The sequence below is a fragment of the Eublepharis macularius genome, chromosome 5 (assembly GCF_028583425.1).
Source record: "Eublepharis macularius isolate TG4126 chromosome 5, MPM_Emac_v1.0, whole genome shotgun sequence".
NCBI lineage: Eukaryota > Metazoa > Chordata > Lepidosauria > Squamata > Eublepharidae > Eublepharis > Eublepharis macularius.
This window is the reverse complement of record NC_072794.1, coordinates 169,568,606-169,712,331: the sequence shown is the minus strand read 5'-3', so window position 1 is coordinate 169,712,331 and position 143,726 is coordinate 169,568,606. Positions and strand designations below refer to the sequence as shown.

General features: G+C 46.0%; 2 protein-coding genes across 3 annotated transcripts; both read left to right on the top strand.

The window, feature by feature from the left end:
- Window positions 1-17,847: 17,847 nt before the first annotated feature.
- TCF15 (transcription factor 15) lies at window positions 17,848-35,855 on the top strand. The gene is made up of 2 exons (XM_054981440.1): window positions 17,848-18,323; window positions 35,428-35,855. Exons 1-2 carry the CDS (start codon window positions 17,853-17,855, stop codon window positions 35,503-35,505), a joined length of 549 nt encoding a protein of 182 aa, XP_054837415.1. The 5' UTR covers window positions 17,848-17,852; the 3' UTR covers window positions 35,506-35,855.
- Window positions 35,856-74,889: 39,034 nt separating this feature from the next.
- CSNK2A1 (casein kinase 2 alpha 1) lies at window positions 74,890-137,409 on the top strand. 2 transcript variants are annotated; one of them, XM_054981255.1, is made up of 13 exons: window positions 74,890-74,995; window positions 111,029-111,235; window positions 114,521-114,632; window positions 118,418-118,519; window positions 120,405-120,455; window positions 122,171-122,230; window positions 124,947-125,030; window positions 126,098-126,208; window positions 127,979-128,080; window positions 128,793-128,893; window positions 132,264-132,412; window positions 133,753-133,839; window positions 134,606-137,409. In XM_054981255.1, exons 2-13 carry the CDS (start codon window positions 111,135-111,137, stop codon window positions 134,719-134,721), a joined length of 1,176 nt encoding a protein of 391 aa, XP_054837230.1. In that variant the 5' UTR covers window positions 74,890-74,995; window positions 111,029-111,134; the 3' UTR covers window positions 134,722-137,409. The 2 variants fall into 2 exon arrangements, with proteins under 2 accessions (XP_054837230.1, XP_054837231.1); XM_054981256.1 differs by lacking the exon at window positions 74,890-74,995 and adding an exon at window positions 101,061-101,105.
- The last annotated feature ends 6,317 nt before the right edge of the window (window positions 137,410-143,726 follow it).

Here is a 143,726-nt window from a genome sequence, read left to right as displayed (position 1 = left end):
CTTATCGGATAGGATCTGTACAAGTTTTTTTGCATATAATTCCTTGCCCCGTGGCGCAGAGTGGGAAGCTGCAGTACTACAGTCCAAGCTCTGCTCACGACCTGAGTTCGATCCCGGTGGAAGCTGGGTTCAGGTAGCCGGCTCAAGGTTAACTCAGCCTTCCATCCTTCTGAGGTCGGTAAAATGAGTACCCAGTTTCCTGGGGGTAAAGTGTAGATGACTGGGGAAGGCAATGGCAAACCACACCATAACAAAAAGTCTGCCAAGAAAATGTCGTGATGCAATGTCCCCCCATGGGTCTGTGATGACTCGGTGCTTGCACAGGGGACCACCTTTACCTCTTTTACTTTGGTGTTTACCGTTGCCCCTAAATTCAAGTCCTTGCCACTGCATTTTGCCTTTTAGGAAGATTTTTGAAGGCAGTCTTTATAAGCATGTTGTGAGCGCAGCTTCATTCTGTCCTTACATCACTGCCAGTGCCTTAATAAATGTGTTTCCTTTGCATCTACTATATTAGAAATGCAATTGGATTTATTGGGTATTGGAATTCATCTGCTTAGGATTTCACTGTCAGGCTCATTCAGTGCTGCAGGAAGGGATCGCTCACTACAGAAAATAACAGACCCACACTATAGAGCAGGTGTTAGCTGTGTTGGTCTGTAGTGTGTGTGTGTGTGTATGTGCCATCAAGTCGCCTCCAACCTATAGTGATCCTATGAATGACAGACCTCCAAAACATCCTATCTTTAACAGACTTCGATGTATTGTCGAAGGCTTTCACGGCCGGAGAACAATGGTTGTTGTGGGTTTTCCGGGCTGTATTGCCGTGGTCTTGGCATTGTAGTTCCTGACGTTTCGCCAGCAGCTGTGGCTGGCATCTTCAGAGGTGTAGCACCAAAAGACCGAGATCTCTCAGTGTCACAGTGTGGAAAAGATGTGGCAGGTCATTTGTATCTACTCAGGAAGGTGGAGTTGGGCTGAGTCATCCTGTAAGAGTTTCCCAGGGTGTGGAATGCTAATGGAGGGAGGCTTCACTGTATCCTGAGGAGGTTCTTTTGCATATGGATTGGGGCTTGATGTGCTAATCTTCTCTGCAGGGCTATTGTCGGGGATAGAATGTTTTGTTAGCCTGGTGTTTTTCAGAACTGGAAACCATGCTCTGTTCATTCTTAAGGTTTCTTCTTTCCTGTTGAGGTTTTGCTTATGCTTGTGAATTTCAATGGCTTCCCTGTGCAGTCTGACAAAGTAGTTGGAAGTGTTGTCCAGTATTTTGGTGTCCTGGAATAAGATACTGTGCCCTGTTTGCGTTAGGCTATGTTCAGCCACTGCTGATTTTTCAGGTTGTCCAAGTCTGCAGTGTCTTTCATGTTCTTTTATTCTTGTCTGGATGCTACGCTTTGTGGTCCCGATGTAAACTTGTCCACAGCTGCAGGGTATACGGTATACTCCTGCAGAGGTGAGGGGGTCTCTACTGTCTTTTGCTGATCGTAGCATCTGCTGTATTTTTCGGGTGGGTCTGAATACTGCTTGAAGGTTATGCTTTTTCATAAGCTTTCCCATCTGATCAGTAATTCCTTTGACTTGCTCAGGTCCTGCAAACTGGAGGACGTCACTTCCTTTATGGAGTCCAGCCATCGCGTTTTAGGTCTTCCCCTTTTCCTGCCGCCTTCCACTTTTCCTAGCATTATTAACTTTTCCAGAGAACCTTGTCTTCTCATGATGTGACCAAAGTACGATAGCCTCAGTTTTCTCATTTTAGCATCTTGGCAGAATTCAGGCTTGATTTGATTTGGACCCACTTATTTGTCTTTTTGTCCGTCCATGTCATCTGCAAAACTCTCCTCCAGCACCACATTTCAAAGGAATTAATTTTCTTCCTGCCAGCTGTCTTCATTGTCCAACTTTCACATTCATGCATAGTAATAGCGAATGCCATAGTTTGGATTATCTAGATCTGTAGAAGAAGATCAAAATATGGATCGGACAAAGGGAGCTCTGACTCTCGAAAGCTCATACCTTGGAAATCCGGTTTCCAAGTGCTAATGGACCCCAATCTTGCTTCTCTATAGATCTTTATCTCATTTTGCCAGATCCTCACCTGTTGAGACCCTATAGCCATGGACCTAAAAACACTTTCCTGAGAATAAGCCCATTGAATAAGCTTAGAATAACCTCTGAGTAAACCTGTTTAGGATGACATGCCAAATGGATTGTTTTGTCTTTTGACTGGATGTCATTTTCATTCGTGTAGCTCAGTAATATACTTCCTAGAGACATAAAAACACCCAAGGCATGAAGCTGCATCTAAAAATCTATTGCTTTGGTTACTGGGGTGTTTCTTTGTACTAGACAATGCCGCTTATGAGGGGAGCTTAGATAGTCAGCTCAAAGAGAGCCAGTTTGGTGTAGTGGTTAAGAGCGCTGGACTCTAATCTGGAGAGACGGGTTTGATTCCTCACTTCTTCACTTGAAGCCAGCTGGGTGGCCTTAAGGCCGGTCACAGCTTCTCAGAGCTCTCTCAGCCCCACCCACCTCACAGGGTGTTTTGTTGTGGGGATAATAATGACATACTTTGTAAACCACTCTGAGTGGGAGTTAAGTTGTCCTGAAGGGCAGTATATAAATCAAATGTTGTTGTTGTTGTTGTTGTTGTTGTTGTTGTTGTTGTTAAGCTGATCATTTACATGAAGGAGTGAAAAAGCTTTGACCTGATATAAAAAAAATTGTGGGTTTGGTGTCAAATGCACAAGGGGTGAGGGGATTCTGTATGCATGGTGCCATAACAGAAAAGTCCCTTCCAATGCCACTCAAGGAGGCAAGTGATTTTCAAAAGCCGTGCTGTTCTGTTTTTTTATATCCCTACTTTGATTTCATTTTTCCTTTGTAAGGAACAAGGTCAGGAGTCTCCTTTTTTGCTTAGGGTAGCCGACAGCTTGGACACAAATGTCCTGTCCCATAGCAGAATTTGGAAATGAGCAGTTGAAGCTTTTCATGACATGGGTGTACATTTTATTTTATTTATGTCATTTATTGTCCGCCTTTCTCACTGAGACTCAAGGTGGATTACACAGTGTGAGATTAGTACAGTCAGTATCAAGAACATTTCCATAAACAATGCCATAGGGTATATAAATGCAAGTTTACAAAGACATAACATTAGCAAAAATCCAATACAGAGGTGAAGAAATGCTGAAACAGAACACAATCAATTCTAGGACTGACACTAGACAACATGAAGCACAGGTAGCGCATATTTAAAGCAACAGATAATATGCAAGGCAACATAGTGGTGACGTCTCTGGTCCCTAACTCGTTAATGAAACATCTCTTTGAAACCACCTCCTACAATACAGCCCTCCTATCTGAGTAAAAAAGCCTTTTTGCTAACATTACCTCATAAATAACAGCCCCTTTAAGCCTCTATTGAAGGGGCTGGGCATTTTTTTTCTCCAGGCAGTTGGCAATTCCTAGAGATTTGGGGGGGGGGGGATCCTACAGACAACCAGGGCTTTTTTTCAGTGGGAACATGGTGGAACAGAGTTCCGGAACCTCTTGAAAATGGTCACATGGCTGGTGGCCCCGCCCCCTGATCTCCAGACAGAGGGGAGTTGAGATTGCCCTCCGCACCACTCAGCACAGAGGGCAACCCACTGAGTTCCACCACCTCTTTTCCCAGAAAAAAAGCCATGCAGACAACAGAGTGTGGGGAATGATGGGACCCCACCCTCCCAAGAAGCCATTTTCTCCAGGAGACCCGATCGCTGTCATCTGCAGATCAGTTGTAACACTGAGAGATCTGCAGGCTGCACCTGGAGGTTGGCAACCCTATTTTCATCATCGCTTCTTTCCTTGTTCTGAATCTCCTTTTTAAAATGAGTGCCATTTTCAACATTATTTTTTGTGTCGGTTATATAGAAGTGGTGGACAACGGTCGAGCATGAGTTGTGCCCTCCCTGCTAGCAACATCCTCCATCTGTTGAATATTCCCTGTTAATACTCTGGTGATGGCTAAAGGATGGTGGTATGTGTATAGTGTATTTTATTGTGCCGCTGTGTATATGCATATGTATTTTTAATCTTTGAAATCTTTGATGTTTTATAATTTATAATTTTAAATTGTATGAATTGTCAAATGTATTTTTAAATTTGTGGGCAAATTGTAATCCGCCCTGAGCCTGCTGGTGTGGGGAGGGCAGAATATAAAACTAATAAATTAAACTAAATTTAAAAGGGGCGAAAAAAGTATCCAAAGAACTGATGGACAGCAGTGCAAATGAGGCAAGCTGAAATCAATAATACTGAGCAAACCAAAGAGAAGCAAAAACGGTCCATATCAGGTTATGTTGCCAAACCTCCAGGTGGGGCGTGACGGTGTCCTAGAAAATTGATCTCCGTATTGCTGAGCTCAGTTCCCCTGGTGAAAATGGCTGATTTTGAGGGTGGACTCTAGGGAATTATGCCCCACCAAGGTCCCCTCCCCAAAATTATGGGCTGGCCTGGGAACAGCATGGAGCAACAGGCCACAGGGAATAAGGGACAGCATGACTCCCCCATTTTTTGTTCTTAAAATTTGACCACCGCTGCATAATTTCTATAGGATCGGGGCAAGGCTGTGTCTCTAAAGCCCTTGGTGCACAGCCACCCTCGCAGCATCTTGGGGTCCAAAAAGAAGCGGTTTTCCAAAAGGCCCCCTTGCAGTCTCCCTGGAGGGCCTCTCTCCTTTCAGATGGCTCCCACGTGCTTCGCAGAAGTTGCACCTGAATACACAGGCCTAGCTTATCCGTCTTGCCGGCTGTCATGAACCTCAGCCTCCTTCCTAGCCCGGCCAAGCCTCAGCTTAGTAGGGTGCCTGAATTTAAGAGACTCCTTAGAAAACAAAGGTGGAAGGAGACTGGGAAAGCAGCCTCCCAAAATGGGGAAACGAAGCTGGGATGGAGCAGAGAGCAAGAATGAGGGACAGAATCCAACAGCCCTGGAGTCAGATTGTTGGAATGTCCCTGGGCCAAACTGTTAAATGTTAGGCTCTTGCTGGAACGGAGAGCAGCCCTCATAACTTCGGGAGGAGTTCGCCGTGTTAGTCTGTAGTAGCAAAATGTCCAGTAGCACCTTTAAGACTAACCAACTTTACCGTAGCATAAGCTTTTGAGAACCACAGCTCTCTTTGTCAGATCTGACAAAGAGAGCTGTGGTTCCCGAAAGCTTATGCTACAGTAAAGTTGGTTAGTCTTAAAGGAGCTACTGGACTCTTTACTCATAACTTCTAAGTCATGAAAATGCAGAGTTGCTCTCTGAAAATAGAACGGATGGTTAGGTGGATTCAAAACGGATGCAAAAGCATCCAATGTCATGCAACTCCATTTTCACATGTCTTACCTGCTGCCGGAACATCACACAAAACACCCAGAAGACAGCGCCTTCTTGCACGAAATCATGCCAGGAAGACAAAATTTCGTGCAAAACTCCCAGATGACAGCATCTTCCTGGCGTGATTTTGCACGAGAAGACGCTGTATTCCAGGTGTTTTGAGCTATGTTCCAGCAGCAGGTAAGACGTGTGAAAACGGCTGAAATCTCAGCAAGGCCAGAACCTGCATTTTTAATTGTAATTGTGTAATTAAAACGAGCTGACTCATGAGAACCAATTTACACTTGGTGCAGAGAGATCTGGGTTCTAATCTCCCCATGGGTTTTTAGAAAGGTACAAGTAGCCATTGGCGGGGTCAGTCTGGACTGGAGATGCAACACGGAGTAGGTAGTTTCAGGTGGGTAGCCGTGTTGGTCTGTAATAGAAGAGCAAGATTCGGGTCCAGTAGGACCTTAGAGACCAACTAGATTTCCAGTGTAGGAGCTTTGGAGAGTCAGATCTTGACATCCCCTAGAAATCTAATTGGTCTCTATGGTCCGACTGGACTTGAACACTGAACAGGGTTATTTATGCTACTTATACTACTTTCAAGACTTATACTACAGCACTGGGAAGACAAAAGCCCACTTCCCCGAACACATTGGACTGAGGAGCTTATAAACTTATCAATATTCGAATGTATCGCATATGTACAGCAATTGTGTATGGATTTTTAAAAAAAAATATTTGGAGACCTTTTATAGATTTGTCAACATTGTTTTTCCTTTTTTCTTTTTCTTGTGCACAAATAAATAAACATTTTAAAAAACATATTTTAAAAAATCCCTGAGTTGAGATTTTTCTGGAGACGTGAGGTGGAGCCTGGGGAAGGCAGAGTTTAGGAAGGGGAGGGACCTCGGTGGGGTATAATGCAATAGAGGCCACCCTCCAAAGCAGCTGTTTTCTATAAGGGAACTGAACTTTATGGCCTGGAGATCAGTTGTAATCCTGGGAGATCTCCAGGCCCCTCCTGGAGGTGGCAACCCTACCACTGATGGTAGCTTAATCCTTTCCCCTAAATACTGCTTTTCCAATACATGCAGTTGCTGTTTGCCCTGCAGGAAAAAAAAAAAGCATGCAGACAACGGGTCTCTCTACACAAGACATCTTACATGAGAATGCTCAAGTGTAGAGAGATGCAATGTTAGCAGGGAAGCATAGTTTAAAAAGACAAAGACAAAAGCTCTATCAATTTCACCTCTCTACACAGAGCAGGGGAGAGAGCTCCTTAGAGGGTTTGTTAATTTCATCTTCGCCTCCCAGAAGGGAGGTGAAATTGACAGAGGCTTTGGGGAGTCAAAGAGGAAATTAACAAACCCTCTATCTCCCAGGCTCTGTGTAGAGAGGTGAAACTGACAGCGCCGGCTCTATCTTTTTAAACTACGCTTCCTGGCTAATATTGCATCCCCCTGCACTTGAGCGTTCTCGCGAAAGATGCCTCATGTAGAGAGACTCGATATATAACAATTTTTTTAATTTTAATTTTTGCACAATCTTCTTTGCAAAGGCTGTGGAGATATCACGAGGAATTGTGCCCTGTGCAAGCTTGCCAGCTGATGCTTTCACATGAGTAGTTTGTGTACTGCAGGGAGTGCTGTGAGTAAGGTTACTTACCAGCTGGGAGATAACGGTCCCATTTCTTTAACAGGTTTAACGAGTGGAAATGGGCAGTTTAAGCTGTTTGTGGGAGGAAGTGAAATAACATTCACTGGATAATTGCTGCAGATCAAACTGATATTATATAGGTAGCTAAAGCATCCAACATGGAGGTCATTAATTCATGTGTGTTATGTGCCGTCAAGTCGCCTTCGACCTATGACAACCCTATGAAGGAAAGACCTCCAAACGTCCTATCATGAACAGACTTGCTCAGATCCACAAACCAGAGGGCGTGGCTTCTTTGATTGAGTCCAGCCATCTCATTTTAGGCCTTCCTCTTTTCCTTCTGCCTTCCACTCCTCCAAGCATTATTGACTTTTTCAGAGAATTTTGTCTTCTCATGATGTGACCAAAGTACAATAAGCCTCAGTTTTATCATTTTAGCTTCTAGGGAGAATTTACTCATAGGGTTGCTATAAGTCAGAAGCGACTTGATGGCACATAACACGCACACACACAAAGGCAAAACTCAAGTAATCACTGCTGAGAACCACAGCCTCCTTTCTTAACAAAAATGCCCATCAAGGCACAGCTATGCATACGTGCACATAACATGCTGCTTGCCACATCTGTGTGCTGCCAGCTTGTGGACAACACCAGCCTGCCTCTTGAGCCAGGATGAACCTATGGCTCTGATTTCACCTGCATGCTTCGTATCTCTTTCATCAACAGGGTTGCGATTCCTTTACTAAACTAAAAAGATGCACACGTGTGCCTTGGCCTAGAATCACAGAGTTGGAAGGTACCTCCAGGGTCATCTAGTCCAACCCCCTGCACAATGCAGGACATTCACAACGACCTCCTCCACCACACCCACCCAGTGACCCCTGCTCCATACCCAGAAGATAAAAGATATATCGTGACATACTAAATAAATCAATTTTCCAATGTAAATGTCTTATTATTTGTAATAAATATTTTCTTACACACACAAACTGCCTTCAGTATATAATTATTACATGCAAACTTCCCACCACAATGGCTGTACAAAAAGTGCTAGTGCATACATAAACATAAAGTCCTATGAACAATCATTAACGTGCTAATAAGGCAAGATAAGGCATATTCAGCAGCGATTCAAAGCATAAAGTTCATAGGAGAAATGCCAGGTACAGCGCAAAGGGTGTCGATGGAAGGACCATCTGACGGGCAGACCGGTTCACTTTCTTAATCCCGTTTCTGTTCTTTATCAAAGACGGTTGAAGAGCTGACGGCAATTTCAAGTTCTAAAAGCAAGCCATTCGTGCATTGATTGTCCCGCTGCAGACTCACACTGGCAGCAGGCAAGGGAAAACTCCCAAGTTGTCCAAGCAAGGCAGCACCCAGTTCCAAGGTCCAGGCACCAATTGGGCACACTCACAGCTTCAAGTCCAAAGGGGGCTTCCAGAAACACATCCACAGGAACAGGCCAAGGTCAGGAACAAGAGACTCAGTTCCAAACACAACAGCAAGGGCAGTAGTAAGCAGACTCGTTGCTTCCGCACAGCCACTCCCTCTTCGGCTGCTTTTAACCCTCACAGTGCTCAGCTGCTTGTGCTATAGCAGGCACCTGCCGGCTGTCTCAGTCCAGCTCCTGCGAGCACTCATCATCACTAACGATGCTGGGCCGGTGCTGTGCTGCTAGCCTGGCACTGCGCCTTCTGGCTTGGAGGGCTCTTCTAGCCCTCCTCTGGCAGCACTCCCGAGGCTCTGGTGAGGAAGGGGGAGAGCTGGCCTGCCCCTGGCTTTCTGTTGCCAGCCCAGGGCTGGGAAGCTGAGGGACCGATGTGCTGGGACCTGGCTGTGGATCAGCATCTGAGCCTTCAGGGCCTGCCTCCTCCTGCAGCGCCTCTGCCACTGGCTGTGGATCTGGGTCAGGTTCACCAGCTGCATCTTCCTCAGAAGAGTCCTCTGAGTCTCTCTGCTCCGCTGGGCCAGGTTGGTCCATGACACTGATAATACAGACGTCAAGAGGTGCTCCTAAGGAAGTCTGCCCTCCCACTCATGGGCTGTTTCCACATGGCTTACCTCTGCTCGGAACGACCCCGGAACATCGCGCAAAAAACGCGGAAGATCGCGTTTTGTCGCACGAGATTTGTGCGACGTTGCACAACGTCGCACAAATCTCGCACGAGAAAACGCGATCTTCCGCGTTTTTTGCGCGATGTTCCGGGTCGTTCCGAGCAGAGGTAAGCCGTGTGGAAACAGCCATGATCTGCCCAGGTTCACAGATTCAGCATTGCTGTCAGATGGCCACCTAGCCTCTGCTTAAAAACCTCCAAAGGAGAGTCCGCCACCTGTTTGTTTCCCCTTTCAATTCTCCCAACTAGAAATTTCCTCCATCTTGCTGCCCTTTGACAAACACAAACTCCCCAGCACAACTTTAATTCTGGTTTATAGGCACCGGTTATACAGACTAGCAGAAGCAAAACAGATTTACTCTAGCCATCCCCTGGCACCCCGTGGGTTGGAGAAGGGGGATTTTTTTAACCCCCAACCAGCTACTTTGGCCCCAGCCCAGTCTGGGGCAGCAGCCGTTGCCTTGATTTGCTGAACATGAATGCCAGCACACTGGGTTTCTCCCTGCTGTTTTCTCAGAGGCCGCCACTTTACAGACTGCGGGATCAACCGGCTGGTACGGCGGAACCCGGCGGAACATTTGTGCAAGGGTAATGGGGCTTGAATGCATGTGGTCATAAGCATGCTGCTAATCTGGGGAGGGGGGGCCACCGTGCACACAGCTCACAGAGTGATGCAAACACACCAACCTCCTTTCGGTGAAAAGAAGGCACTCTTGGGCTTGCTTTGGAATCAGCTAGAGATGTATGAGCTTTCTTGGAGGAAATTTCATGCAGATATTGTGTCCCTTTTACAGAGGCTTAATTCAATTGGCAGTTGAAGGCTTTGTGGCACAGAGGCAAATGTATTTAATTTATTTAAAATGTTTCTGTGCCACCTTTCCACCCAAATGTGTATGTGTTACGTGCCGTCAAGTTGCCTCTGACCTATGGCGACCCTATGAAGGAAACAGATCCAGAGGAGTTAGCAGTATTAGTCTGTAGTTGCAAAATAGTAAACAGTTTAGTAGCACCTTTAAGACTAACCAACGCTATTGAGGCATAAACTTTTGAGAACCACAGCTCTCTTTGTCAGATGCCCATGAAGGAAAGACCTCCAAAATGTCCTCTCATTAACAGATTTGCTCAGATCCTGCAAACTGGAGGACATGGCTTCTTTTATTGAGTCAAGCCATCTTGTTTTAGGTCTTCCTCTTTTCCTACTGCCTTCCGCTTTTCCTAGCATTATTGACTTTTCCAGAGAATCTTGTCTTCTCATGATGTGACCAAAGTACGATAGCCTCAGTTTTGTCATTCCACCAAAATAGGGTCCCCCAAATCAAAACATTTCGACATTAAAGCATCAAGACATTAACCACACTTAAAATATAAGCATATATAAAATATTTAAACCAATAAAACACATAAAAACACATAGCCAGGGGGAAAGGCAGATAACAGTTAGTGGGGGGATACCAAACAAAATAAGCACGTCTTCCCCCGCTGTAGAGGGAGATGAATGCCCCTGGAGAGGGAGTTTCAAAGTTTGGGTGCTAAGACTGTGAAAACTTTTGCACAGGTTGCCACCCGTCTAACCTGAGATAGCAGAGGCACCCAAAGCAGAGATTATGAAGGTAACTGGAGGGGATGGGTATATTCACATGGGAAAAGGCGGTCCTGAAATAACATCAGCTGGGAGACAACATCCCATTAAGTTGCTACTAAAGGGGCAGAATATTTGTTTACCTCCAGGCTCTTGACAACCTTACTTGCCAAAGGGGAGAGAGGGACCACGTTCCTTACCCTAAGCTTTTTGGGAAATGTGTGGGATTAAATAACAACTGTATTTAATAATAAATGCACTTATATACTGTTCTTTGAGACAGATTAGTGCCCCGCTCAGAGTGGTGAACAAAGTCAGTGTTGTTATTATCCCCACAATACAACTGGGGAGCTGAGGAGTGGCTTACCGAAGGCCATCTGCTGAGCTCATGGCAGTAGTACAAGTCAAACCAGCAGAGTGCTGAATCACAGCCCAACCACTTAACCACTATACTACAGCAGCTCTTCTAGGCAGATCAGTGAACAAAGTCAGTGTCATTATTATCCCCACAATGCAGCTGGGGCTGAGAGGAGGGGCTTATCCAAAGCTACCTGTTGAGCTCATTGCAGCAATGGGATTCAAACCAGCAGAGTGCTGATTCACAGCCCTACCACTTAACCTCTGTGCTACAGCAGCAGTGGGATTAAAAAAAGAGAGATTCTTCCTGATAAATTAGAGGCCTTAGGAAAGTGCTACTGATACATTTACCTTTTCAACAGGGTTTATATCTTTGCAAAGAATGCTTTGTAGCCCGTGGCCACGCTACATTTCAAATATGCCAAAAACCTGATGTTGGCTATGTAGACCCTGTACATGCAAAAACAGAACACGCACACTTCTGTATCAAACATGGACAGATGTACCTGTTTTAAATTATTGTAATGTATCTATGAATGTACATCCTGCCCTGTCCTGCAAGAAATTAGAGAGTTCAAGCACATGCTCCACCACTAGGGTTGCCAAACTCCAGGTGAGGCCTTGAGATCTCTAAGACTTACAACAGATCACCAGGCCACAGAGATCAGTTCCTCTGGAGAAAAGGGCTGCTTTGGAGGGTGGACCCTCTGACATTATATCCTGCTGTGATTTCTTCCTTCCCTAAACCTTCCTCACTGCAGGCTCCACAAGCAAAATCTATAGGAATTTCCAAACCCAGAGAAATGATGCCTGAGGAAGAGTCAACCAATTCTCCTTTCATTTTTTTTCCCTGTAAATCTCTCCTTCCCAAGAATACTTTGAAAAAGAGAAGCAAGCAAAACACTTTTTGACTCTGGATTTAAAGTTCTTATGTGGTTCTGTAAAATTCTATGTTATGCCATAGATTTTAGGCGAAATCCCTCCCCAAATTCTCCTCGGCGCCCCCAAATCTCCAGAAATTTCCAAGGCTGGAGCTGGCAACCCTAGCTCCGCAGCCCTGCCCAATTTCTCGTCTTGGAAATCGGCTGCTTAGATTTTTGCAAGAGCCATTCCTCTTCTCTTTCAGTACAGCTGGAGCGAGCTGAGTATGAACACATTTCCTCTTTCCTGGAAAGGAAGGTGGGTTTTTAATTTTTTTTTTCTTTGCCTGCCTTGGAAAAAGTGGATTCTTTTCTTGCAAAGAGAGAGAGAGAGGGAGGCCTCCAAATTCACTTGGGGTTCACCGGATCCATTCCAGCCGGAGCAGAGGAGAATTCACCGGCTGGAGCTTACCTATGGCTGGGAGAGGTCAAAACATCTCCTTCAGCTCTCGCACAGAGGGAGGGCTTGCCCGCTTCTGGCTTCCTGAGATGATGAGTTATTGCTATGAGATTTCCTTTCCTGTCTGCTCCTCTCTACCGGAGATATATACTTCCCTCGCCCTCTCGCTTTCTCACCTCAGCCTGTTTCTCTCCCCCAGGACTCCACGCAGTGTGCCCTTGAAGAGGGCAGGCGGCCAAAGAAAGCAGGCCCAAAGATCCTCACCGTTTCCTTCCTCGGAGGCCAGCAGCTCGGAGTAGGCGACACCAGGGCCTGGCTGGGTCTGAAGCCAGAAAACTGGGCTCTTGAGAAACGTAAGGTGTAACTTAGACGCTGGAAGCTAAAAAATTGAGCAGTATAGTAGAGGTTTTGCAAGCAGATGCAACGTGTCTAGATTCAGGATAAAGGGATATTAACTGTAACAGGAATAAAAAAAAGATTCTGTAACCATGGTAATGATGAATATTATTAAATATGATTAAGTACATATAACAACTTGACCCTGTTTTTTTTAAATGCCCTCATTTCAGAGCTTGGGAGCGAAGGCGGCATTATATAGCCTGATCTCATCAGATCCCGGAAGCTAAGCAGGGTCAATACTTAGATAGGGGACCACTAAGGAAGACTGCAAAGGAAGGTAACTAATGACAAACCACCTCTGCTTCTCACTTGCTTTGAAAGCCCCATCAGGGGTCGCCGTAAGTCAGTTGGGGCTTCACGGCACTTAACACACGCATTCCAGAGCTTACGATCGAAATACATCTTCAGGTTTGTGATGGCTTTGAAAAACATTCGATCGGTTCCTGGAGAACACAAGGCCGATCGATTGCTATTAACCAGGGTGGTTAAATGGAGCCGCCGTGCTCAGAAGCAGTGTATCTCCAGATGCTGAGTACAAATGCTAGACGACAACTCTTTTGCAACCTTTCATTCATGTCAAGAGGGAGCATGGGTTGGAGAACTTCCCAGCGGATCAGGCCCAATGTGAGGCAGGGATTCTGCCCTTCAACACCCGGGCAGAATGTTCTGCCGTGATCTGATATACTGGAGATCAGCCTGTAGAAATTTGGCTGGCTATGTTCAGGCCCTTCCCCTCCTGCCCCCTGAGCGTCACTAACAGTATCCCCCCCCCCTCAGTTTGTCTGCCCTCAGATGCCAGCCTTCTGTGCTTTGACCAGCAGCTCGCCTTCATGGCAGGAGGGAGATGGAGGAGTCCAGCCGTAACATAACATTGCCGTTCTCGCTCTGTCTCATACACAAACTCATCATGTGACAGAGCTTCTTGATAACAACAACAACGTTTGACTTATATACCGCCCTTCAGGACAACTCAGAACGTTTTTACAAAGTGTGTTATTATTATCCCCACAACAATCACCCTGAGAGGTGCGTGGGGCTGAGAGAGCTCTGAGAGAGCTGTGACTGACCCAAGGTCACCCAACCGGCTTCAAGTGGAGGAGTGGGGAATCAAACCTGGCTCTCCAGATTAGAGTGGAACAGTTCACAAAACTGCGAGGTGGGAGCCCCAACTGGTTTGTTGCTCTCATGACCTCGTGAGACCGAGAAAGAAGAGGAAGAATACGGTTAGTTTGGGGAGGATGTGAGGGGGGAGGTTGATGACAAACTTGGATGCGCCTCCTCTCGTGCGTTACCTTAGTTAATTTAATTTGATTTAACTTATTGGACTTTTTGCCTGCTCTCTCTGCAAGCCGGCTCAGGGCAGGACACAACATTATAATAATATTATAAAGTTAGAAAAATAGTAAAAGAGTCTAGTAGCACCTTTAAGATTTAAAGATTTAAAGATTTAAAGGTGCTACTGGACTCTTTACTATTTTGTAACTACAGACGAACACGGCTAACTCCTCTGGATCTATGACCGTTAGAAAGATAACAATACACAACGAAAGAATAAAAATAGGTAATCATAATACAAAACTTAAAATCAACATATCCATGATGTGGCTTTCAATATTCACAAACAATACAGGAAGGAGGGAAGGAGCGGGGAGAGAGATATTTTGTTAAGTGGGCCCTGATATAGGGTTGCCAACATCCAGGTGGTGGCTGGAGCTCTCCAGGAATTACAACTGATCTCCAGGCCACGGAGAGAAGTTTCCCTGGAGAAAATGTCTGCTTTGGAAGGTGGACTGTGTGGCGTTATACTCTGCTGGGTCCCTCCCCTCCCCAAACTCCAACATCTCCAAGCTCCACTACCCAAATCTCCAGGAATTTCCCAACCTGGAGCTGGCAACCATAGCCCCTGAAAAATATAGTGAATTTAGAAGTTTGTTCCACTTCAACAGCTTGAAAGCGGCTTGTGGACTGTGTTTAGGGTTGCCAGCTCCTGGTTGGGAAATTCCTGGAGATTTTGGGGGTGGAGCTTGAGGAGGGTAGAGTTTGCGGAGACAAGACACTTCGGTGGGTTATAATGTCTTAGAGTTCTCCTTCCTGAATAGGTATTTTCTCCAGGCGACCTGATCTCTGTGACCTGGGGATCAGTTGCAGATAGGGTTGCCAACCTCCAGCCACCACCTGGAGGTTAACAAAAACAAACAACGATTCCGGGAATCAACAGTTAATAACAATTCATTTTCATTTTATAGTGCAAAAGTGCCAATGTGCAAAGTGCAAAGATACAGAACAATAAATATAATAAATACAATAAGATCTTATGTTTCTCGTGTCCAATCAATCATGGAATAATGATGTCCAAAAAGGGAATAACATGAAAACCCACACAGGGGCTGAACATAGAGTCACAATATGGGATAAGAGATGACCCCAGTCCAAATTGGAGTAAAATCCAAACGTGCCGACGGGATTATGCGAGCATCTTATACAATTCCCGTTTCGTATAGATGATACTTCTTCCTGGGCACAGTTAATTCTGGACTGTAACAAAAATATAATCTCTTCTTAAAATTGTGAAATTTCTTTAAAACATTCAACAACAATTTATCACAATACATACTTACTGGTCACCATATGAATAAATACACCAATGTGACAGTACATATGTTCATCCCAACTTCAATACTTCAATACTTCAATACATCACAGCAATGAACAATAACATGGACATGAAACATACAGGAAAAGGGAACCTCCTAAATACATAATTAACAAATTGTTTAATGAATTGATAAATAGGTCCTGTCCTCAGGGACCGCAAAACTTACAGCAATCATACAGCCATCAGATAGTAAAACTTACAGATAGTAAAACTTACACACAGCTAACAAGTAAACCCATCATATCTATGTATCTGAACTGGTTACCTAGTTGGGCTTATACTGCTGTGCAAGGAGAAGTGGAAGGATTACTGAGGAAAGTGGAAGGAATACCAGCAAATTTCAATGTTACCCCAAAAAGCAGGAATAGTCAATTTCATTATTAAGCCCGCCCGGGGCCAGGCTCCGCAATTTGAAAATCCACCTCGTTTCCAATTGCAATAGTCTCCTAGGACTATCCTCAGTGAATGGTTCTTTAATCATGTCGGCCACTGTAACCCTAAGGTCCCCCAAGCTATGATGATAATTCAAATAATGCAAGACCAGAAGTTTCGCTGGGTTTTGTGGCAGCTGCGGCCACAGCAGTGCTTTAAAAATCTGCGCAGCCGATCAAATCTCCAACGGCCAATCAGGAGCCTTGCTAGGCCAAAGCTGCACTTGCCCCACCCACTTTCTAAAAAACATCTGGTAGGCACGAGGAAAGATGTCGACGGGCACCAAGGCGCTGGCGGGCACCATGTTGGGGACCTCTAAGCTAGACCCACCAACTGTCTGCAGGCAGGAGAAAAGACTGAGGTTCCTTGGAACAGTATGGCATGGCAAGAAAGAGACAGGAAAGCTTCCTTTGGGCAAAACTAACTGCCACATGCAAAAGCACCAAACCTCCACATAGCCAGTTCTGAATAATGGCTTCAGGAGGGGCAGTTTGCAGCAGTAAGAAAATTGTCCTTGACCCTTTCGTCACATGCCATTTTTGCACTGCAACCAACCCCTCCCTTGGCATTTTCCCCACAACAGGGTCCCAGATGTGTGTATGCAATGATAATGCTGTGTCCAGTATCTCATGGAGATAGGGTTGCCATCCTCCAGGTAGTGGCTGGAGATCTCCCGGAATTACAACTGGTCTCCAGGCCACAGAGATCAGTTCACCTGGAGAAAATGGCTACTTTGGGGGGGTGGGCTCTATGGAATTATGCCATGCCAAGGTCCTTTCCCTCCCCAAACCCCACTTTCTCCAGGTTTTACCCCCCAGATCTCCAGGAATTTCCCAAGTTGGAGCTGGCAACCCTACATGGAGAAGAGAAGGGGTTATGGAGAGTTGCACAGGGAAAGGGGGGGAGTTTAAGCCCCTCTCTATGGCCTCTCTGTCCAGATCACATTTACCCAGAAACTGCTTGGAAACAGGGGGAAAAAATCTGGATTTAAAGCCATGCCATTGGATGCCTGTGCCCTTCAGAGCTGCTTTCCAGGCAGGCAAGCACAAGAGCTGAGCCAGGGTGGGTTTGGAGGCAGCTTTATAAAAAAAACACAGCAATGACAGACTTTGTTTTAAAATGTATTTTCTCTATTTGTATCTTGAAATTCCTTCGGGGAGCAAAAAGGCAGCTTTCCTGGGGCTGCCAGTCTCCCGTGCATGTGCCGTGAACTGAGTCCACCTTCGTTTTAGTGAAATCACGACATATTGTGCGCTCCCCTCCCCCTGCCCTGACCCTTCCCTTGCCCCAGCTGAGCAGCTCTATGCTCCATCTGCCTCTGGCACCCTCTCCAAAGTAAGCCGTGTCCTCAGCAGCTCCCTGGGAGGCGACTCTCGCTTTGATGCAGGCTAATATTCTCCCAGAGACGGTGAGGCACGCAGCTTATGCTGGATCCATTCCCATTGCCTATGCTGGATCTGTTCCCACCATCTGTCCCTGCAAGGGTCTCTCTTTGCAAGGTGTCTGGCCTCGACATATCGCCCTCTTCCTCTCAGCCTGTCATCTGCTAGCCTCACAAAAACACAAGGCATACTTGAAACGGAGCGGCCGCCTGGATTCTCCGATGCCTTTCCATTTCAGAGGCTGGAGCAGCATCTCCAGCTTCATTGGCTGGAAGAGAGGATGTCGGCTCCCTCATTGGTTGGCTAGGATTCTGCTCTGAGCTCCAGACCCCTCCCAGAGCCTTATATACAGAAGGCTCCTTCGCTAGTCCCACCAGAGCTTTGCTCCTGGACACAGGAGGGGAGAAGGCTGCGAGCCACAGCTGTGAATTTTTCCTCTGTTGGAAGGGCCGGAGGTGGAGGCGTGGAGCTGCTGTCCATCTGCCTCAGGCTCTCAGTCTTTCTTGCGAAGTCTTCTTGGAGAGAGGGGAGGGGACAGTCTGCACACTAGCTCCTGGGCTCCCAAAGACCCCCCAGGCTGGGCCTTTGGGGGGGGGACTGTAGCCATGGCCTTCACCATGCTGAGACCTGTGGCTGCCCACGTGCTGTACCCAGACCTGAGCCTGCTATCAGAGGAGGACGAGGAGAACCGCAGCGAGAGCGATGCCTCCGACCAGTCCTACGGTTGCTGTGAAGGCCACCCCAAGATGGCCAGGAAGCCGGGCCAGGTGGTTGTGGTGAAACAGAGGCAGGCGGCCAACGCCCGCGAGAGAGACCGGACCCAGAGCGTCAACACGGCCTTCACGGCCCTGCGCACCCTCATCCCCACCGAGCCCGTCGATAGGAAGCTGTCCAAAATCGAGACCTTGCGCCTGGCGTCCAGCTACATCTCTCACCTGGCCAACGTGCTTCTTCTGGGGGAAGGCTGTGAAGATGGGCAGCCTTGCTTCAGCACCATCTACGGCTCCAAAGGGGAAAGGGAAGCCAAGCAGCCCCGCAGCATCTGCACTTTCTGTCTCAGCAACCAGCGGAAGGGGGTAAGTCTCTTAACTGGGGTTGCCCGGCGTGCCATTTCTACCGAGAGAGGAGGCCAGATTCAAACCTTCGTACATGAAGCATCCTGTAATCTGGTGCCCTGCTTCGTAATCCTAGATCTGCAGGGAGCTTTCTGCAGTGATTCAGTGGTAAGGAAAAGGCACTTTGTGCATGCTCAGAGGCTCTTCTGTTTACGGTTGCATCCTGTGATCCAAAGCAGAGTCCTGCCATTCACAACAATTCCCAGGCCTGAAGGTTAATTCAGACTCAGTCCCAGGGTTTCTCTTAACTGCTGTCAGGGTTATTCCAGCACAGCTGATCAGAGCACGTGAACTGACCACTGACTGGCTGAGAGTCCATTTCTGGTGAGAAGTTTAGAGATCCCAGGGCCCGGGGAGTGTAACGTAGCCTGTACAGGAGCAAGGGAAGCAGACCCCGCTGGCAGAGTTGGTGTTTATTTTGTACATTTGCATCACTGACCTTTTGATTTCTAACTGGGTCTTAGAAAGAGCCGGGCCTCATTCTTAGGGCCATGTAGCAGTGTCTCTGAGGATGTACAGAATGCATTTCCTCTCCTGTTATTTAAGCTGGGGTCGAAACTGTTCCTCAGATGGCGGTAAGAGTTTCCAGTTGGAACGTGCGTCCTGTTCCCAGTTGTCCTAATTTTTTTTAAATAAAAAACGTGTTGAACGTAAACTTCTCTTCCCTCCCATGGCTCAGGGAAGATCACTGATGTTCCCATTCTGGAGCTAAGGTAAACTGAGGGTGAGATAGTCGTTTCATGGCTAATCAATGATCCCCCCCCCTGAATTTTGTATCAAGCTCCCACCCTCTGTGATTGGACTTCTCCCTTACCTAGGGGTGTTCTTTGCAAAGCACGCATGGAATTTATGCATATGCAAATATGTTAGCCCATGGCTCTCTCCATGCAATCAGGGACTTTGCTTTTTTAGAGTTCCAGGCCACAGAGAGAAAGTCCTGCAGTGAATGTGCCCAGGCCAAGGAACAGAGTTCACCACCATAATCTACCCACCATATGCACCTATTGCAATTGGAACATCAGAAAAAGAGTAAGGTGGACAGCAGACCTATGGAGGGAGGAAAGCATCAAGATGTTAAATGACTGGATGTTTTTTTAAAAGCATTACTTCATCTATACCCCACTTTTCTCCCTAATGTGGAGCCAAAGCAGTTCCCATTGTTCTCCTCTCTTCCATTTTATCTTCACAAAAACAACCCTGCGAGGTAGGTTAGGCTGAGAGAGTGTGACTAGCCCAAGGTCACCCAGCCAGCTTCCATGTCAGAGCCAGGATTTGAACCTGGGCCTCCCAGATCCTAGTCCTAACCACTATACCACGCTGTCTCTCTTTTCCATCTCTCACAAAAGAATGACTCAAGCTAATACAGTAAATGCAACTTCCCAAATATTTATTGTCTGCATTGCATTCATCCATATGCTAATGCAAATTCCCATTTCTTTGGAACACAGAAAATCCTCTTGGCAGGCAAACAAGTTGGTGGATCAGTTGTGGGTGTGTTAGGAGTCCCTTTGAGTGGCTGCTTTGTTTGCAGAACCTTTAAGCCTAGTCAACTTTATTGTAGCATAAGCTTTCGAGAGTCACAGCTCTCTTCGTCAGATACAACTTTATTGTAGCATAAGCTTTCGAGATTCACAGCTCTCTTCGTTAGATTCAACTTTATTGTAGCATAAGCTTTCAAGAGTCACAGCTCTCTTCGTCAGATGCAACTTTATTGTAGCATAAGCTTTCAAGAGTCACAGCTCTCTTCATCAGATACAACTTTATTGTAGCATAAGCTTTCGAGAGTCACAGCTCTCTTCGTCAGATGCATCGGATGAAGAGAGCTGTGGTTCTCAAAAGCTTATGCTACAATAAAGTTGGTTAGTCTTAAAGGAGCTACCGGACTCTTTGCTATTTTGCGACTACAGACTAACACGGCTAACTCCTTTTTTTCGTGCGACTGCTTCCTTTTCTAAACAGAGGATCATAGGAAAAGAAAGGGCTGTGTCTTTCATCATTTTTATGATGCTTAAAGGAGAGGCAGCCAAGAAAACATTTGCTCAGAATCCTCAGCTCGGATTCTCAGGAGTCCATGTTCTGCTTGCATAGATGCATCTCCAGTGTTACAGAAAACAGACGCGGGTCCACATTAAGAAAAGTCAGGGGACTCATCCAGGCAGTAGCCTGGGAAGAGTCTTTGAAATATGCCAAGGTTCACATCTTCTGATCTGAAAGCCAGTGATGAAAAGGTACTTTGTATATCCTCAGAAAGGGCATTTCTCTCTCAATGATAATGATAACGATAACAATAACGATAACAATAATTCAATTTATATACCGCCCTTTGGGACAACTTAACATCCACTCAGAGCAGTTTACAAAATACGTTATTATTATCCCCACAACAATCACCCTGTGAGGTGGGTGGGGCTGAGAGAGCTCTGAGAGAGCTGTGACTGACCTAAGGTCACCCAGCTGGCTTCAAGTGGAGGAGTGAGGAATCAAACCCAGTTCTCCAGATTAGAGTCCCGTCGCTCTTAACCACTACACCAAACTACTGCTTCCAACGTCGACAGTCTACAGTGTCTACAGATGTTCTACAGTCAAAGCTTCTATATTTAGTATACCAAATTCTTGAACAATATTAATTGTGTGGCACAAGAACTTTAAGAAATGCAGCCAGCTTGGCTGGTTTTCTACAGTACTGGGTGGAGAATTCCAAGGGCAGCGGGAATCATCTCGGCCGCGGAGTTTGAGCACTGATCTAGATAATCAGGATTTCTTGCGTGTAAACAATTTGCTCTTTTATTAACAAAAAAATTCAGAATAGACAGTTACTCAATAGGAGAGAAAAGGATTCTTTGGCTTGCCTCTCTGATATCACCAGAAGTTGGGATCACTCAGTGAAATTGGCAGGAGGAACTTTAAGCAAATGACAGCATTTCTTCACCTAATGAACTGTTAACCCTGTGGAATTTGCTACCACGAGAGGTAGTTAGTTTAGGTTGTATTTAGTTTAGATTTACAGTGCAATCCTAAGAAGAGTTACTCCAGTTTAAGCCCATTGATACTAATGGGCTTAGACTGGAGTAACTCTTCTTAGAATTGCACAGTTAGTTAGTTTAGATGGTATTTATCTGACCATTTTCAAAAACAGAGGGGACAGTTTTATCAACTACTGTTAGCTGCGGTATCTAATGCAACCGTCATGTTCACGTACAGTATACCTTTCGATACCAGCTTCTAGGAGCAATTCATGCTGGACCGCGTCCCCTTTTTGTTTTCTTTGTCAGTTTCTCAGAACTATCTAGTTGGCCACTATTGGAAACTGAGGGACAGGAGTCTATGAGACTATGAGAGCTTTTCTCATACTCGTACTGCAGCCCAAGCTGTGCTCACAACCTGAGTTCGATCCTGGTGGAAGCCGGGTTCAGGTAACCAGCTCCATCCTTCCAAGGTCGGCAAAATGAGTACCCAGTTTCCTGGGGGTAAAGTGTAGACAACTGGGGAAGGCAGTGGCAAACCACCCCGTAAAAAATCTGCCAAGAAAACGTCGTGATGCAACGTTTCCCCATGGGTCAGTAATGACGGTGCATGCACCTTTACCTACCATGTCAATTTAGAACATATTCTGTCCTGATAATGTGCTACAATCTTTGCAAAATTCCTGTACTGAATTGCTGCATTCCATATAGGAATGAGCAGGAAATCCCCTGTCAGTTCTCTTATATGAGAATTGAACATGACTGTATGTTGTAGTGGTTAGTGCCAGGCTAGGTTCTGGGAGATCCAGCTTTGAATCTTGACTCTGCCATGGAACCTTGCTGTGTGGCCTTGGGCCACTTTGATTCAGCCTGAGCCACCTCGCAGGGTGGTTGTGAGGATAATTGCAGGAGAGGAAAATGATGTGAGCTGCTTGGGTTCTCGTAGGCAGGACATAAATGAAATTAAATGAAACAAACATAAAATATAAGTTGGGTTTTTTTGTGTACTGTGAGGAGCCAGGAATGTTCCCTGGTAGGAAGTCATGGCATACATGCTAGAAGATCCGGCCATCCAAGACTAAGGGAAAGGAACCCTGTATGTTCTTGAATGCTCTTTATCTGTTATTTTACTTCATTTGTGTCGTGCAATACTAGGAAGAGGCTCCTAGATATAAAACTGATCACCTGTGCTTTTTCACTAGCAGAGGGTGACCTCATCAGAGGTCAAATCAGACAGGTTTCCTTTGGTATGGCAGGGCTTTTTTTCATCAGGAACGCGGTGGAATGGAGTTCCGGAACGTCTTGAAAATGGTCACATGGTTGGTGGCCCCGCCCCCTGATCTCCAGATAGAGGGGAGATTAGATTGCCCTCTGTGCCACTGGAGCGGTGCGGAGGGCAATCGAAACTCCCCTCCGCCTGGAGATCGGGGGGCGGGGCCACCAGCCATGTGACCATTTTCTCCTAGGGCAACCCACTGAGTTCCACCACCTCTTTTCCCAGAAAAAAAGCCCTGGTATAAACCTTTTCCAAGTAAATAAAATCCTCTTCTCTCCCTGATTTCTGGTTTTGGTGGGCAAAGGTTTACACCATCCTCCTTGGTTCCTGAGAGTTCAGAAGGCTCATAGATGCTACACAGAGGAACAAGAAGGGTCTCTTTTCTCTCCTTATCTTTGCCTTGGTGGTGGGGGGGGGGAGAGTTTACCATGCAAGATGCCAGATGCCACTTTCGGCCACATACCACCACATTGTGCACCCTTGGGTTATTATGACAGACTGTGTGCACCCAGGCACACTGAAAGAGGCATTGATTCCAGGGGTGCCTGCCAGACCAGAAGTGGCAGGGAAACCTAGGATCCTGCACTGATTCTAGATCCAGAGGAGTTAGCCATGTTAGCCTGTAGTACCAAAATCGAAAAGAGTCCAGGAGCACCTTTAAGACTAACCAACTTTACTGTAGCATAAGCTTTCGAGAATCACAGTTCTCTTCGTCAGATGCATCTGACAAAGAGAACTGTGATTCTCAAAACCTTATGCTACAGCAAAGTTGGTAAGTCTTAAAGGTGCTCCTGGACTCTTTTCGATTTTGCACTGATTCCGATTCCCTGTGCAAATGAAAAAAAATGCATCTTGGGTTCTTCAGTGTGACAACTACACAACTTAGTTCTTGCAAAGGTGGCTTTGGGTAGCGTGACCCTTCGGGTAGCCTTGCGGGAATCTCAGATGGTCAAAGATTTTTTAGATAATAGTCATGGAAATATTTTGTGATCAAGTCAATACATAGATTTATATATCGGTCCAGATAATTTCAGGTGGCTAAGCCCCTGTTGGTTTGCAGTAGAGCAAGATTTGAGTCCGGTAGCACCTTAAAGATCAACACGATTTCCAGGGTATAAGCTTTGGAAAGTCAAAACTGACTTCCTCAGCTGTCCGGAAATCTTGTTGCTCTTTAAGGAGCTATTCAGTGTCTTGCAAAAAAAAAAATCAAAAAAATCCCAGTACTCATATATAAGATTTCACCAATCCCCGCCCCCCTCAGAGCATAGGAAAGCCCCCCTTACAAGGTGCCAGTATGTTCTCAGTACTGGTGAATACCATCGCAAAAAAAAGCCCGGGTGCTCCTGGACTCAAATCTTGGTCCAAACAAGTTTTGCTTTAATGTCCAAGCACTTGAGAATGTGCAGCATTTCCTTTCAGCCAGATGACAGCGTAATCTGAAACTTTAGCTAGTTCAAGTAATAGAAGCCGGTACGTTCAGAAAGGGGAAAGGCTTTATAACTCTGGGATGCGGGCAAACGTGCAGCCTCCCCCTGCCCTCGCCCACACTTCCTTGTTAGGTAGATTCTTGGAAAAGACAACTGAGCGTGCCGAAAATAATTGAAGAGAGTGGTGTCACTCTGAAAGCTTTCACATGTGATGAGAGACATGCGTTATAGCAGCAGAAGAAATGCTGTGCTGAATCAGACTATACTATTTTCAACAGTCAAAGAAATGTCTCTGGGAAGTCCACAAGCAGGGGATGAAGGCAGTGGCCCTTCTTGCTTGTTTGAAGGAGATGGAGGTAGACTGCCTTTGAACATGGAAGATCTACTTATCAAATATACTTTTGCTTTTCAGCATTTGCTATATCTCTCTGTATGTCAGACATATAACCAGCTCTTGCTATTGCTGTGCATATTCCAGAAATCTAATTCTGCTTTGAAACATTGATTTCAATGGGCTTAGACTGGAGTAACTCTGTTTAGGACTGCACGATTAGTTTTGAAAGATGACTTTGATCAGAGCTTTGAAAATACATCTTCAGGTCTTTTGGGGTGCATTTTAAGGTCTCTTACTAACATTTTTCCTTTTTTATATCCTTGGCTTTAAGATCCATAAGTGCAACTATTCCATGACTGATAATATTGAATAAAAGATGACATTATAAAAGTACATATTGATGCCCGAGGTGAAAAATCCAAAGGTTATCGTTCCCCTCCTGGCATACCAGGCTCCATGGTAATGTACAGCTCTTCTTCTCCTCTGATTCAATTCAGTAGGGCTTCTCCTGGTGGATCGTGTCCCGTGTCTTACGGCCAGGCTACAAGTGACGAATGACACTGGTTGGACACTTGTCAGCTTCCCTCAAGTTTTGATGGGAAATGTAGGCAGCTTGGTGGAAAGTTGGACAAGTGACAGTTGAAAAGTCCCTTGGGCAGCAGTCGGAGAGCCAAGCTGCAAGACCAGGATGCCTACATTTCTCATCAAAACTTGAGGGAAGCTGACGTGTCCAACCTGTGTCATTCATCACTTGTAGCTTGGCCCTCAGGTGGCTCTGCAGGTCATCTACTTTGCCACTTTTAATGCTTCCAGAACTCCCTGCTTAAAGCAACTACTGTGCCTTGTCTCATGGTAGGGCCGTAGGCTTGCCAACTCTGGGTTGGGAAATTCCTGGAGATTTGGGGGTGGAGCCTGGAGAGAGTGGAGTTTGGAGAGGGAACGAATCACAGCAGGGTATAATGCCATTAATTCTACCCTCCAAAACAGCCATTTATCTCCATAGTCTGGAGATCAGTTGCAATTCTGGGGGAATCTCACCTGGAGGTTGGCAACCCTGCTTAAGGTTGCCAACTTCTACGAATGGCTCAAAGATCTTCCAGAATTCCAACCTACAGAGATTAGTTCCCCTGGAGAAAACAATTGTGTTGGGGGTGGGGGGTAGACTCTATAGCTTTTGTACCTCACTTGACGTCGCTCCACTCCCCAAGCCCTGCCTCCCCCAGACTCTGCCCCCAAATCTCAAGGAATTTCCCACCCCAGAGTTGGCAACTCAACATCTGTTTTAGAACGGATGTTTCAAGTCTCTAGTCTTCACTCTCAAAGTCCATCCACAGCCTCAAGCAGCACCACTCCCCATCTCCCCTTACCTGCCAACTCCATTCCTCGAGACCCCTACTTCTCCCCCAGTGAAGTCCAGATAGCAGTGGCTCCAGCCATGGCTTTTTCACCACTGGGACCAGTTGCCAGTCAAAGTCAGAACTGTGTCACTGTGACACTGAGAGATCTCTGTCTTTTGGTGCTACACCTCTGAAGATGCCAGCCACAGCTGCTGGCAAAACGTCAGGAACCACAATGCCAAGACCACGGCAATACAGCACGGAAAAGCCACAACAACCAAAGTCAAAACTGCTTCCTTCTTTATATGGGGAGGGGGGAGGCACTTATAAAAATTGGTTCTTATAAAAAAACTTCTCTGTAAAACCTTGGCAGGCATTTTTATATGAAGGCATCCCGTATCCATAGCGGTTTTAAATTGTTAACTGTGATCACCATGATGTGTATTAAGCTGTCATTAGCTGAGCTGATAGTATTTCCTTATAGCATTTTGTCTGTTTGGAAACTGATTCGTGTCTTCATTTCTTAGTGGCAGGTGGGGTGGCCTTTGATTAAATAGATGCGTGGCCTGGAGGGAAAGGGCATTTTGTTCTACTTATTTCAAGAGGAGGGAAGCTACTGATATTTTTTTATTTATTTACGTCATTTATAGTCTGCCTTTCTCATTGAGGCTCAAGGCAGATTACACAGTGTGGGTTAGTACAGTCAGTTTCACGGATACTTCAATAAGCAATCTAATAGGTCTATAAATGCAAATTTGCAAACCCGTAGAAATAGAATACACAGAGTTGAAGAAACGCTAATCAGAGCATTTAGGGGTTGCCAACTGCCTGGAGACAAAATGTTCTGTCCCTTTAATAGAGGCTTCTTACAGCTGCTCATCCTCCAATCTGATATATGCCCTTATGTGCCAACAATGTCCTTCTGCTCTGTACATTGGCCAAACCAGCCAACCTCTACGCAAAAGAATAAATGGACACAAATCTGACATTAGAAATGGAAACGTCCAGAAACCAGTGGGAGAACACTTCAATCTACCAGGACATTCCATCAAAGACTTAAAGGTCGCTGTGGTTCAACAGAAACCTTTCAAAAACAAAATCCAACGGGAGGCTGCTGAATTGGAATTCATATGCAAATTTGACTCTGTCAAGCTGGGACTGAATAGGGACTATGAATGGTTATCACATTATCACAGGTAACAGATTACCTTTACAGAGGTGGGGTCTGGGGGAGCTCAGTGGCACCTGGTGTGGGCTTTCGGGAACCACAGATCTCTTTGTCAGATGCATCTGGCAGGGAGAGCTGTGGTTATCGAAGGCTCATACTGCATTGGAATTGGATGGTCTAGCTGTTTGGCTGCTACAAACTAACAGGGCAAACTCCTTTGAAGCCAACTGATCCACACACCAAAAGGAGATGTTTACATATACTAGCAAAGGAATGTTTTGGTTGCTCCCTCCCCTTTCCCCCCCTAATTGCCTCTTCTCTCTCCTCCCCTCCTCCTCCCTCCTCTTCTATATTTGACCAGTCTCTGTACCATGCATCTGACGAAGAGAACTTGATTCTCGAAAGCTTATGCTACAATAAAATTGGTTAGTCTTAAAGGTGCTACTGGACTCTTTTTGATTTTGCTACCACAGACTAACACGGCTAACTCCTCTGCTTCATGAGATGTTATTTACTTGGGAACATTATGAAAAGCTTTAGCTACCCATTTCTATACTTTAACCCTCTATTTAAAAGGAAAGGGCATTTTTCTCTGGGCCTGTTGGTCACCCTAGCCACCCAGTGGCGAACTGGTTAATGGATACGTTTAGCTGAAGGAGGTTAGCCTTTAGCTGTGCTCCATTTCAGTGGTTCTCCAACTATGCTCCAAAGATGCCCACCAGGCATTGCTTAGTAGGATGGTAGCAGATATGAAAGATGGTTATAAAAATAGGAATGAGGTTGACAAAGCAGAGAGAAAGATTTGGCCCTAGTAGCACCTTAAAATGGAGAGAGAAAACTTTTGTCTTTATCTCCTAGAATTTGAATTTCTTGGCAGTAGGTTTAAAATAAGCCAAAGGAAGTACTTCACACAACACAGAACTGCTCGAAGGAATTCGTTGCCACAAGACGTAGTGATAAAGTGCAAGATTCTGGGCATGGAGCAGGGATCACTGGGAGTGTGTGTGGGAGGGGGTAGTTGTGAATTTCCTGCATTGTGCAGGGGGTTGGACTAGATGACCCTGGTGGTCCCTTCAACCCCATGATTCTATGATTCGAGTTCTGTAGCACCTTAAAGACCGACAAGATTTCCAGGGTATAAGCTTTCAAGAGCCAACAATCCTGTCATCAAATACAAGTAAGATGAGTTGAACTTGAACTTTAAAGGGCCGTTTGGCAAATTCAGGGATAAAAACTCTATCAAGGGCTGTTTGCTTTAGTGATTGCTACCTGGAATTTGGAGCAGTGTACCTCCAAATACCAGTTGCTCGGGATCAAGTGGGAGAAGCTATCTAGGAATATCTGGTTGACCTTTTAGGGGAACAGAATGCTGGATGGACTTTTGGTGTGATCCAACAGAGCTCTCCTCAAGTTCTGTAGGCTTTTGCAAAAAGAAAGCAACATTACTAGTTCCTTATTTACTTCTGGGCTCAAGTCAGAGTGCTGGTACCAATCTTCAAAGCACTGCAAAATCTGTGACTCTAACATCTGAAGGACCATCTTTCTCTCCCCCCATATGGTCCTGCACATCAGCGACGCTCCACAGACCAATAAAGGTACCCCCTTGGAATGGCACAGTTGGCCCCTATGCTGCCCGTAGCTGTAGAAGGAAATCACCTTGGAGACTCAAAAGATAACCCCATTTTCAGTTTTTTAGGAGGGCTGTAATGGCTTTTTTGGTAATTCCAGAGGGCCTTTCCAAGCAGGCTTTCTGAATCACTGAAACCTGGGCTGTTGTTTTGTAGAGAGTTTGTTGAAGTATTTAAATTAGTTGCCTTGGGCTCTGTGGAGGAAAGGCGAGTGGTAAATGTTTTATAAGTAAATAGCTTCTCTTCCCAGTAGCCTTCGTTACATTTTGGAACCTGATTTATGCTCAGAAACATCTAAGCTACTGCAAGCCTACAAGATAGCAATCAGATGGCAACTCTGCTCTATAGTTTGGAGATGGGGTTTGGAGATGGGGGGGGAGAAGGAGGAGGGAGGTGGAGGAAACAGTTACAAAGAGAAAGGAAGCTGGAAGTGAATGAAAGTTGATATATTTAGATCTGTCTTTAGCAGTAGAAAAGAGCAAGAGCCCAACAGCACCTATAACACTAACCAGGGTTTTTTTTCTGGGAAAAGAGGTAGTGGAACTCAGTGGGTTGCCCTCGGAGGAAATGGTCACATGGCTGGTGGCCCCACCCCCTGATCTCCAGACAGAGGGGAGTTTAGATTGCCTTCCGTGCCACGGCAAGGAGGGCAATCTAAACTCCCCTCTGTCTGGAGACCAGGGGGCGGGGCCACCAGCCATGTGACCATTTTCAAGAGGTGCCGGAACTCCGTTCCACCACGTTCCCGCTGAAAAAAAGCCCTGAGACTAACAAAATTTGTGGTAGGGTATGAGCTTTTGTGAGTCACAGCTCTCTTCTTCAGATACACCTAGAATGTGAGTCCATCTGTCCTTTTGTCTTGGAGAGTGGAGTGATTTCAGATGCCGAATGACAATAGCAGGCAAATGACAATAACCGGTGAATGACAATAAGCGGACGTGATTGAAAAGGGTGGGGTATGCAGAGGGATGGTGGGTGTGGAGAAATCAGCACTGGTAATGACAGGGGTCATTTCGTAGAAAAAGAGCTGCAGGAACTCATTAGCATAACTCATGAGCATATGCCACACCCCCTGACCTCACCTATCCTGGCTGTTTTGGACCCAATCCTGGCCATTCAGGGCCAAAATTGGGCCCAAAATGGCAAAAAGGGGGCTGAAAATGGCTGAAAAGGGGCCCAAAATGGTCAGAATTGGGCCACTGCTGAGCAGGAGAGTGATCCACCACCCATAAGAGGCCTGATCCTGGCGCTACTGGACTCTTTTTGATTTAGCCTCCAGATAGTAGCTGGAGATCTCCCGGAATTACAACTGGTCTCTAGGCCACAGAGATCTGTTCACTTGGAGAAAATGGCTACTTTGGGGGGTGGACTCTATGGAATTATGCCATGCCAAGGTCCTTTCCCTCCCCAAACCCCACTTTCTCCATGTTTCAACCCCCAGAGCTCCAGGAATTTCCCAAGTTGGAGCTGGCAACCCTATTTGGGGCCCAATCCAGGCAAAAATGGGCCCAAAATGGCCAAAAGTCAGGTGGGCGGGGCCACCTGACATGTGACCTCTTTGGCGAACTACTGGAACTGCATTCCTGTGCGTTCCCCCTCAAAATGAGCCCTGGGTAATAATGAGACAGGAAGTCCAGGTCTCGATTCAGTCCAGGTGGATGCATTGTCTTGAGCTTTGTTACCAGTTGCACTTCAGCAGCCTCTCTTTCTAATCTCCCTTTGAAATTCCTCTGCAGGTTGATATATTTATTAGCTTCATTTGTACCCTACCTTTCTCCCCAAACTGCCCTCTTACCATTCCCAATAATAAAGGAATAAAGAAAGCAGTAGGTATAACCTAGTCACTTTGGATTACCAACTCCAGGTTGGGAAATGCCTGAAGATTTGGGAGTGGGCGAATCCCGGGGAGGGTGGTGTTTAAAGAGGGGAGGGACCTCAGCAGGCTAAAAAGCCACAAAGTCAGTCCACCCTCCAAAGAAGTCGTTTTCTCCAGGGGAACTGTAGGCTGGAGGTGACTTTTTAATGGGATATCTCCAGGCCCAACCTGGAGGTCGACAATCCCAGGTGAGAATGTGAGTTTTGCAGTTTGAAAGCAATGGGAGGGGCAATTTAATCTCGCCTGTCCCAGCTTCTGGTGACATCATGACCTTTGCCATGGCAACCTTCTATGAGGTCAAAAGTGAGTCAACCATCTGGGGGGGGGATGCAGGGAAGAGCTTTGCTATGGTTCTCAGCCTCTCAGCGGCTGGAGGGCTGGTTTGCTTGTCCAGTGGGGAGGAGTTGAAATGGAGGCGGCTTGAGAGCAACCAGGCATTTCACTGCTTCTGCCCTCTGGGAAGCTTTTCCACCCAGGCAACATTTTGTTGGAGGGGAACAGATAATTATGCATACTGGAGTTATGGAATCACGACACTGACCGACCCTGCAGCCTGTCACAGATGAAGATAAGGATGCCCTTGTGTTTCGCAAGGCTCTTTTTAAAATTTTTATAACTTGTATTATTGCCTCAGAGGTCCCCCTTGGGCACTAGAAACCCTCAGATGTGATCAAGTAGAGATGGAAGGCAGCCCAGGTTTGTTCAGTTTACAGACAAGAAAGGGTTGCCAGTTTTCAACATGGACTGGGTAGGTACGCCTTCAGGGCTGTATTATTCATAAGGCTAATGAGACTGAAGCCTAGGGGCCCCGCAGGGACTAGGGGCCCATCATTTTTGGGGGGTTAAGGCCAGGGCTTTTTTTCTGCTGCAACTCTGTGGAACGGAGTTCTGGAACCTCTTGAAAATGGTCACATGGTTGGTGGCCCCACCCCCTGATCTCCAGACAGAGGGGAGTTTAGATTGCCCTCCGCGCCATGCCAATCTAAACTCCCCTCTGTCTGGAGATCAGGGGGCAGGGCCACCAGCCATGTGACCATTTTCTCCGAGGGCAACCCACTGAGTTCCAGCACCTCTTTTCCCAGAAAAAAAGCCCTGGTTAAGGCACTGTGATGCACACCCTAAGGCCCCAATGGTTAAAGGGTGCAGAGGAGAGCGACGAGAATGATCAGGGGTCTGGAGACTGAGCCCTACGAGGAAAGGCTGAGGTCCTTGGGAATGTTTAGTTTGGAGAAGAGGAGGTTGAGGGGGGACATGATTGCTTTCTTTATTTGAAAGGCTGTCATTTGGAGGAGGGCAAGGAGCTGTTCCAGTTGGCAGCAGAGGGTAGGACCCGAAGCAATGGGCTTAAATTACATGCACAAAGGTATCGGCTGGATATTAGGAAAAACTTTCTCATGGTCAGAGTAGTTCAAAAGTGGAATCAGCTGCCTAGGGAGGTGGTGATCTCCCCTTCACTGGCAATTTTCAAGAAGAGGCTGGATGAATCTTTGTCTGAGATGCTTAGGCTGATCCTGCACTGGGCAGGGGGTTAGTCTAGATGGTCTGTATGGCCCCTTCCAACTCTATGATTCTATGATTCTAGGAAAGGCACTTTGCAGTCTACACTGTAGCGATACGTGTACATATACATTTTATTCACTTCAAAATATTACAGTATTGAACAATTATACCCCCAAAATGTGCTTTCCTGAAAAGTTCTACTCGCGCAATAAAAATATTTTTTAAAACGTGAATAGAATTCTTCAGGAGACCCTCAAAGTGGATATAGGGCTATGTACCACGGTCTAGTACCCACGGTACCAGGGTCAAGCTGCCAGCTGTAGTGGAGTGAAAGATTTAAATGTTGGCGGGGGCCCGAAATACCTGAAAGCCTCGGGGCCCAGCCATGGGTTAATGCAGCCCTGTATGCCTTTATCCACAGTTTAAGCAGCAACAACGGGCTATCCATGTTTATCTTCATTTTATTTGTTTGTTTTATTTCCTTCATTTATACCCTACCTTTCTCCCCAGTGGAGAAACAAAGCAACTAATATTCTCTATTTTATTCTCACAACAACCTTGTGAGGTAGGTTAGGCTGAGAGTGTGTGACTAGCCCAAGGTCACCCAGCTAGCTTCCACAGCAGAGTTGGGATTCAAACCTGGCGTTCCCAGATACTAGCGTGCAATACAAACCGGAGAGCAATGCAAATCGTTATACAAAATTATTTAATTAAAGTGCAAAAGTGCACTTTAATCTGTCGATTAATTTGCGTTTGAAATTATCGTGGGGAGTGAGGAGAGATGGCATTGCTGACCCATGAATACTAGCCCTGGAAGAAGAAGGACCGAAACGGGAATTGAGAACAACAGCTGATGCCCGTCGGCTAGTTTTGTCTTATTAATTCCATTTCTGGACACATGGACTGCCTTTCCCCTGATTGCGCACTCTCCATCTTTGATTGTGTATATATATGAATTTGTGATTGCCCCTTGCGACAGACCTCTTTAGTCTAGTGTAAATTCCTGTGAATTATGTTGCACAACTTTGCACTTTTGCACTTTAATTAAATAATTTTGTATAACGATTTGCATTGCTCTCCGGTTTGTATTGCACGTGTTTTTCCGGGAGCTTCCCTTTTGTTGTTGTCGTTGTTCCCAGATACTAGGCAGACACTGACCTCTAGACTACACTGCTTCTCCCATACCATGAAAGGATTTTATAGCGAATGACGCGGCAGCTTCTGAGCCCAGCCCCGTGCTGCCTCCGCCAACTTGTGGCGTGCCAGGGCACCCAGCTTGCCGCGCAGGCAGCACGCTCTGCCCTGCGTGATGATGTCATGGAAGTGACATCATGACAGAGCACCGGGAGTACGCACACTGCATGTGCGCACAAAGGGCTGGACTTGGGTTGCCCTAGGCGCCAGCAACCCTAGATCCAGCCCTGTTTATAGTCTACCTTTCTTACAGAGACTCAAGGCAGATTACTGTTGAATTTTGCCCTAAATATTTCCGACTTTCTTTAAAAAAAGTTATTTTTTGTGTATATTGATATCTGAGGTTTGCAGCCTTTCTGGCTAGCTTTCCAGAACTTCTTCCAGGAAGCTGTTCCACAAGAATGGCAAAGCCTGTAGCTTTGCAGAAAGCACCTGGCAGTAGACATCCCTGGGAAGAAAGAAACTGCCATGTGAAAATATGTAGGGAGAGGCAGTCCTTAACCTGTGTGGGTGAAATCATGGTGCCCTAAAGGGCTTCGTGAACTCCTGAGTACAGACGGGCATGATCCAAAATACGAACCAAAGTTCATGACGAATCGGACCGGTTCGTGGTTCGCAAACCAGCGGTTCATCACATCCCATTTCTGATTAACTGCCACAAACTTTATGCTGGTTCGTTTTTTGGTTCGACACTGCAAACAGCCTGGTGCCGATCAGTCAGTTTCCTAGGCAACAAGGGATGGACTTCCTGCAGACCTTCTGCTGACCTGGAAGTGATGATTTGCTGACCTGGATGTGACGTTTTCACGAACCAAAATGAACCAGTTCGTGAACCAGGACAGGTTTGTGAAAATTCGTGGTTCATGGTTCATGAAATGCGACGAATTACGAACCACTTGGTTCGTTTTTTTCCTGGTTCATGTCCATCTCTACTCCTGAGAGATTCTTTCATGGGAGTTCAGCCATTGGTTGCTTAAGCAATTGATCAGCAGGAGTTAGAGCCTTCAGGCTTGCCTCTGTGTTGAAAGAGCTGGAGGAGAGCAAGGGTAAGAGAGGGTTGGCTGCTCCAGCCCCTGAGCAGAGGAAGAGAAGGAGTCAGAGTCAGCAGTGGTGACAAATTGCATCAGGCAGCACAATATATTCCATTGGCACCGTTTGCTGTACAAAGAGTGATTGTATCACATGATCCGAGAGATGTGGGTCCAGGATTCCTGGGAAACCCAAGCAACAGAGATTGGAAATACACGTTACTAAGTACCTGAAGATGCTCAAGTGCAAGGTTTTATGTGTGTCTTCAATTCACATGCAGGCTGTGTCTTGCTCAGAGCACATGCATGCCTCTTTCACAGGAGTTCCTTTGAGTGATTTTATCTGTGAGTGAGTTAGGAGTGCAGAGCGCCAATTCTGCTCTATTTTCACTGCGAGGACAAGTACTGTGGACTCTTTTGACTTGCCAATTTGCATGTATTTAAAGTGTGAAAAAGTGTTGAGATCTGCATTTTCAATGAATGGATATGAGAGGAGGGAGAAACCGGGAGTTTGGCAGTTCTAAACAGAGAATTTCTTTGTCAAAGATTATCTGCAGGGGTGCCAAAGAAAGGCATAGCCAGAGCTATTTCTTTATAGAAATGTAATGCAACAGTTTGCATCAATTTCAAACCACTTCATTATCAGAAGGGAAAAATGGAAAACAGTGGTGAATCATCATAAATGGGATACTTTTAGCAATCAAGGAGGAACTGGTATCAAACGCATGAACGTTCTCTCCTCCAGCACCACATTTCAAATGAATCAATTTTCTTCCTGTCGGCTTTCTTCACTGTCCCAACTTTCACATCCGTACGTAGTAATGGGGAATACCATAGTGTGGATTATGTACTAAGTACTTTACCTAATCAAGTCACCTTCTGTCACAGTGGCTAGTAAGTGATGACTTATCTCGGAAATATAAATGCAGTGGACAAGTTTCTTTGATGGTGGTGGTGGTAGAGAGTGCCCTCAAGTCAGAGTTGACATGTGGTGACCTCTGCTGGGGGATTTCATGGCAAGGGACTAGCAGAGGTGGTTTGCCATTGCCTGACCCTGCAACCCTGGTCTTTGTTGGAGTCTCCCATCCAATAACTAACCAAGGCCAACCCTGCTTAGCTTCTGTGATCTGATGAGATCAGGCTCACCTGGGCTATCCAGGTCAGGGCTCTTTGATGGGACTGGGTACAAAACATTTCAGGTTGCATCACGGACTCTGGCTCTGCTATCGTTTTGGTCCTTTGGGTATATTTCCAGCTAGTGAATCTGTTTTCTTAGGCAAAGTGTTGATCTGCCATGAGTCTGACTCAACGTTTCCCCTCTACTTTGTTTACAGGGCAGCCGGCGGGAACTTGCCGGGGGAAACTGCTTGAAGGCAAGAGGGGTGAACCAGCTGAAGGTGCTACGGCGATGATCTAGCATTTGGACAACCGTCTGTTTCAGGAGCCAAGCCAAGATGAGATTCACACCTCAGACAGCTGAGTTTGATGTTCCGGACTGGGACAGGGGGGTGGGAGTAATAGAACCCAGGGTGCCTGGTGCATGCGAGTAGCAAACCTCAGTTATGAAGCAACTCCCCACATTGTGGGCTTGGAGGAGACAGAATGGGGTGGAAGCTGACTTGGACTGCGGTGCAGCAAGAAAGGACGAAAGAGTCAAAAGAGAGGGAGCACAAACATTCCCTGGACATCGGCCTGGCCCCCTGGAGATGTCCCCCCACCCTGATCCCCCCCGATAGGAGTTGGGACGTGAGAACTCTGTGAGTCTGGGGATCGCAGGAGTGCAGCGTGGTGGTGACAGCACAAAGGAGTCTGCGTTCCAAAGTGCAACGCTGAAATAGAGTTTTATCAAGATTATTGCGGGTCTCAACGGTTACTGTTGTAATTATTATGATTCTCTATTCAGCAGGCTTGAAAATAAAGGTATTTTTCACATCAGCTGGAGGTTCTTTATTTATGGCTTCCTTGGGCCTCGCCTCTTTCCTGAAGTTTTGCTTCCCCATCATGGATCTCTGTCGGTCTGGGAAAAAATTCTGTATGCGGCTCTGATTTGGAGCAGGCCTTCAGCCCTTGCTTTGTTTTTTTTTCTCTAGTTGAAAGCGGGCGGCCTGCGCTGTTAGTGCAAAGAGGTAGCCGTTTTAGTCTCTCGTAGCAAAATAAAACACAAAATCCAATGGCACCTAGAATGTTGTTAGTCTTTAAGATGTCACTGGATTTTTGTTTTATTCTGCACTGTTAGTGGCATTTTAAAGCAGAGAGAGAGAGAGATGGGGTTTTTTTAATGTTTCTTTTCCCCCTTTAAAATCCTAATAACAGATTGGGAAGTCCAGTTTTGGCTAGTGAACCTGAATAGGGTTACCTCCTCAAGTCAGGGCAAATTGAACACAATTTGGGTTTTGCAAATAGAAGGACATCTGTGACCGATGGAGATGTGGTCTTCATTGCATCTGCGCCTCTGAGAGCCAAGCTACAAGTGACTTTTTTCACGTGGAGAACACTTGATTGTTTTCACAAGTTTTCCTGGGAACTGAAGTCCGAGTGTCCTTCCCCTCTCTGTTAGAATTGCTGCCAGAGAAAACCAGCAGCGGCAGCAGCTTTTGCAAATTGTTCCTCTAGTCACAAGCCTGCTGGACAAGAGGGCTCTCTACGATCGTTTGGGGGACGGGCAGCTGCTACTTTCTCCCTGGGCATCCTGCTCCCGGGGAGCTGCTCTGGAGAAAGCCGCCGTGTCGGTGAAGCTCCAGCCGCAGTGACAGCGGAAGAATCTGCTGCTGCTCTAACATGCCCTCATTCCAGTTTTTCTCCAGGAGCTCAGGAGCAAGGGAAGGGCATGTTAGAGCAGCAACAGATTCTTCCGCTGTCACTGCGGCTGGAGCTTCACCAACACGGCGGCTTTCTCCAGAGCAGCTTCCCGGGAGCAGGATGCCCAGGGAGAAAGTAGCAGCTGCCTGCCCCCAAACGATCGTTGAGAGCAGGCTTGTGACTGGAGGAACGACTTGCAAAAGCTGCTGTGGCCACCGGCTTTCTCTGGCTCTTCAGGCAGCAATTCTAACAGAGAGGGGAAGGGCACTGGGACTTCAGTTCCCAGGAAAACTTGCAAAAACGATCAAGTGTTCTCCACGTGAAAAAGTCACTTGTAGCTTGGCTCTGAGAATGCAAGGGCATTACAGAAGGAGCTCCGACCGAACAAACGGGAACAAAGTCCCTGTAGAAGAATTGTTTGGCAGACTGCGCTGCTTTAATGTGGAGCTGATAGCCATGAACCATACAAAGAAGGCCTGTAGCCACAAGCCACAAAATAGTGACTGTATGGAACAACTGGAATTTCAAAGTCTCTGAAACGAATTACATCCATAATTGGAATGTTTTTTCTCTCTTTTCTATAATGGTCAAATTCAGGGAGGGTCACCTGATTGGCCAGAATTTCAGGACCGAGAAAAGGAAGCGTGATTCATTCGTGTTAATTGAATGTGTTGCCAGATGCTGCTGCGATGGCTCATGCTCCAAGATTGTTTTTTAAAGGCGGTAGACCCATTCGTGGGTAAATGTCTGTCTGTTTGTTAGTCAATACGGGTAAATGGAACCTTCAGGTTGGGAGGGAATATACCTGTGATTATGTGAAGTCTTGTTGCCCTCCTGCTTCCCTTATAGACTTCGCAAGGACATCTGGCAGAGTAGCTGATACTTGTTCGATATCTACATAGCACAACTCGCATATTACCTAAAGCAGTATATATACATATTTTTAAAGGAGAAAATGTCAGCAGGTGTGGTGCAGTGGCTAGACTATGGGTGATTCTGCACTAGTGATTTTCTGCAGTTCATCTTCCAAATGACCTTGATTTTTCTTCGTGTTTCCACACGTGGGAAGGCAATCCTAGCAGCGGATTCGAAGTCACTGCACATTTTGTCCGTTTTTTTCCCATCCCGCTTTCCCCCGACTTATTTGTCCATTTGCAGCAGATTAGGGATTTTAATTGCGCGAAATTCTTCATCCGATGTTCTCCCCACCCTTTCCCTTTTCTCCCGCCCTTCGAATCAACTTAATTTGATTGGCCAATCACGTTTTCTAAGCCACACCCACTACCTTTCCCTTCCCCTCATTTTTTCTTAAAATTTTTTTTTATTAAAAACGTTGCAACGTTTCTACAAGTCTATGCAGAAACATATCCTGTGTCATGTAATGACAGCTGACCAATAACAGGTCCGTTTTTCAATGTGCCAGATTTGTTACTTGTTGCTCGCTGACAGCTGACAGCTTCTGAGGCAGAGGGAAAGCGGGGTCATCGGTAACAATTTTCTCTCCAAATGTCAATAACCAATACCCATTCCACGATATCGGTGGGAAATGCTCTGACCTATCAGATGTTGTATGCCATTAAAGGTACTTGAATTGAATTGAATTGAATTGAATTGAATTGAATTGAATTGAATTGAATTGAATTGAATTGACCTATCAGATGTGTTTGTTGTTTGATGCAATGTTTATATGTAGCAATGTTTTGGGGGGGGGATTTTTTTTTTAAAAAATGAAGAAGACGCATGTCTGTCAACACTTCCCCCAGAAAAAGCTATGAGGAATCAATTTTTACACTGGCAAATTCTGCACGATGGACTTTGAGCATGATGAAATGAAATGTCAATGCGAAACAAAAGCCTTAATGTGGAATCGGGGAGTGGTGGATTCGTACGACTCCACTGCAGCACGTCTGCTCAGAAAGTCCGATCAAAATCGATCATGCGGAATCCCCCTGTGTACCAGGATCTGAGTTCAAATCCCTGTTTTCCTTCATGAAAAACTCATTGAATAACAACAACAACATTTGATTTATATACCGCCCTTCAGGATGACTTAACACCCACTGAGAGTGGTTTACAAAGTATGTTGTTATTATCTCCACAACCACAATTACCCTGTGAGGTGGGTGGGGCTGAGAGGGCTCCTAGAAGCTGTAACTGACCCCAGGTCACCCAGCTGGCTTAAGTGGAGGAGCGGGGAATCAAACCCATGAGCCATTGTGCTCTTTCAGCTTAACCTACCTCTCAGATTTGTTGTGAGAAGAAAAGAAGGGACCTTGCATGCCCTCAAGTGGTCCATAGAGGAGAGGGTGAGGTAAAGATAAATTCCCATGGGTACTACTTCTTAGAAACCATTTTTTTTTTTAAAAAAAACCCTGAAAACAGGGAAAATCTTAAGCTTTGCAGCACCAGCTCCTTAGAGAAATCCACGGCCTTTTGGTGACACCAACATACCGCAGAGCTCAATTAGCATGCTGCATTCTTCCTCCCATTTAATGTGCAAAGTACAGCATTTCATTTTTCCAATGTGGGAAGGAGCCGGTCTGATGACCCAAATGGGAAAGGTGCAAGAGGTGAGGGCCGCTTCGCGGGCCTGGATGACTCAGCGACTGTGGAGTCCAGCTGTGGAGCCAGGAAGCTCGAGATTCATTTCCTAACAAACATGCAAAAATTCCCTTTTATAGGCTGGTAGCTTCCAGAGAGCCTGGCTAAGCAGAGAGCATCTTCCCTTCCCAGCATCCTAAATAGATCTCTGCCAAAGAAACCAAGGACCAGCCAGCAAAAGAGAGTATCGCGGTAATGAGTAACGAACAGCCAAATTCAAACTGCAAAATCTTACTAAGTGGTATTTGTAACATCAATAATAAATAGCAATATAAAGCAAGGAAACCGGTGTCTTATTTTTACTTACCACAACAAAGCATATACTTCTATATTGTCATGAACAATCGATACAACTACAAGGTTTATACTCCGTATCAACAAGGAGTGACATGTATATACATAAGTGACATGTATATACATAAGGAGCCTCGTGGCGCAGAGTGGTAAGCTGCAGTACTGCAGCCCAAGTTCTGCTCACGACCTGAGTTCGATCCTGGCGGAAGCCGGGTTCAAGTAGCCATCTCAAGGTTGACTCAGAGCCAAGCTACAAGTGATGAATTACACTTGAATGGTAAGTGAACAGACTCACATGTATTCCTCCCTGTTCACTTGCCGTTCACTTGCGCTCCACTTGTTCACTATGTGAACAGGGAGGAATACACGTGAGTCTGTTCACTTGCCATTCAAGTGTAATTTGTCACTTGCAGCTTGGCTCTCAGCCTTCCATCCTTCCAAGGTCGGTAAAATGAGTACCCAGTTTCCTGGGGGCAAAGAGTAGATGACTGGGGAAGGCAATGGCAAACCAAAGTCTGCAAAGAAAATGTCGTGACCCCATGGGTCAGTAATCACATATATAAACCATTTATGCAGAGGCAGCTTATACCCAGATTGCAAAGTGCTAGTGCTCCAATGTTTACTCCAATTAAAAGCCCTCAATTCATCTACTGCATGTTGCACAAACATCCATTAAGTGCAAATGCATAGATAACACCTCTGTAGTACACGTCTCAAAAGGTCAAGAGTCATGCAATTCATCATCTCTATGAAGCAGCACACTCATGCGCACTCCTTCCTTCTAGTAGCCAAGAGTCCATGAGTAAGAATTCAAAAAAGGAGTTCCATAGATGGCTGTGATTGATGATTCTATAGATGGTGGTGACTGATGGTTCTGACGGAGCGTCTAGTTCCGAAATATCCCGTTTCAAGAGAATTCTTTGTCCAAAGAATCACAGTCGGGTATCCAAAAGAGTCGTTCATATGTACAGAAGTATCCTTCCTCTTTCCAATATCAATTTTTCATTCCTCTTTTGAAGGTTCAAGACATTCTCCTTAAGGGTCCTTATGTGCTTAAGCTCAGGGCTCCCGTTTAAAAATGTTTAGCTGACTAATCATTTCCTTTTCAACCCTTGTAAATATGCAATTTGGTGCATTACTGAAAATTCGGTCAAGGCGCCCCCCCCTCCTTTGAAATATATGAGATCATTTACAAGGCAATAAAACCTGCCACTTTTTGGCTAAAGATGGAAAGTCCACCATTAATAAGGTTGTACTAAAAAAAACACATGCAATGTTTTATCCCACAGGTAACGAATCCTGCCTTTTAATGATTATGTAGAGGAGGGGCTGTGAAATGAAATGGAAAAATGTCCGGCTACTCAGATGGAGGACAGAGAGCACTGCCTTAACTTTGCTTTGGATTCGTGACATCACCCCACAGCCAGATCAGATTGGACGTGTGATAATGCATTATTATCATGTCGTCTATGTAATTCCCAATTGGCTGGGAGGAAGAAGTCTTTTCCCCCTAATAGTCCTGTAAAGAAGAAAAGAAGCAACTATAAACAGGCAAACAAAGAGGGTGTGGAAAAGATAAGCAGGGTAGATTTCATGCAACTTTTCACCTCCTTGGGAAACTTCCCGTTCACTCCAAACCTTTTCATGGGCAAAGGTTAGGCCCAGTGCTTATCTTGAAAGTTTTCTTTTTCATTCCCTGCTTATAACTCACCCATATCAAAGTAACCTAAAACACACACACGTACTCTTTGCCCTTTACTTACTGCCCCAGTGATTAAAATATGGCATCACCTTTTAAAACTGGATTCCAGTATTATTTATTTCTTTGCTTCATTTATACCCCAACAGGGACCCCCCAAGCTGCTTCCACCATTCTCCTCTCCTCCATTTTATCCTTATGACAACCCTGGCAGGTTAGGCTGAGAGTGTATGACCATCCCAAGGTCACCTAGCAAGCCTCTACGGCGGAACAGGGGTCCGAACACTTTCTCACTCTTAACATTTGCATTTCCCAGCTTAGCCTGCTGTTAGCCTGGTGTTTTTCAGGAACTGGAAACCATGCTCTATTAATTCTTAAAGTCTCTTCTTTCCTGTTGAAAACCGTGCAAGAGGGATATGTGAACCGCACTTTCTCAACGAGGAAACTAATCATCTAAACCATGCAGTTCAAGCAAATGGCTCCTCCAGAAATGAAATCAGAAGAGCGATTAAACCCAGGATAAATCAAACAACTAAGGAAAAACAGCCTCCCACAGGAAAAGTGTTTTTGCCATATATCAAAGGAATCACTGATCAGATGGGAAAGCTTATGAAAAAGCGCAACCTACAAACAGTATTCAGACCCACCAGAAAAATACAACAGATGCTATGATCAGCAAAAGACAGTAGAGACCCCCTCACCTCTGCAGGAGTATACCGTATACCCTGCAGCTGTGGACAAGTTTACATCGGGACCACAAAGCATAGCATCCAGACAAGAATAAAAGAACATGAAAGACACTGCAGACTTGGTCATCCTGAAAAATCAGCAGTGGCTGAACATAGCCTAACAGGACACAGTATCTTATTCCAGGACACTAAAATACTGGACAACACTTCCAACTACTTCATCAGATTGCACAGGGAAGCCATTAAAATTCATAAGCATAAGCACAACGTCAACTGGAAAGAAGAGACTTTAAGAATGAATAGAGCATGGTTTCCAGTCCTGAAAAACTCCAGGTTAATAAAATAGTCTACATCTTACAATGGCCCTGCAGATAAGATTAGCATATCAAGCACCAATCCATATGCAAAAGAACCGCCTCAGGATACAGTGAAGCATTAGCATTCCATTAGCATTCCACACCCTGGGAAACTTTACAGGATGATGCAACCCAAACCCACCTTCCTGAGTAGATATAAATTACCAGCTAACATCTTCTCCACAGTTTGACACTGAGAGATCTCTGTCTTTTGATGCTACACCTCTGAAGATGCCAGTTACAGCTGCTGGCGAAACGTCAGGAACTACAGTGCCAAGACCACAGCGATGCAGCCCGGAAAATCCACAACAACCATTAGTCTTGGGTTGTATCAAAAAGGCCATTGCATTGAAATCGCAGGAGGTCATAGCCTCTCTCTATACTGCCTTGGTCAGGCCGCACCTGGAGTATTGTGAGCAGTTCTGGAGGCCTCAATACAAAAAGGATGTGGACAAAATCGAGAGGGTGCAGAGGAGAGCAACGAGGATGATCAGGGGTCTGGAGACTGAGCCCTACGAGGAAAGGCTGAGGGCCTCGGGAATGTTTAGTTTGGAGAAGAGGAGGTTGAGGGGGGACATGATTGCTCTCTTTAAATATTTGAAAGGCTGTCATTTGGAGGAGAGCCAGGAGGTGTTCCATTTGGCAGCAGAGGATAGGACTCCAAGCAATGGGCTTAAATTACATGCAGAAAGGTACCAGCTGGATATTAGGAAAAACTTTTTCACGGTCAGAGTAGTTCAAAAGTGGAATCAGCTGCCTGGGGAGGTGGTGAGCTCCCCCTCACTGGCAGCTTTCAAGAAGAGGCTGGAGGAATATTTGTCAGGGATGCTTTAGGCTCATCCTGCATTGGGTAGGGGGTCGAACTAGAAGATGTGTATGGCCCCTTCCAACTCTGTGATTCTGTGATTCTTCGGCCTACATGCTCTGTTTTGAAAATTTAAGAAAAGAAATGCCAACCCTTCAGTTTGCTCTTAAATAAGCAGAGGAATCCTCCCCCAAAGAGAGATTGGTGTCTTCTCTTGCCTTCTGCTGTCTGTGTTTATTTCACTTTGGGGAGGGTGGACTGGAAGTTTTCACCTTTACTCTGCAAAGCAGGCAGTTTGCCTTATTCCAAGGAGGAGAGGATGAAAGACGGGAAGACCAGCCCTTGATGTTGGGCTTCCTCCTCCCAAGGGCGGGCGGGGAGGGGGGAGCTTTACAGAGGATACAAGTAAATCTTCGGCTTCTGGCCCAAAGTTCCAGGTTTGAGCAGGAAGAATTAGACGGGATCGGTCTCTTCCCTGTTGGGTTTGCCTTGCTGTGTTTCAAGCTTCTTAGGGAAGGAGCAGACATGGTGAACAGCAGTGGCAAACTGGGTTCTCGGTTGGCGCCCCTCTTGTGTGCTTGCACACCTCGAGAGGCAATCAAAGCTGCAAAAGGTATTGCACTACATATTTTATAAGAGCTGTCCTGGATCAGACCACCAAGCCCAGCACCTTATTTTCAACCGATCTCTTTTGCGAGAGATATACTGCCTCTGGACATGGAGGTTCCATTTTACGACATCCTTTGTGAAAACGTGACTAGTCCCTTTTTAATTTTTTTTAATTTATACATTGGATTTATATCCTCCCCGCAAATGGGCTCAGCTTCATATTAACGGCAATTACAACAATATATAAATGCCATAAAATACTATAAAATATAACTTAAAACCATATGAAACAGTTAAATGATAAAACACAGTCCAACAAGGACCTGTAAGATGTGGCAGAGCGGTAACTTCAAATGGGTCCTCCACGTGAAGCCAGCTGGGTGACCTTGGGCCAGTCACAGCTCTCTCAGAGCTCTCTCAGCCCCACCTACCCACCTTACAGGATGGTTGTTGTGGGGATAATAATAACATACTTTGTAAACTACTCTGAATGGTCATTAAGTTGTCCTGAAGGGTGGTCTTTAAATCGAATGTGGTTGTTGTTGTTATTGTTTCACTGTGGGTAATGATAATAATAACATTCAATAATAACACTCAGAGCAGTTTACCAAGTGTGTTATTATTATCCTCACGACAATCACTCTGTGAGGTGGATGGGGCTGAGAGAGCTCTGAGAGAGCTGTGACTGACCCAAGCTGGCTTCAAGCGGAGGAGTGGGGAATCAAACCTGGCTCTCCAGATTAGAGTCCTGCCTGTTCTAACCACTACAATAGATCTCAGTTAGGCTTTGGAAGCAGAGCAGATCAGGCAAGGAACCAGCAGGATAGTTTGCCAGCTCCTCAGAGAATGAAACATAGGGGAGAAAGGGGGAAACATAGGGGAGAAAGGGGGAAACATAGGAGAGAAAGCCACCACACTTGGCCCTCACTATTGCTTATGGGAGTGAATTCCACAAATAAATTACAATTGCCTGAAGAAACTCTTTTTTTATTTATTGTTGCTCAGTTACATCAGGAACCCCCAAGATCTACCTTTACAAATAGGAGAAGAAATAAGATAAATATGACTTAATCTCCGCTCCAGATCTGACACCGCCGCCATTCTTCCTTTTGCCCTGGTGCAAAACACACCGCAAACCAAGCTGACTCACACAAGCCGCACGAGAAAGGAACAGACCAACCGCGTCTTGGCTGTTCCGTATAGAGAATCAGAGGAGCATTTCTCCCCCAGCTCCGAAGCTCGGCAGCACCCTTGGTCTTGAAGGATCCCTTCCCAGTCCCCTGCTCCCAGCTCCCCCTCCGGGTTTTGATTTATGAAGCTGCCTGTTCGCTGCAGCTGTGAGCGAAAGTCCCAGGTGGGGTAAGGGTGGGTGGGGAGCAGTTTGTTCTCAGCGTGTCTAATCTGTCCCAGACCCCAATAAACAGCCGTGAGAGTCTTAAAAACATTCCAGCCACTGGGCTTTACTGGGGACACTGGGAAGGACTCTCTCTCTTTCTCTCTCTGTGCTGTGTTCTGTAAATATCCCAGTGTCTTTAAGAGTGGCTTTTGTTTTCTTTGAAAGAACAGAGGCCTTGCAATGGGAATGCAAAGATCCTCCAGCCTCCATGGGAATTCACAGCTACGGACTGAACTTTAGAGTTCTAAGCATTCTCAAAATCTTCATCAGCTATTCTGGACTGAGAACCTTAACGGTGCCCTTATTATATATCTCTCTCCCTGTTTGTCACAAATCTGAACTTTTCTTTTTTGACTCAAATTCACACCTTTTCCAGGTCGGACACATTTGCTTTGGTGGTTTGGACTGCTAAATTTTCGCCCCAAAGCACAGCCCTGCATTACTGGGAGAACCAACAAGATTTCAGAGGAGCTGACTTTTTCCTAGTTGCTGGGTAGAAATAAGCTCCGTATATTTCAGAGAGGAGGCAGACTTGCCTCCACTTCCCTGGGTTGTCGCTACACACCAAGGAAACCTCTGCAGCTCTAAACTGGAGTGTTTGGAGGAGTTCTTATATGGGACCCACCAACTGCTTTTCTTCTTCTGGGGCTCTCTTCTGGGGCTCTCTCTGGGGATCAGAAAGGCTCTCACCTCCCTCCCCCCCCCCGGGGCTTTTTGCGAGCTATGCAAAACTGAATTATTTAGGAGCGCTTTATTTCACTGGTTAGACAGCTATCCTATAATGGAATGGTTCAGAAAGATGCTTCGCTATGGGATAGGCACTGTAGACTATACTACTGTGTACAGTTTGTAGTGCCTGTTGCTGTAAGTAGGGTCCTACAGTGTAATTTCTGCACCATTTAAGATGTCGTGTTAAAGCTTATGCTTTCTTTCGGCTCCGTTCTCAGAGTTCTGCAATCCAAACCCTATTGCATTGTTTATTGTGAGTCTCTCTACACAAGACATCTGACATGGGCAAGCTCAAATGACTTACTTTCTGTGTGGTCTTCTGTTCAAGTGTACTCTGCCTTCCTAGCAGCGCATGTGTAGCCACAATAGGACAACAAGTGCAAGATCTTTCACTTGAGCGTCCCCGTATGAGATGTCTTGTGTAAAGAGACTTCTGTGTACCGTGTCCTGTTGATCCTATTTGACTTATTCTTTGTAATCTATCTTAAACCTCCGCGAGAAAGGCGGACCATGCATTTTAAGTAAAATAAACGGCGCTCCTGCAGCCCCCAAATAGATGCACTTGCTCCTCTTCTTCCAAATAAACGACGGTGTGAGTAAGTCAAGCGGGTGCGCCGTCAAGTGCTCCCCTAGTTCCCTCTCTCTGCCCCTCTCCTTCTCTCGTTGACCTCCCCTCTTTCTCCGCCTTGCTGCTCTCTCAAACTCTTGGAACAGCTCTTGGCTGCTTTCTCTGAGACAGGAAGGTGTCCCCAAGTCTCAGGAAGGAAAAACACTCCGTGCTGAACCCACAACGGCAGTCTCCGTGGGGCTGGGGCTGGACGGACTCCAAGCCTGACATCACCTGGGAACTGGAACCCGGACCACAGCTGTGTTCTTCGGCTTCATCTTCTATTTTTTTTTCTTTAGTTCCAGTGGTGTTTTCAGCATTCTTTTTATAGCTCTCTCTCCTCCCAAATATTTCAGGCTCTTGAAATGTTTAACTCCAAAGATCCAGGAGTCTGGATGGGAAAGGAGGATGAGGATAGACTGGCTTCTTCCATAGGAACCCAAGATTTCTATACCGCCCTTCAGGACAACTTAACGCCCACTCAGAGTGGCTTACAAAGTGTACTGTGTACTGGGACACTGAGAGATCTCTGTCTTTTGGTGCTACACCTCTGAAGATTCCAGCCACAGCTGCTGGCGAAACGTCAGGAACTACAATGCCAAGACCACAGCGATACAGCCCGGAAAACCCACAACAACCAGTTTGGTGTAGTGGTTAAGAGCACGGGACTCTAATCTGGAGAGCCGGGTTTGATTCCCCACTCCTCCACAAAGCCAGCTGGGTGGCCTTGGCCTAGTCACAGTTCTCTGGAGCTCTCTCAGCCCCACCCACCTCACAGGGTGATTGTTGTGGGGTAATAATAACACTTTGTAAACCGCTCTGAGTGGGCATTAAGTTGTCCTGAAGGGCGGTATATAAATCGAATGTTATTATTATTATTATTATCGTTCTCCGGCCGTGAAAGCCTTCGACAATACATTGTACTGTTATTGTTATTATTATCATTATCATCATTATTATCACTATCATTACTATTATTATTATTATTATAACATAATAATAACATTCTATTAATATATTTATTTATTTATCTCATTTATACTCTGCCTTTCTCACTGGGAGTCAAGGCGGACTACATAGTGTGAGATTAGGACAATCAGTAGCAAGGACATTTCCATACAGTATCAAGGACATTTCCACACACTGTTAAGAACATTTCCATAAACGATGCCATAGGGTAAATAAATGCAAGTTTACAAAGACAGAGCATGAGCAAGGATCCAGTACAGAGTGGAAGAAATGCTGAAACAGAACAGAAGCAATTCTAGGGCTGATATTAGACCACATGAAGCACAGGTAGTATATAGGAGTACATATTTAAAGCAACAGATAGGACAAAGGGCAACAAAGTGATGAAGTCTATGGCCCCTAACTCATTAACAAAGCATTTGAGACCCGCTCCCTACAATACAGCCCTCCGATCTGAGTAAATATCATTTGGTTTTGCATTGTTTGTGGGAAGCCAGGAGAGTAGGGGCTCCCCTGACCTCCTCAAGGAGGCCTTTCAGGACAACTTAATGCCCACTCAGAATGGTTTACAAAGCGTGTTATTATCTTCACAACAATCACCCTGTGAGGTGGGTGGGGCTGAGAGAGCTCTGAAAGAGCTGTGACTGACCCAAGTTCGCCCAGCTGGCTTCAAGCAGAGGAGTGGGGAATCAAACCTGGCTCTCCAGATTAGAGTCCTGCTGCTCCTAACCAAACTGGCTCTCACCCATCTGGGCAAAGATATCTGTCCCTTATACCACCACCACCCCATTGCATTGTATGGGAAATTATGTCATTTATTTAACCATCACCTGCATATGATGAATAAACAGAATCCTGGTAGATTGCAGGGCTGCATGCAATATTTGCCTGGGGCAATACTAGAGTTTTCTAATCCTGATTTTAGGAGAAGCTATTGGCATGAAGCTGGCTGGGTTTGTTTGTTTGTAGGGACTACAGTCAGTCAAGTGAGAGTCTCGGTCTCTATAAGACATCTGACATGTGAAGAACATGTGTGGGAAGATGCAATGTTAGCTGGGAAGGGTAGCTTAAAAAGACAGAGCTGGTGGCAGGGCAAAGGCTTTGCTATAAACTGGAGCTGTGTGAAGGGGCTGTGAAATGCCAGAAGGGAAACCTCAGCCCATGATAACCTCTCCAGGTCCAAGCCTGGCTCTGGAAGGCAGCTCCAGCCCATTTCAATTCCTTGCTGCCCTCTGGTTGCCCTCTCACAGTTTTAGACTGGAGAGGTGAAATTGACAGAGCCTTAGGGAGGCGAAGATGAAATTAACAAACCTTCTGAGGAGCAATCTCCACCACTCTGTCTTTTTAAACTACGCTTCCCAGCTAAAACGGCATCTCCCTACACTTGACGAACATGCGCCAAGGTGCCTCGTGTAGAGAGACTCTGAGGCTTTAGTCGATTAAGTAGGAGAGGCCAACATAATTTCTTGCCTTGGAATTTTATTTATATTTACCTCCCTACCCCAAGGTGATATGGTTCCTGATAGTAGGTTTTTTCTTGCGGTATGTTGTCGGTGAAGCTCTGCTTCTTAACTGCATCATTTCCCCTCCTGCCTTACACACGGTATTGTCTGGCAATCCTTGCTCTTCTGATTTTTCTTCATGGTTTGAAAAAACAGAGGGGGGGGGCGATGAGTGAAGAATACTGTGTGTAAGCACAGGAGGGAATCCAATGCAGTTAGGAAACTGAGCAAAAACCCATGTAGGAAAGGCCCAAAAGACACTTCCTTGATAGCATTGATTATTCAGACTCATTCTAGGGCAGCCGCTTTAGGTTCCACTGCACCCTCCCCCTATTTCCTGCTCAGGTACCGATTCTAAACAGAGAAGGCATTTGCAGTTGGATTAATTTGTGAAGAGTACAAGGTGTTTGTTTGTTTGTTTAAAAAGCTGTTTGGTTCTGGTGTGTAATAGGACAAAGCGCTCCTTTCTTCCCTGAGTGATAAATTCTTGTGAGTAGCACTAGAGGATTTCATTTCCCATTTGGAAGAGAGAGAGCAATGAAAACCTGCACGATCTTTAAAGTAGCCATTCTAGTTACAAATGCACAGACAGAACATAGCGGAAGCAAATAAGAAGAGGACAGAACACAGGAGAAGCAAATAAGACCCTATTGCAGATAGCACGACAACTGTTGCAAATTAATGGTGCTTCCAAATATCTCCCCGATAAGAATTCTGTTTGAAATACAGCATTCCAACCTGAGTTGGACCAGGCTGCAGAACAGTACTGTATGTGTATTCTTATCACCAGGGCTTTTTTTCAGCTGGAACGCGGTGGAACGGAGTTCCGGCACCTCTTGAAAATGGTCACATGGCTGGTGGTCCCGCCCCCTGATCTCCAGACAGAGGGGAGTTTAGATAGCCCTCCGTGTGGAGGGCAATCTAAACTTCCCTCTCTCTGGAGATCAGGAGGCAGGGGTCACCAGCCATGTGACCATTTTCTCCGAGGGCAATTCACTGAGTTCCACCACCTCTTTTCCCAGAAAACAGCCCTGCTTATCACCACCCACAGTCCATTAGGATTTCCTACATTTTGATTGTGTGTGTGCTCGGGGGGTGGGGGAGATATGCAACATATGCTTTAGACCCTTTTCATTTGGTTTCAGGACAGGCCATGGAACGGAGATGGCTCTAGTGGCAATGAGAACCCGCAAGCCGGCTCGGGGAGGATCAGTTACTGGGCTCAATGCAAGGTTTTGGCCATCACATACAAAGCCCTTCACGGCCTTGGTCCCTCGTATGTGTTGAACTGCCTCTCCCCCTATGCTCTGCCACAGTAGCTTCGCTCATCTAAACAGGGACTTCTGCAAGTACCGCCCTTCAAATGTGCAAAATCAACACCTGCTTGTATGTGCACATTCTCTGTGGCCTGCTTGAAGTAATCAGGAATTTCCTGACCCTCCCAGCTTTCTGCAAACAATGAAAAACCGAATTATTCAAGAGGATTTTTTTTTTACTCACTGCGCTGTAAGGAAATGGTTCAGAAAGATGCTTTGTTAAAAGGACAGTGACTGTAGACTATACTACTGGTTACTGTCTGTGGATGTAGATCTGCTCCTGTTGGGTAATTTCTGAGAGACTTAATTTGTCACTTCAAATTACTTGTTTTGTTTTAGCAGTGTTTCATTTCTGTATTCCTGTATTCAAACGTTATGCTTCTTTTTCAAATTTCTGCAGTCCTATTTTTTTGTTTATTGAATGTCCATGTTGTTGATCATATTGTCACACACTGTGTAATCCACCTTGAGTATCAGGGAGAAAGGTGGACTATAAAACAAACAACTTGGGAAATAAATCAAGATGGGTAGCCATATTAGTCTGTAGTAGAGATGGGCATGAACTGAAATATGAACCAAAGTTCATAATGAACCAGGCTGGTTCGTGGTTCGCGAACTGGCGATTCATCAGAGCCCATTTCTGACAAACCACCATGAACTTTAGGGTGGTTTATTTGGTTCGTTTTTCAGTTTGTCACTGCAGACAGCTTGGCACTGATCAATCAGTTTCCTAGGCAACAAGGGATGGGCTTTCTGCAGACCTTCTGCTGACCCGGAAGTGACCTTCTGTTGACCCAGAAGTAGTGATTTGCTGGCCTGGAAGTGGCATTTTCATGAACCAAACAAACCAGTTTGTGAACCGGGGCAGGTTCGTGAAAGTTCGTGGTTCATGGTTTGTGAAATGTGACGAACCACAAACTGCATGGTTCTTTTTTTTTTCTGGTTCGTGCCCATCTCTAGTCTGTAGCAGTAGAAAAGAGCAAGAGTCCAATAGCACCTAGACTAACAAAATTTGTGGTAAGGTGTGAGCTTTCATGAGTCACAGCTATCTGAAGAAGTGAGTCACAGTATCTGAAAAAGTGAGCTGTGACTCACGAAAGTTTATACCCTACTGCAATTTTTGTTAGTTTTATAGGTGCTACTGGACTCTTGCTCTTTTCTAATTTGGGAAGTGTTATGGAAAGGCAGATTGCAGAACATATGCATGTATAATATACATTTTAAAATGTGCATCATGGACCCATCGATACAAAATTCACAGAACTGTGTGCAGTGGACTGTTGGACTCATGAAGAACAGAATACATCGTGCAGCACAATGACAGAAGTACTTTTCTACATGCTTCCTGCCGCAATTTCAGCTGTAAACAGGGCTTCAATTGGGTTTCAAAAAAATTTCTCCCTCTAGCCAGTGGGTGCCTCCTTTCAAAAGCTGAAGAGCTTTCAGCTACCGAGGAAAGCATCCAAATAATTAAACAACATTAACGTTGCTTGTGTCGGATTCCTGACTCCATCTGTTGACACTTCAGGCAAACTCGAAGTGTTAGAGAGAGCCATTCATGTCAATCAAGATGCCTATAGGGATAAAATAAACTACGAAAGAAACTGAAAAACTGTGAGAGTAATGAATTAATGGAAATAAGCAGAGCTTTTTTTTTCAGCTGGAACGCGGTGGAACGGAGTTCCGGAACCTCTTGAAAATGGTCACATGGCTGGTGGCCCCGCCCCCTGATCTCCAGACAGAGGGGAGTTGAGATTGCCCTCCGCCTAAACTCCCCTCTGTCTGGAGATCAGGGGGTGGGGCCACCAGCCATGTGACCATTTTCTCCGAGGGCAACCCACTGAGTTCCACCACCTCTTTTCCCAGAAAAAAAGCCCTGGAAATAAGTAAACAGAAAGTGACTGTAGTGTAGCAGTTGGAGTGTCAAAATAGGCTCTGGGGGACCTCGGTTCCAAACCCCACTGCTCGGCAGATGCTCGGCAGGTGACCTTGGGCCAGTCACATTTCTTTAATCTTGCTTAACTCACAAGGGTATTGTGAGGGTAAACTGGGGAGGAAAAAATTGTGTTGGTCACCAGGAGCTACTTGGAAGAAGGCAGGCAAGATAAAAATGTGCTAGATAAATCGGGGTGGTGATGGCATGTTTGGCTTTCCTATGTCCCCAGACATGGGCAGGCTTCTTTGTTTCCGTCCGGTGGAGATGGGGTTGCCAGCCTCCACCTGGTGGCTGGGGATATCCTGGAATTGCAACTGATCCTCCAGTTCCCTGGAGAAAACAGCAGCTTTGGAGGATGGACTTGATAGTATTATACTCTGCTGAGGTTCCTTTCCTCCTCAAACTTTGATATCTCCAAGATTCAACCCCCAGATCTCCAGGAATTTCTCAATCTGAAGGTGGAAAGCCTGCATGAGTGTGCCATCCCTCAATTTACCTATGGGGAAGCTGTAGGATTTTCAAGGCAAAATATGAACAGGTTAGTAATATTTATTTACTATAAATAAAGCCCATTGTGGGGGGAAGGCAGGGTGACCGGGCCGGGCATTGGCCCCTCCCCAGCGCCCCGATCGGGAGAGGCAGGCACTCTGGCAGGTTCCTGCTCCCAAAGTAGGAGGCTTTCCCGAGCTAATGAACAAACTACTAAAGGACTATCGGGAAAGAATGGCAATGAATAAAAGTCAAAAACTTTTTAGTATTTCCATGAGTATGAAAATGGTTAAACCTCTAATCCAGAGGCAAACTTAAACATACAATTCTAATAAAGTCAACCATGTATGACAATTCAATACCATCAAATTTCCCAAACACCGTATGTGTGGACAAACAATCCCAGCATCAAAGGGACAGATTCTCTGATGTCCCGTAAATTAGCTGAGAAGCGGGCAAGAGTAAACGCAAACCCCTCCTACAAGGAGTCTCTTTTGTAGCAGGTCAAACCAGTCTGTGTCCCACAGTTTCTGAGAATATTATTTTTTGTTGTATGTAGAAAGGTCGCTGATGCTGACGATCTGTTGGGGCCAGATCGGGCTGCTGCAGGCGGGAGCGCCACCAGAGAATGACTACCCTCTTATCCCCGCTAGGGGCATGCTAGCGCGCCTGCGCTCTGGGATAAGAGGTGAGTCATCTGGAACATGGCTCTCATTTTATAGGTATATTTATATTTATTTACATATTTATCTATTTTTATTTAAAATATTTATTCGCTGCCAACTGTGCTCAAGGCAGCTTATGTCAAATAAAAATATGTATCAAATAAAAGCAACAGAAATATATCCAAAAAATGGCAGTTAAAAACAGAGTTAAAACACAGCTGTCCTAAATAAAACCGCTTTCAGCTGCCTCCTTAAGCTAGAGAGTGAGGGCTCCAGGCGCGCCTCTCTGGGGAGATTGTTCCACAGTCTGCTTGCAGGTTAGCAATACTGCATTTGGCAGTAAAAAATAAAGTTTTGCTGGTGGCCAGGAACAAGCTGAGCCAAGCCTTGGGTGCGCCGGTCACAGTGCAGGAGTTGTCTGGACGGCTATGATGGGTGAGAGCAGAACCACAAGTGATGCCTGACACAGGTTGGACACTAGTCAGCTTCCCTCAAGTTTTGATGGGAAATGTAGGCATCCTGGTCTCGCAGCTTGGCTCTCCGACTGCTGCCCAATGGACTTTTCAACGGTCACTTGTCCAACATTCCGCCAAGCTGCCTACATTTCCCATCAAAACTTGAGGGGAGCTGACAAGTGTCCAATCTGTGCCTTTTATCACTTGTGGTTCTGCTCTTAGGGTTCCTGGAGACTTGGAGGCACAGCCTGGGTATGGTGGGCACCTCAGCAGGGTATAATGCCATAGAGTCCACCCGCCAAAGCAGCCATTTTCTCCAGGGGAACTGAGCTCTATCATCCCTCCGGAAGTTCTCCAGGCCCACCTGGAGATTGGTAACCCTAGCAAACCTACGACCTGCATTGCCTCTGGTGACGAGGCCTTGGCTTGCCGCCTGGATGGCTTGGCTTGTTCCATTTCAATCTGCCTCTGCACTTGGGAGATTTGAGTTCGGGCAAGAGACAAAATATAGCGAGAGGGACAAAGGGTTGTAAGCTTGCTGAATGTTTGCTGCCAGCTGACGGAGCACCAATTTGCTTCCACTATGCCCTGCTTGTAAAGGATGAATATTTAAACTTACACAAACACCCTAAATCTCTAATCTCATTCTCTCGCTCTCAGGCAATGAAATATTGGAACTTCTCACAACTCAGGGGAATACATAAACCTCTTCTACAGTGAATCCTCCCCGCCCCCAAACACACACACTTTCTTTTAGTTTGCATTTGTAGTGCTCTCTTCTCTGCTGGTGATGCGCAGATATTTTAACCTACCTGTGGGGAAAAAGTGCAAGCAGCTGACCTCCTTTGACTTGCGGTTTGCAGTTTTGGTTTGCTGCCCGCTCCTCGTGTAACCTTGCAAAATAACATTCTCCTCCCAGCCCAGTTTTCTGCAGCTTTACAGTTCCCAGCCAAAAAAGGAGACGGATTTCTGCTTTGTCATTTTTGCCTGCAGCAGTTTGTTTGGGGGTATACATCACCAAACCTGGGCTTTAAATGATGCTTCTTGGTTACCTGCACTTTGCCGAAAACACTGAGCAAGGGAGGAAAAGAATACATAGTATTTAAACACAGAGAATCTCAGCAACCTGATGCCATTAAAAGCACAGCCCTAGGTACAGTTACACCCTTCTGTGTTTTTAGAAGGGTGTAACTGCGCTTTTGACGGCACTGGGGTTTACAGTTAGATCAACTTAGTCATTCATTTTCTGATCCAGTTCACCTTTCTGACAACGACCAAACTTTGATTAAGGAAGTTTAACTATGGTTTGGTGTAGTGTCTGAATTTTTGCAATTTTCTAGCAGTTTGGCTAGAAAACCAAATGAAAAACCATTGTTTGAACAGGCTGGCAAACCATGGTTTATACTAACTATGGTTGATTGGCCTAGCAAGGTAAGAGCATGGGGGTGTTCGTGGAAATCAGGTTGTGTTGGCAACTGTCTGGACATCAGGGGTGGAGGAGTAGCAGTACTGCCTCCTTTCTCTGCCATGATGACATCATTTCCAGAAGGAAATGGCCCTGGAGAGAAGAGCTCCCATCCAACAGCATCACATCTGGAAGTGATGTCATCATGGAGGGGCACAGAGAAACAGAAGGGCAAACTGCCCACTGGTGGTGGGCATCTTGCAACCCTAGATAGGTGTAGTGGCCAGGAGTCTTTCCTATCAGCTGAATTTCATTTGCTGGCTCTCACCTTTCTTAGACTGATCTAGCCATGCCGACCAATGCTTTGTGTAACTTTGGGGCTGGACTACTCTAACATTCTCTACATGGGGCGGCCCTTGGAAGCTACCCATAAATTGCAGCTAGTTCAGAACACAGCAGCTCGATTCATATTAAGGGTTGGCTGTTGGAAATACATCTTGCCCACTATCTTAATTTAATTTCCCTCTGATTCCCTCAAATATAGAAAGTTGCTACTGAGTGGACTTCAAGAATCAGAGGCCTGCTGTTTTGAATCTGTGGTGTGCTCTCAAGTGTGGTAGTATGCTTATTGAAACAGTACACTGATGCAAGAGGCAGAGGAGGAGAATGGAAGTGGGGGAGCACCTTGCAAGGCCAGGCAGTTTCCCAGGAGGTTTGGAAGTTATCTGATCAGATATATTGCCTTTGCATATGGAGGTTCTGTTCAGCTCCTGCGGCTAATTGCAGCTGGCAGATGCATTTCTAAATCCATTACATCATTTCACAAAATTCAAAACTCTCAAACATCACAATTGCATAAGAATTTGCCTTATACTGATTCAGACCTTCAGTCCATTGAAGTCAATATTGTCTACCCAGACTGGCAGCAGCTCTCCGGGATCTCAGGCAGAGGTCTTTTCCATCCGCTATTGCCCGGTCCTTTCAAGAGGAGATGTTGGGGATTGAACCTGTGTCCTTTTGCATGCCAAGCAGATGCTCTTCCCCTGAGCCATGGCCACTCTCTTTCTCTTTCTTGTGGCAATGACTTCTATAAGTTCTGGCCTGAAAAAATATTCCCGACAGGTATTGCAATCCTTGTTCCTTCAACTGGAAGGCTGCTAAAATATGTAAAGGGGGGAGAGTCTCCCATTTATGTGACTTGTCCCAATTTCAGACTTTTTGAGTAAAAAAACAGAGTTTGTCTGGGTATATGCATACTGAATTTCTGCTTTCTGTCTATTGAGGACTGAGGCTATCGTACTTTGGTCACATCACGAGAAGACAAGATTCTCTGAAAAAGTCAATAATGCTAGGAAAAGTAGAAGGCAGTAGGAAAAGAAGAAGACCTAAAATGAGATGGCTGGACTCAATAAAAGATGCCACATCCTCCAGTTTGCAGGATCTGAGCAAGTCTGTTAATGATAGGACATTATGGAGGTCTTTCATTCACAGGGTCGCCATAGGTCAGAGGTGACTTGATGACACGTAACACAACACACACATCTATTGAGGAGTGGGCAAATATTTCCACTAGAGGGCCCTGTCTGGGTCTCCAGCTGCTTTCCAGGGTTCTGAACTCTTTTAGAGCCAAGCTACAAGTGACGCCTGACACAGATTGGACACTTGTCAGCTTCCCTCAAGTTTTGATGGGAAATGTAGGCATCCTGGTCTTGCAGCTGTAATGGAGAGCCAAGCTGTAAAACCAGGACTCCTACACTTCCCATCAAAACCTGAGGGAAGCTGACAAGTGTCCAACCTGTGTCAAAATCAAAAAGAGTCCAGTAGCACCTTTAAGACTAACCAATTTTATTGTAGCATAAGCTTTCGAGAATCAAGTTCTCTTCGTCAGATGCATGGTACAGAAACTGGTCAAATATAGAAGAGGAGGGGGGAGGAGGGGAGGAGAGAGAAGATGCAGTTGGGGGGGAGAGGGAGGGTGCAACCAAAACATTCCTTTGCTAGTAAATGTAAACATCTCCTTTTGGTGTGGGGGTCAGTTGGCTTGGGTGAGGCTTCAAAGGAGTTTGCCGTGTTAGTTTGCAGCAGTAAAACAGCTAGACCATCCAATTCCTATGTAGTATAAGCCTTCGATAACCACAGCTCTCCCCGTCAGATGCATCTGACAAAGAGAACTGTGGTCCCCGAAAGCCCACGCCTGTGTCAGGCATCACTTGTAGCTTGGCTCTTAGTCTCCAACTGTGCTAGAAAGAAGAACCACATGCAACTTAGAGCTCTCCAATCAGGCAGAAATCCAGATGTGGCCCTTGCCACTGCTCCCAGTGGTTCTAAATAGCCCCATGGCCTTCGAGCTCACATGATTTTGCAGGAGCACCAATCCACCAGCTGCTGCTGCTATCAAGTAGATCAATATTCTCCAAAAATCATGAATCACTCTGAAAAGCTCCTGTGGGCCAGATGTGCCCTCCCCCCAGGTCAGAGGATGCTTGCCATATGAACCCATGGCCGGGCCCCCAGGCTTTCAGGTATTTCGGGCCCCTTCTGGCACTTCAATCTTTCACCCCACTACAGCTGACAGCCTGACCCTGGTACGGTAGGTACTGGACTGCAGTATATAGCCCTATATCTACTTTGAGGGGCCATGCTAATCTATAGCTGCTAGGAAGATCAGAGCAAAGGAATCAGCCATTGATTCGCTGTGATTGCTTTTAGAAGGCTTTGTTAATTTTAAAGGTTTTTTTAGTAGGGCATTTTATGTGGTTTTGAAGTGTTTGATTACCTGATCATTTTGATTATGTATTATATTGACATTCGAGATATTGTGAAGGCCATTTTATATACAATAAAATGAATCTGATCTGATCCACTTTGAGGGTCTCCTGAAGAATTTATTCACAATTTAAAAAATATTTTTATTGCACGAGTAGAACTCTTCAGGAAAGCACATTTTGGGGGGGGGGGGGTGTATAGTTGTTCAATACGATAACATTTTGAAGTAAAAATTTTCTTATTTATTAAGATATATATAATTTTTGGATAATTGTTTTAATACAAAAGACAATTTGTTTCACTTCAATAAGGAGTCAGTTAATTATCTTGTTAATAGAGGTTATGTAAGAGAATCAATTAATTGTAATTTATGTGGGAGTGTGCCTCAGCAAAAAAAAAAAAAATTGAGGGGTCCATAGTCCCTGCGTGTAGTGGAGTCCAGTAGCACCCTAGGCTTCGGCCTAGTCAGCCTTTTGAATAATATGGCCTTGACCTAGGCTTCGGCCTAGTCAGCCTTTTGAATAATGCCTTGACCTAGGCTTCGGCCTAGTCAGCCTTTTGAATAATATGGCCTTGACCTAGGCTTCGGCCTAGTCAGCCTTTTGAATAATGCCTTGACCTAGGCTTCGGCCTAGTCAGCCTTTTGAATAATATGGCCTTGACCTAGGCTTCGGCCTAGTCAGCCTTTTGAATAATGCCTTGACCTAGGCTTCGGCCTAGTCAGCCTTTTGAATAATATGGCCTTGACCTAGGCTTCGGCCTAGTCAGCCTTTTGAATAATGCCTTGACCTAGGCTTCGGCCTAGTCAGCCTTTTGAATAATATGGCCTTGACCTAGGCTTCGGCCTAGTCATCCTTTTGAATAATATGGTCTTGACCTAGGCTTCAGCCTAGTCATCCTTTTGAATAATATGGCCTTGACCTAGGCTTCGGCCTAGTCATCCTTTTGAATAATATGGCCTTGACCTAGGCTTCGGCCTAGTCAGCCTTTTGAATAATACGGCCTTGACCTAGGCTTCGGTCTAGTCAGCCTTTTGAATAATATGGCCTTGACCTAGGCTTCGGCCTAGTCAGCCTTTTGAATAATGCCTTGACCTAGGCTTCGGCCTAGTCAGCCTTTTGAATAATATGGCCTTGACCTAGGCTTCGGCCTAGTCATCCTTTTGAATAATATGGTCTTGACCTAGGCTTCGGCCTAGTCAGCCTTTTGAATAATATGGTCTTGACCTAGGCTTCGGTCTAGTCAGCCTTTTGAATAATATGGCCTTGACCTAGGCTTCGGCCTAGTCAGCCTTTTGAATAATGCCTTGACCTAGGCTTCGGCCTAGTCAGCCTTTTGAATAATATGGCCTTGACCTAGGCTTCGGCCTAGTCATCCTTTTGAATAATATGGTCTTGACCTAGGCTTCGGCCTAGTCAGCCTTTTGAATAATATGGTCTTGACCTAGGCTTCGGCCTAGTCATCCTTTTGAATAATATGGCCTTGACCTAGGCTTCGGCCTAGTCATCCTTTTGAATAATATGGCCTTGACCTAGGCTTTGGCCTAGTCAGCCTTTTGAATAATATGGCCCTGCCTTTGGCCTGGATTCATCCATTAACCAGCCTCTTAGATGAGATAGAGAGAGAGAATGTCTAAAATGTAAGCACAGCCCTGCTCTCTTCTTTACTGGCTGTTTTCCTCCTCTATCTCTCCCCTTCCCTTGGGCTGTTTTCCTCTCCTCCTCTTCCTCCTCCCCCCTCCCAACTCCTCTCAATCCCCAGAAGGGACTGGGTGTGAAACCTACCGCTGGGGTGAAAAGCAGGTTAATTTCCAGCCAGAGCTTCCCTCTGAAAACAATAGGACAATACCCTGCCGAGGGCTGCCTGCGTAAACCAGCCCCAAGGAGGGGAAGTTGTAATATTTGTATTTAGCACTCAGTAAATTAGAAGCGGAGAGAAGAAAAACCGAGAGGCAATCAGAGTGCTTGTTGGCCTAGTTCCTTGCAGAGCTGTCCAGGGAAGTCCCCGGGGGCTACTCAGCCTCTGCTCGAAGGTCACCTGGACTCCACTTATTAAAAACAGCAACCCTCTCTTTGCAGAACCGAGAACAAAAGGGGGGCAGCATCCATGCACACACCCAACATTCCAGGGTCTCGACTCCTATATGTTCTTTCCCCTTCTTCCCTGGTTTGCCAGCCTTGGAAAGGATGAGAGCTTGGCGGAAGGGCCATTAAATGTCATAATAATAAGGATAATAACCACTTATATACCACTCTTCTAAAATAGATTAGTGCTCCGTTACTGGGACACTGGTGCCTGGGACGATCAGTAGATTTAGTGTTGCCAATCTCCAGGGGGGTCCTGGAGTTCTCCAGGAATTACAACCAATCTCCAGACTACAGATCAATCTCCAGATCAGACCAAGATCAAACCAATCTCCAGATCAGAGAGATAATCAAGATGGGTAGCTGAATTTGTCTGTCTGTAGCAGTAGAAAAGAGCAAGAGTCTAGCAGCACCTAGAAGACTAACAAAATTTGTGGTAGGGTAGGAACTTTTGTGAGCCATAGCTCACCTCTTCAGATAGAAAAGAGCAAGAGTCCAGTAGCACCTAGAAGACTAACAAAATTTGTGGTAGGGTAGGAACTTTTGTGAGCCGTAGCTCACCTCTTCAGATAGAAAAGAGCAAGAGTCCAGTAGCACCTAGAAGACTAACAAAATTTGTGGTAGGGTATGAGCTTTCACGAGTCACAGTAGTATCTGAAGAAGAGAGCTGCGACTCACGAAAGCTCCTACCCTACCACAAATTTTGTTAGTCTTATAGATGCTACTGGACTCTCGCTCTTTTCTACTGCAGAAAGATGGCAGTTTCAGAGGGTGGGCTCTTTTGTCACATCCCAGCTGAGCTCCCTCCCTGGGCTTCGCCCCCAAATCTCCAGGAATTTCCCCAACCCAGAGTTGGCAACCCTACATCGGTGGACACTGGCCCACTGAAGATTATTCATTTATGCTATTTATAGTTCGCCTTTCTCACTGAGATTCCAGGTGGGTTACATAGAGTAAGATAACACAATCGACATGATGGGATATCCAATAAACAGTGTGATAGGATTTGGGTTAAATAAATCTGAAACCGAGCAGAAATCTGAAAGCAGAGCTGAAATCATCTTATTCTCTCATTTCCATGTCTGGTTCTGATCTAATCTTGACTTTACCCCTTTCCTGGTGTTTGCCAAGAACCACAGAGGAGGTATGCCTCCACAGCCCCAAAAACTGAGCCAATCTGTGCTGTTGCTTTGTTACCAGGATGTTTTTATTCCACCTTTCCTCCAAAGACCTCAGAGTGACACATCACAGTTCTTTCTCCTTAATTTTAATAACAACAACATTCGATTTAACATTTGACAACTTAATGCCCACTCAGAGCAGTTTACAAAGTGTGCAATTATTATCCTCACACAACAATCACCCTGTGAGGTGGGTGGGGCTGAGAGAGCTCCGAGAAGCTGTGACTGACCCAAGGTCACCCAGCTGGCTTCACGTGGAGGAGTGGGGAATTGAACCCGGTTCTCCAGACTAGAGTCCTGCTGCTCTTAACCACTACACCAAACTGGCTTTCACAACAATCCTGTGAGGTAGGTTAGGCAGGAAAAGGAAGACTGGTCCAATGTCACCTATTGATCTTCATGGTAGGAGTTCATGATGTGTATGTGGAGATTTGAACTTGGGCCTTACAGATATTAATTGGACACGCCTACCCTGACATCACACTGGCTTTCACCACACTGCACTACTGCCCTGCTTGCATATTGCTGTTCAGAAGTGAATTTGCTATCTCTGTAAATCATTTTTTAGGGCAACTTCCTCCCTGAGCATTAAGGTTGTATCCAAGTTGCAGCTAAATCTCCCCATTTTCTCTCTCCAATTCCGATTCCCCTCTTAGAAACTACACACTGAGAAATTGAGCTAACTCTTCAATGGGTTCATCATTCCAGTGAAACATCCTTTAAAAAACAAAACAAGGCTGTTGCAGTGGCTGTCGCTGCGCTACTCAGAAGTAACAAATAACAGAGCGGGAAGATGCAATGAACAGGAAGAACCAGAATAATAGAGCAAAGACCCTCCACCCCACAGAAGCGGCTTTTCTATTCCACGACAACAGGAAAGAAAATCATAGCAAACCGGCTCCCAGAAAAATCAGAGAGGAAAGAAGAGAAGAACCAAAGGATGCTACTGATGTTATCTGGAACCGATGATATAACTTCATGTGTGACTGAGGCCAGTTGTGCCACCTGGGAAGCTGGTTGGTGTCACATGTAGCACAGGAAGCCACCAGTCTTCATTGGAACGGTAGATCTCAAAATGTGCCTGTTAAAATAAAGGCCAGCCAGTGAAACATTATGCTGTAATGCTGGGCTGAAGAACAAACTAACACTACACACCAAAACTAACTGTCCAAATCTACAAGACTGAACCACTATTTTAGGAATATTAAAGAGTTTTATCAAAGTGCAAAGTGCAATTAACGTGTAAACAGTAAATTACATTTACAGAGGTTGTAATTCACTTTAAATGCAAATACAATATACAATCAACAAACCAGCACAGTCAGTAAATAATTTTGGATAATCGTCATAACAGTCCAACTGGTGAAACGTTCATAAAGGAATAAATAAATATTTCCTTGTTCCTTGATCGAAGATGATTTTCATTATCAAGAATTCATGAAAGTGGGAGTCACCAGGGCTTTTTTTCTGGGAAAAGAGGTGGTGGAACTCAGTGGGTTGCCAGCACAGGGGGCAACTCTTGGTGGGAGGTGGTGCCCCTGGTACCATATGCGTGCACACAAAGTGAGCAAAGTGTGTGCATGCTCCCAGGACGAATGACGTCACTTCGGGTCAGCTGGACTAAGAGGGGAGTTTTAAAAGTTTAAACTGCCCTGGGCAAAAATGGTCACATGGCTGGTGGCCCCGCCCCCTGATCTCCAGACAGAGGGGAGTTTAGAATGCCCTCCGCACCGCTCCAGCAGCACAGAGGGCAATCTAAACTCCCCTCTTCCTGGAGATCAGGGGGCGGGGCCACCAGCCATGTGACCATTTTCAAGAGGTGCCGGAACTCTGTTCCACCGCGTTCCCCCTGAAAAAAAGCCCTGGGAGTCAACCCTTTCTTTCAGTTTTGGCAAACTGAAGTATTTATTCATTTATGAATGTTTCACCAGTTGGACTGTTATGAGAATTCATGGAATCATGGAATTCATGGAATCACTCTATACGTTACAAACTGCAGATTAAAGTGCTGTTAGAAGGTACTGCGGTTAGGGCAGGTTCAAAACTCTGCAACTCTACACATCCCCCTCATTGCACACACAGCTTCTCTCCTCTGAAGGGCAATTGACCAACATTGCAACAGTGCTGCTATACACTCCTCTGTGGCACCCTTTCCCATGCTGCGCACGAGATATCCTCCTGACTCCATTGACTCTGCATATTGACCATCTTTATTTCTGATCCATTGTAATGTTCATGAACATTCCATGACCCTTCAGCCATTGAACAAGCCGAAGGCTCATTTCAATCAGCAGTTAACAACCAATCACATTTCAAAGACTGCTGTTACTTTGCTTTTTCTTTCTTCTGTTGTGTTTATTTGATTTGGTGGAGAATTGGCAATGCCATTATTTTTCTGCAAATCCATATGTTCCTTGCTTTAATTTGTCCTTCTCCTACATGTCCTAAAAAGTTACTCAAATTTAGTTCTGAGTATGACTTTGCAAATATTCATTCATTCATTCATTCATTCATTCATTCATTCATTCATTCATTCGTATTCCACCTTTCTCACTGAGACTCAAGGCAGATTACGTAGTGTGAGATTAGGACAATCAGTGGCAAGGGCAAGGGCAGGCATTGATGCTTTCCAGTTGTGTGCAGTCCTGTTCAAAGTTCCATGTCTACATTTATTTAATTTATTTATTATTTCATATGGATATCCCACCCTCCCCGCAAGCGGGCTCGGGGCGGCTAACAACATTTAAAAATAATTTTAAAACATTACATCTATATAAATATTAAAACAACATCTAAACAACAACATTTTGTTTTGTGAGGTGGCAGCATCAGGAAGAGTTATAATATTTTGCATGCATACTGTGGTGGACAGTTTTTCACATGTGTGTGTGTGTGTGTGTGTTAAATTTCCTTACACACACACACACACACAGGCCGGCGGAGGCCCAACCTCAGCCATGAGCCTGGCGGAACAACTCGGTCTTGCAGGCCTGGTGGAAAGACAATAAATCCCACTGGGCCCTGGTCTCAGTAGACAGGGTGTTCCACCAGGTAGGAGCCAGGACCGAGAAGGCCCTGGATCTCGTCGTGGCCAGGCGGGCCTCCTTGGGGCCAGGGGCCACTAATGCATTGCATGGAGCTCCTGTGTGCAGAGACATCCCATCAGCTGCAGGCCGGGAGGGAGACAATAACTACAGACAGACAGTTTCATGCATAGAAAGAAAGTCATCCTGTGAAATGAGCTAATCTTGTTGGGGCGGAACCTCTCAGAGAACATTTCAGCTCCGAAGGCCACACTGATTTGCTACCTAGCTCGTGAGAATGGGTGTTCTATCTTCTGATCCAAAAAAAAAAAGTTCCCTGATGCCTCCTTTGAGAACAAATTTTTAAGGCACCGTTCTAAGAAAAGAGTAATTCCTGAGTGAGGACAAATGAACCTTATTTTGCCCACAGCTGCCTGTATTTCAGATTTTGCTACTTGAATTGTGTCAGCCTGTGAGTATCTTAATTTTTGAGTTTGGGGAAGCAAATGTACACTAGAAGAATTTGAAAAATTGAACCCTCAGATATCTTCCAGCCCCAGCGAGGGTCCAACATTCGATGGATAACGGACAAGGGGAATAGAGAAGCAAAACAGTTTACCGACAGATAGTGAGATTCGTGAGCACGGGTCTATGGCCTCCAGAATTCTAATTAGAATTCGGTCATCTGGAGATCAGTCGTATTTCCGAGAGACCTCCAGAACCCACCTGGAGGTTGGCAACCCTAGCCAGGCACCTACCAGCCGCCCCCTTGGATCTGTTCTTTCAAATGTAACGGGTCTCATTTGTTTAAGGAGCTAAAAATAAATGTGATTATTAAACCACTCTCTGTGGGAGGTGGCTGAATATTAGTTTCAAAATGTGCAATTAATCCAGTTTTTATATAGCAGACAATAAGTTTAATTCTGCCTGAGAGAACAGAGAGTCCTGAGGAACTATTTGAATATATCTATATCATCTAAAAATAGGAGAGGGGCACCATAGGAGACTAAGAAGCAACCTGCTGTAATGCTTAGAATTTTGATCTAGAAGTTCTGTGTTCGAATCTACATTTAGGCATGGAAGCTCACTGGGAACCTTGGGTCAGTCACTTTTTCTCAGCTAACCAACTTCACGGGGTTGGTGTGAGGATAAAATTAGAGGTAACCATCAGTGATTCTGCACACGTTGGATAATGCACTTCCAATCCTCTTTATAGATCATTTGGAACAGATTTATTTGTGTGCGGAACAAAAAATCCACCTCAAACGATTGATAAAGTGCATTGAAAGTGCATTATCCAACGTGTGCGGAATCTACTCCTCTTAGCTCCATATTGGGAGAAGGGGAAAGAAGTATAACAGAAAGAAGGCTACCACCTTAAGGCCCTTTCCTGGGATCCAACCCTGTTGAGTAACATGAGACTTACTTCTGGGCGACTCCCTAAGTATTGGGGTGATGAATTTCTCTTGGATCCAGTTGATCATTAAATGCTGCTCTGGAACTATGAGATAAAGCAGTTTTTCTGGTTCTTGGGTAACACTTAGAGTCTCTCTATACAACACGCCTTGGCATGTGTTCGTCAAGTGTCAGGAGATGTAATGTTAGCCGGGAAGCGTAGTTTAAAAAGACAGAGCCAGCGGAGATCACTCCTCAGAGGGTTTGTTAATTTCATCTTTGCCTCCCGGAAGGCTCTGTCAAATTCACCTCTGCAGTCTAAAACTGTGGGATTGCAACCAGAGGGCAGCAAGGAAAGGAAACGGGCTGGAGCTGCCTTCCTAAGCTAGGCTTGGACCTGGAGAGGTTCTAATGGGCTGAAAATTCCTTTCTGGTATTTCACAGCTCCTTCACACAGCTCCAGAGTAGAGCAAAGCCTTTGCCCTGCTACCGGCTCTGTCTTTTTAAACTACCCTTCCCAGCTAACACTGCATCTCCCGACACATGTTCTTCATGTGTCAAATGTCTCGTGTAGAGAGTCTTACAGGGCAACCTTAAAGGGCTTGTGTGAAAGAAGGGCAACGAAGGCTTCCTTTTGGGGTCTGCCCTATGTAACCCTCTTTCAGGTTCAAGAGCATAAGCCAAGCTGCAGAATTCCCAGGATCAACTTGGCTTTTGACAAGGCCATTCTCCATGGGTTTCTTTGGGACCCCACCTGCTTCTCTGGCCCCGGCCCACGTCAATGCTCCAGCTTAGGTGTCAGAACAATCACTTGATAACAAGGCTATTTTTAGCCTGAGGATACAGCCAGGACTCTGACAATGGGGGGAAGGGGGCTGGGTTTCCCCCCCAGTGACCACCCGGCCACAGAAAGGCCCCAAAGATTTCCTCGATGACTCGGAGCCATACAATGCAAGGAAAATCGAACGGAGAGAGAGACAGATACTGCACGCCAAAGATTGTCTGCTCCTTTGCGCGATGCCACTGACCCCGGGAAAGTGCAAGCAGAGTCCAGGAAAGCTGGTGGGCGAGGCTCGTGTGGGGACTGGAAAACAAGGTGAAACGTGGGAGGCACTCCGCTTTTCCACTAGGTCTGTCCAAGACCGAGTGGAGTTCTGGGCTCCTGTTTGGCCTGACCCTAACCATCAACTATTCTGTTCGGTTCCACTGTTCTAAAGATACCTTTGTCAAGTATGAAGCACATCAGGAAGTGCAGCAATTAGCTACCCATCATGTTACAGCCAACCACTATTTCTTACCAATGGGGTTGCCAACTCCAGGTCAATAAACTCCTGGATATCTGGGCAGAGCCTGGGGTTGGTGTAGGGTTTAGGGAGAGGAGGGACCTCAGCAGGGTATCACGCCACAGAGATCACTCTCTAAAGCTGCCATGTTCTCCCGGGGAACTGATTTCTATAGTCTGGATAACTACAGTGATTCTGGGAGAGCTCCAGGCCCCATCTGGAGGTTGGCAACACTATATTAAAGGCCAATCTGTTCCTTTAGAACAAGAAATCAATCACAGCCATTTTCATATCGGAGAAGTGACCAAATGAAGTCTTTTTCAAATGTTGTGGAATTATTGTTGGACTTATTGCTACAGCACGGACAGAGTGTGCATGGACTCATGAGGTTTACCGTTTTGTATCTATCATGGACTAACTAACACTTTAATAATGACTTGTTTGATTTATCCTTGGTTTAATTGCTCTTCTGATTTCATTTCTGGAGTAGCCATTTGCTTGGAGTGCGTGGTTTAGATGATTAGTTTCCTCGTTGAGAAAGTGTGGTTCACATATCCATCTTGCACAGTCTACTAATGTTTTTATTATGCCTTTTTTCTGTCGAGGGTGGTGCAATTAAACCAAGGATAAATCAAACAACTAAGGAAAAACAGTCTCCCACAGGAAAAGTGTTTTTGCCATATATCAAAGGAATCACTGATCAAATGGGAAAGCTTATGAAAAAGCACAGCCTACAAACAGTATTCAGACCCACCCCAAAAATACAACAGATGCTACCATCAGCAAAAGACAGTAGAGACCCCCTCACCTCTGCAGGAGTATACCGCATACCCTGCAGCTGTGGACAAGTTTACATTGAGACCACACAGCGTAGCATCCAGACAAGAATAAAAGAACATGAAAGACACTGCAGACTTGGACATCCGTAAAAATCAGCAGTGGCTGAACATAGCCTAACTCAAACAGGGCACAGTATCCTATTCCAGGACACTAAAATACTGGACAACACTTCCAACTACTTCATCTGATTGCACAGGGAAGCCATTGAAATTCATAAGCATAAGCACAATTTCAACAGGAAAGAAGAGACTTTAAGAATGAATAGAACATGGTTTCCAGTCCTGAAAAACACCAGGCTAACAAAATACTCTATACCCGACAATAGCCCTGCAGAGAAGATTAGCATATCAAGCACCAATCCATATGCAAAAGAACCTCCTCAGGATACAGTGAAGCCTCCTTCCATTAGCATTCCACAACCTGGGAAATTCTTACAGGATGACTCAGCCCAACCCCACCTTCCTGAGTAGATATAAATGACCTGCCAACATTTTTTCCACACTGTGACACTGAGAGATCTCTGTCTTTTGGTGCTACACCTCTGAAGATGCTAGCCACAGCTGCTGGCGAAACGTCAGGAACTACAATGCCAAGACCATGGCTATACAGCCCGGAAAATCCACAACAACCATTGTTCTCCGGCCGTGAAAGCCTTCGACAATACATTTTCTTCAATTGTTCCCGAACCTGCTTTACTCCAAAGTTTTGGGAAAGCAAAGCCTAATCTGTTACCCGGAATGGCTCCTTGCAAGTGTGAGGGGGTGGAATTAGCGGCAAGGAGGAAGGCTATGTGAGAGGGGTAACAACGAGATACTCCACCAATTTTTACGGGTCCCCTCCCCAAGGCAGCAGATGAGATCTGGTGTTCTCAAATCAAAGAGTAGTTTTATTTAATGGGGAAAACAAACACAAGAAGCAAATAAAAATGGTTTGGTACACACACAGAGAGTCCTAGGAAATTAGCCAGAAATCAGAATAGAGTGAAGGGTTGGGGTATATTTACCTATCCACGGAGATGTAGCATAGTCCATGGAGGAGGAAGGCTTCAAATGTCCAGCGTTCTTGACCAGGAGAGAGTGTCTTGGGGAAAGTAGCTCTAAGGGTACAATGCTCAGATCTGAAGGCACAGAGTGCACAGTGGGGCAGTGGGGCAAGAGCCCTGGTTGTTATAGGGCAAAACGTGCCCTGAGGCTGGGGAGCCCCCTCAACTGTTAAGACAAAGACCTTAAAGGTCAGTGCTTGGAAATGACAAAGGTTTGATTGCCTTTGATTACTGCTACTGGGGTTTGATAAAAGAAATGCATAGTGTCTCCTGGCTTTTCACAAAGAAGCAGTTTGCTAATTAAGGTCCCCGGAGCTGAGTAAATGAATTTAGACCTTGATCTCTCCAGAGAGAAATTAGAAACTTATCAATGCAGATTGATGGCTCTCAATATTAGGGTGCGATTCAATCATGGAAGGAGGGTATCAGAATGTGAGTAGTGACTCACTAATCTAGACAGATTAGTGCCTCGCCTAGAGTGGTGAACAAGTTAGCATTATTATTAGCTCCACAATGCAGCTGGGGCGCTGGGGCTGAGAGGAGGGGCTTACCCAAGGCTACATACTGAGCTCATGGCAGTAGTGGGATTCGAACCAGTAGACTGCTGATTCGCAGCCGAACCACATAACCACTGTGCTGTGTGTGTAATCATGCAATGTGAGTCAGCGTTGCCTCCTTATGGGAGAGAAACAGGACAGATTACAACTGTGCCATTACATGTGAACTGGAAATCTAAAGGAAGACTTTGCTATGGTGGGTCAAATATAGTCCGTGTGTCAGTAGCAGCCAATCTAGCAGCCAGCAAAAGTTCCCAAGCACAAGGCCTCTTTAGTCAATCACAGTTAATCTGGTGTAGTGGTTAGAGTGCCCAAATAGGATTTGGAAAACTTAAGTTCGAATTCTCAATCTGCCATGAAAGGTTGCTAGCTGATTCTGTGAACCTAGCCAGATCATGAGTGGGAGAGTAGGAAGGGTTTCATCAGTGCTTAGTTCTTGTGGCTTGTTCTTACACACCCAGGGTAAGGCCGATCGCCACCTTGGGGTCAGGTAGCAATTTTCCCCAGTCCAGTTTGGCCAGTGATCCAGGCAGTGTTTTGCAATCTTCTGGGCCTGGAGCAGGGGTCACTGGAAGTATGTGAATTTCCTGCATTGTGCAGGGGGTTGGACTAGATGACCCTGAAGGTCCCTTCCAACTCTATGATCCTATGAACTTGAGCCAGTCACACCCTCTCAGCTTAACCTACCTCACAGGGTTCTTATGAGGATAAAAATGGAGGCGAGGAGAAAGATGTGAGACAGTTTGTGTCACCACCAGGGAGAAAGCTGGGATATAAGAGAAGTAAATCAATAAATAAGATGCATAGCAAATGAGTACAGAGACAGGCTACTGTTCTTTTTAGAAGCAGAAGAGAGGAAAGCAGGACAGCAAAAGCCCCGTCAAGGCATAAGCCTTCAATCCACGTCTTCAAAGCGGAAGTCTTTGCAAGGCAGTGAAAAATGGGATGGTAAATGTTACATCTGCAAACTGAACAAGTTTCTATCCCTTAACAACACATACTTAGTTTTAAAATAATGGGCATGTTGCAAATTGATCAAAAAAGTGCAGAACTGAAAGGAAAAGCAATTGGAAAATAACAGACTGGGGGAGCCAGGAAAATGTAGGTGAAGAACGCCGAGTAGCGCTGCAGAAAGAGCTAATACGCCCCCTTGTGATGAATCTTTGTCATTCCTAGTATCCGCTCAGCAGAACCAAAAGTTTTGTGTGGTTCCAATATTATACTGCATGAAGAGGGGAATTTAATTCTTTCCCCTTGGACCGTCCTCCTGCCCAAAATCACTTCCCCCAGTCCTTTTACCCGTCTGGGGGACATTTGCTTTTTGTCCCCACCATGCATGACAGCAACTCAGAAAACCAATTTTTCATGGGAAAATGGGACGGTGGGGTGGAGATATTCTTGTCGTTACTATTAACATACACATACGCTTCCTCTTCAGAAACCTGCTGAGGTAACTCACAAGTTAACTTAACGAGCTCCTCTCCACCCCCCCCCTTAATCTCATTTTCAAAACGATGTTCCCGAATGCATTGCAAAAAGTTTTTGGCCCCAATCCAGGGGTGATTCAGAACTGCCTCCGTCTGTGCCTTGACTTGCTGGGTTGCTGGTCACTCTAATGAAGGCTCTAATGAGCACCTCAGGTTTCAAGGGCACGCAAGAGAAGTTCACGCAGCTTGATTTTGCAGAGAATCAGCATGTGGTGTGCAGAAAAGATGGGCCCGATTCCAGATCTCTATCTGCTGTGGAATTGCTACCGAGTGAGTGAATGAATGAATCAGTGAGGCTGGACGGCCTATATTGAAAGACTGGGGCGATGCTAGAACATACCAGCTTAGGAACATGAGCTGGCGGTTCTCCGTTCAGATCCTAGCTGGGTCATGACCTTGTGGGGTGGCTTCATTTATTTACTTAGAAACCTGCTTTTTGGGGCTTACCCAGACATTATATTATCCTTGCGTGTATTTAGAGGTGCCTAGAAGTACTCTGGCTATTTCTGCAACCCCTCCTCTTTGGCTGAGTTTCCTCTCTAGTCTCATGTTCCTCTTGTTGGTATGATTGCACACCCATGTGTGAGGCCAACCGATACCGGCAGCCAGGGCTTTTTTTCTGGGAAAAGAGGTGGTGGAACTCGGTGGTTTGCCCTCGGAGAAAATGGTCACATGGCTGGTGGCCCCGCCCCCTGATCTCCAGACAGAGGGGAGTTGAGATTGCCCTCCACACCGCCAGCAGTGCGGAGGGCAATCTCAACTCCCCTCTGTCTGGAGACCAGGGGGCGGGGCCACCAGCCATGTGACCATTTTCAAGAGGTTCCGGAACTCCATTCCACCGCATTCCAGCTGAAAAAAAGCCCTGCGCAACTGACTGAGACAGCAGAACAGAACATCGTGTAGGTTTAGACTGCTTGATCTCTGTTTTTTAAGAGTGGCATCCAAATGGCAATTCAGTATTTCCATATTTTGGCATCTGTGTGGAATTGGAGGTGTATGGCTGTGTGGTGGTGGGGGGCTCTAAATAATAGATTGTGGTGGAAAGTCAAGTTGTAGCTGACTTATGGCGACCCCTGGTGAGGTTTTTATGGGAAGAGACCAGCCTGGCTGTGCAACCCTGGTCTTTGCTGGAGGTCTCTCATCCAATTACTAACCAGGGCCAACCCTGCTTAGCTTCTGAGATCTGATGAGATCAGGCTAACCATTAAGTCAGGGTTAAATGAAATCTTGCACTCAAGTCATAGCTGACTTATGGCGACCCCTGGTGGAGTTTTCAAGGCAAGAGACTATCAAAGGTGGTTTGTCATTACCTGCCTCTGCAATCCTGGTTTTCGCTGGAGGTCTCCCATCCAATTACTAACCCAGGCCAACCTTGCTTAGCTTCTGAGATTTGACGAGATCAGGCTTGCCTCTGCTATCCAGGAAAGGGTAAGGTAACAGAACAATCCCCAGTCTCTATACTCTCAGCCCCACCCACCTCACAGGGTGTTTGTTGTGGGGATAATAATAACATACTTTGTAAACTGTTCTGAGTGGGCATTAAGTTGTCCTGAAGGACGGTACATAAATCAAATGTTGTTGTTGTTGTTGTTATTATATCCACATGCAAACCTAGAATCATTTTTAAACATACACACATACAAGCTCATGTATTTAAAAAAGTTTCCAAAACCTTCATTGACTAGACGTTATTTTGATCTGCTCAGAACTTCTGCTCGGCATGCAGAAGGTCCCAAGTTCGATCCCCACTGGCTCCTCCATTAAAAGACCCAGGTAGTAGGTGATGTGAAAGACCTCCCCCTAAGACTTTGAAGAGCTGCTCCCAATCTGAGTAGACAAGACTGACCGTGATAGACCTGCTAGTCTGACACAGCAGATGGAAGCTTTGTGTGTCATGTGTCAACAATCCTGGTAGGAACCATGGGTTGGCATCCTGGTGATGAAAGTCCCAAGTTAGGCAGTAGCATGGGAATGTGGGACTAATTGCACATGGGGCTGGAACAGCCTGTCTCATCTTTGCCACTCTGGACAAGATGACAAAGGCAAGAATTTTTAGGCAAACCAAGTTCTCATGCTCAGTCTTGTAATCTGTGAAGTGGGGCTGATCTCATAACTAGAGATAGGCATGAACCAAAATACGAACCAAGTTTAAGCACGAACCAGGCCAGTTCGTGGTTCGCGAATCGCGGTTCATCAGATCCCATTTCTGACGAACCACCACGAACGTTAGGCTGGTTCGTTTGGTTCGGTTTTTGGTTCATGACTGCAGACAGCCTGGTGCCAATCGATCAGTTTCCTAGGCAACAGGGGATGGACTTCCTACAGACCTTCTGCTGACCCAGAAGTGACCTTCTGTTGACCCAGAAGTGATGATTTTCTGCCCCGGATGTGACTTTTTCACGAACCAAACGAACCAGTTCGCGAACCAGAGGCAAGTTCGTGAAAGTTCGTGGTTTGTGAAAGTTGACGAACTATGAACTGCATGGTTTGGTTTTTTTCCAGTTTGTGCTCATCTCTACTCGTAACGCTTGCTCTCCTAGCAGAATTTTATAATGATTCCATATTGTACTATAAGCAGGTAAAAAATGCTGTAAGTTTGCCTGTTCCAGTAAGCGGGAACAGGTTACTCGCAACAGTTTTGCCTAACAAAAGTCTGGGACCTGATCAAAGAATGTTCATGTTCCATAACAACTGGGACGCTTTCCTTCGTGTTCTGGGAATCTGTTTCACATGCCTTTGGAATAAGATACAATCACAGCAAGCAGGTGAGAAATAGCTTGTAGCATTTGAATCGAGAGATTGCTTTCCAAACTCCAAGAATTTCACAACCTGGAATTGGCAGCTAGGAGCTGGAGTTCTCCTGGAATTACCATTTATCTCCAAATTACAGAAATCACTCCCTCTTGGAGGAAACGGCAGCTTTGGAGGGTGGACTCTATGGCACCACTTCCCTGCTGAGCTCTTCCCAATCCCCAGTCTCTATATTCAAACATGCATCTGTTTATATTGAAAGCCCCCTTGAGCACCTTTGGAGGAAAGGTGGCTAATAAATACTTGAAATAAATAAATAGAGACAACCTTACAATATGTCTCGAATTTCATCTCTCATCACCTCAATTTGACTAAGTCCATTGCTGAAAATAGTTGCTCTGACCTGGGTACATGCCCTACGCTTTCCACCGTGAACACAGGTGCAAAGAATCCATTGCGCTTCTCTGCCATATCCTTTTCTCATTACGACCTAAAGAACTCTTCTGCCCATACCAATTGACCTGTGCTCTTCTTCTGATGCACTCAGAGAAGTTAGCCGTGTTAATCTGCAGTAGCAAAATAGCAAAGAGTCCAGTAGCACCTTTAAGACTAACCAACTTTATTGTAGCATAAGCTTTCGAGAGCCACAGCTCTCTTCATCAGATACATCATCAACTTCTGAGAACCACAGCTCTCTTCAGTAGATGCATCGTCAGCTTTTGATAACCGCAGCTCTCCTCATCAGATGCATCGTCAGCTTTCGAGAGTGGTTCTTCAGATTAACTCTTTGTAAATATTTTAATTAACAAAAAAATAAAACTGTAGAGCTCGGCTAAGGACTGGAACCGAAGCCACTTCATAGTAAAATCTGCAAGGAAGAGATCCTCACCCCCCGAACTACAACTCCCAGAAGGCAACAGCTGCCACGCATGCGTACATTTTCCCCGGCAGGGCCGCGAAGCCCCGCCTTACTCCTGAGAGAGGGAGAGGGGGGAGGGAAGAACATGATAGAGACGCAGAGGGACTGAAGGATCCACTTCCGTTTCCGGCCAGCCTCGCTCTGGTGCCTGCGGCTGGCGGCCGAGCCTTGTGCCTCCGCCATATTGTCTGTGTGAGGCCGGTGAGGGAGGGAGGCGGCAGGCAGGCGGGCGCCGGGACTGCGGCTGCCTCAGGTAACCGCGCCTGGGGGCGGCAGGAAGCTTCCCCCTTGGTTGGGGGGGGCAGGAAGGGGGGAATAATGAGAGGGGGCTTCCCTGCTCCCCACCCTCGAGGCAGCTTGTGAGGGAGGGGTCTCAGTTGCATGGGGGGGGGAGGCTTCTGACCTCCCTCCTCTTGGGTGGGGGCCCGCCAGCTCTCCCCCTGCTCCCTCTTGAGCAAGTTGCATAGTGTATCCTGCTCCTTGCCTTGCAGGTGGGGTGGGGTTGGGGGTTGCCTCATTGCAGGGTGGGTGGGGTGGGTGGTGGGTGGGTGTGGGACCTGCAACACCCAAAATTGGGTGCACCCCCCATTCTACCCTGTAATAACTGCAAAGTGTGTGTGTGTGGGGGGGTGAGATGGGAAATGCAAGTCCTGTCATTTTCTGGGGTGGGGGAGGGTGTCCCAGAATGAAGCCCTGGCTCAGTGGCAGCGCTTCAGCTTTGCATGCAGAAGACCCCAGGTTCGCTTCCCACTGGCTCCTCCACTTAAAAGGATCAGGGAGCATGTAATGTGAAAGACCTCTGAAACCCTGGAGAGCTGCTGGCAGCCTGAATAGGCAATACTGACCTTGCTAGACTGATGTGCTTGTTCAGTAGAAGAGCTGGATTTGAATCCAGTGTTGAGTTGCCAGCTCCAGATTGGGAAATTCTTGGAGAGGGCGGGGTTTGGGGGAGGCATTGGACATCAGCAGGGTATAATGCCATACAGTCCATAGTCCAAAGTAGCCATATTTTCCAGGGGAACTGATTTCTCTGGCCTGAGATCAGTTTTAATTCCAGGAGATCTCCAGACACCACTGGACACTGGCAGCCTGTGTCCAGTGGCACCTTGGAGACCAGCAAGTAAGCTTTTGCGAGTCAAAGCTCCCTTCTTTGGATGCAAGCCTTCACAAGCTCCCTTCTTGTATCTGAAGAAGGGAGCTTTGATTCTTGAAAGCTTCTACCCTGAAAATTTTGTTGGTCTCTAAGGTACCACTGGGAGTCAAATCCTGCTGTTGCAGATGGGCATGGCTTACCACCTAAAACTGATTCAGTATAAGGCATGTGTTTACCCCTGTTTGGTGCAAAAATTATTTCTTAAAAAAAATTATTTGTGTGTAGTCCGCCTTTCTCACTGAGACGCGAGGCGGATTACACTGTGTGCGTCAGTACAGTCAGTTTCAGGTACATTTCAGTACACAGTGCAGAAGGGTATATAAATGCAAATTTTCAAAGCTATAAAACCTGCAGAAATCCAATACAGACTTGAAGAAATGCTGCAACAGAGCACAAGCAATTCTGAGACTGACATTCCTTCTCCCCATTGTATCGAAGTGGCTCCTTCTCTGTTGGACCAGAGGTATGCCATGGCAGAAAGGAGAAGGGAGCCTTTTTTTAGAGGGCACCCAGTAATTCCTTCTGCGTTGGGAAAATGAATGTTCTTCTTGTAAAATGGAGAGTCTGTCTCTAGGAGTGTGAGGGGAGAGATCCTGGCAAATGGTAGCCTTGGCAAGGGATGTCTCCCCACCAGCTTCATACTGGAAAATCTTTTAGTGTACTTTGGAGGAAGAAGTAATATAAGTCTTATGGCTTGTCAATGCTTAAAGCTGAGTGCTGAAGGACCTTTATGCTGGGGTAAACATTAAATGTTTGGAGATTTTTTTAAAAAATGGCAGTTATAATGCCATGTTTTAATATGGACTTATAATGTTTGGGACTCTTTTCTCCATTAGGAAGGTGTCATCTGCTTGAATTAGTGTACATAGGGCAGTTTATGCATCTGCTGTAGATACAAAATAGTAGAGTCCAGTAGCACCTTCAAGTATAACCAACTTTATTGTAGTGTAAGCTTTCGAGAACCACAGCTCTCTTCGTCAGACGTGTCGTCAGATGCATCTGACGAAGAGAGCTGTGGTTTTCGGAAGCTTACGCTACAATAAAGTTGGTTAGTCTTAAAGGTGCTACTGGACTCTACTATTTTGCAACTACAGACTAACACAGCTAACTCCTGGATCTATGTTGTAGATACATTTCCCTTATTCTGGGGAGGGAGAATTTCCAGGCTCTTTTAAAAGAGCTAGCAGCCTGGTTAGCTCAAATTAGCCTGGACTTACCAGGACTTTGGAGCTAAGCAGGGTCAGCCCTGGTCAGTACTTGGCTGGGAGACCACCAACAAAGACTGAGGCTGCTATGCAGAGCAAGGCAATGGCAAACCACCTCTCCTTGTCTCTTGTCTGGACTGCTGTGTAGATGGGGCCACCTTGAGTCAGTTGCAACTCAACTGTGCTTTCTTCTTCAGAGAGCTGCTTTGCTGGGACAGACCAAACGTTTTTATTTATTTGTTTCAATTATGTTCCTGCTCTCCTCCACATTGAGGGCCTAAAGCAGCTTACAGTGTTCTTCTCTCCTCCATCTTATCTTCACAACAGCCTTTCTGAGATATTGTAAGCTGCATGTGTGTGCCTGGCTCAAGGTCAATCAGAAAGCTTCCATGGGGGAGCGGGAATTCGAACCTGAGTCTTCCAGTTCTTAGTGTGACAACTGTGCCATGCTAACTGGAAATTCTTTCCATGCATGGTCACTCTTTACTTGTAAGTGTGGCATTAAAAATGACAGGCCTGCTGTTTGTGCTCAGGGGTGTACTATACATAAAAGCTCCATTTAGCTGGAGGCTATCCCAAGGTTTTGCAATCCTTGATGAACAGAGATGAATTTCCCCCAATTGGTTCCATATTGGTGTGTCTCAGTTCTTGCTGAGTGTCTAATGGCTTTCCGCTTTGTCATGTGGGCTGACGGACCTTGTTGAACTCCTTGTATGTCTTCCTACCAACTATAGATTGGAGCATCTCTTCTGTATTTGTGTAGGAGTGGTCTTTTTCCCTTTCGACCGTATTGGGTGGTGCTTCTTCATATATGGGCTGTTTTTTCCTTGTGAATGATGCTTCTACAGTCAGCTGTTTAAGAGAGTACCTCTCTCAGCATTCAGCGATTTTGTGTGTGTGTGTGTGTGTGTGTGTGTGTGTGTGATGTGCTATCAAGTTGCCTCCGACCTATGGTGACCCTATGAATGAAAGACCTCCAAAATGTCCTGTCATTAACTGGTGGACGTGGCTTCTTTTATTGAGTCAAGCCATCTTGCTTTGGATCTTCCTCTTTTCCTACTGCCTTCCACTTTTCCTAGCATTATTGAGTTTTCCAGAGAATCTTGTCTTCTCATGATGTGACCAAAGTACGACAGCTTTAGTCTTGTCATTTTAGCTTCTAGGGCGAATTCAGGCTTGATATGATCTAGAACCCACTTATTGGCCTTCAGGGACGAGTCTGCTGCATAGCAAAACTCATGCCGTTGTTGGGGGGAGGCTTAATATCATATGTAAGACTATTTCCTGCAGTTGGAACAATTCTTATTAATTTATTTACATTATTTATAGTCCACCTTTCTCACTGAGACTCAGGGCAGATTACATAGTGTAAGTCAATATGATAAACGGCTGGGACATTCAGTAGACAATACGATAGGTTGTGGATTACAGAAATTTTAAAAAAGTAAGCAGAAATCTGGTACAGAGTGAAACGATGCTGAAACAAAGCATATACAGTTTAACATGACATTAAATGACGAGGAAACAACCCAGTAGGAGCATACTTACAGTAATAGACAGTACCCAGTAGTATAGTCTACAATCCCTGTCCCTTTAGCAGAGCATCTCTTTGAACCATTTCCTTACAGCACAGTCCTGTTATCGGTATTAAAAAGCCCTTACAAATAATTCAGGTTTGCAGAAAGCGAAGAGAGTGGGAGGGTTCCTGACCTCTTTAGGCAGACCATTCCATAACTGGGCGGGAGGGGGGGCACTACAGAGAATGCGTGTACATGGGCAGCTGTTGATTTTGCCCATTTTCAGGGTGGCACCAGCAGAAGGCCCTGTTCAGATGAGCGAAACTGCTATGGTGGAACATAGGGAGAGGGGTGGTCCTGTGGATATGAGCGACCAAGGGCATAGAGAGCTTTGCTTTAGCCAAAGCCTTGAATTGAGCCCAGTAACTGAAGGGTAGCCAACAGAGTGACCACAGAATGAAATATGCGTGCTCCACCTAGGTCCTGATAATAATCAAGCTGTGATGTGCTTTACCAACTGGAATCTCCTAGCTGACTTTTAAAAATAATATTTTTGTATTAGGGCAAAACAGAAAAAATAAAAAATTAAACAGAAAAGAAAAAAAAGAAGAAGAAAATACTGGCATTAAAAACACTATTGGCAAATCTGTACATAGATATCTATAAAATATTTCCAAATATCTAAAAATAAGTCCATACGCAATTGCCTTCTATCTGTGATACGTTCAAATGTTGGTAAGTTTTGGCTTTGAGGGGAGACCTGCGTAAAATGCATTACAGTAGTCTGTGCTCAGTGTCACCATGGTGTGGATCCAGGTTTCTTCTGGGCTAGATTGAGTTTGGAGAAGGCCCTTTTTGCAGTTGCTGGATCCAGTATAACCCCTTGGCTGTTCTTCTCCCTGTTCCCCAGGTGAGAAACTTAAAATTTTTACACTGACGCCTACGCATATGATTTTGATGTTTAGGAAACTGAAATTTTTCTCACCCAGTTCCCGCCATATGTGTGCAGTTTGCATGTATACAGATGTCTCTTCCTTATCCTAGTTTCCAGTGCATAAAATGAGCCTGTCTTCAGTCTCCTAGTTATTCCCCTCCTCCTTGTTGTTAATGTTGCAAAAACACCAATATTTAGGCACCATAATAAACTGTAGAGCTGTTATCGACATTTTAGTTATTAGAGCTTCATAGAGGTGAGGAATATGCTGAAATTATTTGTTGGCACCGACAGTTTAGGTAGCATGTACATGTTCTAGGGTCATAAGAAGAACCCTGCTGGATCAGACCAGTGGTCCATCTAATTCAGCATCCTGCCTCTCCCAGTAACCAACCAGTTACTCTGGGGGGCCAAGAACAGGGCACAGAGACTGAAGTCTTCCCCTGGCATTGCTTTCTGGTACTGGTATTCAGAGGTTGACTGCCTCTGAATGCGGAGGTGCCTCTTAGTCTCTCTGCACGCCATGCCAGGGTTGTCAAGTGTAGGGAGATGCAATGTTAGCTGGGAAGCATAGTTTTAAAAGGCAGAGCTGGCGGAGGTCACTCCTCAGAGGGTTTGTCAGTTTCATCTTCGCCTCCCAAAGGCTCTGTCAGTTTCACCTCTCCAGTCTAAAACCGGGTGGGATCACAACCAGAGGGCAGCAAGGAATGAAAATGGGCTGGAGCTACCTTCCAGAGCCAGGCTTGGACCTGGAGAGGTTATCATGGGCTGAAGTTCCCCTTCTGGCATTTCACAGCCCCTTCACTCAGCTCCAGTGTATAGCAAAGCCTTTGCCCTGCCACCGGCTCTGTCTTTTTAAACTACCCTTCCTGGCTACCATTGCACCTCCCAACACGTGTTCTTCACGTGTCAGATGTCTCATGTAGTCACCATGGCTAGTAGTCACTGATAGACCTATCCTCCATTAATCTACCGAATTCTTTTTTAGCCATGTGGCTGTGGTCATTACCCCATTCTCCGGCAGCGATCTTTACATTTTACGTTTGCCAAGTTCATCCTTGTCTTGGTCCAAAAGTGACCCTGTGGCATGTAAGATGCCTCTCTTTTCACTTAATGTGGTTTGCTACCTCAGTGTGGCAACATTTTGGAACATCTCCATGCCTGCCTGCTAAAGCTTGGAAGATCTCTGGACAAATCGTCATTGTGGCTTTTTTCTTAAACCCGCCCCCCCTCCATCTCTATAATAGACTATTGGGAGTGAAGTACACCCTATTGTTGTGTCACTGAGGCTTGGTCCATGCACGCAGCAGAATGAAGTAGTGATGACGTGTCTTGAACATAGTAGTAAGCCTGTAGATCAACCCTTCCTTTAGGCATTTTCCCAGTCCTGACTGCGTTTTCTCCAGCCCGTTCCATATTGAAGCCAAGGTGCTATAACGGGCAGTACCACTTCAGATCGTGATTGAGGGATTATTTTATTTATTTAAAACATTTCTGCTCTGCTCCCCCCTAACTCATGGGGGTCCCTGAGGCAGTGAAACATTAAAACCTTTCAAACATTAAAAGAGCGTTTAAAATACAAATCCGTATTTCAAAACTGCCCTATATTAACCATTCTCTGTAAGCAACAACAACAAAAAAACGAGGATAGAACTTCTCCCTCCATGTGCTATTTAAAAAAAGGAATTGCAGGGTGTTATTTTCTTTTTTTACACGGGGAAGCATTTTAAAAAAATGTGATGCAGGCTGTTTTCCCACCTCAGGATTCTGTCACCTATGTGCAGAACAGACCTCCCTCATAATGTGACCTGTTACTTATTTTGATCACTGGCTGAAGGACGGTTCCCCCTCTCCCATCCACTAGCATGCGTGCAAGATCCTTCTGTTGTTCGACCCCTGAAGAGGAAAGATCTTGCTTCCCAGGGGATGTCGCCCACCTTCCTGTAGAAAAGTGTTTCCTCCAGCATGCGGGTCCATACGGAAATGGCCCTCTCTGTGGGTTGTGGTCACCAGAAGATCTGACCTCCTGGATTACATTGTCCAGCTGTTAGCTGGATATCAGGATGTCTCCTTTTATATTTCAGGATTGGGTCTCTTTTCAGAGGAGGCTCTCTGAAGGAGCTTGTTTCTTAGTACCACAAAGCTTCATTGAGCCAACTGAAACTTTAGTTGATTGAATGCGAAGCCAGCTCGGAGGCCAAATTTTAATTTGTGAGGCTGAGTTAAGGTTTAGCTATGAGTTTATATGTTTGTTTAGGTAAGTAGTAAGTAAGTAGATTTATTGTATTTAGCCATAGGCCATTACAAAATCACAAATAGCAGAGAGTATAAACAGAAACACGAATGATTAAACTTAATATAACAAAGTCAGAACAATATAGATGGAAACTGATAAAAGCTATGAACAGTTTTCAGTTAACCATTTCAGATAAAGCAATAAAAAGTGAAATGGGTAAAACAGTGAAAATCCTGCAAATATGAATTGGGTCCCTAAGAACCACGTTAGCCCGTGTTTTTTTTGCAGCCAGGGCAAATAAGGCCATTTTATGGGAAATATTGCCGTCAGAATCAGGTAGTAAGGCGACAATCTTCTCAATGTCTGAGTGGGTACAGAGGTCAGACAACATCTCAGACGGGAATTTAGTCCTGGGTTGAGTGTACAGCGGGCGATTAAGAATGTAATGAGGTAAGTCCGCAATTGCGGAGATTCCGCACGGACAGAAGCGCCGGTCCTTAAGTGTTTTACTGTAGCGACCATCTAAAACTGCAGTTGGCATTGTTTCAAAGCATAGGGATGTAAAAGCTGCTCTAAGATTGTAATTTGTGATACTGACTAAGTAAGAGGCTCTGGAGTGGTTACACTTAAAAGGTTTAAACCAGGAGGCCAAACAGCAGTTCACGGCCGCCTGTCTATCAGGGCATCACCCTTATAGACCCAATTTCGAAGATCTAAGTTACTTGCTGAAGGGCTGAGAAGATCGTCGGGGATGTCTAATACGTTACGAAGAAAACACTGCCATATCGGGTCCTTGAATATCATTTGACTGAATGCCGGATAACTGGATATATCAGATCTGGCTACTTTGTTTTTTTCCAGAATTTTAATACAACAAGGTGTTTGTTTAGGTTATTTTGGTTCATTTATGCTCTTGCAGTAAGCAGCAAAAGGAAGTCATTTAAAGACGGCTGCTCCTTTGTTTCTAACAGAGCTGTAACATGTTAAGTCTTTAGACTTGTCTTCAGTTATATTGGGAGTTTGGTGGTGCATAGATTGACTAAAATGTAATCACGTTGCCAGTTTCATATAGAACTTCAACGCTGTTTCTCAGCGCTCATAAGGACATTTCTCTCATATGTATCATAGTAGTGCCCCATTGAATATAGAATTACTTATCTAATAAGGGGCACCTCTGTCACATCACACCCAGTTTCCTGGGGGTAAAGTGTAGATGACTGGGGAAGGCGATGGCAAACCACCCCGTAAAAGGTCTGCCAAGAAAACGTCGTGATGCGACATCTCCCCATGGGTCAGTAATGCCTCGGTGCTTGCACAGGGGACTACCTTTACCTTTTTTTTAACCTGTCACATCACAGCATGGAAGCAAGGCTTTTCTCTTTATTTATTTCATTTTTATCTTACCTTCTTGCCGAGACTCAAGGCAGATTACAAAATATATTTTAAAAATTGATCACACAGCATAAGATGTCTAATAAACGATGCGGCAGGATTAGGGTTACAGAATTGGAAAACAATGCAAGCAAACTAAAAGAATACCATGCTGGCTGGATTAACAGCTTGACTCAATATATAGCAGCTTCATGTGCAGAACAACAAAATAACCCCCCTTTGGCATTTTCCTGCCTCCGAACATCTCCTGTGAGTAGTTCTCCTCGGGAAGCCACATTTATAAATTGCAGTCTGTTGCAATGCTTAAGGGACATACTACCTGGCTTTTACCGCCTTTGCAGCCTGCTTTTGCATTATGGCATGGCATGCCTTAGACAACTTCTTTTATCTATATTGACTAGCAGCAATTCTTCAGTGTATCAAACCAAAGTGGGTATTTCTGTTTGAACCTGTAACCTTCGGTTGGCAAAGGATTTGCTCTCTGTCATGGAGGTTATGGGAATTTGAATGCCGTTTCCAGGGCAGTGATGTGAGTTTTCTGGGAAAATCTGAATCAGAACACTTTCCAATTCAGACTAAAACAAATCTCTTAAATATTTAGGTAACGTTAGCAAAATTTAAATACTGTTAGCAAAAGGCGGCAAATACACCGCATACAAGCCCGATGTACATGCCCTGGGGTTTGTCTGTGTTTCATTTTCCACATGTTAGCCTATTTGGTAGGCTAACCACAGATAGCCTGCTACAGATAGACTGTATGCAGGGGTCATTTCATAGAAAAAGAGCTGGAGGAAATCATTAGCATAACTCATTAGCATATGCCACGCCTCTTGCCATCACTGGAAGTGTGTCATTCGCATAACTGATTTGCATATGCCACACCCCCTGACATCACCTATCCTGGCTGTTTTGGACCCAGTCCTGGCCAAAAAGGGGCCCAAAATGGTCAGGATCAGGCCACTGCTGAATGGGAGAGTAATCTACCACTTGTCAGAGGCCCGATACAGGCTGTTTCGGCCCCAATCCAGGCTGAAATGGGCCTCAAATGGCCGAGAGTCAGGTGGGCGGGGCCACCTGACATGTGACCTCTGGGGAACTGCCGGAACTGCATTTCTGTGCGTTCCCCCTCGAAATGAGCCCTGACTGTATGCATATGTGGGGTGGAAATTTTTCTACTTTGGAAAATATCCCACCCCACAAAATCTTCAAAAGAAGAGAGAAATGGGAACAGGTTGTACCTTCCTCTTTCCATCTGTTACACTTGAACGTCTTGAAGAGGAGTAGAGGCTTAGATCCTGTGCAGGATAAGCAAAGCAACGGTAGAGGGAGAGAACTTCCTCGCGTCCTTGCAGCCTTCTTTATCCCATGGAATCATGCTTCTTTGGATTGGCGGACCCCCTTCCCCGGGAACAGTGTGGGGGGCCCAGAGTGGGAGATCGTAGCAGGAATCAGGTAAAATGGCAAACATCAGATGCCACTTCTGCATTGATGGAGTGGCTTGTACCATCCAAGTCTGTATCTTGGTTTTTGGTTGTCCCAGCTCTGTGAAGGGGGGGGGGGGGGAAGAAGAAAAGCAAAATTCATGCATGCATGGAGGGGTTCTTCAGTGATCACACCCTTATTTTTTAAGAATCACGAGATTCCTCCCTTTTATTTTTTTAAACACAAGTTTATTTAAATGTTAAATTTGTTCAGTAGAATAAAAAGATACACATAATATACAAAATACACATAATAGCTACAAAGCCAGCATGTTTGCACGAACCAATAAAATCATGTGAAATTAAGGGCTGTGTTTCTCATACTTTGTTACAAGATCCAATATTGGCACAACCTCTCAACCATAATGAATATAATCTGGAAATACCTCTGTTTTGTTGCCCATTAATTTCACTAAAGTATAGGGTGTTTTTTTTTTTAGTTGAGTGATTATGAAAAGGCAAGTTTGAGTACTTTACAATTGTAACAGATTGGTAATGTTCTCAGGCTGTGAAATACAGAGAAGTTAGTGTGGTTCTTTCAGTTTTGTTCTCTCCTAAACCCACTTCAGAATTTGGGAGACAGAGTCAAACATATTTGGGAGACAGAGTCAAACATATTTGGGAGACAAAGTCAAACATATTTGTGCTAAGAATTAATTCCGGAATATGAAAACAACAGGTGACATCCCATGAATGTGGCTACCCAGTTATAATAATGATGCATCCATGCAAAATTCTTCATACCCTTTGTGAGCAGTCTGTCATGTTGATCTCCATGCAAGATGCTTCCCCTTTTAAGTTCATTGGACTTCCTTTGCTGCTTGTTGTACCTTGCGGACAGGAGGTCCGTTGGAAAACAGGGTGCGAGTTTTCAGTACCATGCAAAGGCTTGTCCTGCCCCCATGGCTAGCAGAAACAGAACTGCAGTAACTAAATTCAAATACATTTATTTTTGTTTGGCATAACTTGTTCAGAACCTGCAGAACACAGCTTGGGTTCTTTATCGCTCCTTATCTTGTCAGTCTTTATCTCTCCTTATCTTGTCGGTAGGAATGTACCTTTGACCTGTGCAGCCAAGCAAGGGGGAAGCTTACTGCTGTGGAACAGTGGATATTCTGTATCTTAAACCATTCCCGCTATACAGGATTATAGCCTGTGGAGCTCTCTCTTTCCTGCAGCTAATAGAAGCTAGCTTTTGAATTCTAGATTAGAATCATTAGTTGCTGCCAGAATAGAGTTTCACAAACAATCTCCTCTTTAAAATCCTTCAGTGCAGACCCAGTCAAGCTTGAGTTGCACATAAAGCTGCTGTTGTGTTACACACAGCATGCAGCAAACTGCCCTCTAATAAGCATGCAAAGATGGCATGCTGAACAAGCTTTAAAGCAGAGTCCAGATAGCATTTTTGTGGCCCTTGCTTTCCAGAATTTAGCTGGAAATGTGGCTGCGTTCTTCCTTCTTTTAACTCCTCCCATTTTCCCCTTGAGGCCCCGCCCACTGTAAAGCCAGGTGGACATACCAGCCAAAGTCAGGAGATTTGTTGATACTCTGCTCTCTCTTGTGCTGTAGAACATCACCGTGTACACAGTGAGTTGGAACTTGTAGCTGGAATGTGGTCAGTGCGTTTAAGCGCAGCACAAATAACGAAAGGTTCTGCCTCCTGCCGGTTTATAACAACAAAAGTACGGCATTCCAAAAATTGGACAGCAGGGTGGTAGGAATCCAGAACTGGGATTGTTGAGTGTAAGGAAAACAGGACAAGTTACCCAACCTTCTTGAGCCTGTGTGTACTCGTAGAACTTTGAAGACAATGAGGGGCACCCCCACAAAATACCTGCCGGGGTGGGGGTGCAGCCAACCACAAAATGTCTGCCAAAGGTTCCGGGACCAGTCTTGGGAGGTTCCAAGTCAAGCATCATCCAATAGAGGAGACGACTGTTTCTGGATCGGGGCTCCCTGCAAATACAAATGTGGTGCCTGCTTAGATTTTCCTGCTTCATTAAGGTATGGGGAAACCAGGATTGGTCCTTTGCTTTGGGAAAGACACAAGTAGGCACCGGGAAATATCAGCAGATGCCAAAGCATGCCCAGTATTTGGGGATCATTGATAGTAGGGAGTCACGGGGCACCAGGGCATGTACAGGTTTTAGGGATCACTGAAGTAGAGCGGAAAATGTTGAAGAGTAACCGGGAAGGTTTGCAGTGCACGGAAGCCCTGACCTGTCCATTCACCCCGGATCATTGTCAACAGTTCTTGCTGGCCACGAATACTAATTCTTAGGCTGAGATTCTGAAATAATAAAAGTTGTACAAAACTAGAGATCAGACTCCTGATGGAATGAACACAACCCAGCTTAAGAGACTGGCTCCTTGCGTCACTTGTTCCATTTTGCTTCTTTCACGTAAAGTTAAGTCGTTCTGGCATTTAATTACCAAAAGATGCACGCTGGGCTCTCAGTGAGCGTGCCTGAATTATTTGCCACTGCAAGATCATGAAGTGCGAAAATTAGGGTGAGTGAGAAACGCCCTGTAGAGATGAGTCAAGAGAGTTCACGTCGCTCCTAGTGAGGCTGTTCGCGCTACCTGGGGAGGCGAGGAGATGACGTAGCATTGTCTCAGCGTCTTGCTTCTTCTGGGGCCAAGTCGGAAAGCTGTTCCTTGATCTCGGATGGATAGAGCTGCGCTTTCTAAATAAAAGCCTTGAGGGTTTTTAAAAACAGTTTCCTGGTTTCCGCCATCTTCCGTTCCTTGAGTTTATAGTGGTACATTAAAACATCACAATAGCTTTGAGGACGAGTGAGTATTAAACTGATTTCTGTGGCTGGAACTTTGAAAGAAGGGGTTAATATTCTCTACTGGTGAAACGTTCCTTTGAAGAAATCTTGATCACACGTCTTCTCCTGGTAGCTCAAGTTGGTCGTGTTCCAGTCTGTGGAGGTTTGCTCTGTGCTTCGGCCACCCTTTTGTATGGCAAGACAAAGAGAAGACAGAGAGGAAAACAACTCGTATAGGGAAGGAAATTTAGGGGGTGCAGCTTCTTACCGTGCCTCACAAGGTGCAGCAGCCCAAATAACTCCTTTTGCACACCGTTCTGGTATGGGGATTCTGTACTGCCAAGATACCGGAGCTCATAAGAACAGGGTGCAAAATGGGACTGTGGTTTAGGGGCAGAGCATGTGGCTTGCATGCAAAATGGAGCTTCAGTTAAAGGATCTTGGGCTACAAGCGTTTGTAAAGATTTTTCTCTGTGAGCTGTGATCGGTTTTAGTGGACCGATGCGTTACAGGGCAGCTTAATAACAAAATTGCACGATAAGTTAAAAGTGAGTTAAGAGCGCAAGCCATTTGAAAAGAGAACATGTCTTAGATGGGGTTACTTCTGCAGTGTTTGCAAGCTGATTGGGTAGCTACTGTCATATATGATTATCCTGTCTCTAAAATAAAAACTTACTGGTTTGCAATTATAAAAGTAATGGCAAGATTGGTTATAAGAAAGCAGAAGCATTACAAATATGTATTGTATGGTTGTCTTGTTACGGAAGCATCTCTGAGTGATTGTGTCTTCATTAGTAGCAGCAACAATTTGTATTGGAAATTAGCAGCTATCCCAAGAATTCGCTGTATGGTACAACAGAAACCCAAACTAGGGCATGTGGCAGTAATGGGAAAAAAAATAACCTGTAGTGTTCATTTGAGAGGACAAAGATCACGTATGGCAAATTTTATTACTATATGACAGTAGTTTATTGGCTTTGGGAAATCTTGATATGAGTATGGGTCTGAAAGGTGGAAATAATTTTTGTGGGATTTGATTTTCTAAATGTTGGATGTTTGGAATATTCCAGATTTGTTTGCTTGTGGTCTATGTTTGATACATATTTGCAGGGCTCATTTTGAGGGGGAACACGCCGGAACACAGTTCCGGCAGTTCCCCAAAGAAGTTACGTCAGGTGGCCCCACCCACCTGACTCATCCATTTTGGGCCCGTTTCAGCCTGGATTGGGGCCAAAACGGCCCAGATCGGGCCTCTGACAGGTGGTGGATCACTCTCCCACTCAGCAATGGCCAGATCCTGACCATTTTGAGCCCCCTTTTGGCCATTTTCAGCCCCTTTTGGCCATTTTGGGCCCAATTTCGGCCCTGAATGGCCAGGATTGGGTCCAAAACAGCCAGGATAGGTGATGTCAGGGGGTGTGGCATATGCAAATCAGTTATTCTAATGACACACTTCCGATGATGGCAAGGGGTGTGGCATATGGTAATGAGTTATGCTAATGAGTTCCTCCAACTCTTTTTCTATGAAATAACCCCTGCATATTTGTTTATTTTGTTTACGTTATTTATAGTCTTCTGTTCTTACTGAGACTCAAGGCAGATTACATAGCATAAGTCAATGGGAAATCTAATAAACAATGCAATAGGGTTGGGATAGCATAAATTTTGAAAACAAGCAGAAATCTGATACAGAGCTAAACCAATGCTGAAACAACAATAGGCAGTTTAAACATGATATGTTAAATGTTGCAGAAATTATCTAGTAGGAGCATGCTTACAGCAACACAGAGTACACAGTAGTACAGTCTACAGTCCCTATCCCTTTACTAAAACATAATTCTCAACCATATCCTTACAGTACAGCTCTCCTACCAGTGTAAAAAAGCCTCCCTGAGTAATTCAGTTGGGTTTTCTACATGCCAGAAAATGGTGCACATTTGACAGGTGTGATTTCTAGCCCTCCTTGCCAAATAAAAATCAATATGAAGCATGAGAGTGATTCACCTGCATTGGATTTAGCCTGGCCTATAATAGCCAGGCTAGCAACTATGTAGAGGAACAGACCATTTACCAAGTGACAACTTTCGAGACCCTGCTGCTTAGTAAACACGTGGGAATCTGTTTGTCTGGATTATCTTGCCAAACAGTGAGCAAACTCTTACAGCCTTTCTGTCTCCCTGGATCTCTGGTCATGTGCAGAGAGGTGTGGTATGATTCTCTTTGCCACCTGGCAGGCAGTGCAGGTTTCAAAGTGGTTACCGTCACACCATGGCAAGTTGACGCTTGGTAAGTGGTCTTCAGCATTCATCCTTTTTTGTAATCCTTGGTGCTCAGACTCTGATATTGTAGGTGTCTGGCGTGCATGCGTTCCTTTGCATTGGGTATGTCTCTGTTTGCGGCTTAGGTGGCTGGAGGCTTTCTCTTCGCCCTACTACAACATTTAAAGTCAAGTTTTGCTTGCCTTCATATCGGAAGGTTTCAGCTTCCAAAAAATATTTTGGGGTGGCTAGAAGCTTGCTCTTTTTGTCATATCTGTCTGTTTGATGCTTTCCTGCATGATAAATATGAAAATACTATTGAGGTGCCGTAACTGTTGAAGGCATGAAAGACCCTTTTAACTAGCTGCTTGCCTAGCATGAGCAAATTCTCTCCAGGTGAGTAGCTTGCTGAACAAGTTGATCCAGCTACCCTGTAAAGTGTCACACGGGCTGGTAAAAACGCACCACTTCTGTGCAAGATGCAATAAACCTTCACCTAGGCAATTAGCTCGGTTCATTTGACAGCGGCCTTGGTTTTTAGAGAAGGGAAGGTGGATGAAAATGCCAGTTGTGGGAATGGGTTGGACCATCTCTGCCTACCCCAGTGCTTGTGACCCACTCCTCTTTGCCCTGGTGACTTCCCCTTAAGGTGGCTGCCGAAGCCCCAGACTTGGCTGCCATGTTTCCTTGCAGCGCACACACATGGGTGTAAATCAATATTATACCTTTCTGTATGAATAGCTAAACTATTCCATTCATGTTAGCCTACAGTCCGCTTATCCAAGAGTAAGCCCCACAGAACACAGGACATGTGATGCCCGGAGTGCAGTGTGGAGCCACGTTGTGGGTCTTTGCTCCTTAATACCACTCTGGAGGTCACAGTAGCCCTACTGGCCTGACAACCAGCCTTCAGAGGCCGTAACTTACTGCCTATCATCTGTTTCCATCTTAGGTAAGGTAAAGGTGCAAGCACCGAGTCATTAGTGACCCATGGGGGGACGTCGCACGACGACGTTTTCTTGGCAGACTTTTTAAAGAGGTGGTTTGCCATTGCCTTCCCCAGTCATCTACACTTTACCCCCAAGAAACTGGGTATTCATTTTACCGACCTCGGAAGGATGGAAGGCTGAGTCAACCTTGAGCCGGCTACCTGAACCCAGCTTTTGCTGGGATCGAACTCAGGTCATGATCAGAGTAGAGCAATACATATTCTTTCTGCATGTAGTGAGTTTTAGGGAAAGCACTTTCATCACATAGGTAGTAAAGTTGGCCCTGAAAAGCTACCAGTTCAGTTACTGGTAGCAAATCTTGGACACATGTTGTAAAGGAGAATCAGTTGCATCTCTTTATGCGTTCTGTATTTAATGACAGAAAAGTGCTTTGGTCCAGTTGGGAACTTGGTGGATCTTCCCATTCTTGGTTTTCTGCTTTTTGGAAGGACCGAGATTTGACTCCAGTAGCACCTTAAAGACCAACAAGATTTCAAGGATTATAAGCTTTCAAGAGTCTAAGCTCCGTTCGTCAAGTACTTCCTACTGTAGACCAACATGGGTACCCACCTTCAAAGGACCAAGTGAACTATCTCCTTCGAAGGATCAAGCGAGCTCTAAATGCAGGGTCTGAGAAATGAATGTCTTTGGGAAGGACCAGGAAGAGACATTGGGCTGTGTCATATATTTGTATCAAGAGTTAAAAGTCAAGGCAACTGACTCTTGGCATGTAGGATGAGGCTGCTGCAGTATCTATGATAATAATGATAACATTCGATTTATGTACTGCCCTTCAGGACAACTTAACACCCACTCAGAGTGGTTTACAAAGTGTGTTGTTATTATCTTCGCAACAATCACCCTGTGAGGTGGGTGGGTCTGAGAGAGCTCTGAAAGAGCTGTGATTGACCCAAGGTGGCTTCAAGCAGAGGAGTGGGGAATCAAACCCAACTCTCCAATTTAGAGTCCTGCCACTCTTAACCAGTACACTAAATTGGCTCTCCTACACCAAACTGGCTCTAGATTGAGTCACAGACCTGGAAAAAGACTTTTTGGTAGCCAGTTACCAGGGGGTGAGAAACTTTTCCTTACAGGTAAGTAGCTTGTTAGACCCACAAGGAGTAAGCTATGGGAAGCCTTTTGGTGGCAGAAGTTCCTTCTTTGAACTGGTTTAGGGTTCTTCTTTTGGAAACTTGCAAAACCTTACGGCAGCATCAGCTTGTCAAAGTGCACTCCCTTTGAAACAGAACATTAGCTGGAAATGAGGCTCCTGTGCTTACCTTTTTTTTTTTTGTAAAACTTTCACAGCCATAGGGGTGTGTTGCACTCTGCCCTTTGTAGACCTTGTCAATGCTTCTTGTCCCCTGGGGACTTAAAAGGAGTAATCCGAGGCCATAAATGCCGGACACATTTTTTCCCAGTGCTTTATTTTTCTGCAGAAAAATGTCCAATTCGAGTGATTCGTAAAACATAGCAATGAATGAATATATCTCCACTCGCAAGTGGAAGGTGTATTGGAATTCCCAATTTGATACGGAATGAACAAGAAATCCAACTGATGCCGTGGCGTGTGGGCGTGAAACTGAGGTGCCCCAGTGACCTCCTTGGACAAAAGTTAAATTCTGTTGAAATAGATTAGTCATCGCAGACAAAGCCTTTCGTGGCCTTAAACCCACCTATTTGCAGAATTGCCTTTCGTGCTCTGCTCAGCTCCCACAGCTTTGCTCATTGAGCAAAGCCTTCTGAAGGTACTACCCAGAAAATGAGTAAAATTGGCAAGTCTTATACCCAAGCCTTTTTTCTTTTTTTTGCAGTCTCTGCTTTGTGGACTGGCCTGCGTGAAGCGATGACGAAGGCCCCCACGCGTCTATTATTCCGCAGAATGTGCCAAATAAAAAACCTTCAGGAGGGGCATTTTTATGATGAAAATAGGGCTGTAGTATAATGGAGCAGCTCGGGAGGTGCTGCTGTTATAAAGGGACTAGGATTGCAGTCTATTACACCGTTTATTGTATGTATTACTTTGCTTTGCCGCCACCTCGTGCTCTGCTTTTGAAATTCATTTTCGGCTTTGTTTTTAGTATGTCATGTCTTAAAGTGGTTTTGTCTACATTGTCTTCTAATTTTGGAATCTAGTCGTACTCCATTCTTCACTGGATGCCTATCTCATTGCATTGTTTATATGTTTTGCAACACCCCTCAAGTCAAAGTGAGAAATTCGCCTTTAAATTAGGGTGGATTTGATTTAAATCACGATTTAAATCCCTGGTCAAGGAGGCTTGGATTTAATCATGGTTTTCTACATATAAATCTGTTTGTCAGGCTATGGATGACAGGAAATGGTAGACAGGTCTCTGGACCATTGCAACAAGAAATCCAAGCTTTTGGTTAAATAGTTTTATTCAGAAATCCAATCATTTCCATATATATGTCCATAGAATTACTCAGAGGCAAGAAAGCATCTAAGCAGTACATGCTTCCTTGATAGGAATAGAAACTTGAAGAAAGTACAACTCTAAATACTCAATCATTTCCCCCCTCCCACTTAGACCACAGGTTTGCACGGGAAAGGGTCTGGGAATGCATAAGAGTAAACTGTAACATTTCAGACAGTACAAGGTCACTTCTGTGAGCTTCAAAGGAAAAAGATAAGACAGTTTTGTTGGGCTGCTGGAGAAATGAAAGCTATGGTTAGAGCATTTGCAAAATGAAATTAAGGTACAGCATTAGCAGTGGTTCAACACAGAAACAATGACATGGATGTAGGGGTACAGACATGACACCGTTCTTGCTGGTTCTTAGAAACTTTTTCCTCATTTTTATTTAAAACATAATTCACAACTGAGAAAGGTGCAAGTTTCTTTTTTAGAAGGTATACACTATAATTTTTATATAGTGATTTTTTAAAAAAAAATCAGGCTAAGTTTACGGCTATACTGGAAGATGAGTGATTGTTTGGTTATTTCCCAAAGGTCGTTGAAGTTTTAGTCCCTGCCCGGGCTTTGAGGAAACACGCTTGGTTCCTTGTGATGTGCTCTTGTGGCTAATTGGGGCACAACTTTCCCATATTCTTGCCCCCCCACTGGAAAACCGACATGGCTGCCTGCCATCAGCGCTCCATCCTCTCCCTTGCCAGACAGCCAATCTGGGGACCGCCTCCGCTACCCTGGGGCTCCCTCTCCTACTGTCTCATAGTTGATTCGAGAATCCTATTGATAGCATTCAAGGAACCTTCTCCAGTCCATCGAATGGCAGGGTCCAGGTAAAAAGCTCTTCTATTTGTATGAAGACATGGCAGGCACCACATTAGAGAATCCTAACCTAAATAATCTTTACAGAAGCCACTGGGGCAGTGGAACACTGGACTTCTGAATGAATGACTGAAACTCATTTATAAAACCTTCATTAAACATGACATGGATATATTGTCTCATACAATAAAGAGTACAGATAGATAGTCCCAGTTCCATGATGGGATATTTTTGAGCTATGATGTGTCTTAATTAACAAACTATCTTTGGATAGGCTTTTCCTCACAATCTGATTTAAATTTATTTATTTGTGTTATTTATAGTCCACTTTTCTCACCGAGACTCAAAGCGGATTACACAGCGTGAGTCAGTACAATCAGTGGTTCAATCATACGATAATGCAATAAGCTGTGGATTGCAGAAATCTGAGTACACCCAGAAATCTGATAGAGAGCTGAAGCAATGCTGAAACAAAGCATAAGCAATTAGGAAAGTATAAGCAATTGGACATGGCATATTAAATGATGCAGAAACGACTCAGTAGAAACGCAGTAGTATAGAGCACAGCCCCTGTCCCTTAACCAAAGCATCTCTGAACCATTTGCTTACAGTATGCCCCGCCTAACTGTGTAAAAAAGCCAATTTTTTTAAAAATCCAGTTTTCATTTAAAATAAATTGATTTTTATCCACCCTTCTTTAAATGAAGTAAATAAATAAATAAAATCCAAGGCGTATCATTCACAGTTCTTCAAGCATGCTAAAATTAGTATGTTAGTGGTTTTCAGTTTTTTTTCTTGAATGTAAGCAATACAAGGGACGGGTGTACATAGACATGTATATAAGTATATTTTTCAGTTCAAGTATTTGTGGTGGATCCCAGAGACCTTTGTGCATGGCTGGTTCGATTTGCACCTAAGGAGTATGACTTTCTTGCTTTCCCCTTCCCACTATAGCCCCAAATGCATCTCGTGGGGAGGGGAGGGAACCCCCCTCCCAGACCAGATTTAAAGGGACATTTTGAGGGGAAGGGAAGGTGAAAAAGTTGTGCTATGTGGTGGAAATCCTTCTACGTCTGGAAAACCTGTATGGGTCCCACCCTTTTATTGCTTTTAGGACACATAACATGGGGGTACTAAATATAAGTTAAAAGGATCATGCTAAATCGGTACGCTCTACTTCAGCTCTATTTTGGAAAACCCGTATCACTGTCTGTTCATGTGGCCGGCCTTCTCCTTGGGTCAGGGCAGCAGCGGAGGTGGGGTGTGGAGGGGAGAGATCCCAGGATCTGCTTGTGTCTGTACTCTGGGAATGTGATCTTTCTGGGTTTACTGCATCATGCGGAGTGCATCAGGAAGCTGCACCAGCCTCCAGTAGAGTGCCATCTACCATAGAGTCCCCTTCTGTCTGGGCCTTCAGGAGGTTATGTTGCTTATTTGCCAGTGCTCTGTCTGCTTCTGTTTGACTTTTTCTTCTGTGCAGATAGGAGGTCAAAGAGCCCCGTGGCGCAGAGTGGTAGGCTGCAGTACTGCAGCCCAAGCTCTGCTCACGACCTGAGTTCGATCCCGGCGGAAGCCGGGTTCAGGTAGCCGGCTCAAGGTTGACTCAGCCTTCCATCCTTCTGAGGTCGGTAAAATGAGTACCCAGTTTCCTGGGGGTAAAGTGTAGATGACTGGGGAAGGCAATGGCAAACCACTCTGTAAAAAGTCTGCCAAGAAAACATTGTGACGCGACATCCCCCCATGGGTCAGTAATGACTCGGTGCTTACACAGGGGACTACTTTTATCTTTTACCTAGGAGGTAGAATTGCAAACTCCAGATTGGAAAATTTATGGAGATTTGGGAGGTGTCTGGAGAGTGTGGGTTTTGGGGAGGGAAGGACTTCAGTGGGGTATAATGCCATAGAGTCCACCCTCCAAAGCAGCCATTTTTTCCCAGGGAAACTGATCTCTGTGCGCTGGAGTTGCAATTCCGGGAGATCTCCAGCCTCCACCTGGAGGTTGGCAGTGGAAGGGAAGAAAGAGCATGACAAAATTCAGGCAACGGTCTCCGTCTCACATCTTCGCAAGTAAGCATGCTTAGCTTAGGGAAGTGCTAAATAGCAGCTGGCTGAAAGCTTCATTTTATGGGCTGGAAATGTTTAACTGCATGGTTACCTGGTGACTAAAGCTTTGATGCTGGTGACTAGGAACTTCAAGTATTTCTTTAGCCCTGGTTTACCGCTCAGGGTATTGGCTCTGTAAAGTCATGTAAGAAGAATTAAAATTAAGCATTCAAGGGTGAATTTTTTTGTTTTGATTAGTTTTTTAGCTAGCTGAATTTTCCGGCCGATTAGAGGGACAGTCACGCCCCTGAAGACGGCACAGGATTTACTAGGGCTATTTTTTGAAGTCGAAATTATACGTTTCTGGGGAAAAAATTAAACATGTGAACAAAAAGAGTCAGTGCTGATAGTTGCTTCCTGGCTGAACATAACATGTCTTGGACATGTTCAGATCTTTGCTCCCTCGCTCCCTGTGAAATCATTTTTAAAATTGTGATGTTGCAACTTCAAAACCAGGGCTCATTTCGAGGGGGAACGTGCTGGAACGCAGTTCCGGCAGTTCCCCAAAGAGGTCACATGTCAGGTGGCCCTGCCCACCTGACTCTCGGCCATTTTGGGCCCATTTCAGCCTAGATTGGGGCTGAAACGGCCTGGATCAGGCTTCTGATGGGTGGTGGATCATTCTCCCACTCAGCAGCGGCCCGATCCTGACCATTTTGGGCCCCTTTTTGGCCATTTTCAGCCCCCCTTTTGCCATTTTGGGCCCAATTTCGGCCCTGAATGGCCAAGATTAGGTCCAAAACAGCCAGGATAGGTGATGTCAGGGGGTGTGTCATAGGCAAATAAGTTATACTAACGACACACTTCTGGTGATGGCAAGGGGTGTGGCATATGCTAATGAGTTATGCTAATGAGTTACTCCAGCTTTTTTTCTATGAAATGACCCCTGTTCAAAACAATGTAAAATTGCAGAAGTCATAGACTTACGAGAGTTAAGATGAGAGGCTACCATATGTGCAAGGAATTTTGTACCTCTTTTATGTAGCTAGCTTTCATAAAACATCTGCTAATTCTACAGTGCTTACTTTTTAACAAACAGTGCAAGAAATTTTAATATGGTAGATTAGGTGGCAGACTGATGGATTGATTACTGCTGCGCAGCTTTCTTAGACCTTTTAAATATTTGTATTGCACTGTTTTATATTGCTGTTTTAAAATTGTGAAATATGTTTTAGTGTGCTGTTTTGCAGAATGTAATCCGCCCTGAGCCTGCCAGTTCAGGGAGGGCGGAATAGAAATTGAAAATAAATAAAATAAAATTGTGTCCCACCCAAAACTAGGGGTGGGTCTGGTTAGCTAGGTAGCAGGTCTGGTTTCTACTATACCCCCTCCCAACAATTGTTAAACCTTTTTGCTTGCTTGATGTGATCAAAATCTGGTGTTTCTGTAGTCATAAATGGGTGGGGGGCCCTCCGGTAATCACATGGCTCTGTGATCTTAGTAGCCAGCCAGAACTAGTGATTATAACCGATCCTGCCCTTCCTTTCACTTGAGTTAGAGGTGTGGTGTCCCCTTTGACATTACATTGCTCTTTGAAGGTGCTAGGAAGGGGTGTTATTTTTTATAAAAAAGATTTTAATCCTGCCTTCTAGCTTTCCAGCTATATCAAAACAATAGGAGCAAATCATGAAAATCACAAAGAAGTTGGGTGGAAACAAAACAGTCATCCTAATAAGAACAACAACTCAACTATGTAGTAATTAAAGGGGCGTAGAAGGTGTAATTAGCTCCCCCCCCGCCAAAAAGAAGTGGTTGGAAAGGAATTATCGTATCCCCTTTGTAAGAACTCGTAAGGGACATAATCTTACGATCCCTAGAGGGGGCAAGTTCCAAGGAGAAAGAACCAGGAGAGATCAAACTTCTCAAGGCAGTAGTGCTAAATCTGCCTCCTGAGGACTTTCCACCCGACAGTCAGTGTCCAAGAAGAACACTTGGATGCTGTTTTGCGGCACACCAGTAACCTCCAAGCTGAGATCGTGGCAGAGGACTAATTCAAGTACCTACCCCCATGGTTCAGCAAGACAGTCTGTGGCAGACCTCACTCCAGCATCTCGGGTGCTCGCTCCAGTGCTCAAGAAGGGTCAGAAGGAAATAGTAGCTTCTTGGGGGTCACGCTGGTGCAAAGGGAGTTAATGTGCCCTTTGCTTGTGTCTTATTTCCTTTGGGAGTCTGTGGTTGGAGCCACTGCTGCCAGCCACTGCTCAGTCGCAGGTCTGCTTTCCTCTAAGCCACCTGACGCGATCTGGTAGGGAGCCGGTCTAAGCTTCCTGTTTAGCTTCCAAGATCTGACGAGATCAGGCTCACCTGGGCTATCCAGGTCAGAGGTTCACTGCCTCTGAATGTGGAGGTTCCCTTTAGTCGACCTGGCTAGTAGCCTCAGATAGACCTCTCCTCCGTGACTCTGCCTGACCCCCTTTTAAAGCCATCTGTGCCCGTGGCCATCACCGCATCCCCTGTTAGTGAATTCCACATTTTAATCACTCGTTGTGTAAAGGAGCATTTCCTTTTGTGCATACTTGCTTGGCTTGCATAATTTATATAGATGTGTTTATTTACTTTCTCCCCAGTGGGTATCCAAAGAGGCTTATATCATTTGCCTCCATTTTATACTCTCAGCAACTCTCATAGAAAACAAGGGACGGAATCACTTAGCAAATAGCAGTACCTTTGTCCAAAGCCAGGGCAAAAAAACCTGTGGCACCAGAGGAAGGCTCCTTCCATGGAAAAATATTGATACTTTAAGCTGAATAGTTCGATGGTGGTGGTGGAGAGTGCTGTCAAGTCATAGTTGACTTATGGCGACCCCTGGAGGGGTTTTCATGGCAAGAGACTAACAGAGGCGCCTTGCTGTTGCCTGCCTCTGCAACCCTGGTCTTCTTTGGAGGCCTCCCATCCAATTACTAACCAAGGTCGACTCTGCTTAGCTTTTGAGATCTGACGAGATCAGGCTTACCTGGGCTATCCAAGACATGGTGAACAGCTTGGTAAAATCCAGGTAAATACTTGGAGCCCTGGATAGAAGGGAATTTAACAGTAAAGTATATAGTGATGGAGGATTCAAATTAAATTTCCGGTAGGCATAGTAAAAATTTATCTGAAACTATCTTACATGTTTAGAAAAGAAGTGTTTCCTTTTGAATTAAATTGCAAGTGGCTTCATTGGGTGAATAAGAAGGAAGTCAGAGTTGATTATAAAAACTGCTGGTACTACTGAGCTGTTTGAGGGAAAGCTGATGGGAAGATTTGAGATTGTCGTTATTTAGAAATGCTGTTGCCTCTTACAATGGGCCGATGAATATGTAAGAAAATGCGCACAGAACGGTTCCTTTTAGATTATAAAAAAATGTAAATTGGAAAGGGTGTGCTGTCAGAGCTTGAAATTAGATGCATTATGCTGTTCGTCCCCCCCCCTTTCTGTTTTGCATATTGGCTTTTATGGGCTCGAAATGGTAATATATTGTAGCATCTTTCAAGCTTTATGTTGAATGGATCTTGCAACAGTATTTATAGAAAAACTGACCCTCTGCTTTGTCTATTCATGACCAGCCCCTGACATGGATCAGTTTTAAATCAGGAAAGAAAGGGAACGATTTTAGTTATGCTTCCCCTTTGCCCTTGAGATACCTTCAAAGCAGTTTTATAACAGTTGTATCAATTGCTTGCTATCATTAAATTATATTTTGCATGTTTATAAATATATAAATATTGGCTTTGTTTTTGTCTTGAGGCCATTAAATTCGGATTTCCTTTACCAGACTATCCTACTATACGAAAGCCAAGCCGTGTTCCCAACGACTCACTTTTTCCCTTGCGCAGGCGCACTGTGGCCCTGTGGTGCACCTGCACCAGGACAAAAAGTGAGACAGCAGTGGCAGACCTCTGAGGGCCTGCAGAACTGACGGGGAGGCACAGCGCGGCCTTCCCCTCTCCTGGTGCAGCCTGCCTGCAACTTCTGTGGTGGCTCTGCGGCCCTCAAAGCCTGCCTGTGGAGCCGACAGGGAGGTGCAGCATGGGAGAGCTCCCCCCCCCAATGGCTTTCCTGCTACCTCCACTGGCTGCGTGGCCTTGAAAGCAACACCGGCTTTCACTTCCCCACTGCTAGAGCTGGTTGTATTTATTTTTACAACAGGCTCTGTTGCTAGTTTTATAATAAAGGTGGAAGGGAGAAGCCTCTTGTGACTGAGACTTTAAAAAACTGGATAATTTAAGTTTTCCATCTGAAAATTATGTTTACCCACCCTATAGATGCTGTGTTTGCACAAATCATGTGATGTTTTGGAACTGCAAGCACAACTGCCTAATTTTCTTTTAAAATAGCATATCTGTTTTTTATTCCTGTAAGGACCTCCCTGCAGTGTACCCTGGTCCTATGGTATTTTGCAAGGCACAGACTAGATCCAGACCTGATAAGCTTTTACAAGGCTACTTTGTTATGTTTCTGAATGGGGAGCTCATGGGGGTTGGGTTCCTATGTACACAGCCCTGAGTTTCATGATGTAAGAGAGAAAGAAATGTAATAAATACATATTTCTTCCCCGGCAGTTTATCCTCATAAATAGCCACCCCTGTGAGGTAGTTGAGACTTGGAATGACGGGCCCACAGTCTGGGAATTGAAGCCAGGGGACACAATCTTTGTGCATCCTGGCCTCCAGCAGTCCTTTTTTTGAGCCCGGGACCAACAGAAGCAGGAAGTGATGTCATCACCTTTTCTGTCCCACCGCAGCCTCCTGAGCTACAGCGGCAATTCAGGCTGGTCCCACGAATCCCAAATAAACTTTCCCAGACTGCTGAACCAATGGGAAAGTGAGAAAGGTCTGGGATCGATAGAATTTTTATTTTATTATTTACTTCATTTATATCCTCCCCTTTTCCCCAGTGAGGACCTAAGGCAGCTCACATAATTCCCTTCTCCGTTTTATCCTACAGCTACCCTGTGAAGTACGGTAAGCTGAGATTATGTGACTGGTCCAAGATCATGCAGCAATCTCCCATGGCAGAACGGGGATTTTATTCTTATTGTTCCAAATTCTAGTCTGACCGTCTACCCATTGTACAAACTGGATCTCAAGGTCTGTCCAACCTGAAACCAGGATGGTAACTTACTTCACCCTGCAGGCTTGCATGTGTTTTGAGAGTGGTCATTCCCTGACCTAAATGTAATTGTCCAAATTCTGTATTTACAAGTTGCACGGCGGTGTCTTCTGAAACCAGTGTTTTACTCCTGCACACAAGGAACAGGTTTGGCTTTCTTGCCCCTGTTTGTAGAACCAAGAGAATCCACACTTAGTTGAATGTGGGCTCTGGATGCTGAGTTGGGGAAGACCATACAGGTAAACGGGCTACTCGTTAAATTTGCTGATGATACCAAATAGAGAGGAGTGGCAAACACCCAAGAAGATAGAATTAAAATTCAACCTGAATACTCTGGAGAAGTGGGCAGCTGTGAATAGGATGCAATTCAACAAAGACAAGTGCACAGTATTAACATCTGGGCCACAAAAATGGGAAGCACAAATACTGGATGGGGGATACACTTCTGGGCAGTAGTATATGTGAAAGGGTTCTTGGGGTAAGAGTGGACTGTAAACTGAATATGAGCAGTCAGTGTGATGCGGTGGCAAAAAAGGCTAATTCAATCCTGGGTTGTATCAAAGGGGCCATAGCATCGAAATCGCAGGAGGTCATAGCCCCTCTCTATACTGCCTTGGTCAGGCCACACCTGGAGTATTGTGTGCAGTTCTGGAGGCCTCACTTCAAAAAGGATGTGGCCAAAATCGAGAGGGTGCAGAGGAGAGCGACGAGAATGATCAGGGGTCTGGAGACTGAGCCCTACGAGGAAAGGCTGAGGGCCTTGGGAATGTTTAGTTTGGAGAAGAGGAGGTTGAGGGGGGACATGATTGCTCTCTTTAAATATTTGAAAGGCTGTCATTTGGAGGAGGGCAAGGAGCTGTTTCAGTTGCTTTACTTTCATTCGTGGCTTCTGAGTGAGTGAGTGAGTGAGAGAGAGAGAGAGAGAGAGAGATGTTAATTAGTTCGGACAACTGTATGAGTTGTTTTTTCTTAACTAAAACCTCAGTATTCAGGTTAAATTGCAGTGTTGGCACTTTGAAATAAATAAGTTGGTTTTGTGTTGCAGTTTGGGCACTCGGGCTCAAAAAGGTTCGCCATCACTGGACTAGAAGGTCTGTATGGCCCCTTCCAACTCTGTGATTCTGTGCACTCGGAGCAGCATGGGATTCCTTAGGTCAGGGAGGGGACCGCAAACTGCTGAAGTGCTGTTAGAACCGGGTTCCATATGCAGGAGAATGAGATGACAAGAGACCTGAGCTGGTGGCCACTTAGACCACTTTTACTGCAGGCAGTAGATTCCAGCTTCAAATGATCCTTTGTGTGGAAAAAACTCCATACAAGAAGAAAGCCAGCTCAACAGGGAAACTGGTTTTTCCCCCTTCTCCTTGCTTGCCATGCTAGCTTTCTAACTGAATGGAGTTAACACAGGGAAGCCTTCCGAAATGTGATCCTTCATCTGGCATGGTGCAATCCATTCTGCTTCCTCAGGACTCTGCATATTTCTGCATGTTTGGACCTGGCCATAATCTCACACTGCGCATGGAATTTAGTCAGTGCAACTAAATTCGCATTGTTCTTAAATCTAAAAGTGTTCAGTGAAATCACCAGAGCTCAGACCTCAGAGAATGACAAGCTCGCTCTCCGCACACCTCCCTTAGCCACAAATGCATGCTTATATCTTTGCATTGAGTGGGGAAAGCATAATGCGCTTGAGAGACGGCCATGACTGGGAGCTACAGTGAAGGAATGCGTAGCAGGCATTCTCTCCTTACATACTTTGCAGCTCCTGTGGTCTCATGAAATGCAGGAAGACTTCATATCGGACCACTTGACGTCCCTTGCGAGTATGATTCACCCACTTCTTTTCTTCAGAACAAAATTGCTGCCTTTGCAGATAAAACTGGGGCAGGAGAGTGATGTATGATGTCCTGAGATGCTTGGGGGAAAATGGACAACCGTTACTTGTACAGCCTTAGAACTGTATATTAATATTTAAAATCTTCAGGTGTTAATAACAAATGAAACAAGGTGTTCCTGTTTTCTGCCATTTCAATCTGTCTTGGATATCCATGAATAGAAAAACTTGTCATTGATGGGAGGTTATTTAACACACACACACCCCAATACACATCGTGATCCCACCAGTTGACCAAACCTAGCAAAGAAAAGTGTTAGCATTAAGTATGGAGAAGTCAGCAGTGTGCTCACATACCAGTCTGGAAACGTAGACTCATAGGGTTGGAAGGGACCTCCAGAGTTCGCATAATGAACAGGGAAATTTTGCAAACTGAAGAACAGTGTAGATCTTATCTGAGAGACCCCAATTTGAATGCCCACTATGCCATGGAAGCTCGCTGGGTGATGTTGGACCAGTCACATACACAGCTTAACCTACCAAATAGGATTGTTGTGAGGGTAACAGAATCATGGAATAATAGGATTGGAAGGTACCTCTAGGGTCATCTAGTCCAACCCCCTGCACAATGCAGGAAATTCCCAAATACCGCTCCCCCCCGACTGCCCCAGTGACCGCTGCTCCATCTCCAGAAGATGGCAGAAGGAGGAGATAGATCCAGAGGAGTTAGCTGTGTTAGTCTCTAGTTACAAAATAGTAAAGAGTCCGGTAGCACTTTTAAGAGTAACCAACTTTATTGTAGCGTAAGCTTTCGAGAACCACAGCTCTCTTTGTCAGATACATCAAGGGGGGAGAATACTGTAACCCACGTTGGGAACCCATAGGAGAGAAACGTGGGATACAACTGAAGTAAATAAATAAAATAAATCATTCCAGACCAGTGATTTGCAGCTGCTCCATAAACGGAAAAAGTATGAAGTATTTTAAACGGGAATAGTATTGTTGCTTCCACGTTCCACACTTTCAGGCTGTGTGCATATAATCCCTGCATTCTGGAATTGACCCTGGTGTTGGGCAAAGAAAGTTCACTCTCCTGGGAAGGCGTGGTGGATTTTTGTTGCTGTGTCATACAGTCAGGGGCGGCGCAAGGGTTTACCACGCTCGCGGCCGGCCGGGCGCCCCTATGTGCACGTGCGTGCACGCACACACACCAGCCCCGCATGCGCCGCCGCCGGCCCGATTGCTGCAGTGGGCGGCCTCCGAGCTCTCCCGCTCGGTTGCCTGCGCTGCCGCAGATGCCTGCCCGCGGTGGCTGCACCTGGCCAGGGGCTTGTGCTGGCGGCGGCGGCGGCGGCGGCGGCACGGGGTGGGAGGGATAGGAGGCTGGTGCTTTGTGGCGCGCACTCCCGCGCGCTGCGCCTCCTCCAGCGCTCCCTCCGGCACCCCGTGCCTGCGGCCACCGCCTACCTGGCCTCAATAGGCCCGCCGCCCCTGCATACAGTCCATCCACTTCTGAATTGGTGGCATTTGTGGGGAATAATATGCAGCCTTAGAGTTCAGATGATGCCTGGGTTTTGCTGATAGCTTTGAGGGTTCCTGGCCCTCCGTGTACTGTCCCATGCCACAGCCTGTTGGGGAAGCACACACTCTGTATACCGAATCGTCCAGGTTCAAGGACTTCTAGGATTTCTGGTAGCTTGTTGGGGAAAGACCTCAGCCTGATATGCTAGGGGCCTCAGCCAGGCATGACCGGTTGAGTCTGAGGTTGGAACAGAATGCTTATCCACATCTCATGAAGGCTTCCAACTGTTCAGATTAAAGATTTTATCTTATTTTCTGAGCAGCGTCAAGACCTTGAAGTGAGACCTGAAAACACATTTTACTCCTTTTAGAGAAACTGTCAGTACTAAATAATTGATAGGGTTCTTCTTGCAGTACTCTCTCCACCAAGATAGACTCCTCTTAAGAGTTTAATGATTTCTTTTATTAAAATAAACTCTAGTCTTTTTAATAAAGCAAGATATCAAAATATAAATTATTGATGTATTGTCGAAGGCTTTCACGGCTGGAGAACGATGGTTGTTGTGGGTTTTCCGGGCTGTATTGCCGTGGTCTTGGCATTGTAGTTCCTGACGTTTCGCCAGCAGCTGTGGCTGGCATCTTCAGAGGTGTAGCACCAAAAGACAGAGATCTCTCAGTGTCACAGTGTGGAAAAGATGTTGGCAGGTCATTTATATCTACTCAGGAGGGGTGGGGTTGAGCTGAGTCATCCTGTAAGAGTTTCCCAGGGTGTGGAATGCGAACGGCGGGAGGCTTCACTGTATCCTTCACAGTGACCTGCCAACATCTTTTCCACACTGTGACACTGAGAGATCTCTGTCTTTTGGTGCTACACCTCTGAAGATGCCAGCCACAGCTGCTGGCGAAACGTCAGGAACTACAATGCCAAGACCACGGCAATACAGCCCGGAAAACCCACAACAACCATATAAATTATTATTAAGACAAAACCTACCAAAATGGAACAGAGCCAGTTTGGTGTAGTGGGTAAGAGCGCAGGACTCTAATCCGAAGAACCGGGTTTGATTCCCTGCTCCTCCGCTTGAAGTCAGCTGGGTGACCTTGGGTCAGTCACAGTTTCTTGGAGCTCTCTCAGCCCCACTCACCTCACAGGGTGTTTGGTGTCGGGATAATAACAACACTAGCAACAAAGCCCGTTGTAGGAAAAAATACAACTGGCTCTAGAAAGCTGGGGCTGGGGAGGGCTGGCAGGTGGAGGGGCTGGGGAGGGCTGAGAGGTGGGCGCTGGGGCCGGCTGGCAGGTGGGGCAAGCTGGGGAGGGCTGAGAGGTAGGGGCTGGGGAGGGCTGATGAAGGGGAAGCTGGGGATTGCAGCTTTGGAAGCTGACAGGTGGCTCACCCTCTCCTCTTGCTGGCTCAGACGGGGCTGCGGAGGGTGGCCGGTGACTCGCCCCTCCTGCCCCTTGCCCAGCTCAAGTAGGGCTGGGGAGGGCTGTTGGGGGGAGCTGGGGATTGGGGCTTCGGAGGTCAGCGGGAGGGGGCTGTCCCCGGCTCATGCAGAGTTTTGGAGGGCACCCAGCAGGCCATCACACTCCTGCACTGTGCGCCCAGAGGCGCTGGGAGAGTGGGCACAGAGGTTGGCACCCAGCAAGGCGATGTGATCCTGCACCGTGTGCCCGGAGGTGCGGGGAGAGCGGGCGGAGAGACGGGCAGCTGGCAGGCCAGCCATGAGTACTCACTAGGGGTGTGCAAGCCAAAAATTTTCGGCTATAGCCGAAAGTAGAAAGCCGAAAGAAGATTCTCTATCGTTAAAGCCGAAAGCCGAAACAAGAATCTCTTTCGGCTTTCGACTTTCGGGATTCTTTCGGCATTATTTCGGCATTCTTTCGGCTTTTTTCTATGGGAAAATGCCTCCGTCTTCCAGGACGCCTGGAGGAGGCATTTTCCCACCAAATAAGCCCAAAATTGGTGGGGACCTTCCTCTAACCCTTCTCTAACAACCACCCAAGTTTCAGACAGATTGGACTTTGGGGGGCCATGTTATGGCCCCCCAAAGCAGGTCCCCCCATCCTCCCATAAGAAAGCGAAGGAGCAGCATATTGTTAGCATGCTGCTGCTGATCTTTCTTCATTATTTCCTATGGGGGAAAAATGAAGAGGCAGGCTTCCTTTGCCAGGGGTGGCATTTTGCATGCAAAATGCCCCCCAGCCCTCAGGGGCCCTTCTCCCACCCCTCCTCCCACCCCCCACCAAGGCTCAGCCTGCTCCCACTTGGGGGGGGGCATTTCATGGCCTCCCCAAGTAGGTGCTCTAATCTCTACCACTGACAGCTGGGGGAGGCTTGTGTTGCCAGGGGTGGCATTTTGCATGCAAAATGCCCCCCAACCCTCTGGGGCCCTTCTCCCACCCCTCCTCCCACCCCCCACCAAGGCTCAGCCTGCTCCCACTTGGGGGGGCATTTCATGGCCTCCCCAAGTAGATGCTCTGCTCTCATCTCTACCACTGACAGCTGGGGGAGGCTTGTGTTGCCAGGGGTGGCATTTTGCATGCAAAATGCCCCCCAGCCCTCTGGGGCCCTTCTCCCACCCTTCCTCCCACCCCCCACCAAGGCTCAGACTGCTCCCACTTGGGGGGGCCATTTCATGGCCTCCCCAAGTAGGTCCTCTCAGCCCCTAAAGTCCACCCCTTACAGCCCCACACAAACCCAATTCCCCCCCCAGCTGCCACACACAGACCCAAATCTCCACATTAGCCCCTCACAGACCCAAATCCACCCCCACCTGCCCTACACCCATAACCCCAGGAACAGGCTGGCAAAGGCCAGCCCTCTCCCTTTGTTCCCTATGCTGGGAACTTCTAAACTCTCTTTCCCTGGGCAATTCTGCACAGCCCAGGGGTGCCACAATGGTGGGCACACTTCTGAGTGCCAGCTGCTCCCTGTGAACCACAGACACCCTCCCTCAAATTCCCCCACCACCTACAGAGATGGCTGGCCAGCCAGCCCCATTGTTCCCTATGATGGGAACCAACTGCACAACAAAGAATAAAACAAGAACAACACAAAATAAAGTTTTTAAAAAATTATATTCTCCCTTCCAAAGTACAAGTAGGCAAAGCATTATGACACATTACACCAGCAGTCCCCCACACAGAAAAATTAAAACAAAACTCACTTAACATCAGAGAATCACAAAGCATGATTCCTGTCAAAAACACTTTATTTCTTGAACAGCTTTAGGTTACACAGCAGGGGGGAACACCAAAGGGCATGGCAGCACTATCTTACACAAAAATAACACAACTCACTTCACATTAAAGAATCACCCCAAAAAATTGCTGTCAAAAGCACTTTATTTCTGTAACTGCTTTAGGAAGGCACCACAGAGCAGGAAAGCAGTGTACTACACAAAAATAACACAACTCACTTCACATCAGAGAATCACACTAACACAATTGCTGTCAAAAACGGTGAAGTGGGTTGTATTATTTTTTGTAGTACATTGCTATCATGCCCTGTTGTGCCCTCCTACTGTGTAACCTAAAGCTGTTCAAGAAATAAAGTGTTTTTGCCAGGAATTGTGTTTTTGTGATTCTCTGATGTTAAGTGAGTTGTGTTATTTTTGTGTAAGATAGTGCTGCCATGCCCTTTGGTGTTCCCCCCTGCTGTGTAACCTAAAGCTGTTCAAGAAATAAAGTGTTTTTAACAGGAATTGTGCTTTGTGATTCTCTAATGTGAAGTGAGTTGTGTTATTTTTGTGTAAGATAGTGCTGCCATGCCCTTTGGTGTTCCCCCCTGCTGTGTAACCTAAAGCTGTTCAAGAAATAAAGTGTTTTTGACAGGAATCGTGCTTTGTGATTCTCTGATGTTAAGTGAGTTTTGTTTTAATTTTTCTGTGTGGGGGACTGCTGGTGTAATGTGTCATAATGCTTTGCCTACTTGTACTTTGGAAGGGAGAATATAATTTTTTAAAAACTTTATTTTGTGTTGTTCTTGTTTTATTCTTTGTTGTGCAGTTGGTTCCCATCATAGGGAACAATGGGCCTGGCTGGCCAGCCATCTCTGTAGGTGGTGGGGGAATTTGAGGGAGGGTGTCTGTGGTTCAGGTGCTCTTTCACAGGGACCAGCTGGCACTCAGAAGTGTGCCCACCATTGTGGCACCCCTGGGCTGTGCAGAATTGCCCAGGGAAAGAGAGTTTAGAAGTTCCCAGCATAGGGAACAAAGGGAGAGGGCTGGCCTTTGCCAGCCTGTTCCTGGGGTTATGGGTGTGGGGCAGGTGGGGGTGTATTTGGGTCTGTGAGGGGCTAATGTGGGGATTTGGGTCTGTGTGTGGCAGCTGGGGGGGAATTGGGTTTGTGTGGGGCTGTAAGGGGTGGACTTTAGGGGCTGAGAGGACCTACTTGGGGAGGCCATGAAATGGCCCCCCCAAGTGGGAGCAGTCTGAGCCTTGGTGGGGGGTGGGAGGAAGGGTGGGAGAAGGGCCCCAGAGGGCTGGGGGGCATTTTGCATGCAAAATGCCACCCCTGGCAACACAAGCCTCCCCCAGCTGTCAGTGGTAGAGATGAGAGCAGAGCACCTACTTGGGGAGGCCATGAAATGCCCCCCCCCAAGTGGGAGCAGGCTGAGCCCCTGGCAACACAAGCCTCCCCCAGCTGTCAGTGGTAGAGATTAGAGCACCTACTTGGGGAGGCCATGAAATGGCCCCCCCAAGTGGGAGCAGGCTGAGCCTTGGTGGGGGGTGGGAGGAGGGGTGGGAGAAGGGCCCCTGAGGGCTGGGGGGCATTTTGCATGCAAAATGCCACCCCTGGCAAAGGAAGCCTGCCTCTTCATTTTTTCCCCATAGGAAATAATGAAGAAAGATCAGCAGCAGCATGCTAACAATATGCTGCTCCTTCGCTTTCTTATGGGAGGATGGGGGGACCTGCTTTGGGGGGCCATAACATGGCCCCCCAAAGTCCAATCTGTCTGAAACTTGGGTGGTTGTTAGAGAAGGGTTAGAGGAAGGTCCCCACCAATGTTGGGCTTATTCGGTGGGAAAATGCCTCCTCCAGACGTCCTGGAAGACGGAGGCATTTTCCCATAGAAAAGCCGAAAGAAAGCCGAAAGAATCCCGAAACGTTTCGGCTTTTTTCTTTCGGCTACCCGAAACGTTTCGGCATTCCCCGAAACGTTTCGGCATTCCCCGAAAGAAGCCGAAACACTTTTGTTTCGGCATTCTTTCGGCATTCTGAATGCCGAAACGCACATCCCTAGTACTTACCTCTTATCTCTGCTAGGGATGCACTATCGCATTATTATTATAAAGGCAACAAGAATAAGTCTCCTAACGTTTCTCAGATCTAAATTTAAATCAGATTTACTATGAACTGTATTGAAGTTCCCATAACACACATTACAGAAGTAAATTTCTCACCTCGATCGTCATGAGAGTTCTTTCAGCCAAAACTCTGATCTGATTGGTTTGAGATTTATTCATATTTTCAAGCCAAGAAGTGACACCAGCTGCAAAATAAGAGATGCAAATCAGTAAAGATGAGATCATCATTGAGAGCAGATCGTTATTGATCCATTCTAACAATTAGAGAATACTTATTTGATACTGTCCACTATTTTTAATTGGCTGTCAAAGATGAAGGAGCACCTGTGTAGTTATACAACATGCTCGAAAAAACGTACAGTAATGTTCATACAGAGCTCTCTAGAATACATGTATATCGCTAAGTATAATGTTCTCTAATCCATATTTCTGTGACAGTGGCTTCATAGGCTTACATGCGGTGCAGTTTGCTCCGAAACAGAGAGCGTGCAATTATAGAGTAAAGCTTGCAGAGAAACTCATATGCCTTTCTAGGGCGGCGCACTTCAACAGGAAAAGCAGTAATTGTGTGGAGTTTAACTTGTGCAGATGCAGCAAATAAGTTAAGGTTTGTCAAATGATCCTGTACTTTTATAAAATTACTTTGAAAGCCAGAGACAAATGTTACGCAAAGAAGTTGCAAACACGCAACACTATGTGCATTGCAAAACGTTCCTAAAGGGTGCGATTTGTGTTAACAGCAGTGAGTGTAATTCCAGTGTTTGGTTTTCTGGGAAATCCCTTTTGGCCACTCCTTCAAAAATGCTCTGTGAGAGAGAGAGAGGTGATGTTAGAATCGTACAAGGGGCTGGATCCTTTGAATCCATTCTGCTTATGTTGACGCTTGTCTCTAGTGGACAGATCCTTTTATGGTGGCTCTTTGCTCCGCTATAGATGGAACAGATCCATAAAGTCCATCTCCAGTCAGAAGCGTCTTTTGAGTAATGCAAACAAGCTCACTTTGCTCTGGCTGGTGAAAAAGTCCATAGGTCTCAAACAGATGAGCAAAGTGCTCGAAAGTGCTACTATTGGTATCAAGAGGCATACGAACTAAATTTACTTTTGAGAAAGAGCTCTGCCACCACGGCACATCCATCTTTTCCTTTTCTTGTCTTTTTTTGGTACAGGGTCTGACTTGTTAATTGGTTTAGGCTTTGTATTCTCCTCTTAACGTTCCCTCTCTTTTTTTGCAGCTGGAAAATTCCGAGGTTTAAGGCCCACCCTCGTGTTTTGCATTGACGTTGAAAGCAACACAGAAGTCGGATCCTTCACCTAGCTTGGCCTGCCAACCTGTCCGACATGTCAGGACCTGTGCCAAGCAGGGCCAGAGTTTACACAGATGTAAATACGCACAGACCCCGCGAATACTGGGATTATGAATCGCACGTTGTTGAATGGGGGTAAGCGTCTGTTAGTTTAATGGCCAAGGATGGACTTTATTTGGTTTTGAGTGACTCACGTTGCCTCCCACTGGTGGCTTCTATGAGTTCAGAATCTTGTTTAACAGCATTCTGGTTCCCATGATATTTGCAATATCTTTTGGAGCACCCTCTCCCTTGAGGCATGCTGGGTGTCTTCCGTACTGTGTTTTAGGCATCAGGCCAATATATTAATTTTTCTTAGGCTTTTAACTAAGCGCCTTTGAAGGTGCATTTTATGGTCTGCATCTAGCCTGAGGACTGTTTTATAATAACTTTTAAGGCTGTTTAATGCCTCAGCAAGTTTGAATGGCTTGTTTTTAATTACTGTTGTTGATTATTTTAATTTTTTTAAATTTTATATTTTATTTTGTGCACCCTTGTCATTTCTTGGTAAGTAGTGTATGCATTTTCTCAAGAAATAATAATTCTGTGCGTGTCTAGCACTGTCCATCCTCTTGTCTGCTGTCATGCAGGTTCTTGTGAGATACACTTGTCAAAATATTCAGCCAAAGGACTGCCTTGGGTAGTTTTGGGGCTACTGAGTCAAGAGCCCTGGAAAAGTTTAAAGGGAAGGGCCATAGTTTAATTGTATTTTCCATACAAAAAGTTCCCGGCTCCTTGGATTCTCAGATAGTTTAGGATCCTAGGAAGGACGTTTGTTTGAGAGAATTTGAAATACTGCTTTCAGTCAACATGAGTGGTTTTTATTTTCATTGGGATCCACTTGGCTTGCAAGCATGGGAGATACAGACATGGCGCCAGAGTCACATGGCGGGGTCATGACTTCAGCAATGTCCAGGCTAGCAGCTAGACAGCTGGGACTGGGATGCGCAAGCCATGCGCCATAGTGAGGAACAAGACAAAGGCCAGAGCCATGGGAAAAGGCTGTGCTGTTGCTGTTCCTCTTCCCGTGCGTTCCAAGAGCAGCAGGAGATGTGATGTCCTTGCTGTCTCTTTCTAAAACGGTCAACACTTTATTTTTTACTTATTTCAATTTCTATTCTGCCCTCCGCACACTGGCAGGCTCAGGGCGGATTACATTTATGCACATTAAATTTTGCAGTTAAAACACAATAAATTCAATATAAAAATTTAAAAATACAAGTGCAAAGTACAAGTACAAAAATGATTCGTTTAATCCATTTCCAACCGTCACTAAAGATAATGTAAAAGAAAAAATTTCTTTTAGGGGTGGATGTTCTGATCGGGAGGGCCCCGTTCTACCCTATTCGGCTGGCAGGGGCCCTACCCAACATCAATCATACGCCTGGTGGAACGGCTCCATCTTATAGGCCCGGCGGAACGATAACAGATCGTGCTGGGCCCTGGTCTCATTAGACAGAGCGTTCCACCAGGTTGGAGCCAGGACCGAAAAGGCCCTGGCTCTAGTTGATGCTAGGGGGGCCTCCTTGGGGCCAGGGACCATTAATAGCTGTTTATCACTAGATCGAAGTGTCCTCTGGGGCACATATGGGGAGAGGCGGTCTCTAAGACACACAGGTCCCAGTCCACATAGGGCTTTGTAGCTTAGTACCAAAACCTTGAAATTGAAAAAGAATTAGGGGTTTGCAAACCAGCGGGAGGTTTTCTGTGACCCTCCCGGTGTGTGTGTGTGTGTGTGTGTGTCCCAGTTTAGGAGGTCAGTTTAGGAGTTTGAATGGAGTGATAGTCTGACTTGGGTTAAATGGATGGTGACTTCAAATGACAAAGTCCATGGTTTCCCCCATGGAGTTTACAGGCAAAATTTTGGCAGCAGGGGACTACTGCAGGAGAGGCAAGGATACAATGGCCATTTGGTTACTGTGGAAGAATTAGGATTGTCCATTCTTTCAGCGTGATGTCCTCGGGAAGCAGCCAAAAAACATTGGAAGGGTTCAGAGAAATTGTTGCAGAAGAGGCCATTACGGGCCTCCCTCCTCCTACGCGCTTTTAGGTGGCTCCCCAGGAAATTATTTCGAACACCCAAGGCAGGCGCTATGGTGGAACAGGATGTGAGAAGGAGTGGGAGGCGGAGCACCTCCTGTTCCGCCTGAGGCTGCCCAGGCAGTAGTTGGTGAGGCCCAGATCCTTTGGAACGGGAAGCCAGTCCAAACCAGCTGCTTTTGCAAATTGCAGAGAAATGGTGCTTGCAAGAAAATAAAAAGAGTCACAAAGGACTGATCCATTTTCTGCCTCTCCTTGAACAGTTTCTTGTGCACCGCTGTGTTTACGGTTTTATACCGTACCCACCTTTGCACCTTAATGTATCTGGTTAATTTATTTCATTATTGTTTATTGTATGTTGATTTTAGAATTGTTGTTTTCTTGTTTTTATTGATTTTAACTTGTTCACCGCCCAGAGCCCCTGAGGATGATTGGTTTATAATAATAATAATAATAATATAATAATAATAATAATAATAATAATAATAATAATAATAATAATAATAATACAGTTCTGTCAGGTTCTGAACACTTGCGTAGAATTCAGATACTCAGTTTTTTAAAAGTGAGGTTTCTGCGGCATGCAAGCTGTGTCTGTTAATAAAACCTCCACTGGTAGCATTTATGCGGTCTGCATGTTTGCAGCCAACCCCCCCTTATTTTTTTTCCATTCATCTATATTCATATCCCTTTCTCTTTTGTAACAGTCAATTCAGATCAGAGCTTGCCTCGAAGGCGTTTTACAAATTGCTTTTTAATTTGCAGAAATGTATAAACACAGTTAGGCTTATTACAATACTATACAAAACATATCCATGCTAATGAGATCCAATCAGTGGTAATAAATACAGGTACAAATATCACCTTGTGTCTGTTGCTGTATTATGCATAAGTGTATCAATTTGCATAGCTTGCTCTGAATGAAGGCTGGTTGGTGGGTCGGGTCACAGAAATCTGTTCCACTATTGGTGGCAGTTTCTGCAAGGAGATTCCACTCAGCCAAGTGGCTCTTCTAGCGAAAGAGCCTCGTTCATACACTGAAGACTTCTTGTGCTGGGGGAAGGACCCATCGTTAGCAGGGCATATTATCACAATCCAATTCATTCATTTGAATAAGCTTTTTATATTGGCACAACACACGCGTTCAATTGCATTAGGGGAGTAGGCTCTTTGTGCCAAAAAAAGGTGCCGTTGGTAGCAGAAATGTTCAGTGGGACCCCCCACACATGCACACAAACACCGTTCGTATGTTTTGGTGACTCATTTGGGCTCTCTCGGTGCGTAATTCTCGTGTACATCTTCTGCTCAGCATAATATCCTCTCTTGACGTTGGTTTTACAGAAATCAAGACGATTACCAGCTAGTCCGGAAACTGGGCCGAGGCAAATACAGTGAAGTCTTCGAAGCCATCAACATCACGAATAACGAAAAAGTAGTTGTTAAAATCCTGAAGGTGAGCCTACAGTTTCCTGGTGCGTGGAGGGAAATTTCTGTCACTTCTTAGAAGTGAGAAGCGAGTCTTAAACCAAAAATGGTTTCGACTGGGGGACGGGATCTTACAAGAGTCAACATGCCAGTCTTTTGACGTTTTAAGTTTTGAAGGCAGAAGATAACATTTCAGAGGATTGGCCTGGGATGACACATTTCGGTGCTGCAGTCAGAAGCCTTTAGAGGGTTTGGTCATAGAATTAATCCCTTAGCACATGAGTTCTTCATCACCACTGCAGGCAGGTTGCCAGATGGGGTCCAGCCTAACACTGGACCCCAGGGAGAGGCAGTGTATGGGGGGGGGACTTACATTTTGCACGCTCTTGGACAGCTTGATGACATCACTGTAGGAAGTGACGTCATTCTGTCCCCCCCCCCTGCACTGGGCACCACTCCTGGGTGGCCCCATGCAGCCAGAGGAGGCTTCCCCGGGCGCCCAGGCTGGCTGGCCGCTTCTAGGTGATGCTATGATGCCACAGGAAACCGGCTGGTGCTCAGCCTGCTTGGCTGCTTCTGGGCGGCTCCACGCCACCACAGGAGCCCGGCTGGGCGTAGGGCCCAGTCTAGACTGGCTGGCCGCTCCTGCGTGCCACTGCGCCACCACAGGAGGCTGCCTGGGTGTCTGGGCTGGCTGGCTGCTCCTGGGCGGTGGTGCTCCACCGTAGGAGGCTGCCCATGTGCTTGGAGTGGCAAGCCACTTTCCTGGCCCAACGGTAGCGCCACACAGCCGCAGGAGGCTGGACAGCCAGGCTGAGCAACCGATGGGGGAGGGGAAGGGCCAGGCCTGGGTCAGATGTCTGGTATTTGGGGGACTGTTTTCCCGGACAGTCCCCCAAAATACCAGACTGTCTGGGCCAAAACCAGACACCTGGCGACCATAATTGGTGGCTCTGTGTCTACTTGACCATAGCTGAGCATGCGCAGAGTATCATTTCAATTACGGTACTTTCTTGAGTGCAAGACCGGATTTTTTCGCAGGTATGCCATCTGAAAAAAGAGGCATAATCTTACATTCACATACAGTTTTGTCCAATAATAATTCTTTGTCTGTGTGTATAACATTTTTTAAGGGAGTCATCTTACATTCAGAGTCATCTTCCTCTTGAGTGAATACTGTGTCATCCCAATGCTCCTTCCTTTGTTCTCCTGCAGTCAAAATCCTTCTGCGCCCTTTGAAAGACAGATTTATTCAGTAGAATATTCTTGCTGTGTGCATCCCGCACTTCCTGCCCCTTAAGTTGTGGTGCTCTTTTCCCTTCCGAATTAAAATTTCTTTAAACAAGACACATCATGACCTTTCCATTCTGCGGCATAACGGTGACGCTGTGGGGAAGGGGTGTGGCGCAGGGGTAGAGCATCTGTACTGCATGCCGTATCCAAGGTTCAGTCCCCAATATCTCCAGTTAAGTGTCAGGTAGCTGATGATGCGAAGGGCCTCTGTCTGAGACCCTGGAGAGCCACTGCCAGTCCGAGTAGACTGTACTGACCTTGATGAACCAAATGTCTGATTCAGTCTAAGGCAGTTGGATGTGTTTATGACCACCAGTTAAAGGGATTTTTCTGACTTTTGTGGAGTCCTCTAAGTTCTGTAACTTTACCCTGACCCGGATAGCCTAGGCCTGCTCAATCTCGAAAGCTAAGCAGGGTCAGCCCTGGTTAGTACTTAGATGGGAGACCACCAAGAAATTCTAAGGTTGCTAAAGAGGCAAGCTATGGCAAACCAGCTCTGAACATCCCTTGCCTTGAAACTCCTATGGGCTCTCCGTAAGTTCGCTACGACTTGATAGCCGAAAGACAAAAAACTTCTGTAAAACACCGTTCCATTTCCTCATTAGAAGCAGTGGACTTGCTTAACGTTGGCGAGCTGCTCTCTTCTTCTGAGAATTAAACTGTGCTACAGGGTTTTAAGTTGCTTTCTTAGCTGCAGGTCTGTTTTTAAAAGGTCTTTAGCAACGTATCCTCGCATTGCCCTAGAGAGGTGATTCCCAGTCTCTTGAGTTGTATTCGTGAAGAACGTCACTAGCTTCGGACAGGATCCAGGGTGGTGGAGACAGGGCGGGGAGACTAATTTCCACTGTTTTAATTGTAAACGAGGCAGAAACAACAATTTAAACTGCAAGAGGCTTGGGTTAAACTTCAGAAAGAATCGCAAGAGCAGTGGAATAAATGGGGGTGGGTGGAGGGGGGGGCATAACTTGCCTTGGAGACTATCTGGGAAAGCTTTAGCAGTTCAATCATCAGCGTGCACTACCAAGACTGATTTCATATGGAGAATTTGGGGGGCGGGGCAGAGTCTGGGCAGTAAAGATTGCAGGCAGCTAGTCACAGATGGGTAGGGCAGCGCGAGTAGGGAGGGTATGGCTTTACTACTTTATCAAGTTTTGGTTCTACCCATGTGAAGCCAGATGGTGTAGCTGGTGGCCTGGCTTAGTATCCTCCAGATAAAAGAGCTGTATCAGGCAAGCCCCACCCCAAGTGAATGTTTGTGATGAGGCCTCATGCGGCAACTGTGAAGGTGACTGGCCATCTTAGGAAGTGTGTGGCAGTAAAATCATGGGATGGACGGTGACCAAGGAAGCTTTAAACTATTTGGGCTCCGGAGTTAGAGAAGGACTCGTGGTTCATAGTTCAAACAGGTCCAAAGAGCTTTGAGGCACGTGTAGTGGGATTCCCCCCCCCCCCAATACAATGGGCATTTGTGGCTGAAGTTAAGACCTTTTATTTGAACATGAAGTTATCTCCCGTTGGGATTTTTAACTTGCTTTCCTGGAACAGCAAGCTGCTAACACCAAGTCACAATGTTTTTTGGATCTTTGCTCCGTTTTCCAAAGGAGCTTGCTGTGACGGGAGGCACTGCTTTTCAAGAAACCTGAATCCCTTGGGTACGTCAGGATTTGAGTCCAGTGGCACTTTCGAGGCCAACCAGATTTTCAGAGTGTAAGCTTTCGAGAGTCAGAGCTGCCTTTTTCAGAGAAGAAGGAAGCCGAGAGCGCTAAGTCTTGAGCTTACACTCTGAAAAACTCTTGAAAGCTTACACTCTGAAAAACTTTTTGGGGGTGCAACCAGCTTTGTTGGTCTCTAAGGTGCCACTGGACTTGAACCCTGCTTTTCTTCTGCTGACCAATATTGCTACTCACCCAAAACTAACCTTGGGTACATGGTTGTCTGAATTGCAGCCAGTTGTAACGCAGCTGATTGAAGAAACAAGGCTAACAGGTTGGATCCTGGAGATTCATTCTCCTAGCCCACCGTGCTTACCTTGAGCGCAAGGAACAATCTGCTGATACAAGAAACTCAAAGTACATGTGGGAGTCACAGTATGTTTCAAAGGCTGCTGGGCCCCAGGGCTGTAAAAGGAGATGGATGACTACGCCAAGGACAGCTTTATCGATGGCTACTGGCCAGAAGTGTACCCTCCAGAAAAAGTGAAGTCTGGATTCTGGGCTTTTGCGGGGAGGGAGGGAGGGAGATTGGCAGAGGGATAGATAAAGTATTTCGCTGTCCAGCATCACAGTCCCTTGAACATTTAACTCACCTTTTAGCCACAAAATGGGCCCTCTTTCACAGTTTAAAATTCAAAATAGCACAACTACTCCTGTAACCTCCCTCTGTTATTTAGAGTAAAATAATCAGTAAAACAAACTGGTAACAATCACCGTTTGTAGTTGCACTCATAAACTGCAGTATTCCTGGCTGTTTTCCTTAAACTTGGAATGCCACTCTCTGTAACCTTCCCTCTCCTTTTGTCAGCCTGTGAAAAAGAAGAAAATCAAGCGTGAAATCAAAATCTTGGAGAACTTGCGAGGTGGTCCAAACATCATCACCCTTGCGGATATAGTGAAAGATCCGGTGGTGAGTGGAAGAGGAGGAGGAATTGATCCAGAGAAGTGAGGGGAGAGTTGTCCGACATTGAAGAACGAAATGCATTTCATAGATCTGTGACCTGTTGGTGGCTGTGAGCCATGATAGGAAAATGGTACCTCCTTGTCCAGAGGGAGTCTACCTCTTGAGCAGCAGGTGCAGGATTTGAACACGGGGTGAAGTTGCAGCAGCCCCGTTCTGCCTGTGAGCTTTCTGAGACCACCAGGCTGGCTGCTATCGGAAATACGGTACCAGAGCAGACATCTGGTTTACCGAGGCAATCCTTGTGTTCCTTTGACATGCTTAGAGAGTTGGTTTGTCTTTTGATATCCGGTGGAGTGCCGGATCAGATTCAAGGTTTTGGTACTAACCTATAAAGCCCTATGCGGACTGGGACCGGCGTATCTACGGGACCGCCTTTCCCCGTATGAGTCCCGGAGGATGCTTCGATCCAGTGATAAACAGCTGTTACTGGTCCCTGGCCCTAGGGAGGCCTGTTTAGCGTCGACCAGAGCCAGGGCCTTTTCGGTCCTGGCTCCAAAATGGTGGAATGCTCTGTCTAAAGAGATCAGGGCCTGGCCGGATTTGCTATCTTTCCACCGGGCCTGTAAGATGGAGCTGTTCTGCCAGGCATATGGTTGACGCCCTGGGCCTCCCTGCCGGCCAGATAGCTGTGCCCCTACAAAGGGTATCTACCACCTAGCCTTTGCCATATATTTCTGGAGGTGGTTGGGTGGTGGTTCCTGGAGGAATCTGCTGCTATATATCTTTTTAAAATCTGCTGCTGTATTGGTGGTTGTGTGTTTTTAAATATTTAAGGAGTTTTATTGGTTTTAAAGGTATTTGTATTTTATATTAGTGTACTAATTGTAATCCGCCCTGAGCCTGCTGATGCGGGCAGGCCGAATATAAATAGAATGAAATAAATAAACAGATCCATCTAATAACACTTTAATTCCCTCCAAGAATCTCAGAGCAGGGTCCAGGTTTCTCCCTCTTTTTGTTCTGACTTGGGAGCGTTAGGCTTAGAAGAGGTGTCCCATATCTCCCAGATCCGAATCCAAAACCACGATGCTACGCTGGCTTTCAATAGGGTGGCGAGGCCAGATCTCTCGGGGCACCTTTACACGTCCCACTGCCCCGGGTGGTTTTCTGGGTATACTATATCCTCTGCACAAAGCATACGGAAGTGCATTTGAAACAAAGGTTTCTATTTATTTCCTGGCGAGTGTATTTTTTAATTGCATGCCCCCTGAAGGAACGTCCTCTACTGTGTGTAGTCATAAAATGTGGGGTCTCCAAAGAGAGGCACGCTGTCCTGACCTCAGGGGACATGCCTCGCGGGGAGGGCAGGCTAAATACCGAACAAATAAATAAATAAATGGACCAATCACAGGGGTTTGCAGACATTATTTGCAAATTGCTCTCTGCTAGACTGAGCGGGAGGGTGCCTTCGCTCCCCTTTGGTTGCAAATGCTGATGAGCTCTGCATGGAACAACGCAGCAGCAGAGTTTCTAGCATTCTAAGGATGCAGCACGTGGCGGCATTGCAGGCCCCCGTTGATCGTGGGATACAGTCCCTGGGCGTGCTCCTTGTTCTCCTTCTTTTCCGCCCTGTATTTGAATTGCTTAGTCCGAGTAGGTTTTTTAAGCAGATTAGCGTCACTCAGAGGAACTCCTCGCCTACCTTTTCAGCTCCTACATTTTTGGAAAAAATTCATGTTGATCTGTCCAGCAAAAGTTAGATGAGTGTAGGGGGGACTCTGAATATCCAGAAGAGGGTCGTGAATAAGAAGGGAATAGATGTCGGTCTAGGGCGGGTCTGTAAGCAATGTATAAAGACTGACGTGAGAACATTTTTGTTTCCCTTTTCTAGTCTCGGACTCCAGCCTTGGTTTTTGAACATGTAAACAATACAGACTTCAAGGTACAGTTTGGGACCCACCAGGGGAGGTTTTTGCTGCTGCTTCATGCATGTACACTTTGGGGCTGGCGGCGGGGTGGCGGGGCGGGGCGGGGCGGGGGGGGGAGAAGTGATCATGAAGTTAACAGTAAATTGTGTGTGTGATGTGCCGTCAAGTCACCCCTGACCTCTGGCGACCCCATGAAGGAAAGACCTCCAAAACATCCTATCTTTAACAGACTTGCTCAGATCCTGCAAACTGGAGGACGTGGCTTCTTTTATTGAGTCCAGCCGTCTCGTTTTAGGTCTTCCTCTTTTCCTGCTGCCTTCCACTTTTCCTAGCATTATTGACTTTTTCAGAGAATCTTGTCTTCTCGTGATGTGACCAAAGTACAGTAGCCTCAGTTTTGTCATTTTAGCTCCTAATGGTGAATTAAACATGGTAAAAGCAGGGAAGTTTCCACGTGGTTTATCTACTTTGGGCTTAATGCTGTCAGGAAATTGAGGGGTATTTTTTCCTGTTTCCCCACAGCATCGTAGTACATTCGTGTGCCTCCTGGGGTTTCTCCGGCTTTTCTCCAATCTTTCTCAAACCTGCTTTGCTTTTGGGAAAGATCACAGCAAAGCCTGAATGGCAAATATTTGGATTCCCTCCATAGCAGCCACTTTCCCTGACCCTGCCACCAGGAGGGCCTTTTTATCTTTTACAAAATTGGGACGAAGAATATTGTTATATCAATATACCATTATAGCAAGTTCTGTGAATTCTCAGCTTTCATTGTTTTTCAGAATTAAGCCTCTTGCCCCTTCCCTTGCAGAGATATAAGGGGGAAGGTGTATCATCGCAAGGAAAGTGGCTAGAGACTTTTAAAAAAATGAAAGATGGGAATTCACAGAACCTGTAGTACCTGTTGTTACCATGATATATCAATATAACAATATTCTAGTGTTTTTAAAAGAAAATTACAAAAGCCCCAGTGGCTCAGGGAAGGGGATGTCTGCTGCCGGACGACTGGGGCAGGGGAACTGCAGGGCTACTTGCCATGGGGAAGCCCCATTGCCAGGGCTTTTTATCTGCACCCCCCAGCATCCAAATCCCTCCCCATGTGGAAACCACCTCTGATTCCCTCTCCTGTGGCAGACTTCCAGCTCCCCTCTCCACTGCTCTTCGGGTCCCGTGTCTTCCAGGTGCAGCACGGGGGTGCGTTTTGGGCTGCGGCAGGGTGGGAAAGATGGAGGAAATCCCACTCCGCAGACAGAAATGCTTGCCTTCAGCAGAGTTTTTGGGTGGAATCGGACTGAATGCCTCTTAGACACATTTATGCTGCTTCAAACTCTGCAGCGTTTGGGCAACTGAATGAGAATGCATAAACGTATGTAGACTAGGAAATTAAGAGCCAGTTCAAGTTTATCTGGGTCAGCCACTTCCACTGGATAGCATTGCTTATTCCTTTGGGTTGTGAAGACACTCTTATAAATGTTAAAAGAGTTCAAAGGGCTGTTCCACGCACTGCTTTTAGCATAACCTTCAAACATCTGTACTCCCTCCCTCCAAATGTAAAATGAATGTAACTAACAAGTTGCATTGATACGCCGGCCAGGAAGCCACTATTGGCCACAGTCTCCTGCTTCACCCACCGTACGGCAAACTGCCTTTCCCAGCCCATCATCAGTGGGCTGGGAACCGGCAGAGCTTCTGCGATCGTGCCGCTAATTGTGTCGTGTTTCCCCTCCTACAGCAATTGTACCAAACGTTAACGGACTACGATATTCGGTTCTACATGTATGAAATTTTGAAGGTGAGCCTGTGTTTGTTGTCATGTCTCTTGCTGTGTGTGTGTGTTTGTGTGTAAGTCGAAGAATTCATGGGAGATGGCACCTACCACTGGCCCAGAGTAGAGGGAGATTTTGCTCACTGTTGTATGAACTTTTATGTAAAAGTAGAGTCTTGGGCTGGCCAGTCTCTGCCACATCTCCCGCTTGCTGCTGGAGTTATTGCCTCTCGTACCCAGTACCTTTATTCAGTCTTGCTGTTGTTTGTTGCTCAGGGGCTGCCGTTGCCTCAAACCAGGGCTTTTTTTCAGTTGGAACTCGGTGGAACGGAGTTCCGGCACCTCTTGAAAATGGTCACATGGCCGGTGGCCCCGCCCCCTGATCTCCAGACAGAGGGGAGTTGAGATTGCCCTCTGCACTGCTGGCAGCGCGGAGGGCAATCTAAACTCCCCTCTGTCTGGAGATCAGGGGGCGGGGTCACCGGCCATGTGACCATTTTCACCAAGGGCAATTTAAACTTTAAAAAAACGTGTTCCAGTTGACCCAAAGTGACATCATTGTGCGGTCCTGGGTGCGTGCACTCACTTTGCGCATGCGTATGTGGTACCAGGGGCACCACCTCCCACCAACAGTTGCCGCCTGTACTGGCAACCCACTGAGTTCCATCCACCTCTTTTCCCAGTAGAAAAGCCCTGCCTCAAACCAACTGGCGTTCTTTCTGGTAAAGCCGGATCGTTGAACGTAGGCTTGCAGCAGGGGTTGGGGGGTTTACTTGGGTTTTCCTGGGGTGGTCTGTGGCTCTTCTACCATGCTCCATGCACGTAACTGAAACCAGAGTTCTCAGGCTGGGAAGCAACAGGCAGGATGTGCTCTGCTTTTCCCCAGTACAGTAAGGGAATGAGTCCATGTGCTGGAGAGAAGGGCCACCACTATCACAATAGATCTACTGTATCCAACCTTTAAGAGAGAGATAATGGCTGTTGTGTGCCTCTCCCACAATTCCCTTTAAATTAGCCGTGCGGGTGTTGGGGAGTGTGAGGTTAAAGGGCAGGGGAGGTGTAGAGTGCTTACTGAAGAAGGGCAGTGTGTGGATTTTGCAGCTTGCAAGCACTTAATGGCCAAAGGAGGCTGGGTGGTGATTTGTGGGAGAAACAAGACTGGTAGTGGCAATATCCAAGTTTGCAAAAAAACCCCCCCGCCCCCTTCCACTCTTGGTAATATGGGAATCGTTTGGGAGGCTGCAGGGACAGGGAGAGAGAAGCCGTGCCCCCTGGCCATGCCACCTTGGCCCTTTAAACTTTAGAAGGCCATACATTTCTGTGGACAGAAGACTTGGCCTCTGGAGGTCAGAACTGCAGCCCGTAGAAAAGAATGGCCCTTTAAAATTTAAAGGGTCGATTCTGCACAGACCAGATGAGTATGCGGGAAATGAGTGGGTAGACCCGGTTTCTGCATTCAGAAGTCAGGTCTGCTGCCCCTAGTTTTCTGGGATCTCCGAGGCAGCAGGAGCAGGAAGGGAGAGCAAGCACGCCCAGCCCCTCAGCTGATCTGTGGCACATCAGCCCTTTAAACTTTAAAAGGCCGTCATTTTCCGCGGGCAGAAGATCAGCCTCTGGAAATCAGCCCGTAGAAAATAACAGCCCTTTCAACTTTAAAAGACGAGGCACTGCAGACCAGCTGCGGAACACAGCACGCTCCCTCTCCCTCTCTTCTTTTGCTGGCAGGTGGGGGGCGGCAGTTAAAAATCGTTTTAATTTCCTTTAGAAAGGGCACAATTACGGTTTTCGCTAAATTGGGAGTATCATTCAGATAGTTATTAAAATGGGAATATTTCCCAGTAGAACTTTCCGTAATTATAACAATACTCCTGATATTGAATGAAAACGATAATCGTGACGTTCCTGACTTTCTGATACAGAATTGATAACTTTTTTTTTTTTTAAGGTGCACACCCCTAGTGGAAAGTAGGATCCTTTTGGACGGCAAGCGGGGTCATAGCGTATCGATTTAGGAGATGCAGTGGTTGACTTAATCATAAAATACTAATAACATTTGGTTTATATACTGCCCTTCAGGACAACTTAACACCCACTCAGAGCGGTTTACAAAGTGTGTTATTATTATCCTCACGACAAACACCCTGTGAGGTGGGTGGGGCTGAGAGAGCTCTGAGAGAGCTGTGACTGACCCAAGGTCACCCAGGTGGCTTCAAGCAGAGGAGTGGGGAATCAAACCTGGCTCTCCAGATTAGAGTCCTGCCGCTCTTAACCACTACACCCAACTTGTGCCCAGCAAGTCTTTAATTAGAGGAACCAGAGTAGTGTCTCTCCCTGCTTCCTTCCCCGCTCCCCGCAAAATCCCTTTATGGATACCTGGAGGATTCCGCTACCATTAAAGGGTTCCGCTGGCAAGCAAACATAGTGACCTCCATGTTGGTTTACCTGTAGTGAACTTCTTGTGCAGCGTTAGGCGATGCGATGGTTGGTAGCCATAGACAGCAGCACAAGTAGAGACACAGTCCGGGGCAGGTAGTCCGAGAGGCTTGATGGAACAGGTTTTGCCTGTGAACAGCAGAGGAAATACATCCTTTACCTTTGGTCCCTTTGAAGTTTGGCTGTGCAAGTTCTCATAGCATGTGTTGGCTAGTAGTAATGACAGTCTGAGATTTTTGGTAGGAAGAAGTGCAAGATGATAACATCTCTTCCCTGACGGATGCGCTGGTGTGTGTCTTCTCTTTTCCAGGCCCTGGATTATTGCCACAGTATGGGAATTATGCATAGAGACGTTAAACCCCACAACGTCATGATTGATCACGAACACAGAAAGGTAAGGCACTATGGGTCTTGGGAACTTCCAGTGGCTTTGTGGCTGTTTAGGAACAGAAGTTCCCCTTTTGTTATACGTTCGCGCTTATTTGTAGTATCGGTTACGGGTTTTTAAAAATTTATTTTAAAAAATTTATTTGGGTCTTTTCTTAGCCAAGCATCTAAAAAATTGCTCAAGGCAGCCTAGAAATGTCAGAATCAAACTCTACCGTTAAAAATTAATTTCTGTAATTATTTTTTTAAAAGCAGCGAAATATAAACCAGCATAACATTCTTGCTAAAATAGGCTAATAAGAAAAGTCTGCCTGTTTAAGCTTCTGCAGAAGGTTCTTAGCCGTTTGAGGCTAGCGGTTCTCAATCTGTCTTCCTTCTGACTTGCTTCCCCCAAACCCCTGCAAAAGTCCAGCTTATTGTGTAGAGTGTGTTCTCGTTCGCTGAAAGTACTGCTGGGCCCAAGGACACCCCTTCATGTGACACGTGCTTCACAGCGGCTACCCTTGCAGGGGAGATTGGTGAAGGCAAGCAAACTGTCTTTCAGAGATACTTGTCACCGATTAATTGATTTATTATAACCTGTGTTTCAACCAAGACTGGCTTCCAAAGTGGCTTTCAACAAAATCCGTTGCAAAGATATATATCAGATTGCGGGGGGGTGGGGTGGGTGGGTGTTGTTTATAGGCTCACAATTCCTTTTTTTCCCCTACTGTATTAATCTTTGCTGGTTTATGCCTTCTGCGCATTTTGAAATGAAGCCAGTTGCTTTAATGACGGAGTTCTCTGAGGAGGCCCCTCTTAAGAGATCCCGTAACACGGTTTAAACACGGCTGCTTTAGGCACTTTTCACCTTTGTTTCTAAGGGTTTCCTGTTTATAATTTCATTAGTTCTTTCATTGTTTTTATCTCAGTTGCTGTAGGTTACTTTTTTGCTCAGCTTAACTTCGTAGTATTTATATCCATATTCAGTTTACTTCTGTTACCATTTGCATGCAGTTTTCAAACTCGTTGGAAGGACAGACGTAGAAAGGAGAGTCTCGTCTCACGCTCACCTGATCTCTCTTCTGTTTTTAGCTGCGGCTAATAGATTGGGGTTTGGCAGAATTCTATCATCCTGGCCAAGAGTACAACGTTCGAGTGGCTTCCAGATACTTCAAAGGTCCCGAGCTCCTCGTAGATTATCAAGTGAGTGTGGCTCAGTCTCTGCATTGCAGAAGGTGGTTCTTATTCTGTGGGCCAGGACCCAGAACCGGGTCACAGCTTTTCCATGGTTGTCAGGAAGTGGAATGGGCTTAGCTGGCGAAAGCAATTGTGAGAGGCTTGAGGGCAAATTTGGGCTTGCCGCTACCTAAATCACCGTAAAATACAGCCTGTTGCTCAGTAGTACTGTATATCTATAAACACTAAATATGAAAAATAAAATATAAACTCATTCAGGGTCGTCTGATGAGCTGTTCCTGTGTGTTAAGTTGTGCGTGTGTGTTATGTGCTGTCAAGTCACCTCCGACCTATGGCGACCTTATGAAGGAAAGACCTCCAAAACGTCCTATCATTAACAGACTTGCTCAGATCTTGCAAACTGGAGGATGTGGCATCTTTTATTGAGTCAAGCAATCTCATTTTGGGTCTTCCTTTTTTCCTACTGCCTTCTACTTTTCGCAGCAGCTAGGGAAGGGGAAAGTAGCATGGGAGTTACTTTGCAAGTAGCTCATGAAAAATGATCAAAACCTTTGTGTACTACTGGCCCATGTAGAATTCTTGAGTATGAAGAGACTCTTGCTACTTTTGAGAACTGACAGAAAGGACGCTTAAACGTAATGAGCTGGTAGGCTGTGACACATTGGGGAGGATTGGCAGGGGCAGTTTGCTGAGTGTCATAAAAGCCTGGTTAGTATTGCAGTACCCTGTCAGTCCCTGGCAGTTAGGTCCCTCAAGCCCTCCACAGTTAACACAGAGGTTAACATGCAGGTATTCCAGCTGAAGTAGCTTTATTGAGATCCATACAGTACAGGTGTTCACCCAAAGGTGTCAATTGGCATAAGTGACAATTCAAACAAAGGCATTACTAATTATAGGGAAGCTTCCCACCCTCCCGGGTCCGTTGACATTCTGGCGCGAAACCTCAAAGAGGTTGCATGGGAACAGATTAGTTTAGACTACATGGAGTACGAAGCAAAATATCCCAGTCTCTGGGAAAAGATACAATGTGTGCTGCTAGCAGCTCTCCTCCAAGGACACTTGCTGGAAGAAGTGAAAGTACATATTTTTAACAGATAATGGAGAGCCCCCCCCCTGGCTCTCCTGCAATTAATATCAGAAGTTAAGACCTCTCATATAATTCTGGCAAACAGCCTTGACCATTAGAAAATGCAGAATACAATCATGGCAGGTATGCTGGCCCACATGACAGTTGAAGAACCTCAGATCTCTAGTTGGTTAGCCCCCCTCCTCAGAAAATCAAACCAGTGTTCTGGCTCTCCCACCCCTCCGCAGATCCCCTGCAAGTTATTTCTACATCTGTAACCCAGACTCTTCTAGATGCTGCTTGCATCTGGATCCTCGCCAGCACGCTTGGATATGAATGTGGGATTGTAGAGGTCCAAATTGTATGTGCCGTGTTTGTGATTTGTGCGAGTGGTAGTGAACCACAGCTGTCTTGTCTCAGATAATGTGGGAACCTGACACTGGGTTATGTTTCCTGACCCAGCCGTAGAAATTCTCCCACTGTATACCCATTCTACCTCTGTGTTTGTCACATGGGAATAAATTTTGTGCTGCCACGGAAGAATTTTCTCTCGGGGGTGCCTCTCCCTTGCATCAATTGCTCCCGACCGTTCTCCTTGGGGAAATGCCTTTCCCAGGTGGCAGGCGTGCATCTGTGACAAAAATGAATTTTTTCCCCCTTCTGATTCTGGAAACGAGTCTTACTGATGTGTCCGTTTCGCTTCCCTGCAGATGTACGATTACAGTCTGGATATGTGGAGCTTGGGTTGCATGCTCGCCAGCATGATCTTCCGGAAGGAGCCCTTTTTCCACGGCCATGACAATTACGACCAGGTGAGATCACGGCAGACCTGGTGCCATCTTTCCTCCGCAGTCTTGTGCATTGATCTTGTTGCCAAAGTCAGTTTGCTTTCGCTGTGAAAGCCGTATTAGTGATAATGCGTCATCTGTCAACCATCAGTGGTTTATCCAAGGCTAGCCACTTCCTTGCTGAATGATCTCTTGGCTTCCTCTAAAGAGTCACTCTGGAAGAACTTGAAGCTGCTGCCAACGCTTATCCCAAAGTCTTCTTCTGAAACATCAAACTGTGCAAAGTCCCTTCTTTAGTAAGGGGGGAGGGCTCTAACAGCATTAAATAGCTCAAGGTGGGTAGCCGTGTTAGTCTGTAGCAGTGGAAAAGAGCAAGAGTCCAGCAGCACCTGTAAGACTTAACAAAATTTGTGGTAGGGTAGGAGCTTTCGTGAGCCACAGCTCACTTCTTCAGAGACCAAGTGCAGATTTGAACTTGGGTCCCCCCAGATCTCATCTAGCAGCACTCTTCCCTAATACCTCCAGCACTCTAAGTACCCTAAGAATACGTATCTGAAGAAGTGAGCTGTGATTCACGAAAGCTCATACTCTGCCACAGATTTTGTTACTCTTTTCCACAGCATTAAATAGCATTAGCCTTTTGTGCCCGTTCTGCCGCTGGGAAACTCAGGTAGGAAGTCCCCCTTTGTTTCAGTTTGCCCACCTGCATGCTGGCTTACACATTCTCTGTTCACAGTTGGTGAGAATAGCCAAGGTGCTGGGGACAGAAGACCTGTACGACTACATCGACAAATACAATATAGAACTTGACCCCCGTTTCAACGATATCTTGGGAAGGTGAGTTGCGGTAGGATGTAAGTGTCAGACTTAAAATTGTCCGGTGCTTGTTGTAGAGGGCAGGGGAAGAACGGGCACTGCAGAACTGCCTTGCATTCTGGGATGTCCTTACCCGTATTGCCCTACACAACTTTCGTCTGGTCTTGGTAGCTGCTGCGGTGCAAAATTGGTTGTGTCAGCAGATGAAACTGGACAACCAGTGTGGCTGTGGTGGATAGTGTGGAATTTAGAGTGGGTGGGGCTGTGTTCAAATCCTTGCCTGACCAGAAAGCTTAATAGACAACCTTGGACCAGTTGCTGTGTCTCAGCCTAATCTACCTTGTAAGAGGGTTGTGAAGATAAGGGGAGGGTCATGCATCCTGGCCTGGAGGCCAGGTAGTGTGTTGATGTAATAAAGAAACTGCATAGGAAAAATGCTCTTAGGCAGCACCTGTAGAAGAAAAAGAATAGGAAACCTGGTGGCCCCAACCTGGTGGAACTCTTTTTCTGAGATAACTCGGGGTCAGCAGGATCTTCTAGCATTCTGCTGGGCCTGTAAGACAGAGATGTTCTGCCAGACTTTTGTTGGTTGAGGCAGGCAGGCCTCCCCTCAGCCCCCTACCAAGGGGGGTTAGTTCATTGTTGTACACTAGCCTCCATGGACCCAGTGATCATGCGGGACTGTGTAATCTGCTGTCTGTCTTTGAATTTCACTGCCACTTTTAATTGTTTAATTGTATTGCTATTTATTGTATACTGTAAAAAAAGGTAAAGGCAGTCCCCTGTGCAAGCACCAAGTCGTTACTGACCCATGGGGGGATGTCGCATCATGACTAGGGGTGTGCAATTTGGTATTCTGATTAAGTTAAAAATACCGAATCAGGGCTGTTTCGGTTTTTTTCAGTATTACCGAAACTTTTTCTGAATACCAAAAAATTTCGGTAATACTGAAACAGAGATTGCCGAAACGATTCGGCCATTGTTTTCAATGAGAAAACCTTCTCCCGGCTTTCCGGAAGTCTGGGGGGGTGCATTTTCTGTCCAAATCACACCAAACTTGGTGGAGACATTCTCCTAACTCTCCTCTAACTACCCCCCCCCCCAAGTTTCAGAAAGATTGGACTTTGGGGGGCCATGTTATGCCCCCCCAAACAAGGTGCCCCCATCCTCCTACACTCTCCATGGTTCTCTATGGGGAAAAACAAGTTATCTTTCTAGGTGGCTTGGGGTGGCATTTTGCAAGCAAAATGCAACCAACTTTCAGGGGACTTGCTCCCACCTGTCCTCCCACCCTCCAGGTTCAAGTGCTCTTTCACAGGGACAAGCTCGCACTCAGGAGTGTGCCCACCATTGTGGCACCCCTGGGCTGTGCATAATTGCCCAGGGAAAGAGAGTTTAAAAGTTCCATCACAGGGAACAATGGGGGACGACTGCCCAACCTGCTCCTGGGGTAGTGGCTGGTGTGGGAATGTTGGGGAGGGTTTCTTTGGGTCAGTGTGGGGCTGTGTGTGTGGGGGGGGGGGGAGATTTAAAAGGGGGATTGTACCTGTGGCCATAGATGCCACATTCCGTGGGTTCCTGCTGTGGGAGATTTTCCCATAACAGGAATCAATAGAAAGTGGCTGGCCACAGAACAGGGGAGGTTAGGTTTTGGGGAGGGTGTGTGTGGTATTTGGCAGTTTGGGTGCAGGTGGACTGTGGCTGTGGCCATTGGCAGCCTCAATCCCATGTGTTTCTGCAGTGTGGAAGTCTTCCCCACAGTAGAAAGACAAAGTGTTATGGCAGGAGAACCACCTTTGGGGGGGGCATAAAATGGCCCCCCAAAGTGGGATCAGCTTGGGCCTTGGTGGAGGGTGGGAGGACAGGTAGGAGATGGGCCCCTGAAGGTGATGGGCCCCTAGCCAGACAAGCCTGTCTTATTTCCCCCATAGGAAATAATGGAGAAAGGGGGGGCTAAGAGCAGCATCTTTGGGAGGCCATAAAATGGCCCCCCAAAGTGGGATCAGCTTGGGCCTTGCTTGAGGGTGGGAGGACAGGTGGGAGATGGGCCCCTGAAGTTTGGGGGCATTTTGCATGCAAAATGCCACCCCTAGCCAGACAAGCCTGTCTTATTTCCCCCATAGGAAATAATGGAGAAAGGGGGGGCTAAGAGCAGCATCTTTGGGAGGCCATAAAATGGCCCCCCCAAAGTGGGATCTGCTTGAGCCTTGGTGGAGGGAGGGAGGACAGGTAGGAGGAGGTCCTCTGAAGTTTGGGGGCATTTTGCATGCAAAATGCCACCCCTAGCCAGACAAGCCTCTCTTATTTCCCCCATAGGGAACAGTGGAGTGGAGGTGGATAGAGGCACCTTCTTTGGGAGGCCATTAAATGGCCCCCCAAAGTGGAATCTGCCTGAAACTTGGTGGAGGGTGGGAGGACAGGTGGGAGCAGGTCCCCTGAAAGTTGGTTGCATTTTGCTTGCAAAATGCCACCCCAAGCCACCTAGAAAGATGACTTGTTTTTCCCCATAAAGAACCATGGAGAGTGTAGGAGGATGGGGGCACCTTGTTTGGGGGGGCATAACATGGCCCCCCCCAAAGTCCAATCTTTCTGAAACTTGGGGGGTAGTTAGAGGAGAGTTAGGAGAAGGTCTCCACCAAGTTTGGTGTGATTTGGATAGAAAATGCCCCCCCCCCCCGATTCCCGGAAGCCGGGAGAAGGTTTTCTCATTGAAAACAATGGCCGAATCAAGCCGAAACGTGAATACCGAATCAGCTTGCTGTTTGGTATTCCCTGAATACCGAAACGGTTTCCTGATTCAGTTAAAACCGAATCAGGTTTACCAAAACAGGCAGGCCTTGCACACCCCTAATCACGACATTTTCTTGGTAGACTTTTGTTACAGGGTGGTTTGCCATTGCCTTCCCCAGTCATCTATGTTGTAATTGAGTTGTGATGTGCTCTGAGCCTGCACTGCGGGGAGAGTGGACTATAAGCCTAATAAATAAATAAATAAATAATTTACAGTCCACCTTTCTCCTTGAGATCCAAGGGGGATTACACAGTGCAAGTGAAAATACAATTTAATTGACAGCTGGGATATTCACTGAGCAAAGTGCAGTAATGAAACAACAGGACATTCACAGAAACAAATACAATAAGGTATTGCGGTTCTGGTCAAAGCTGCCTCCTCTTCCTTAGGCAGAGGAGCTTCTTGGCTAGCGTCGCTCTGGCAAAGGTGCATCTTTTCTTTTGCAACGGTGTTCACTGCAGGCAAATGCTCATTTTGCACTTCGCAAGCACTGCAGAATCGGCAGGCAGCTTTTCTTTGCTTCCTTCCCACACCAGACTGACTTGCAGAATCATTTGTCTGCCAAATCCTTTACTCGGTATTCCTTTCTCCCTCCGACAGGCACTCCCGTAAGCGATGGGAACGCTTTGTTCATAGTGAGAACCAGCACTTGGTCAGTCCGGAGGCCCTGGATTTCCTAGACAAATTGCTGCGATACGATCACCAGTCTCGGCTCACGGCAAGAGAAGCCATGGAGCACCCTTACTTTTGTGAGTTTGCCTCTCTGGGGGCCCGGCTGTCCGTTCTTTCTAGGGGAGAGGGGCTGAGAGAGCAAGGAGATGTTCAGGGCCACACAAGCACAAAGTGCAGAAAAGGGCTACCGAGGTGTCCCTTGCTTATACTTTTAAAAGCAAGTCTCTGTTCTTTTACGGTGGCAACTTGAAAATGAGGAGGGTAAAATCTCCAGAGGCAAACCGGGACCCGAGCATGAGCTGGCTGGACAACCTCTCTGCTGTTGCTGGGCTCCTGCCTCTGTGGGCTGCCTGTCTTCAGTATTCCAAACATTGCCCAACTTATTCCTGAAATTCCTGTTAAATAATTCTCACTTTTTTTGGAAAACATGAAGCTTGAATGTGCAATTATGTAAATGGCTGGGGTAATTTAGTGTAATTTATGATTGCAGGCTTCATATTTGTGGCCAGTAATACACATAATTTTGAGTAATTTATGACTGTAGACGTCATATTTGTGACCAGTAATACACGTGATCCTGGCAACAGCAGGACTGGAAGCCTATGTTGGTGGTGTGTGTGTGTGTGGGGGGGGGGGTTCTGTAAAGGTCATAGACTCTGCCCCTTGAGAACCAAAACATTTTTACAGTGGAGGCTGCTACCATGTTTTTCTCCCACCAAAGATCAAGCAGGTTTTGGAGGATGGCCAACCTAAAAGCGTTCTCTCATTGCAACCACGTGGAAATTTCTCCTGTCAGAGAGGAACAGTTTCCCAATGTTCACTCACTCCGGTGACTAAATATTAGCTCTCAATACCCATCAGGTAGCTGAGTTTGGATGGGAGCCAGGTATTGCAGGAGTTTTTAGCTGCTTGAGAAGTTGGCCCCTTGGTCTGTCTGTTCGAATTATCTCTCCCTTTAATCAGAATAATACTTTAAGCTTTAAAGGGGGGGAGAAACCTCTTTGCAAATCTTTAAACTCTCATTTTGCACCAAGAAAATCTGCGGTCTGCATCAATTAAACCCGAAAGCATAGCATGCATACTATTAGTTATACAAATCAGAAGGAGAGAGCAATTCTGCCTCTGTACCAAAGTCTGTTGCATGCCTTTAGCAATGGGGTCCTTCCTAAGCAACTTCTTCTGTGGTAACCCAGCTTTGCCAAACACTTGCCACCTGCCTTATGAGATTTTGCTGGGCGTTTCTGTCCGTTTTTCAAGCTTAACTCTACAACGTTGCGGGCTGCCCACTTTTGAAAAGAATCAGATGAGCTGCCCTGCTGAGTTATGTATCCAGAACAAAAATCTCTCTTGTGTGTTTTGTAGCAGTGAGGTGGTTGCTCTAACCCCTGGGGGGGGGGGGGGCGGTCTGATTTTGCAGATCCCATAGTGAAGGACCAGGCTCGGATGAGTTCGGCCAGCATGCCGGGGAGCAGCACCCCTGTCAGCAGCGCCAGCATGTTGTCAGGTGAGTCGACATCCACTTGTGCTTGCCTTTGGGTATAAATGCGCAACTGGAGTTGTCAAAGGGCTAGTTTGCACATGATCATTTCGAGTGATAAACATTGTGGTCATGTGCATGTGTGAATGCACCATTTCCACTTTATTGCCAGAGATAAGTATTTTTAATCAGTCTCTCTCTACATGAGATGCCTCGGCGCGTGTTTGTCAAGTGTAGGGAGATACAACATTAGCCAGGAAGGGTAGTTTAAAAAGACAGAGCAGGCGGAGATTGCTCCTCAGAGGGTCTGTTAATTTCATCTTCCCCTCTGGGAAGGCTCTGTCAGTTTCACCTCTCCAGTCTCAAACTGTGTGAGATCGCAACCAGAGGGCAGCGAGGAATGGAAATGAGCTGGAGATGGCTTCCAGAACTGGGCTTGGACCAGGAGAGGTTATAATGGGCAGCGGTTTCCCTTCTGGCATTTCACAGCCCCTTCACACAGCTCCAGTGTATAGCAAAGCCTTTTCCCTGCCACCGGCTCTGTCTTTTTAAACTATCCTTCCCGGCTAACATTGCATCTCCCGACACATGTCAGATGTCTTGCATAGAGACTCTCAGTGCCTTCATTGGAATTGGTCAACATGGTCAGCAGCAATATCTCATGTGTGCCCAAGTGCAGTCGAATACAAGAATTGGCCCAAAGATACCCAAGTGGAACCTACTTGCTGAGACAGGATCCACTGTTTCCCTTCCTAATTCTTGCACCACCGCCCTTTTCTCCTGTCTCCTGCAGGGATTTCTTCAGTGCCAACGTCTTCACCCCTTGGGCCCCTTGCGGGTTCGCCTGTGATCTCTGCTGCCAACGCCCTAGGTATGCCCGTTCCAGCTGCCGCCGGAGCTCAGCAGTAGACGACCGCTGCCCCTCTCCCAGGCGCCTGACCAGAGCCGGGTCGGGCCCAGAAGCCTCTGCTCCGTCCCTCCCCCAGGACAGCAGCTGCTCAATGCCCAGTGCTGGGGGGAGAGGGAAGGGAGGGGATGGAATGCTTTGGAGGAACGATGTCTGAACAGTTGCTTGTGGATTTATAGTAGTTCAGTCATAAAACAAAAAAAGATTATAGGCCGATTCCCCCCCCCCCTTTTTTTACTTGAACTTTTCGTAACTCAGGAGAATCCCTGAGAGAACCCACAGCGGAAGTTATTTTGTGGACGATTCTGCCTCACTCCACTCACCGTGTCCTGTTCCACCTAAGACGAAGCAGCCCTTGTCTCCGAGCTCTCTCTGTGCTGACTCCGGGCTCTTCCCTTCCTCTGGCTCTTGTCCACCGGGGATGGGTCGGTGGGAAAGAAATGCCTGTGCTGCTTCTTCCTGCTAGGAGCTGCCAGATCTAAGCAGTAAGGTCGGAACGGGAGGGGGGGTCCTTTAAATACTACCAATTGAACACCTTTATATTCTGCATCATAATTTAGCGGATGGGTGCAGTGAGAGGAGATGCCAATCCCAGAGAGTGCTTATTGGGAAAAAAACAAAGGCCTGCCAGTTAGGAACTTTCTGTGGAGAAAGCGGGTCTCCTCCCGTGGGCCTCTTGGATTGCCAGTTAATTTTTCTCCCCTGCATGTGTTGTTAATCCAAAGTCTCCAGGTTACTAATGCATTTTAGAGGGGTACCCAGCCGCTACCTCCGTGGAAGGGGTTCTGGCATAGGGCAAGGTTATATATTCCAATAAGTGGCTCCCCGCCCCTATTGAGAGGCCACCGATTCCCCTTGGCTAGGGATTCCAGAAAAGAATTAGTCGCTCTGTTCTTGCGTAAAAAGAAATTTAAGCTCTTGGCTATTTTCCGCCTCCCAAACTGGACCACCCAAACTGATGTGGAGGCTCCATGTGCCATGTGAGAGATGCCCTTGTCTGCTGGATCGTTTTTTAAAAAAACAAACAAACATGGTTCACAGTCTTGTAAATAGACACAGAAGAGAAGGAGCCCGCAGCCCGTGACTCTTTTTAAAAAAGAAGAAAAAGAGATAGACCTGCCAGAGATAACCAATTGTGGAGAACATCTTCTTTACCCCTGTGTGTGTATATAGTAAATCTTGTCCTTCCTCTGCCAGATGATCCAATGTTGGAATTCTTTGCTGTAAATAAACTTTTTTTTTTTTAATTTATAAAGGGGTTAGGTTTAAGTTGCTTGTACAGAGGGTTTCACTGAGCCGGCGTCGCATTCCGTTTCCACGCTTTTGCAGCCTTTAAACCGCGAGCGAGCGTTTGAGGAGCTCAGGCTGTGGTCTTTCTGCGCCTGCATCTTGCAGAGGCGGGTTGTAGTTAACAAGCGGCACGAAGAAGCGATGCCTTGCAAGGAGAATTGCAAGAGCTAAGCGCAAAGGATCCTTAGCCCTGCCTTTTCCTTTTGCGGCGCCGCCGCACTGGAATTTTTAGGGTACGGAGGTGGGGAACAAAGGCTCCCCGGTTCTTTGCACCCTGCTGTTTATGTAGTTCAAGCCACTGGGAGGGGGCGGGAAGCACGCCTGCTCCCTTCGCTTCAGGCTGTCCCCTTTCTACAATGCTGCAAGAGGCAGATCTCTCTGGGTGAACCTGATGAGCTGCTCTTCCATCGATATGCAACTTGGTTTTCTGTTGGGGTTTGGTAGCCATGTATTCTCACTGTTTTACTTAGTACCTTTCTTCCTTGGGTTAAGACACTTCGAGGGTATGGAGTGAGCCGGAACCAACTACAAAATGAGTATAGGATACCGAACATCCCTCTTGCCCCCCATCCACCCCAGACTGGAAAATAATATTACAAACTCATGAATTCACGTAATCATAGATCTGCTCCTTGCTCTCTGGTGAAGACCCATGGTGGTGGGTGGACATGGGGCATTGCCCTTGCGCCCACGAGAACGTGTTGGCTTGCTCTGGCGATCTCTGGGAATCAGGGCACAGCTTGCTGCTCTAGTGTGGAACCTACACAGGACTCTTAAACAGTTGACCAAATCCCCTTTAGTGTCCCCCCCCCTTTTAATTTGGTGAGTGGATAGAAGAGCAGGGCTTTCATATGTCCAAGCCCTCCCACACCTCACAGCGGCAGGGGAAGTCTAATAGGGAGAAACCCACAAACGGCTACGATGCGTCCCAGTGACCATCAAACCTTAAGTGCAAAGGCAAGAGTGTTTGGTCCAGGGAGTGACGCAAACTACTTCTCCCCCCACTTCTCCGTATAAAGTGCTTAACTCCAGTTTATGCTGCCTCAGTAGGCAAGCAGCGCCACGAAGGCACAAGGAAACTGCAGATCGTGACAACGTCTGTGTTGTAGATTACCTCATCTGTATACCTTGTATCAGAACACTTTTTTAATTTCTCAGCACTTCCTGTCTTTTCTGCATTGTGTTAGATGGCAGGGGGAAAAATATCAAATGCCAATATAATAAGCAGTCCTGTTGGCAACTTTAAAAGTTTTTTTTAAAAATTTTTTAAAATCTTGTTTGAAGTGATATTTTCGGTTGGAATTTAGAGTTTTGGTTCTTTTCCTTTTGAAATTATTGGTTGTAATTGTATTGTAATTGTTAAAAACTAACCCTTAACTGTGCTGGGAAGACGTTGTGCCATGGAGGTCTTTAATTTTTTTTAATAAAATCATTGAAACAAAGTACATTCCATGCCCTGGTCAGTCAATAACATTCCCGTGGAGGCCACTTGGATTTCATGTGTGAAGAGTGGCTCATGCGAGAGCCAGTTTGGTGTAGTGGTTAAGAGCGCGGGACTCTAATCTGGAGAGCCGGATTTGATTCCCCACTCCTCCACTTGAAACCAGCTGGGTGACCTTGAGTCAGTCACAGCTCTCTCGGAGCTCTCTCAGCCCCACCCACCTCACAGGGTGATCGTTGTGGGGATAATAATGACGTTCTTTGTAAACCGCTCCAAGTGGGTGTTAAATCATCCTGAAGGGCAGTATATAAATCGAATGTTGTTATCATTATAAGAAAATGTGGTTGCTTTGCCTTCAGGCCCCATGCAGAAGTCTTACTCAATAGCGCTGCTTTGCCGCTCCACAGCTCTGACCGTAGTAGAATTGCTTAATATTTGGCAATCCTGATGGAGTGCTGGTTTCAGTGATGTTCCCCCCTCCCCCTGATCTCTCTGGTTCTAGTTGGAGAAATGTTATATCTTCCCCGCTCATGCTCGATGCCTGACTTGAATGTGTCACAGGATCATAGCAAGAGTTCATGCTGCCATTCGTTACCTTCTTGGGCATGGTGAGCTCAGCCTCCTGATGCTACGATGGTCCCATCCATCTCTGTGCACAGGGGGAGAGCAGCCTCCTCACCTCCATTCTACGCCCAGCTCCAGCGAGGGCAGACGTAGCATTTCAGAGTCCTGCCTTCTGAATCTGGAACCTGTCCTACACACTTGGAATACAAGACATCGTGCAGAGGAGAAACTACTTGTGCTGGTAACCGCGTGGAGAAAATGGGTGGTAGAGAACTGGAAGCAGAAGAAAGCCAGAACTGTTCTGAGCACGCCGATGCCACCATGAGGTCTGGAATCTTAAAACGAGTTGTCTGCTAGGATGCTTCAGTCGGCTGGCTTTGCAAAATACAAAGGTTGTCTAGGGAAGGGCAAGCTCTTGATGTATGTGATAACAGTGTACTTTGCTGGAATTACGATGCTTGCTGGATTCTCAGGTTCAAGTCGCTGCTCAGCCAGGAGCTTCACTGCTGTGTCTCCGTATGATCCGCATCCATAGTTTATAGTTAAGATAAATGGGACGAAGCAGTTCATAGTCTGGGAAAGAGGGATGTGGAGTTCCAGAATCTCTTGAAGCGCTTCGTATCTTAGCAGCTGCCACCACCCCTTTAGGTGCATTACAGAAGGTGCCTACCAAAGGCTAGCCAAGCTTATTTACTCATTTGTTATAATCCGCCTTTCTCACTGTGGCTCAAGGCAGATTACACACCGTATGTCAATACAATCACTAACCAGGACATTCAATAATACAACAAGGTAAAGCTAACAGAAGTTTGGAAACAAGCAGAAATCAATAAGAGAGCTAGAAAATGCCTGAAACAAATGGATTTGATATATTAACAGCTTGGAAACTGCAGTAGGAGCATTACTTGCAGCGACAGACGGTACACAGTGGTATGCTACATTTTTCTGAACTATTTACTTAGAGCAAACCCCTATTATCTGTGCATGAAGGCCCTTCTGAATAATGGTTGTTGTGGATTTTCTGGGCTGTATCGCCGTGGTCTTGGCATTGTAGTTCCTGACGTTTCACCAGCAGCTGTGACTGGCATCTTCAGAGGTGTAGCACCGAAAGGCAGAGATCTCTGTGTCACAGTGTGGAAAAGATGTTGGCAGGTAATTTAGGATGACTCAGGCCAAACCCACCTTCCTGAGTAGATATAAATTACCTGCCAACATCTTCTCCACACTGTGACACTGAGAGATCGCTGTCTTTTGGTGCTACACCTCTGAAGATGCCAGCCACAGCTGCTGGCGAAATGTCAGGAACTACAATGCCAAGACCACGGCAGTACAGCCCGGAAAACCCACAACAACTATCGTTCTCCGGCCGTGAAAGCCTTCGACAATACGCCCTTCTGAATAACTCAGTTTTGCATGGTTTGTGGAAAGTCAGGAGAGTGGAAACTTTCCTGATCTCTGTTCCATACGATGGGGGCCACCACAGAGAAGGCACATGTGCAGGCAGCTGTTGGTTTTGCCTGATTGCAGGATGGCCATCTCCAGAAGGCTCTTCAGATGAGTGAAGTTGCCATGGCGGCTCATAAGGGGAGAGGTGATCCCGTAGATAGGAGGGACCAAAGCCATGTGATAGCCAGAAGTTGAATTGAGCCTGTTAGCTGATGGGTAGCCAACAGAGAGACTGCAGAATAGGATTAATATGCATGCTAAGTCTAACTCCAGATAATAACAGCTGCGGCGTTCTGCACCAACTGGAGTCTCAGAGTTGACTTTGGGAGAAACCCATGTAGACTGCATTACAGTATGTTACCGTGTTACCGTAGTGTGAATCCAGGTGGCCAAGGTAAGGGGCCATCTTCTGGGCTAGGCTGAGTTTGTAGAAGGAACTTTTTGCCGCTGCCTTTACTTGCTTTTCTAGCAGCAGTGCTGGCTCCAATGTAACCCATGGCCTCTTCACCAAGTCTGCAAGAGTCAGCTGACCTTTTGAATGGGGGCTTTTGATGAGCATGTGGTGGCCTGTTAGCAGAACATCACTTCTGTTGGTGAACGAGGGGGGATGTTTGCCAGGTTCAAGGATTAGCAGAAAAGGGAGAGGTGAGAAACTCATGTTAAAAATTCCAGCAAAAAAGCTCTGGGTGGATTTAGAACAGTGTACTACTATTAGTAACTGTGCAACTGTTTCCACAGTGTTAGCTGTGGCTGATGAATGGCCAAGGCTCCATGAAGAATGGGCATAGATGCAGAGGAGTTAGCCGTGTTAGTCTGTAGTAGCAAAATCAAAAAGAGTCCAGTAGCACCTTTAAGACTAACCGACTTTATTGTAGCATAAGCTTTCGAGAATCACAGTTCTCTTTGTCAGATGCATCTGACGAAGAGAACTGTGATTCTCGAAAGCTTATGCTACAATAAAGTTGGTTGGTCTTAAAGGTGCTACTGGACTCTTTTTGATGAAGAATGGGGAGACTGGATCCCTACGAATGGAGGAGAAATGGGGGTGGGCTCATGAGATGCAGAAAGTATCCAAGGGCCTCCATTACTACAGCTAGAAAACGGGTGAAGCTCCTACACCCTCAACAGGGCCGTAAAACGTGGCCTGAAGAAAACGTTGCTAACAGTGGCCATTTGGTGCAGATACAAAATGGCGCCCACTCCTGGTTAGTAGAAGTGCGATTTATTCTGCACAGAGGAGAGAACCAGCTGTAACTCTGAAGTGGAAGAAGCTTCAAGGCTAGTTCTGGGATGGACATGGAAGAGTCCTAGGCTGGGAGCTTCTTTGTCATTTGGTGACGGGCCTCATTGGAAGCTGTTCCTTGGAATGCGAAATGCCTTAATTAGAACAATGGTGGGGTGGGCACTATTATGTCTGCCATTACACTGAACTGCAAAAAGTATGGGGGGTTTGACACAGTCCAGCTTTGCTCTTCTCGGCTCCCAGCAATTACAGTTGTTACCTGCACCCAGGGCGTGTCTGTTAGGAAAGGATAAACATTCTTTTAGAATAACACAGGGTTATCTGCAAGAATGGGGTAATGAAAACCTAAAGTTACCTTCCAGGAAACAGCAGAGAGGGGGGCAGCTACATGATAAGCAATTGAGCTGTGAAGGGAATTTGAATCTCGGTTTCAGTTCAACTTTTTGTGGATGCTGTCGACGAGCCTTGCTGGATTATTAGTGGTTTCTCCTTTCGTGGGTGAAACTCCTTTTATCCAGATCTGCTGGCTCATAGCAGGGGGGAGCACACAGGTTTTCCAGCTGTCCTAGCCCCATCCTTTTCTCGTGCAGTTTGAGGGTTGTTTTTCCTCCTAAGAGCAAGAAGTTCTTCAGAGGTTCAAGCCCCTCAAAAGCAGAAGGCGGTGTGCTGAACGGACCGGCGCACTGGAAAGCCAGTGTGGTGGTAGTGGCTAGAGTAAAGGTCTAGGATCTGGGCGACGCAGGTTCAATTCTCTGCCGGAGAGGCTCGCTGGGTGACCTTGGGGCAGTCACAAATTCTGTGCCTAGCCTACCTCACGGGGTTTGTTGTGAGGGAAAAAATGGAGAAGAGAATGATGTAAAACCACTTTGGGTCCCCACTGGGGGGGGTATAAATGAAGTAGGCAGGGTATAAATAAAGTAAAAATACAAATAAAATAAAAAATAGAGGAGTTTCCTTTGCTCTGACCTCCCTCCCTTTTTAGCGTGGAGGTTTTCTTCTCTCTAAAGCTATCAGAATATTAGATAAGAGCAGCCTTTATCTGTGTGAGGTGAGCACACACATTTATTATTGTAGACTTTGAAAAAAAATTACTTCTGGCATTTATAGGGATCTAAACCCATGGAGCATCTATCTTGGCATTTGATACGGCATTGGGGTTGGGGGAGACGTGAGTGCCTCAGCCTATTGCGCTGCTGGCCTGTTGCGCATAAAGAAGGGCAATGTGGGGGCTACTAAATCTATGGGCATCCCATTAGCCCCCTAGCCCTACAAAAGCCCCCGTTTCCCTCCTGTTCCCTTCAGCCCTGCAGTAGCCAAGAGTCTTACTGGCTACGTTCCTTCTCCCCCCCCCCCCCCATCCAATCCTAAAGCTTAGAAAGTGCCTGTAAAATATAGGCCTGCTGGGAAATTGGCAGCCGGTCCCATTGAAAAATCTACACAGGCTTGCTTGAGGCCTACAGGCCCAGGTTCATGACAGGGCGCAATCAGGATTGGGCCTGTATGGGAATTTGAAAGCATCTTAAAATGACGGCAGTGGCCCTGTGGCAGCCAAGAAGATGGTGGCTGATTCTGCGCACGTTGGATAATGCACTTTCAATGCACTTTATCAATTGTTTGAGGTGGATTTTTTGTTCCACACACAAAAAAATCCATTCCAAATGATCTATAAAGAGGATTGGAAGTGCATTATCCAACGTGTGTGGAATCAGCCAGTGTCACGTCTAGTTTGGCCCTACACTTTAGGATTATATAGGTTTCACCAATTCCAGGGTGCCCTAGGACAGGCAAAAGCAGTGTTTTGCCTCTCCTGGGCTACTAGGTCCAGGGGGTAAAACATATGTGCCCATTATTGGTAATGGTTCAAAAATCTGACCGTCTTATATAGCTTCTTCGATAGGCTTCTCCAAAGACTACTCCATCCTTATCCGTTGGCTGGAATGCATGAAGTTGCCATTTATTTTATCTACTTATTCATTTTTTAGCCCTTCCTCCCTGTGGACTGGCTCAGGGCAGAGTGCAATAAAATGCTCAGCAATATTTAAAAACATACAAATACATTTAAAAATCCAAAAACATGAATACATAGAACAGTATCTTAAAATGGCAGCCCCCTCCAATTTCCACGATCATAATGTAAACACAAGGGGGTGGGCGGGGCCACAGTTAATAATATTCTAGTGACTGTGTTCATAGGGGGGACCGATGATTTCGTCGCCCCCCTGGTGGGAGACCGGTAGGGAGGCTCCTAAAACGATCAAAGGCTGGCCTCAACCATATGCCTGTGGAAAAACTCCGTCTTACAGGCCCGTCGAAAAGACATTAAGGTCTTGGCCTCATTAGACGTGAAGCTTTCTGATGGTTTTTGGTCTTTTTGTGCAAGCACAAAGTTTCCACCGAAGAAGCAGAATCAACAGGTTGAGAAGAGAGTTTTAATTTGCTTTATTTATAGTCCACCTTTCTCAAATGATCCAGAGGAGTTAGCCGTGTTAGTCTGTAGTAGCAAAATCAAAAAGAGTCCAGTAGCACCTTTAAGACTAACCAATTTTATTGTAGCATAAGCTTTCGAGAATCAAGTTCTCTTCGTCAGATGCATGATGCATCTGATGAAGAGAACTTGATTCTCGAAAGCTTATGCTACAATAAAATTGGTTAGTCTTAAAGGTGCTACTGGACTCTTTTTGATCTTTCTCAAATGAGACTCAAGGCAGATCACACTGTGTAAATCGATACCATCAATTAAGACCGCCGAAATCCAAAAGCAAGCAGAAATCTGAGACCAAACTGAAAGAAAGCGTACGTGTCAACATGACCTGTGAAGATGCAGAAATTACACAGTAGGATAGTACATAACAGCAATGCCTTGGTATGTTCAGTCACCCAGTCTTCAGTATTTAATAAGACTGCTAATTGACTGTCTATTCCCTGCTCTGTTGAGTACTGTCTGCTGATACAGATGTGCCAATGAGGAAACTCATTGGAAAACATGCCTTGTGAACTAGTTATGCTTTGTTTCAAAAAGATTT

Bases quoted from the DNA above. Each gene is read 5' to 3' on its own strand.
- CSNK2A1 (XM_054981255.1), top strand. From the start codon at position 111,135: ATGTCAGGACCTGTGCCAAGCAGGGCCAGAGTTTACACAGATGTAAAT. The intron at 128,081-128,792 runs GTGAGATCACGG...CTCTGTTCACAG, and splicing joins GCCATGACAATTACGACCAG to TTGGTGAGAATAGCCAAGGT. The intron at 132,413-133,752 runs GTGAGTTTGCCT...CTGATTTTGCAG, and splicing joins CATGGAGCACCCTTACTTTT to ATCCCATAGTGAAGGACCAG.
- TCF15 (XM_054981440.1), top strand. From the start codon at position 17,853: ATGGCCTTCACCATGCTGAGACCTGTGGCTGCCCACGTGCTGTACCCA. The intron at 18,324-35,427 runs GTAAGTCTCTTA...CTTTGTTTACAG, and splicing joins TCAGCAACCAGCGGAAGGGG to GGCAGCCGGCGGGAACTTGC.